This window comes from Pelodiscus sinensis, chromosome 3 (assembly GCF_052426305.1).
Source record: "Pelodiscus sinensis isolate ZL-2025 chromosome 3, ASM5242630v1, whole genome shotgun sequence".
In the NCBI taxonomy this organism is placed as follows: domain Eukaryota; kingdom Metazoa; phylum Chordata; order Testudines; family Trionychidae; genus Pelodiscus; species Pelodiscus sinensis.
Window position 1 is genome coordinate 42785178 of NC_143054.1, and position 144179 is coordinate 42929356.

The 144179-nt window shown below is 44.1% G+C and overlaps 1 long non-coding RNA gene across 1 annotated transcript; it reads right to left on the reverse strand.

The window, feature by feature from the left end:
* Positions 1-30300: 30300 nt before the first annotated feature.
* LOC102459764 (uncharacterized) lies at positions 30301-92835 on the reverse strand. Its single transcript, XR_012902263.2, has 3 exons — positions 92635-92835; positions 88185-88277; positions 30301-30948 (listed from the first exon to the last, which is right to left on the reverse strand). It is a non-coding gene; the product is annotated as an uncharacterized LOC102459764 (long non-coding RNA).
* Between the last annotated feature and the right edge of the window lie 51344 nt (positions 92836-144179).

Sequence of the window (144179 nt, forward strand, 5' to 3'; positions counted from 1 at the left end):
GCAAAATATATAGCTGGATTTAGCTTACCTTAAGCCAAAACACCATAGCTCTATACTGGAGGAGACTGAGAGAAGCACATGCTCCCACTGGCTTCCCTTATTCCTCACATAATGAGGAGTACACACACCAGTGCGGTCTGCCCTCAGCATTTGATTTAGGGGTCTACACTAGCCCTGCTAAATCAAACACTAAAAGATAGACCTCCAGAAGGTCAATCTTCTCCGTAGTACAGACAAGCCCTTATTGAGATCCTGCTGCTGATAGTGTTCACTATCTCCTGCAGTTCTTTCATTCTCTGATGGTGAGTCTGATTTTTAGCTGCCTTATAAGTGGTCTTTTATACAAGTTGTGGGAATAATAGATTTTTTAATTTGTTTGTTCGCTGGAAATTCTGAAACATTTAAAAAAGGTTTGGGGCTGAACCAAATCTGAAAATTTTCAAAATGTTCAGTGAATCAAAATGTTAAAAGAAATATCATTTGGAGCTGTACATATATCTCAAATTATAGTGTATCCCTAAGAAACATTAAGGGTACTATGAAGTACTATTCCCATGCTTTATGAAATGGGTTCATGAACACAAATATGCATACCTCAAGGATGCTTTGGACAAATTGCCTCATATGTGCTATCAATCTTAATGTCTTAATCTGCTGGATCTGTTTATCTATTTGGGTGTATGTATCATTCTTGTGTGTAAAGTTAGAGATATAGAGTATGGAATGGTTTGAGGTTTTAATGTGCAAATAAAAGCCATCAAGAGTGTTACCTTCAATGTGTAGATGGCCATCTGTAAACAATCTCCTTTGTCCTCTAGGTCTTAGCAGTGGTTGGTTTGGGGAAGTCATATGTCCACCGCAACTAGCCAGGTAATTCTCCACGCAAAAGTGGTAATCTTAAAAAAAAAAAAAAAAAAAGAGGAACCTAACAGGCAGGCTTTGTCTTTGTCTGGCTCACCCAGGGGAATGAACCAAATACCCAAGAGAAAAGGAAACTTTCCTGGTTTGGAAAGCTTAGCTGGAAAAGAAGTAGTTTTAGGGTAATGAGTTTGTACTGAGGTTTTAGTGTAGAATTAGCTAAGTATTTTCTATTATTTTGACTTTGTAATCTACTTTGCTCTGACTGTTCTCACTTATTACCACTTAAATCCTACTGCTTGTACTTAATAAAATCACTTTTATTTTCCATCAAGCCCAGTGTAAATAGTTGTTACCTGCGGGGGGCAATCAGTGTGTACATTCTCCCTTTCGTTAAAGGGAGCTTATCTAAATAATTCATTTGGGTTACGCCTACTCTATGAGTTTTCTCGGCAAAAAATATGAAAATGAGGGACTCATTTGCATGAGTCATAATCTCATTTGCATATTTTCTGCTGATCTGTTTTTTCGCTAGCTTTTGCGCAAAAGCAAGCACTGTGGATGTTTCCTTTTTGTGCAAAAACCCCTTTTCCCGTAAGATCCTTATGCCTCAAAAAAGGTTTACAGATCTTGCAGAAAAAGGGTTTTTTTCACAAAAAGGAAATATCCACTCTGCTTGGTTTTGCACAAAAACCCTAGCAAAAAAATGGATTGGCAGAAAATATTCAAATGAGATCACAACTCATGCAAATGAATCCCACATTTGCATATTTTTTGCTGAGAAGACTCATAGTATAGACATAGCCTGGGTTTTCTGATCCCATTTGGGTAGTCGTATCCCAGGAAGCTGGGCCCTAAACTGCATTTTCTCTAGACCTAAAGCGATTCAGCATCTATGCTGCTCCTTGGGGTGGGGAGAAGGAGCATTGATCTCAGCTCTGTGCCTTGGCTGGGGGAGACCAGCGAAGCTGGCCCAGCAGGACCGGGTGGTGAGAAGCCCCAGAGAGCAGGAAGGCAAGTGGCAGTGGCCTTGTCGGCACTCTGGGAAGCCAGGGGGTCTTCTGTGACCACACCCAATCACAGGAACGTTTACACAGCAGTGTTATTTTGGAATAACTTCGGTTATTCTGAAATAACATAGCGTGTGTCTATACTATAAGCCTTTATTTCAAAATAATGTTTATCTGGAGGACTTCTTCCAACTCATGGTAACCCTCATTTCATGAGGAGTAAGGGAAGTCAAAGGAAGAGTGTTCTTCCTTCAACTTTCTGCTGTATAGACAGCACCAAAAACTGAATTAAACTATTTTAACTTAAGCTATGCAATTGACATAGCTGAAGTTGCATAGCTTAATTCGACTTTAGCCCTACTGTGTAGACCTACCCCAAGGCCGTGTCCAGACTCAGGGGTTTTTTCGGGAAAAGTAGCCTTTTCCCGAAAAAACTTCCCCTGCGTCCAGACTCAAGCCGCGTTCTTTCGAAATTATTTCGAAGAACACGGCTTTTCTTTCGATGGCGGTAAACCTCAATTTACGAGGAAGAACGCCTTCTTTCGAAAGTTCCTCTTTCGAAAGAAGGCGTTCTTCAATGTAAAGATGCCATCTTCGAAAGAGAGCATCCAGACTCGCTGGGTGCTCTCTTTCGAAAAAGCGGATTTCTCTTTCGAAAGATCCGCCTGCAGTCTAGACGCGATCTTTTGAAAGAGGATCTTTCGAAAGATGCTTTCGAAAGAGCCTCTTTCGAAAGAAGCCTGCAGTCTAGACATAGCCCAAGTGTACTACACACACAATACTATTGCATGCTAAGAACAAGATTAGCTCTTACACCATGAAGGGAAAAATTGGTGTCCTTTTGCATTTCCCCAGTCTACTCCCAACCCTGTACATTGGTGTACTTGCAGAGAAGATGTCAAGATAAAGGCTTTGTGATTATTTTCTTCAATTTTGGTCTATGCATGTTCACACACCCTAGTTCTCAGCTTTAGGGCATACGATATTCGTATTAAAAGTCATTGAAAGCCAGCAATTTCACATCAGAGCCATGAACATTACACAATATCAATGAAAAGCATAAATCAGTTTTACTCAAAATATTTCTGAACCTTAGGAAATGTTGTAGACTTTCAAGTCTTATCAACACCAGTCGGAATCTCCCATCATATACAAAGTGTCTCTCTCCCTCTCGCTCACTTTTTCATTCTCTTTCTCTTTCTTTCAACAACCCAGATTCCATAGTGGCTCTAGCCCTTTGTGTTTTGTCTTCCCACATGTTTGCGCAGTGTTCAGAAAATTATTGTACTCCAGTCCTAGCTTGTGAATGCAAATATTGGTCAACATTCTGTACCAAATTACATTTTGGTTAAGCCCTCTGAATCCAAAATAACTAAAATTAATTTACACCTGTCTAATGAAAGGGATGGAGTATATTTTGTGACACATTATACTTGCTTTTCATTTTGGGGGATAATTGGGGCCAGTCCTATATTCTTCATTGTTTTTGAAGGTCATAATATTAAAATATTGTTTTTTCTATTTTTTGTTCCTTGCATACTTAAATCAATGTGAATTTTGGATTTATCAGGAATATGTCCACTTATTACTCACTAATTTACAAAAATTATTAATGGGGCTTCTAGTCCATAGTATAGATTTTGCATCACTTATTGGGACACAAGGAAATGAAATATTTCTGATTTAGTAAAATTGACAAAAGACAACACATCCAACCAAACAATGGGTACTTAAGAAAAATTTGCACCCTCTCTATCAGCTTAATGTAATATGAATGCCGTTTTTCTCCCCCTTCCCTCTCCCCCCTCCCATCCCCTATTTATTTTGGAACTGGACTTTCCAAAAGTGGGTTGAACCCACGAAAGCTCATGATGCCATCTACAATGTTTTGTCTTGAAGGTGCTGCTAGACTATTCATTGTTTTTTAAGTTTTTCCAACACATCCAATGCTACTGTTACCACCTTTTCTAAAAAGAATTATAAGTTAGTTGATCCTATTTTCTGAATCAAATGGCCTATAATGAGACTTCTTTGGATTCAGATTATATTTAATAAGTAGTATCTTTTTACTTCATAGAATCTTAAACTATTTGCAGCTTCCCATAACTATGAAATACAGAATGAAAATAAGATGTGACTAATCCTGATGAGATTACATTTAATACACTAAAATGGCTACATACAGAGAATTCTCTCCATGCCACTTTAATATTAAATAAAGTATTCTCTTTATCCCTCAGTCTTTAAAACTACTAACACTGAGTGGCATATATGACAGTTCCAATCATGTAAACTAAATATACTGATGAAACTTGACTATAAATCTTAAAACTGCAACGATGCATATACTGTGTAAAATTGACAAGAATTCAGAAGGAGTGGCCCCTATATAGATTTATTTATAAGAGGAAGAAAAGAGAAAGAAGAAAAGATATGGGTGATCTAACTGAATAAACTTTTGAGAATAATGAGTCTTGACTAAAAGCCATTGTAACAGAGCAGGGCTACACTGCATCCTACATAACAAGAAGACAGGGCTTCCATGAATAAAGCTGATAAAATGTCTTAAATTAGATGCCAAACCTACACCACCTAATGACAGATCAACTTGCATTTCCCAAACCTGAAAGAAAAGGTTTGGGGTGTTTTTTCAGCTGCTCAGAACCAACTTAGCAATAAAACATGGAATTTAGTGAGTAACTCTTCCATCAGAGTGACAAGCACATCATATTTCTGAACATGGAATTTGGATAGGAAGCGTGGCTTGTGAATGTGAATTAAAGATCACTCCAAAGGACTGGAAGGCAGGCAAAAAAGCAAAAAACAAAACACTGTATTGAGAGCACAAAAGAGTCCAAAACAGAACTGAAGGCAAAAGCCACGCGGCACGGGGTCCGAACTAGCCGGCATTTAAAAATGGCGCCGGCCGGCTTCATGCAAATGAAGCCCGGGAAATTCAAATCCCGGGCTTCATTTGCAACTGTGGATGACTACATTACCCCCGCTAGTTCGAACTTGCAGGGTAGTGTAGACATACCTTCAGTTCAAATTAGCAGGTCTCCACTAACCCTGCTAATTCAAATCCCAGCAGACTGACTGCTGCAGCTTTGATCTTCTCTGTAGTGTAGACAAGCTCTCTATGAGTACCCAATGTCAGGGGCTGGATATCATAGGGGAATGATTCAAGGGACTCAGGTGCCCCTACCAAGTCTGCTGCAGCCACGCCTCTCTCTCTCCCCTTACTCCAAGTTGTCCTTGGGAAAAGTGTCTCTGATCCAGAAGATGCTTTTGCTATATATCCCATGCAGTTTCTGGGGGACCTGAGGAAGTAAAATATCAACTACTGAGCTTCCTGGGTTCATCACCAATTTCTTTGAACTGCAAGTTTCGTTTTTTGATACTGAATTCAATGAAAAGGAATAGTGCCTCAGATTTTCACCCATCTTCCTTTTTTGTCCTTTGTACTATTCAGAACATTAGAACAAAGCCTAGACACTAGACTGAATTAATTGTAATATCCTCAATGGTAAAAAAGGAAAGGAGAGAAATGGCAAAAATAAACATTTGAAATTCTTTTCAAAAATATTTTGTGAGAATTGAAAAAAGCAACAAACAGTTCCATTTTTTACCCCATGAAGCAGAAATGTTTTTTTTAAAATTTCAAATATTATGTGAAAATGTTTTTCCATTTCTCAAACTGCTCTAGTTGAGAATCACAATGTGCTAAGATGGAGAAAATGTTTTCCGGTTTAGTTCCAGTGTGCACTCTCTTCTCCTGTCTGTGCCAGTGTCCCTAATCTAGCTATGGAATGGAGAGTGATGCTCACAGAACTCCACACGACATTGCCAAATGATTCTCTCCTTTTTCCCACCAATTTTGCATGAGGATTATGTACGGGTGTGGCAACTGTCAGCTACCATCAGACCTGAGAGCTTGAGTAGCCCAGTAAATGATCATATAGCTTCAGCTCTGATCATGTCCCCTAGGCAGAGCAAGCAGACTGTGAAAGTGGTGGGTTAAGGATCACTGCATTAGCATGGTTCTCTTCTGCCATATGGTCCTGAATTGTGTGTGTGACAGAGAAGGGGAGGTTGTGGAATATGTAATTCACCATAATGGCACATGTCTCTAGTGCCATATAAGGGAAGAAAGACTGGAGCTGTCACTTTTCTTTATAAATACAAGCACCAACAGCAATAAAATAATATTTATTACCCACAGAGAAAATGACAGCAATGCAAGTAAGTGGTATGCCCAGATTTTTAAAAGTGAGACATGTTGGCATCAGCAATTAGTATTAAATTACACCTGATGCCTTTCAGGTCAACAGAAATTTAGATGGGCTTCTGGGCATCCATCTAAAATTTAATAAACCACATCAGTAATGTAATGTCTAGACAGTGATAACGAAAGCAGACTCAGTGAGGGAAATGAGTAGTGATTTTTTTTTAATTGTAGGCTTTGTGAAAGTATCTGAGTCCCAAATGCATAGCATCCACAGGGACCTAAAGAGTTCAATGCCTGGATGTTGATTCCTTCCTCTTCAGCACCTTATGAGTGACATGTCTGCCTGCTCCGTGACTCTAAAGATAAAGCAACACTACCTCCCAAGCCATCAACAACCACTGAAGATATTCCTTAACTACAGCACGAGCATGTTAAAACGTAGTAGCCCTTTAGAGGAGATTTGCATTTTTTGATTGTTGAATAGTTATGCTCCAGGCAGCACCAGCTACTGAGGAGCTCTGTCTGGTCTGCTTGCTGTCACTTGGGTGTAGGTGCATATTTTTAATAGTTTAAAATCATGATGTACAATATACAGGCAGTCCCCGAGTTACGCGGATCCGACTTATGTCGGATCCGCAGTAACGAACGGGGATTTTCTCGCCCCGGAGGACTGGAGTGGCGGGACGCCTGGTCCCGCCATCCGCCTCCTCCGGGGCGAGAAAAGCTGCTCCCCGTCTCCCTGGTCTGCTGGGGGAGCCAGCAGACCAGGCAGACGCTGAGCCAAGCGGCGGAGGACCCGGGGCCGGACCCCCTGGCGCTTCCAGCTGATCTGGAAGCGCCGCGAGTCCGGTCCCGGGTCCTCCGCGGCTTGGCTCAGCGTCTGCCTGGTCTGCAGACCAGGGAGATGCTGAGCCAAGCGGCGGAGGACCCCAAGCGGTGGATGACCCGGGGCCGCACCCCCCGGCGCTTCCAGCTGATCTGGAAGCGCCGCGGGTCCGGTCCCGGGTCCTCCGCGGCTTGGCTCAGCGTCTCCCTGGTCTGCAGACCAGGGAGACGCTGAGCAAAGCCCCGGAGGACCCGGGCCAGACCGCGGCGCTGATCTGGAAGCGCCGCGGTCCGGCCCGGGTCCTCCGCCGCTTTGCTCTGCATCTCCCTGGTCTGCTGGGGGGGGATGCAGCTAGTGCCCCCCCCCCAGCAGACCAGGGAGACGTGGAGCAAAGCCCGGGGCCTGTGGTAGAGCAGGTGGGGCACTGCTGGTTGGTCCCGCAGCACCACTCCTTGGCGCTACTGGACCAACCTGGCAGCACCCCAGCTGCTCTGCCCCAGGAGTCCTGATTCAGCTGCTGATGATCAGTTTCAGCAGTGGCTGAATCAGGACGCCTGGGGCAGAGCAGCTGGGGTGCTGCTGGATTGGTCCAGTAGCACCGAGGAGAGGCCACGCTACTGGACCAACCCAGCAGCACCCGAACTGCTCTGCCTCAGGCGTCCCCAAGTCAGCCGCTGCTGAAACTGACCAGCGGCTGACTACAGGAAGCCAGAGGTAGAGTTGCTCTGCCAGGGGCTTCCTGGAATCAGCTGCTGATCAGTTTCAGCAGCAGCTGACTTGGGGACTCATGGGGTTCTTAAGTTGAATCTGTATGTAAGTCCGAACTGGTGTCCAGATTCAGCCGCTGTTGAAACTGATTAGTTTCAGCAGCGGCTGAATCTGGATGCCAGTTCTGACTTACATACAGATTCAACTTAAGAACAAACCTACAGTCCCTATCTTGTACGTAACCCGGGGACTGCCTGTATAGTATTCTTTAATCTCACATGACTTTTAAAACTAAAACTGCAACAATCCGTTCACCACAAATTAAAGGAAATGGGGACAGAAAGAGAGCCATGCGTCACAATAGCTTACTTTGACCATGTTCTTTCTGTGGTATTGTACCATCTTTTGGTCCTGAAAAATAAGTTAGGTTGTGATATGGATAGAAACAAATATGTGACATAGAATCATAAAAATGTAAGGCTGGAAGGAACTACAAGAGGACATCAAGTCCTGCGCCCTGCACTAAGGCAACACCAAGCCATTGGATCCATCCTGCAGACCTCCCTGTTGGGACCCTCAGGCATGCAGCAGCTGCTGTTTTAAGCACAGGGCTGCTCCTTGTCCCTCTCTGCTCTGCAGGGTGAGGGAGGCTTCGTGTGATCTCCCTGCCACCAGCCCAATCCTTAGCTCCTACTGGCCAGAAACAACCAGACAATAGGAACTGAACCCAGCCAATCTCAATTCCTATTAGCCAGAAACAATCAACCAATAGGAGCTGAGAGATTGTCCTGGAGGACAGAAGGCATCACAAACCTCTCTCCCGTCCCAGATCTGAGAGCCACATGGGGGGAGCAACCTGCATTTTCAAGTGGTCGAGGGCTGCAGCAGGCAGGGAGCCCAGCCTGCGTTTGAGGGTGCTGCATGGCTACTGGCCAGGAGATACTGAGGTAAGCACCTCACAGTGAGAGCCTGCCTCTGGCACCCTTGTCCTTCCTGCACCCTAACTCCTTTCTCCAGGTCATCATTCAAACCCTCTTCACTCCCCTGCCCCAGCTCACAACTCCATCCCAGACCCTGTACCCTCTCCTACACCTCTCCCCCAGACCAGAATCCTCTCCTGCATGTATACTCCCTCCCTGCCTCTACACCTCAATCCCTTGACCCAAGTCACAACCCCCTCCTTCACCCAAACTCCCTCTCCGACCTCATACTGTCTCCTCCACCCCAGTTCCTTACCCCATGCACCCTTCTGTACCCAACCTGCACCCCCTTTACAGAGAAGGATGGCCCTTGACCACTTTCCAAAATCTTGGAGTGGCCCCTCACCAAAAAGTATTGCCCAATCTATTCTTTAAAAACTCCAATGACAGGGATTCCACCACTTCCGATGGAATCCTGTTTCAGTACATAACTGCCCTTATAGATATTCAAACATCTAACCCTAAATCACCTTTCTGGTCTTCAGCAGAGATGGTGATCAATTGATCCTGTCACCTCCAAATATTTGAGGACTCTTATCAGGCCCCCTCCTCAATCAGGGGTAAACATGGCCAATTTTTTTAACCATTCCTCAGCCTTTCTAAAACTTCTCTTATTTATGTTGCTCTTCTCTGAACTCTCTCCATTTAGTCCACATCTCTCTTTAAGTGTGGTAACCAAAACTGGACACAATACAGGAGATCCTCGCAGTTTGCAGAATCAATACTCGCAGCTCCATGTATTCACGCGGGTCTCCTGGCCTGGCCTGAGGCGGGGGTGGGAAGCCCTTGGGAACGCATGGTGACTCATTGCCCGCACAGTGATTTCTCTGCAGCTGCACAGAGCTGCCCTGAGTTCCCCACTGCTGCCAGGAGCCACAGGGAACTCACTGCAGCTACCAGGAGCCAGTGAATTTGCCTTGGTTCCCAGCCCCTGTGGTGAGTTCCCTTCAGCTCACTGCTTCCACAGTGAGTACAGGGGCCACAGGGAGCTCACCGCAGGAGCCGGGAGCCGGACCTCCCAGTATTCACAAATTTCACCCTTTGTGGTGGTGCCAGGAAGGCATCTATCACAAATGGCAACGGTTTCCTCTACAGCAGCTGAGGCCTACCACTATCAAGTAGAGCTGGACAATTATCTCTTGCGTTTTACATATGATACCTCCAAATGATTTCCTTGGTCACAACTGCAATATATTTTTGTCTAAAATTCAATTTGTGATCCACTTTAACACTGAGATCATTTCCAACAGTACTATTGCCTGTCTCTGTAGAAGAAATTGAATCTGATCCCATCCATTAAGTTATTGATATAACAAATAGAATTTTCAAGACTACTTAAGTTAGGTTTTCCACAGAACCCACAGAGACTGTTAGGTTGCAATCAAAAAGAGGTTATTGATTTGGGGAAGAACACATTAATAACAGTATTAATACTAGCAATCTAATGCATGATAACTCGTTTTTGGGAAAGCACAGATCACCCAATATACATAGTATGCAGAAATAAAGCAGGGGAAAACTTTTAAGGCCTCTATCATTATCAAGAGATTTTATAATGTCTAGGGACTATTTTTGGAATTGAACAAAAATATAGATACCAAAAAGTTGTCCAAACAAAAATGGGTCTATTCAAGGTAACAAACACAGGTTATAAATAAGATTTGTTACTATATTATGTAAGTATGAGTTAGTAATATATAACATTTATAAAACATATATATATGTCCCAGGCATCCAGATTCAGCTGCTGTTGAAACTGACCAGCAGTGGCTGAATCGGACACGCCTGGGGCAGAGCAGCTGGAGTGCTGCTGGGTTGGTCTGGTAGCGCCGACCCTTGGTGCGGCGGGACCAACCCGGCAGCACCCCAGCTGCTCTACCCCATGCATCGGTGAGAAAAGCCTGGTCTGCTGGGCCTCCCCCCCAGCAGACCAGGGAGACGCGGAGCGGCTTTTCTCGCTGCGGAGGACACGGGCGGCGGGACCGCGGTGCGTCTCGGCGCTCCCGCCGCCCGCGTCCTCCACGGTGAGAAAAGCCGCTCCGCGTCTCCCTGGTCTGCTGCGCCATCTCCCTTCCCCTCCCCGTTTGTAACTAGAGGTCCGACTTACGTCGGATTGACGTAACCCGGGGACTTACTGTATTCAGAACTGCCATGCCTCCAAGGAATTTGGGGCATAGAAGTTGCCTGGCCCATGAAGGGATCTTGAGTAAATCAGGGGAAAACATATATTTAGTCATGATCAGGGTATTTATCTTTGTTTTGGTTGTTTGGTTAAACTGCTCTGTGCGAATTCCATGTGCCTTCCATCCCCCAATCATCATATTTAAGCTACAGCCCAAAGAGATTGTTCTTTGTGTTTTGATCAGTTCTTTTCTTAGTACCTCTGTAACACCTAGCAACCAAATATGCTTTATCAAGTATATCTTTTTTGTTTTGTTAATAACTCCTCCCTCCTTTTTAAGGTGATGATTTGTCTTGTGTCCTGGAAGGTAACAGGAGGTCTCTGTCTGTGTCTGCCTAACCTGAGAGGTCAGCTATCAAACATACAATTTGTTTTCTCTGTTTTCTTTTTATTCTTTTTTCAAGCTCTCTTGTGGCAGAAGAGTTAGGGGTAGCCCATGGGAAGGAATTCAAGTGTTCCTTCTAGATTTTTTCAGGGTTCTTTTTAAAAAAAATTACTTGTTGGTGACAGCTTATCTTCCTGAGTCAATGCATCTATGATTCTCAGATAATCATAGAACCATAGAGCTGGAAGAGACCTCAGGAGGTCATAAAGTCCAGCCCCCTGCTCTAGGCAGGATCAATCCCAACTAAATCAACCGGGCCAAAGCTTTCTCAAGCCGAGACTTAAACACCTCTAGGGATGGAGACTCCACTACTTCCCTAGGTAACCCATTTCAGTGCTTCATTACCCTCCTAGTGAAATAGCTTTTTCCTAATATCGAACCTGGACATCTCCCACCACAGCTTGACACCATTGCTCCTTCTTCTGCCATCTGTCACTACTGAGAATAGCCTTTCTCCATCCTCTTTGGAAGCTTCCTCCAGGAAGTTGAAGGCTGCTATCAAATCCCCCCTCACTTCGACAGCCCTTGGTGGGTAAAGAACAGGTTAGGAACTATTTAGAAAAGCTAAATGTGCACAAATTCATGGGTCCGGACTTAATGCATCCGAGGGTACTGAGGGAGTTGGCTAATGTCATTGAGGAGCCGTGGGCAATTATCTTTGAAAAGTCGTGGAGATCGGGAGAGATCCCAGATGATTGGAAAAAGGCAAATATAGTGGTAGCGATCCAAAGGTTTGATCAGTTTGGTAAGCCTCTCAGTCACATCCTGAATTCGAGCTCCCGGTAAGCAGCACACCTCTCGAGATTCCAGGTCTGGATGGCGTATGGATGGCTCAGTCCCTCTTAGGAGGGAGTCCTCGACCACTACCACCCGTTGTCTTCTTTTGGGGGTGGTGGTCGTGGAACCCCCATCCCTAGGACTACCCATCCCATGCTTTCCAGTAGATGGTGTTCCCTTGCAGTTTCTTCCTTGTGAGGTCCCTTCCAAAGCATTCACCACTGCAGAGCCTGTGGAGAGAGCCTGAAAGTGATTACTTACCTCTATAGCATTGGGGGATTCCCGTGCTGGCCTTTTTCCTCTTCTAGAAGTTACATGCTGCCAATTCTCTTCCTGGTCCCGTACTTCCCTCTCTGGCTCTTCCGCCTGCCGTGCTTCTAGGATTAAATGCTGCCTTGTATCAAGGAAGTCTTCATCCTCTCTGATGGAGCGTAGGCTCGACACTTGGGCCTCCAGTCCTCTAATTTTTCTTCAAAAATGGCGACCAGCTTGCACTTAGTGCAGATGAAATCCATTCTTTCTGCCGGGAGGAAGACAAACAAACACATGCTATGCAGGTAACAACAGCATACCTATCACCTTCCATCCCTTCTGTCCTGGAGAAAGGATTTAAAAAGACAGGCAAGAGAACCTCGCGCCCGTCCCTCTCCTCTTCCCAACACCCTCTCTAAACTCCCTGTTAGCACTCAGCTGTTAGCAAGCTCCTTGGTCACTTGCACACTGCTTTATAAAGCCCTGGACTGGCTGAAAGTCCCTCCCCTTACCAAGGCTCAGCCGATCAGCAGAGGCTTCTAGAATTCAAACCTTAGTTGGAAGCCAACAGTTTCCACCTGCCACTCATAGCACACACTCCATGAAGGAGAGGGGGAGGGGAAAGGGGCAGTGAAAAGAAAAAAAGCCTCACTCCCAAACACAGGGGAAAAAAACAAACAAACAAAAAACACACCAACCCTCACTCACAACACAAGCACATCATACAGCAAGAAAGCTCCAAACACAACACTCACTTCCTTCAAGAGTCCTGTATCTCCTTCTCCTCTACCTGGAGTACTCCCTCTCTAAAGCCTCACTCAGAAACACGGGAAGGAAAAAAACCCACATGCACCACACACCAACCCTCACTCACAAACATAAGCTCAGCACACAGTAAGAAAGCCCCAATAACAACACTCACTTCCCTCAAGAGTCCTGTATCTCCTTCTCCTCTACCTGGAGAACTCCGTCTCTAAAGCCTCACTCACAAACACAAATTCTGGGGAGTTTTTTTGTAAGCAGAGCCTATAGAGGAAAGGTATTTCAGGTCTTTTGCAGCCTCCATCCTTCTGCACTCCATATGTCTACACTGATGGGTTCTTGTACAAGAATGGCCATTCTTGCGCAGAGCATCCTCACTTCCCACCCGCTCTTGCACAATAAGATTTACAGTAAAACATGGTAGGAGAGGGCTTCTTGCGCCAGAGCTACGCTCTTTTCTAACAAGTATAAGCTCTCTTGTGCAAGAGCTCTTGCACAAGAGGGCAGTGTCGACCCACAGCAGCGGTTCCTTATGCAAAGAAGCCCTATGGATAAAATGGCCATCTGAGCTTTCTTGCACAAGAGAGCGTTCACACTGCCATGGATGATCTTGTGCAAAAGCACATGGCAGTGTGGACATGTTTTTGTGCAAGAGTTCTTGCACAAGAACCTTTGCGCAAGATGTTCTTGTACAAGAACCCGCCAGTGTAGACATAGCCTCAGAGTGCCAGAGTGGGGAACAGCCCTGACAGAAGCCTTTTACTCATTGGTTTTATCTGTGGTCAGTTTGCCTCATCACTCTTAGCAATGTACATACAGGCACTGTATTACATATCAGATTGTGAAATGTGCAGGTTTTTTAGATGAAAGGTTCTATATAAATAGTAATCATTATTACTGATATTTAGACTTATTCAAAAGCTGAAAGAGGAAGCCTTAACATAACTTCAGAATACAGCAAAGTCAATATCCAGGGCTAATTAAAGTCCAGGAACACAATTCAATATCACCCTTAGCAGCAAACCAAGCAACCAAAAAGCTCAAAACCCTTTTCTCCTCCCATAAATCACCACCCTTACATTTTTCCCCCAAACACCATTTTCAGATCCTGAGGGGAAATGTTATTTTTACAGCATGCCTTGAAGATGATCAGAATGGGGCTATGATGGATTGAATGTCAGAACAAATTCTAAAGCCATGGGACCTTTACAGACAACTCCTTGACAGCATCTTCTCCTCTTATATATCAGTATTCAGCTCAAGTCCTTCAGTTGCTTGTAGTTGTGGTGTTACAGTACAGGAAAAAAGATAATCTCTCATGTTGATGTTTTATTATGCTGTTCTTCTAGCATCAAGTCTGTAAGATATGAAACTGAGAATTCTGGACTAGGCCACTCATCTTTAAAAATCTTCGTTCCCTCTCATGGGTTAATATTTTCATTAGTCCGCTAGCTTCATACATAATGGTCATTTATATTAGCTAGCAGTGATAGAAGTAGGGATTAGTCTTAATCTAGTCTAATTAATATGGTGAGATTCTATAGGTCACATTTGCATGATAGAGAATCTGGAAAAAAGAGGAGGAAAGAGAGGAATGATCAGTAGAAATTAACTTGTGCTAAAAAAAACTTGTTGAAACAGACTTGTTATGGATTAATAAACGCAAAGTCCAGTGTGCCATGTTTTCTGCTATTTTTGTGATCTTCAGCCTGAAAATATAAATTGGGAATGTTCACATAGAATCATAGAATACTAGGACTGGAAGTGACCTCCAGAGGTCATCGAGTCCAGTCCCCTGCAGGACCAAATACTGTCTAGACTATCACTGATAGACATTTATCTAACCTACTCTTAAATATCTCCAGAGATGGAGATTCCACACCCTCTCTGGGCAATTTATTCCATTGTTTGACCACCCTGACAGTTAGGAACGTTTTCGTAATGTCCAACCTAAACCTCCCTTGCTGCAGTTTAAGCCCATTGCTTCTTGTTCTATCCTCAGAGATGAACAAGTTTTCTCCCTCCACCTTATGATACCCTTTTAGATACCTGAAAACTGCTATCATGTCTCCCCTCAATCTTCTCTTTTCTAAACTAAACAAACCCAATTCCTTCAGCCTTCCCTCATAGGTCATGTTCTCTAGACCTTTAATCATTCTCGTTTCTCTTCTCTGGACCCTCTCCAATTTCTCCATAGCTTTCTTGAAATGCAGTGCCCAGAACTGGACACAAAACTCCAACTGAGGCCTACCCAGCGCAGAGTAGAATGGAAGAATGACTTGTCGTGTCTTGCTCACAACACACCTGTTAATGCATCGCAGAATCATGTTTGCTTTTTTTGCAACAGCATCACACTGTTGACTCATATTCAACTTGTGGTCCACTATGACCCCTAGATCCCTTTCTGCCATCTTCCTTCCTAGACAGTCGCGTCCCATTCTGTATGTGTGAAACTGATTGTTCCTTCCCAAGTAGAGCACTTTGCATTTGTCTTTATTAAACTTCATCCTGTTTACCTCAGACCATTTCTCCAATTTGTCCAGATAATTTTGAATTATGACTCTATCCTCCAGAGCAGTCGCAACCCTCCCAGCTTGGTATCATCTGTGAACTTAATATCATCTGTGAACTTCTATGCCAATATCTAAATCATTAATGAGTATATTGGACAGAGCCGGTCCCAAAAAAGACCCCTGTGGAACCCCACTTGCTATACCTTTCCAGCAGGCTTGTGAACCATTAATCACTACTCTCTGAGCATGATTATCCTGCTAGTTATGCACTCACCTTATAGTAGCCCCATCTAAGTTGTATTTGCCTAGTTTATTGATAAGAATATCATGCGAGACCGTATCAAACGCCTTACTAAAGTCTAGGTATACCACATCCACTGCTTCTCCCTTATCCACAAGACTCATTATCCTATCAAAGAAAGCTATCATATTGGTTTGACAAGATTTGTTCTTTACAAATCCATGCTGGCTGTTCCCTATCACCTTGCCACCTTTCAAGTGTTTACAGATGATTTCCTTAATTACTTGCTCCATTATCTTCCCTGGCACAGAAATTAAACTAACTGGTCTGTAGTTTCCTGGGTTGTTCTTGTTTCCCTTTTTATAGATGGGAACTATATTTGCCCTTTTCCAGTCTTCTGGAATCTCTCCTGTCTCCCATGATTTTCCAAAGATGATAGCTAGAGGCTCAGATACCTCTTCTATCAGCTCCTTGAGTATTCTAGGATGCATTTCATCAGGCCCTGATGACTTGCAGGCATTTAACTTTTCTAGGTGATTTTTAACTTGTTCTTTTTTTATTTTATCTTCTAAACCTACCCCCTTCCTACTAGCATTCACTATGTTAGGCATTCCTTCAGACTTCTCGGTGAAGACCGGAACAAAGAAGTCATTAAGCATCTCTGCCATTTTCAAGTTAAACGCGCACACACATTCCTACCCCCTGTTCCATCTCTTCTGGTCTAGCTATTAACTGGTCAAGCTATTAACTTCAAGCAAAGACCCTAGTTCCCCAGCTTACCTCCCAGCTGATCAGCCAGTTACACTCATTGCCCATTAATACCCTTTAATTTTATATTTTTTCAGTGCATTCTGGAAGAGAAAGCTGCCCTACTCCCTTTGAGCTGGAGTGCTATAACTAACTAGTGGAGTCAAGTATCAACATAAAGTACATATGAAACACAGGTGACTGGGGCACCAAAATAAGTGATATCTCTTGAAATGGGGAACATTTGAGTGGATTGGCTAAAGAGAGTAGTCTGCTATTATTACTAATATTTGGATTACAGTAGTGCCTGAGTCCCAGCTAACATCAGGAACCTACTGGCAAGAGACTGGAGCCGGGGAAAGCAGCCGGGCCTCCGCAGGCCAGATCAATTCATTTGGCGAGCCAGATTTGGCCCACGCAAGCCCTTTTGCCCACCCCTGCTTATAGAGTAGGCTGTAGGTGCATAATGCTTAGCCTTTGTTATCATTTGAGTGTTGAATATAATGGCCCATCCAATTCATGTCTTTGTTCAGGCCATGCAAGATAGTATCAAATTTGCATATGAAGGCTCGTTCCACAGATTTTATCTCTAGTTGATTCCTGAAATGTTTTGGAATGGCATGTGTATGCTATTTAGTCTAAATAACTAAATGTGAAATAATAACTCCCAAAATAACTATTTTGAAATAAGCTTATTCCCCAAGAAAAGCAGGAGAACAGATTTTGAAATAGCCAGCTCATTATTTCAACTTAACAGTCTTGGTACTGTGGACATTCCAGTTATTATTTCAAAATAATTGGAGAGTATTTCGAAATAACTTCCTAGTGTAAGGGCTAAGAGAACAATCAAACAATTTCTCCTCCCCCTCTCCCCTCTTCTGCTTTATATTTCAAACTCTGTGTACTTTGTTCCATATTTATCATGTGAATAAGTGGGTTGTGCCCACAAAAGCTCATAATATTATTTATATATTTTTGTTAGTCTCTAAGGCTATGTCTACATAGCAGTGTTATATCAGAATAATTGACATTATTCCAAAATAACATAGTCTGCGTCTACACAGCAAAGAGTTATTTCAATATAATGTTGAAATGATGTCGAGCTGGAGGACTTCTTACTTTGACTCCTGTAACCCTCATTTTATGAAGAATAAGGGAAGTTGGAAGAAGAGTGCTCTGACTCGGAATTCCAGGTGTGTAATATATCACCAAAAGACAAAATAAGCTATTTTGACATAAGCTACACAATTGACATAGCTCAAGTTGTGTAGATTTTTTTGGCTTTAGCTCTGCTATGTAGACATGCTCTAAAGTGCCACAGGACCATTGATGTTTTTTTAATTAAAGACTCTCAGTGATTTAAGACAATGAGTGCCCCAGAAGGTCAGTAGGACTTGTGTCCTTAAGTATTTCTGAAAAATGCACCATCGGAAATAAATCATAATTGGTTAAACTTATTGCATTATTCAACATAAGTATAATGTAAAGAGATGTATTTTCATTTTTAAATCCAGGAGCCATTTCTACAATCCATGCTCACATGCATAATTTCATTTTATTTAGCAGAATTACTGTGAATGAATAAATACTGCTCATGTGAATGTGGTTGAAATTGTGTTTCAAACTTATCAGTTACTACCTGCATCAGTTAGAACATGATAGCATGTAAAATTGTAACACAAATAATGTGTTAATATATTCTATAAAATGATACACAGTATGTTCCACTCTAAACTGATAGTTATGCTGAAGAAAATTCATTCATTCAGCTACATATGCTCAAAACATTAATTGTACCTCTAATTTTTCCCATTGGAACAATGTTCCTTACATCTTTTGGCTAGTCTTGAAAGATGATAGGGTGCCTTGATTCTATTTTATGCTATTCTAGGGACTGAGTAGAGAATCTAGTCCTTGTGTCCTGGGACAGGAATCATCATTATGAAAGCCAAGTAAATGGTCTAAGGGGAGAACATAGCTGTCAGATTAGATGTAGGTCTTTAAACGACTTTTTTTTATGGATGTGGGTGAGTGAAGGGAGTGAGATTTTTCTGACTATAGCTGTCTTCCTGCCAAATTTTTCATTAATGTTTTGTTCTCCTTTTTCTCCCTCTTGTTCTTTCTGCTACCTCTGCTCTTTTTGACCTCCTTCATCTCACTCTACACCCTACACTTCCCTACGTTTTTGATTGCCACCTGCTTTGTGATCTTCTCTCTACCATCACATATCTGCCTTTCAGTTCTCACTTTTTTCTCTTTTTTTCAGGCCTCGTCTACTTCACACAATTAAATCAATGTAAGGCACCTTATGTATATCTAATTATGTTAGTGTACACACTATGGCCTTGTCCCACTAAGTGCCCTACTACACCAACATAATAACTCCACCCCCATGAGAGGCATAGGGCTTATGTCAGTGTAGTTGGGGCAGCACAGTATCTGTAGACACAGTATCTGTGTAGACACCGTATTATTTACATTGGCCATTGGCTGTCTTGTTTGATTTCAGAGCTCCATGCATGGAACTGGGTAACTGAGAAGAAATCTGGGCAGGTAGACCCTGGCTTCCCCCAACTCACTACTCCCAACTGGGCTGCTGCTTGGAGGCTCCCTGCTCAGGTGGCTGCTTGTCACTCCTGACTGAGAGCAGGTGAAAGCCCAGGAGTTCCGGCAGGGAGCTCAGAGTCCTGGCTTTCAGCCCCACACACCGTCTCTCTTCAATTGGTGGAAGTGCTCCTGGTGAGAACACACACTACTGACAGAAGGACGGTATTACTACGGTGGCAGTAAGTGCACCTAACATAGATTGACCTAGATTTGTAGTGGAGACATATCCTCAGTTTCCATCTCTTCTTCTATCTCCTTTTCCCACATGCGCTCATATTTGTTTAGCTCAATTTCAGTCTCTCATCCCTGCCCCCAAAGGCATATTTCTCTTATCACTGTCGTGCAGAAGACTGTTTATTAAGTTGCCCAAGGTAACAGAAAGTGCAACTCAGCCTGTTCCATAAAATTTATCACATAAGCTAAAGACAAATAGATTGGTTCAAACAGAATTCTTTAAATTGAAAGACCTGTGATAAGGGGTCTTCAAAATGCCTGCTAAAATTTGGAATCAATAAGACAACAAGGTGAAAGATTCTAAAAATGGAAGGAAATGTTTACAATTGAAATCACCAGAATGTGTTTTGACTGGTTAATGTTAATGGGGAAAGGCTGCCTTCCCTTCTTGGACATAGTCTGGGTATCATTGAACAGGAGCAAGATATTTTGGGACTCTTTTTGGGCCTACGTCATCCTGACCTGAAAGGCATGCTGACCAAACTAGGTCACCGAGGGTACGTCAACACAGCAGGGCTAAAGTCAGAATAAGCTACACAATTTCAGCTACATCAGTTGCATAACTGAAGTCGAAATAGCTTAATTAGGCTTTTGGCACTGACTACATAGCAGAAAGCTGAATGAAGGAAACTCTCCCTTCGTCTTTCCTTACTCTTCATAAAAGGAGGGCTACAGGAGTTGGAGTAAGAAGTCCTCTAGCTCGCCATTATTTCGAAATAATGGCTTGCTGTGTAGACGTGTTCTTTGTTATTCTAAAATAACACTGCTGTGTAGACATAGCCAAAGAGCTGATCATATCTCTATCCCTGCTTTGGCTAAAACTTCAGTAACATCTAGCAGATGAGCTTGGGTTCCTGCTATCACCCATCCCTCATGTGTCTTTTTCCATCTTCTTTCTTTCTTTCTTTCTTTCTTTCTTTCTTTCTTTCTTTCTTTCTTTCTTTCTTTCTTTCTTTCTTTCTTTCTTTCTTTCTTTCTTTCTTTCTTTCTTTCTTTCTTTTGTGAAAATAACCTGGCTTAGCTACACAAGACTACATTTTTGGCTATGTAGGATGAGCCCATGACCAGGGAGTCAGCTAAAAAGCAATGCCTTAAACAGTCCAGTGTTGGTAAAAATTGGCCAGGTCTTGGAATGGATAAGGCCATGTGCTGGATTTATGTTTCTCCAACAAAGAGATTGTAAAATAAAGTTTGTCCCAGAAAGAGAAGCTGTATTTTCCTCTCTCTGCTATTCTTTTCTCTCCCTTTTTGTGCATCTTCTTTGCTGCCCTTCTCTCTTTCTCTCTCTCTCTCAAAAAAACAAACATGCATACTTCAACAATAGCAACAACAACAACAACAGTTCATCTCAACTAACTTCTCTTTTCCTCAAAAGGAACAGTGAAAATCATTCCTCTTGATTGAAGCTGTGAGCCAATATTTGGAGCTTTCATGTTTTATTTTGTTTTTTGTTTGGGGTTTTTTTTTGTGAAGTTGGTTATACATGTCAAATATTCTATTGTGTAATCCAGTTTATTAATAAAAAAGAGTACACAAAGTCCTGTTTGGGAATGTAGTAGGAACAAAACAAGCAGTTTCTTGCTCACCGTGCCTATCCATCCAGCCTGTACTCTGCTCAAAAGAGTATCTGTCTCTTGGCTTTCACTTAAGACCACATTCACACTTCTTCTCCCAGGCAATGTCTACGCTATGGCTTTTGCAGGAAGAGGCAATGCAAATGAAGCACTGATTAGCATTTTTATCATGCTTCATTTGCATGATCTATTCCGAGCCGTTTTTGCACAAGGGGTTTTTGCACAAAACAAGCCATGTGGCCATAGCCATTTTACGCTCACACCCCTTTTTGCACAAGATCCTTATGACTCCCCGGGGGAGTGCTGGAAATGCCCCTTCTAATGCATCCTAATATGTCATTAGCTTTCTTGGCTACCAAGGCACACTGTTGACTCATATCCAGCTTTTCATCCACTGTAATCCCCAAATCCTTTTCTGCCAAACCGCTGTTTAGCTAGTCAAACTCCAGCCTGTAACAGTGTTTGGGATTTTTTCATGCCAAGTGCAGGATCCTTGTTGAACCTCCTCAGATTTCTTTTGGCTCAATCCTACACTTTCCTCCAATTTTTCTATGTCACTCTGGACCCTTTCCCTACCCTTCAATCAGGGCTGGCCCAAGCCATTCACGTGCCCCGGGCCCCGGGAGCACAGTGCCGCCCCCAGGAGTGCAATGCATACACAGCCCCACCCCCGGGCACGCGCCGCCCCTGGGCACCCAGCGCATGCGTGGCCCCACCCTCAGCGCGCGGCGTGTGCATGGCCCGCCCCAGGCGTGCAGAGCATGCACGGTGCCACCCCCTCCCGGCCCGGCAGCCCCGCACGGTGCCCCCTACAATGGGGCGCCCCAAGCGGTAGCCCGCCTCACCTGTACCTTGGACCGGCTCTGCCTTCAATGTATCTGCCTCTCTCTCTAGCTTAGTATCATGTGCAAATTTGCTGAGGGTGCAATCCATTCCCTCATTAATAAAGATGATGAATAAAACCAGCTCTAGAACTGACCCTTGGGCACTCCGCTTGATACCAGCTACCAACCAGACATCGAGCCATTGATCACTACTCAGTGATCCCGGCAATTTAGCCAGATTTCTATCCACCTTACAATCTATTTATTCAGTCCATCCTTCCTTCTTGCTGGCAAGAATACGTTGAAAGACCATATCAAAAGCTTTGCTAAAGTCAAGGTATATCACATCCTCCGGACTTCCCCATGACCACAGAGCCAATTACCTCATACTAGAAGGTAATTGGGCAATCAGGTTGGTCAGGTATGACTTGCCCTTGGTGAATCCATGTTGACTATTTCTGATCACTTTCCTGTCTTCCAAGTGCTTCAAAATGAATTACTTGCGGATCTCCTCCATGATTTTTCTGGGGACTGAGATAAGGCTGACTGGTCTGTAGTTCCCTGGATTGTCCTTCTTCCCTTTTTAAAAGATGGGCACTACATTTACTTTTTTCAAGTTGTCCGGAATCTCCATGTGTTTTCAGAGATAATGGCCAGTGGCTCTGCAATGACGTCTGTCAACTTCCTCAGCATTAAATCTGGCCATATGGATTTGTTCATGTCTAACTTTTCTAAATAGTTCTTAACCTGTTCTTTCTCCACTGAGAGCTGCCCATCTCCTTCCCATACTGGGTGGCCTAATGCAGTAGTCTGGGAGCTTACCTTGTCTGTGAAGACAGAGGCAAAAAAACACTGAATACTTCAGCTTTTCTCACATCATCTGTCACTAGGGGTATGTCTACACTACCCTGCTAGTTCGAACTAGCGGGGTAATGTAGGCATACCGCACTTGCAAATGAAGCCTGGGATTTGAATTTCCCGGGCTTCATTTTCAGAAGCCGGGAGCCGCCATTTTTAAAACCCCGCTGGTTCGAACCCCGTGCAGCGCGGCTACACGGGGCACGAACTAGGTAGTTCGAACTAGGCTTCCTAGTTCGAACTACCATTACTCCTTGTAAAATGAGGAGTAACGGTAGTTCGAACTAGGAAGCCTAGTTCGAACTACCTAGTTTGTGCCCCGTGTAGCCGCGCTGCACGGGGTTCGGACCAGCGGGGTTTTAAAAATGGTGGCTCCCCACTTATGCAAATGAAGCCCGGGAAATTCAAATCCCGGGCTTCATTTGCAAGTGCGGTATGCCTACATTACCCCGCCAGTTCGAACTAGGAGGGTAGTGTAGACATACCCTACGTGACCTCCCTCATCCAGTAAGGGTCCCATACCTTCCCTGATCACCATCTTATTGTTAACATGCCTGTAAAAACTTTTCTTGTTACCATGCACATTCCTTGCTTGCTGCAATCCCAATTGCGGTTGGCTTTCTGATTACACCCCCAAATGCTCAAGCAGTATATTTATACTCCTCCATAGTCATCTGTCCAAGTTACCACTTCTTGTAAGATTCCTTTTTGTATTTAGGCTCCCCCAGGATTTTGCTGCTAAGCCAAGCTGGTGGCCTACCATATTTGCTTTTCTTACTGCACATTGGGATGGTCTGATCCTGTGCCTTCAATACGGCTTCTTTAAAATACAACCATCTCTCCTGGATTCCTTTCCCTTTCATGATAGCATCCCAGGCGATCCTGCCCATCAGTTCCCAGAGGAAATCAAAGTCTGTTTTCTGAAGTCCAGGGTGTGTATTTTGCTTCTCTCTTTTCTTCCTTTCATCAGGATCCTGAAATCTATCCTTTCATGATCACTGCTTCCCAGATTGCCACCCACATCTACTTCCCCTATTAATTCCTCCCTGTTTGCGAGCAGCAAGTCTAGCTGCACGTGGCCCCTGGTTGGTTCCTTCAGTATTTGTACCAGGAATTTGTCTCCAGCATTCTTCACAGACTTTCTGGATTGTCTGTGTACTGCTGCATTGATTTCCCAACAGATGTCAGGGTGATTAAAGAACCCTAGGAGAAACAGGACCTGTTATCTGGAAGATTCTGTTAGTTGTTATATTTTGTTATATTGTCTCTGAACATTTTCCCAGTGCCACCTCTCAGCTTAAAGATTGACCCACAGTTTCTAGTACTAAACTTCAGACATACCCCTCTTTTTAAAAGGCTTAAACGGCTTTTTTCTCCTTTTTGTTGCCTCTTTCTCCTGCCCTTATGACTCATGGTAATTACTGAAGGAAATTTCCTCCTCTCTTAATTTTCCAAGACTTGGGGTCCTTTTCAGTGTCAATACTTTTTCATTAACTTTAATGTTCCACCATTGTTTCTTCCTCTCTGGATACCTGGAAGCTAGTTGGCTACATCTACACTGGCAGCTTCTTGCGCAAGAACTCTTTTGAGGAAGAGTTCTTTTGCAAAAACTCTTCCAGAAGAGCGCATCTACATTGGCATGTGCTTTTGCTCAAGAGATGTGCTTTTGCGCAAGAGCTTCCATGCCAGTGTAGACGCTCTCATGCGCAAGAACGCTCTGATGGCCATTTTAACCATAGGGCTTTCTTGCATAAGAAATTCATGTTGACTTTCTACACTGGCCTCTTGCGCAAGAACAGTTGCACAAAAGGGCTTATTCCTGAGCGGGAGTGTGATGGGGCGCCGAGCTCCAGCCGCGTGGAGACTACGGCTCCCCACATTTCCCGGCTGCCAGTAGATGAGCTAGGCGGAGAATGGGCCACCGGGAGCCTGCCAGAGAAGGCAGGAGGTGCGGGGAATGCTATGTCCCCGGGCGCCGGCATGCCCCCCTGGCACGCCTGTCCAGCCTGCTTGGTGGTAACCCGGGGCCGAATGGAGGATGAGAGGGGAAGAGACGTCTGCTGCTGTCATCGGCCCATGCCCGGAGGAACGAAGCAGGGCCACAGTTGGCAGGGAGTTTAAATGGCACCTGGCCCCAGGGGAGGAGGAAGGAAGCAGGGACAAACTCCGGGACGTGGAGGTAGAGCTCGGAGAGCGAGCGGTTGCCAAGCCAATGCTCAGAGTATTCTGGCAAGTCGGGGCTGACTAGACGCCAAGCCGGCGGATGCGAGCAGGAGAAAGCGGCCCAGGACAGGGACCAGAGGCGGAGTCGCTCCCACACCCAAGGGTTGGTGAGTTACGGAGAATCCCCACCAACCATGCAGCACAATCACTCTGCTGCCTTTAGGGTCCTAGGTCGGGACCCGGAGAGGAGGCAGGCCTGAATCCCCCTCCTGCCTTGCAGCCAGTTGGGCCCTATTGGCCCCATCCTGCTGGAGCTGGGCTTCTCAGGGCCTGGGAACTGCAAGACTGTTGAGCTGGGACCAGAGAGAACACAGGTGTTGGGGATGAGCCAGGGTGAGCAACCCCAATGATGACAGGGCTGTAAGCCTGAGGGGGAGCGAGCCCCGTGACAGGGAGCATCTTAGTTCTTACACAAGAAGCCCTGATTTTATACAATAGAACATCAGTTTACTTGTGCAAAAACACACGGCCGGTGTAGACAGGCAGCAAGTTTTTGCGCAAGAGCAGCCGCTTTGGTGCAAGATCGCGCCAGTGTAGACACAGCCGTTTTGTGTAAACTGGCACAGGAGGTGCTTCTCCCAGTCTAATTGCTCACTGACCTGTTGTGAGGTGCAGCTAAATTTGTATCGCAGGTTCCTAGCACAGTTTTTACATACTTAAATACTTAGATTTATCACCATTGTTTGCATACATTCCTATTAATGATGGCCAAGTTTCAGAACATTATACACTTTCATAAAATACCTTACTTGATACTGTTTTATAATACAGTAAAATTGCTGATTCAACCCCTTTTTCACTATCTGAAGTGTCTGATTGTCACAAAAGCATGTCATGATTTGTTTCAATACATTCATTTGCCACTTCTAGAATTTGTAAAAAAACCTTTTACATGTTTTCGCTACAAACTGGTATACACTAAAGAGATGTGTACAAAGATGTTCTAGCACAACAGGGTCCCAATCTCAGTTGGGGTGTGTAGAAGCAAGCAACTGCAATATAGATATGTTAATTACAGGGTGCAAAGATTGGTAGGGAATTTCAGAGTGCAGTCACACAAACTCTTAAGCTACATCTACATAGCAGGCAAAAGTCAAATTAAGATATGCAACTTCAGCTACGTCAATTCCGTAGCTAAAGTCAAAATAGCTTAGTTTGACTTTTGGCACTGTCTACATAGCAGGAAGACGAAGGAAGAATACTCTTTCTTTGACTTCCCTTACTTCTCATGAAATGAGGGTTACAGGAGCTGAAGTAAGAAGTCCTCTATCTCAACATTATTTCAAAATAATAACTTGCTGTGTAGGCATCAGTTATTCCAAATTAATGCCTCTGTGTAGATGTACCCCTATTATACATAGCCCTTGAAAGGATCCCCCAGAGTGTGAAACCTCAGTAACTCAAATAAGTTTTTTGTGAGACAACCCCCTAAAATGTTTCTGTAACATCGTGATGTCATAATTATTTTATTATTTCTCCACACATTTGTGGCAGCATCTGACATCAAAATTAATACTGTCAGGAAGGGGAGGGAATCAATAGAGGAAAAGGACACTCAGGGATCATCTAGACTATGCAAAAGTGTAGAAAGAGGAACTTGCAAAAGTGAAAATAGTTTAGACGTGGCTTTTTCAGCAAATCCCCCCTTTGTCGAAAAGCCACGTAAACCTCATTTTTTGCAGAAGAGTGGCTTTTCGACAAAGGGGGGGGGGTCACCAAAAAAGCTGCATCTAAACTACTTTCACTTTCAAAAGTTCTGCTTTCAACAGTGAGATCAGAAGAAGATATGCAAATTCCCGCATAATTTGCATATCCTTTTTCGACACTCTAGCGTCATCTAGATGAGTCCTCAGGGTATGTCTAGACTACATGCCTCTGCAGACAGAGGCATGTAAATTAGACTACCCTACATAGTCAATTAAGTGGGAATTTAAATATCCCCCACTTCATTAAAATAAAAATGGCCGCTGCGCTGTGCCGGCCCAGCTGATCATTGGCACAGCGTGGCAGTCAAGACATGGATCGGTCAACAGGGAACATCTTTGTCAACTTCTCCTGTAAACCTCGTTTCTTTAATAGGGCTACCAGATGGGTTTCAAAAAAATACTGACCACATGTGATCTCAGAAAGGGGGCGGGTACCAGACAGGAGGGGAGCAGGGATGGCCGGAAGGGATTCGGGGGGAGCAGGGCTGACCAGGGGAGATCGGGGGGAGGGGGAGACCGGTCTGCAGGAATCAGGGCTGGCCGAGAGGGGGTTGGGGAGAGCAGAGTGGATGGGGGGGAAGCAGGGCTGGCTAGGAGGGGGTTGGGGAGAGCGGGGCTGGCCAGGGAGATCGGGGTGGACGGGAACCAGCTGGTAGGAAGCAGGGCTGGCTGGGAGGGGGTTAGGGTAAACGGAGCTGGCCGGAGGCTATTGGGGGGGGAGGGGAGGGGAAGACCAGCTGGCGAGATGCAGGACTAGCCAGGAGAGGGTGGAGGGGAGTGAGGTTGGCTGGGGGGAAACTGGTCGGAGGGAGCGGAGTAGACCTGGGTGCATGCAGGTCCTGGGCTGCTGCCCATCTTGCACAAGGTCCCAGCGGGTTGCACGGGCGAGTCCGGCCCCATGGATTCCATCCTGCCCCAGCCCTGGCCCCGCCACCCCTCACTCTCCCCCTCCTCTCTACTGTGTAGTTGCGTACTGCCTGGCTGGCAGCGTGAGCATGTCTACCAGCCAGGCAGTATGCAACTATGTACTGATACTCCTGATATTAATAAAACTTACTTAATTAGAAAATACCGGACATTTATATGTCCGGTATTTTCTCCATTTGTTTCCCTGACAGAAAGCTAAAATACTGGAGTGAACAGTTCAAAACCAGACACCTGGCAACCTTAGTCTTTAAAGTGCCACCAGACTCTTTGTTGTTCATAAGATGAGAACATATAAGGCACAAAATAAGGATGGGATAAGGTTGGTAGAGTTCACATCAGACAAATATGTGAACTCCTTTATGAAGCAGTAGAGAAACAGATTTCCTGCAGAAACCTATCAAACAACAATAGTAATCAAGCTTTTAAGGACACAGAGAAAAAGAACTAAGGTGAAGTTCAGTGCACGTTAAATATTGAGAACTCAATTAATAGTACTGTGGCTCCTTAGAGACTAAGAAAAATATATAATACCATGAGCTCTTGTGGGTAAGACTCACTTCATGAGATGAATTGGAGTGGAAGTAAGAAAAAACAAGATGTATATAATGATGAACCAGAGGTTCGAGGATTGTCTAGGGGTGGTTTTTTGTGGCTAGGGACTAGGGCTGCGAAGGAAGAAGGCCCGACACTTAAATGCACTAAACCAATTACAAACTTTATTAACTACAATTTGATTATATTAAATCACTGTCTCTGATTCGTCTTAGACAGCGCAGCATGCAAAAAAAGAATATAACAAATAAAACCAATACAGCAATAATAAAAACTCCTCCTGTAGCCAATCCTTCTATGGTTATCTTTGAACAGCTGGTGGAGTTAGTCATTAATCTACATATACTTAACAACCTCTAAATATGAAATGGTTAATACAATATAGTAAGCAATACTAACACACCCAGACATGATTACGATGCACAGACACAAAATAACGCGTAGCATACTCCAGATTCATACACCCTTTTGTGATTTCGTGGGTGGGAGGCAGCCTTGGGTGATCAACCCCTCAGCCAGGGTGGACGATACGTGCCATCTATTTTTTTTTTTGTACGGAACCTCCCCGAGCTTAGGGTGCTTTATACTATAATTTTGACATCTGGTACCATATTAGGGTTATTTGATATCCGGTACCATATTAGGGTTCCTTCCTTGTGACATGACATCTGCCTCAAGGCATTGTGGTCAGTGCCTGATGAAGACATGACTGGCACACGTGAAAGCTGGCTATGTTTTTGCTTCCCTGCTCCAGGTGCTTGTTAACAGATGTATATGACAGCTCATTTCTCTTATTTCTATCTTGTCCTGTTTTTTAGTGCTCGTTAACTCAGTGTATGGGAGAGCTTGTGTCCCTGCTCTTATCTTTTTGGCCCAGGTGCTTGCCAAGTTAAGTTCCGTTTCCTGAGAACAGTGCTGAGCACCCGAGGGACTTCAAGTTCTGTCTCTGGATCTACCTCAGCAGCCTGTGTTTTTCTTGTGAGGGGCTTTAGTGTGGCAGTATGGGCAATACGCGCGAGGCTGTGGTCAAAAGGACCCGCTACATGACATATAACAGCAAAAAAAGTACATGTCAGTTGTAAGACCTGTGTAAATTAAGCTAATTAATAGGACTGGATGTGTCCCATTCTTAGCTTTTCATCTGGAAATGTGGATTTCAAAGGCAAGGAAAAATGGTTTTGTAGTGTGTTAACCAGTTAACGTCTTTATTCGAGCTGTGATGGGGTGTCTGCCCTGTACTGTCTCTTTAAGGGATTAAAACCCAGCCCTCACGAGGGCTGGAGGACTGGAGCCATGGGGCAAGCAGCTGCAGCAGATAGCAGCCAATTAGGGCCCAGCTTTGGGCTGTATAAATAAGGGCTCCAGGAGGAAGAGAGGGAGAGAAACACTCTTGATCTGGCTAGGGAGCAGGAGGGCCCTAGATGGTAGGGAAACTAGAGGCTTCCTGATTTAGATCAGAGCAGGGGAAAATCAGGCAGAACTGGGGAAGCTCTAGCCAGGCAAGCTCTCAGGTAAGCTAGACTGGCAGTGGGTCATTGTGGAAAGGTGGGCATAAGGCGATTGAGGATTCCAGAGTGTGGGTCATTGAGGTAGGGCAGTACCCAGGTAGGAGGGCATCACAATCTGGGAGACACATGGGCCCTGACCTAGAGGGGTGGAGAATAACAAGTAACAGCAGGTGAGACACCAGCCAGATGTGGGTGCTAATTCCCTGAGGGTATGTCTATACTACAGTGCTAATTCAAACTAACTTAATTCAAATTAGTTAATTTGAAATAAGCTAATTCGAATTAGTGCTTCAGGACCTAATAACTAATTCTAATTAGCATGTTGCTAATTTGAAATAGCACGTCCACATTGAGTGGACCCTGAATCGAAGGTAAGGCTGGCCGGAACCAGTGCCAAAAGGGCATCAGGGTCGGACTTAGTGTGTGGGGCTGCTGCCTCAGACTAGCTGAGGTCTGTGCTTAAAGGAACCTGACCCCTCCATCCCAGACAGACAGTTCTCAGGTTTCTCTGCTTGCTGGTCTACCTCGCTGAGGGACAGCAAAGCATTTGTGTCTCAGAGTGCTCTGCTTGCCCTCACTCGGGGCACCACGGCACTCTGCAACATGGAACCAGACCTGCCCCCAGGGACTCTGCTGCGTCTCGTGGACACATTGCCAGCAGCCTGGCTGCACTGTCTGCAGGCTGCCATCCGGGAGGACCATCGAGGGGATGTCAGGATCCAGGGGGCCCTGTGGGAGAGCTTCTACTCTGAGGAGCCCCCAGAGCCTCCCCGGTCCTCCCCACCAGGGGCTTGTGCCCCATTCCTCCCTCTCATCCTTCCGTTGACCCTTCTCTAGGCCCCCCTTCCTGATGTCAAATAAAAGACATGTATTTTCAAAAGAACAACTCTCTTTATTTAACACAACTGGGGAGGGGGAATGATACTCTGGGGAGATAGGGGAAAGGAGGCAGGAGAGGGCAGGAGAGAGGGTGGGAGAGGGGAGGGCGAAACCTGGGAGGAGTGAGCTGGAAGGGGGAGGAAGGGAAGGGAAAGCTCAGGATTTGGGGTCCTGCTGGCTCTCCCATCTCACAGCACTGTGGGTGCGGGGGTATCGGGGGAGAGTGGGTATGGAGGGTGGGGCAGGAGGGACAGGGGGTGTGGAGGAAGTGGGAGGGGGAGCAGGGATGGGAGGAGGAGCGAGAACTGTGGCGGCCGCAGGGGCTGGAGCAGGAGGAGGCAGGAACCTGTCCACTAGGGTCTGGAGGTGACCTCTGAGGGCACGGCCCTGCTCCTCCAGTGCCTGCAAGCTGCACTGCCGCAGCTGCAGGTCCTTGCAGACCCAGTGCTCCTGGGTGCAGAGCTGCTGTCCCAGTAGCTGCAGGTGCCACCGCTGGTAGTCCTCCTGGTTCCTGGTGCACCTGCTGGACCATGTGCGGGTGGCTGTTGCAGGTGGGGTGGTGCGCTCTGCAGTCCCAGGCACTGCAGCTGGGTGAAACAAGAGCAGTGGTCAGTTCTCCCTGGGGACACAGTGGGTGAAACCCAGCACTCCTCTGCAAGGCAAGGTCGGCATGTGGGGAATGGGCCAGGGCCCCTGCATGACACCCAGTTGCTGTTCCATGGTGGGAAAGGCCCAGGCGCATGGTCCCTGGGCTCCCTCTCCACCCCCCCCATACACATAAGGGGAGCATGATGGCACTCACATGTGGAGCCCTCCCCAGCCTCAGATGACACATCTGATGGGCTCTCTTACTTACTTATTCCTTACTTCAAAGTAGCAATAAGAGATCCTCCGGAAAAGGGCTTTTTTCCAGAGGATCGGGGACAGTATAGACGCTCTTTTCCGGCTTTTCTAAAAGCCAGAAAAAAGTGGCGGACATTTTTATTTAAATGCCGCGGGGGATATTTAAATCCCCCGCGGATTTCCCTATTACGATCTGAAAAATTAGCATGCCCCTTCCGGAAAAGGGGCCAATGTAGACGAGCCCTGTGTGACTAGCAGGAGATGCTCTTGGTGGTAAGCCACTGTGTTACACAAGCCTAGCATAATTGTCAAATTTGTAGATGAATTCCAGTTCTGCAGTTTCTCTGTAATTGGGTGGTGAAATTTGTTTGTAGAAGGATAGCTATTTTTAAATCTGTGATTGAGTGATCAGGTAGGTTAAAATGTTCCATTACAGGTTTCTGCGTGCTACCATTTCTGATGTATGATTTGTGTTCATTTATCCTTTGTCCCAGAGACTGCCCGATTTGGCCAATACATGACAGAGGGGCACTGAGAACTCAGAAAGCCATAACTTTTAAAATGCCTGGAACAATTTGTGTACTTCACTAGCACCCCTACATATATTTCACAATTATTTTACAAATGAGCATGAAGCTCTGATGTGCAGAGAATGAATGAATAACATTATCAACCATGGAATAGTGGGGATCGATGTGTTTTAGCATAGATTTTATTTAATTTCTAGCAAGCATCCCTAGTCTCATTGCTGACAGAATCATTTACACTGGCCATGATTGTGAGCAAAAAGCACCTGAAATTGCCATAACTCTGCACTGTTTGTTTCTAACAAAATGAACTTCAGACAGACGTTGTAGTTTAAAGTTTTAAAACTCAGGTTCAACTTGAAAGAGAAACATTTTGTATTGAAGAAATAAACTGTTACCCCCTTCTACTCATCTCCCCATCCAATCCCTTCTGCTCCAGTCACTATTTCAGTTTAATATGCTCTACAGACAGCCACTGCAATTTCAAACTCCCTTCTCTCACAGTCAGAAACAGTGGAAACGGAATTGTTAGTAATGAAAATGGGGGTGCCTGCTATGCATTAAAGTATATGCTAAAATGGATTGAGCCCTACTATTTAGCAGCATATAATGCTATATAAAGTCTCACTCTATGTACAGATGTAGAGTTCCTGGAGTTAAACTGTTGGTAGCATTTAAAATGCTTTTTATATGTAAATAGTAACAAAAGTCCCATTTCAATTTTTTAATAATTTCCTCTAATATTGACCTCTCAATATAGTGCAGAACGGTATGTCTATCAGGTCTTGCCCAAACTGAATTCTCCTGATACATTTTATTTTATATACAACCCACATAGGGGCTTGGATTCTTGTCATCTAGCCAAGTTTCCCTTAGCAACAAGTTCACTAAAATCTATTGAATGTATTTTAGCTAATCAGAACTTAGTTTTATGAGGGGAGAGGGAGATATCAGGTTTCCTTGCTCACCAGGAAGTTCGAGAGGTTCTGAAGTCGAGCATTTTCAGTGTCAGACTGTGGCCTGAGCTGTGGTCAGAGTAGAAAAGTGGGGAAAAGAATCTGACTCAAAGCATATTAAAGGCAATTTTTTCATTGACTTCAATGAACTTTGTCTTAGGCCTGAATAATCTAACTTCTTACACCCCAACGTGGGTCTATGTACATTGCAAAGACAATGTAAGGAGAACATTCACAACAGAGCTACCTCCCCCAAAGCGGGTGATCAAAAAGAAGAGCTATTCCTGAATCGTGGCTATAAAATTGTTCTTCGATTTTCTTGCATCTTTAGGATGAAAGAAACACTCCGCTGTTTCTGTGCCTAAGCTGTAGCCATAAGAATATCCTTATTGGTGAACATACATAAAGAAAGGTGATAAACTGAATTGTGACTATTTTGTTATAAAATATTCATTAATTAGGTGTGGTAGATCCTAAAGGCGTCCATTTTCTAGGCTCTGTTGTTCTAGCTGCCGGGCAAAAACAAAGGTAGACGTAGTCCATTCCCTGAATGACTCATAATCCTGCAACTGCCTCCATGCAGTGTGGAGCTCCACTATGGAGCACATGACTTATGAGGAGAGGCTGAGGGATTTGGGCTATTTAATCTACAGAAGAAAAGAGTGAAGGAGGATTTGATACCAGGCTTCAGCTACCTGAATGGGTTTTCAGAATGTTCTCAGTGGTGACAAATGAAAGAGGGTATGTCTACACTACACCGCTAGTTCGAACTAGCGGGGTAATGTAGGCATACCGCACTTGCAAATGAAGCCCGGGATTTGAATTTCCCGGGCTTCATTTGCATAAGCGGGGAGCCGCCATTTTTAAAACCCCGCTGGTTCGAACCCCGTGCAGCACGGCTACATGGGGCACGAACTAGGTAGTTCGAACTAGGCTTCCTAGTTCGAACTACCATTACTCCTTGTGAAATGAGGAATAACGGTAGTTCGAACTAGGAAGCCTAGTTCGAACTACCTAGTTCGTGCCCTGTGTAGCCGCGCTGCACGGGGTTCGAACCAGCGGGGTTTTAAAAATGGCGGCTCCCCGCTTATGCAAATGAAGCCCGGGAAATTCAAATCCCGGGCTTCATTTGCAAGTGCGGTATGCCTACATTACCCTCCTAGTTCGAACTAGGAGGGTAGTGTAGACATACCCAGAATGAGGAGCAATGGTCTCATGTTGCATTGGGGAGGTCTAGGTTTTATATAAGGACCTCCATATCCCTTCCATCTAAGCTTCCACCCCTTTTGAAACCTCTCCCCAGAGGTGCAGAGCACTTCCATTGAGTCCACTGGCCCTCACCCCCAGCTAGGACCCCCAGTCCCAAAGCTCCAGAAGGATGAAGCTGACTGAGTGCACTCATTTAGTGTTCAGCTCCTCTCAGGACTGAGCTTGAAAACTATGTTTCATCAAGTTGTGTTTGCACCATGGGTATATATATATAAGACTCCTGACACAGCCAGTCTCAGCCATGGAGAGACAAAAAGTCTGTCAAGTTACCCTTAAATAAGCAAGAAGCAAAATAAAGTTTCTCACCCAGCTGTTTTAGAGAGATAGAGCTCATGTTATTTTTATAATCTTGCTTACTTTATTCTGCTCATTGTGAATTCATAGATTAACTTTGATCCGTCAGAAGCTAAGACAGGCTAATCATGTCAATGTCACATTTTAGGATTCTTTTTGCCCACTGGAATGCCTAGATTTACTTTATCTTCCCTGGTTTGGTACTTCCCTGGTTTGGAGACACTTTGTACTGGATTTTATTCCACTAAGGGCATGTCTACACGAGGAAATTATTTCAAAATAATTAAATTCAACTTAATAGTTCCTGATTTTACAAAATCAAAATAACGTTTCCCTACTACAGGGAAGCCTTGAAATTAATCTGAGGCAGGCTCCATTAATGTGGACACGCTACCTCAATTTATAGTTCCAGGAAGCGCTGGGGAGTAATTAGTTCAAATTACTCCAGGGAGTAATTATTTTGAAATAGCAGCACCAGAGTGTGCACATTGATGCTATTTTGAAATAACTATTTCAAAATTAGCGTTATTCCCTGAGAAAAGCAGTACAGATTTTGAAATAAGCAGCTCCTTATTTCGAAATAATGAGCTTGGTAGTGTGGATGCTTCACTTATAAATTCAACCTAAGCGGGTTTTTTTCAAAATAACGCTCTGGTGTAGACCAGGGCTTAGTTAGCTAATTTTATCTGATGTGTCTCAATAGTTGTATCATTTTGGAATATGGTGTATTTTAAACAGAATATGTCTATATTTCAAAGATGTATACTTTTATATAAATTGCTTACATTATGGAACCATAGAAATGCAGGCTGGAAGGTATCGCAGGAGATCATCTTGTCCAGTCCTCTGCATTGAGAGAGAACCAAGTTTGCTTAGAGCATACTACTCCACTCCTTATTTATTCTGATAGGGTATGTCTACACTACAAAGTTAATTCAAAATAACAGCAGTTATTTCGAATTAACTTTAATAGCGTCTACATAGGCAAACCGCTATTTCGAAATAAATTCGAAATAGTGGAGCCTTTATTTCGAATTTGGTAAACCTCATTCTATGAGGAGTAACACCAAATTCGAAATAGCTACAGTGAGCCCTCGCTACTTCGCGGTTCGACCATCGCGGATTCACGACTTCGCGGACTTTTTTCATTACGTATGTATATATTATAAAAGAATTATATTGCGGATTTTTTTAATATTTGTGCATGTTAAATAAATACGTAAATATGGTGTCCCTACTTCGCGGATTTTCAGCTATCGCGGTCGGGTTTGGAACCTATCTACCGCGATAAACGAGGGTTCACTGTATTTCAAATTAAGTCCTATGTAGACACTTAATTCAAAAAAGGGGGCCTCCAGCCCTTCCTAGTGAGCCCTGGTGGCCACTCTGGGCACAACCAGGAAAACTTACTCTCCTCTCCCCCAGCCCCAGAGACATTAAAGGGGTAGACCCTGGCCACAGTGCCTGTGCCAGCTCCAAGCCTGCCAGCTCCCAGGAGCCTGACAGGGGCTGGAGAAGGTGGGTGCCTTCCTGGTCTAGAGTGGAGATCATGGACCTTATTCAGGTTTGAGGGGGATGCCCCCAACATCCATGATCTCCGCACTAGATGAAGGAACGCGGCCGTCTATGGCAGGATAGCTGCCAGCCTGGCCACCAAAGGCCACATGCGAACCCAGGAGCAGGTTAGCATAAAAGTCAGGTTGGTCCAGTGAGACCCCTGAGCTCTGAGCTTCCCCTCCCACTTCTTCCCCTTGCTTCCCCCTTCGAGCTCCCTCCTCCCAGGTTTCCCCCTTCCCTCTCCCACCCTCTCTCTTCCCCTCTCCCACTTCCTTTTCCCAGTCTCCCCAGAGGCTCATCCTCCCACCCCAGTTTTGTTCAATACATCCAGTTTCTATTTTTGAACATATGTGTCTTTTCTTTGACATCAGGAAGGGGGCTAGGGAGGGGTAAGTGAGGGAGGAAAGGGGCATGAGACCCCCGGTGGGGAGGACCAGGGAGGCTCTGAGGGCTCCTTGGGGTGGACACTCTCCCTCAGTTCCTCCTGGATCCTGAAAGCCCCCCGATGAACCCCGCAGATGGCAGCCTGCAGCAAGTGCAGCCAGGCTGATATCAATGACCCCACGAGATGCACCAGCATGCCCAGGGGCAGCTCTGGCTCCATGTGACCAAGTGCTGTGGTGTCCTGAGTTTGGGCACTCAGGGCACTCCAAAACAGGACTGCTTTGCTGTCCCTCATCGAGGTAGACAAGCAAGCGGGGAACCCTGAGAACTGTCTGTTTGGGGTGGGGGGTAGGGTCCCTTTAAGCACAGAGTTCAGTTAGCCTCAGGCAGCAGCCTCACGCACTCAAGTCCTAACCTGATGCCCTGCCAGCACTGGTTCCGGCCAGTCTTAACTTCAGTTCAGGGTCGACACAGTGTGGATGCGCTATTTCAAAATAGTTTTTGTGTATAGATGCGTTATTTTGAATTAGATTAATTCGAATTAACTATTTCAAATTAAGTTAATTCGAAATAGTGCTGTAGTGTAGACATACCCATAGTTAGATTTTCTCCCTAATTTCTAATCCATAAATTCTTTGCTGCAGATAAAGCTCCTTACTTCTTTTCCTCTCTTTTGATGACTCACTTGTAGATTTCACTCTGCTGTTGGTTGGATTATCTCAACTCCCATCAACCATGAGCTGAGAGACAAAGGATGCATTTTCCAAGATTTTACAGCTCTATTAACTTGTATCATTTCCCTTAAAGTGTAGCAATCCCCAAAATCAGTGCAGTGCTTGTCATAGTAGCCTGCAATAGCAGCCAGATATGTTAAAGCAGCAGAGAGCTGAATGCGATAAAGAATTATTTACTGACAATTTCTTCTGTCTATAATCTTGTACTTCCCTGTTCCAAGGCGAATACAGAAGAGGTACATCTACATTTCAATTAACAATTCGCAGATGGCCTGTTCCAGCTGATTCAGGCTCATATGGCTCAATCTAATGGGCTGTAGTGTAGGTGTAAGACCTTAGGAAGTAGCCCACGTTCTAGGATCCTGTTGTTATGGGTCAGGATGTAATTAGTCTGGCCTGGTAGTCAGAGCTGGATTCAAGTTTACTGGGCAGAGCAGACATTCAGGTGAGGGAACAAAGCCAAGGGTCAGCATCAGAGGTAACTGCATGTTACCAGAGTCAGAGGTCAAGCCACAGTCAGAACCAGGACTGATGCTGAGCATCAATGCTGAAATCCAATGCCAGAACCAAAAGGTCAAGATGGAACCAGGATCAGAAGTCACAGGCCGGGGTCGCAGCCAGGACTGGTCCCTGGGAGTATGGAGAAAAGAATTGAGGAGGAGAGGCAAAGATAAAGCATGAACAGGAGCACAGTGAGAACAGGAGCAAATGCAGGAGCCAGGAGCAGAGTTGGAATAACGTTAGGTGCAGAAGGCAGACACATGTAGAATCCAAGGCAGCCACTATAGCAAACCACCTTATTGCTCAGACAAGCTTCCTGTTCTTCCTCCTGGTTTAAATAGCATAGCTAGACAAATCACTTGAGCTAGGCAGTCCTCCTGTCAGAGCTCTCCTGGATGGTGCCTTGGCTGGAGCACTAGTTCTAGTAGCTTCTTGGTACACTTGGTTTCAGTAGCCATTGAGAGGAGGCCAGGAGTGGCAGTTGTCTGGATACTCCAAGGCTGCTTTCAAGGCATAGGACATTTCATCTCTGGGGTAGGAAGGTCTCAGACATCAGGGTTGACAGCCACCACAGACCCTGGGACAAGGTGTAGGGGGGAGATTCCTTGTCCCTGAAGGAATGGGACTTTGGGCAGAAGGAGTGGAGCCAAGGTCAGTCAGCCCTAAGCACCTCCCAAATCGCAGTGCAGCCCCTCCCCCAGCTGTCAGTGCCACAGGAAGGGTCTGGAGGTCTGACAATGGCTGACTCTTGGTCCCTTTGAATTTCTGGGTCCTGGGACAATTGTCCAAAGTATTCTCTTTATCAGTCCCCACCCCAGTACATGTAGTACATTTCCCATATGCTCTCTCAAATTCCAATAAGACGGCTTCTATGAATGACTCTGCTTCACCATATCAGTATTGTTTTCTCCTCAAAGGAGAAATTTTGTACAGATGGGATCATTACAGAATGTAGTGGGAGATCTAGGCAAAGTCTCATGAATGTATCAAGGTTTGCATTTCATCCACAAAAGAAGGTCACCTTTTCCTAAACTCATTCAGGGAATTTGAATCTAACCCCATTATCATTCTTAACTGATTGAAAAAATTAAATCACATATTTGTAATCAGATCTTGCCTTTCTCTGGACATGGCCCTGGCTGAGAAGCAGATGGCCTAGAGTCACTTTCATGGGCTCACAACATCTGGAGTTAATTCAGAGTGTTAAATCTACTGATTGTAGAGTCCCCTCCCCCCACATTGATAGGCCGAGAACAGTTTTCAAACAAATGTTATTTACAGAAAACAGAAAACTACATTAAATATGTACTTTTACTGTGTTGCCTGATCTAAGATTGCTTATAAATTTTCAGTTACCACCTTTAGGGTTGACAGGTTCTTTGTCCCTGAATCAGGCCCAGTGTTCAATTATTCAATGGTTGGGAACTCTGATGTGCACAGATGCAACACTCACACTATAAGAACTCATGCTATTTGCAAATATAGTTTATTAATTAATTAATTTAGCACAGTCATAAACATCCCATTTTCATAAGATAAATAGGGAATGTACATTTATATTTCCATCCCATATACTCACAACATTCCTTCTAGAACAACCCGAGGTGTTCGCCTTCATCTTCCTCATCACCTGCACCTTCCCCATCATTACCAGCGGCCATCATTCTGGCACCTCCCAAGGACTGCATCTCCTTCTCCAACAATTCCTAGGCTGGAATACCACTTTTATCATATGTTACACTGATATTGTTATGTTTGATACATATTCAGTAGGGGATGTTTCCTTTTCTCCTTATTTGTATTTACTCACCTTACTAATGGTGAAATGTCTTTGTCCAGTAGGTCAATGTATCACTGATCTCAACTTATTACCATATGGGTCAGTTTGTTACCATGGGCCTTTTGTGGTTTTCTATCACATTTATTATTTCCGTCCTACCCATTCAACCAGTTATTTCAGGGTTTTTAAAGTAATGATGTACCTGCTAAGTTTGAGGGTATTCTTGGAAGCACCTATACCATGAAAAGTCCTTCAATCTTACAACCATTTATCTAGACGAAAGGTCCAAAACATACGTGAGCTAACTGTGCTATCTGAGTGAAAGGTCCCAGACAAAAATACTAACTTTGCTTTAGCTCAACATACAGGACATGGCCTGTAAGTCTTTGGTGTTACAGCCAAGCTGCCAATGTAAACCTGCTATAACTTATTATAATAAACATATAATCAAAACTATAAGGAAAGAATATCTTAAAAAAGAAAGAAAGAGAAGGTTAGCCCTGTGGGCTACAACCATTACATATTGTAAGGCTGTATGGCTACGTCTACACTGGCCCCTTTTCCGGAAGGGGCATGTAAATTTCAGCAGTCGTCGTAGGGAAATCCGCGGGGGATTTAAATATCCCCCGCGGCATTTAAATAAAAATGTCCGCCGCTTTTTTCCGGCTTTTAAAAAAGCCGGAAAAGAGCGTCTAGACTGGCCCCGATCCTCCGGAAAAAGTGCCCTTTTCCGGAGGCTCTTATTCTTACTTTGAAGTAAGAATAAGACCCTCCGGAAAAGGGCACTTTTTCCGGAGGATCGGGGCCAGTCTAGACGCTCTTTTCCGGCTTTTTTAAAAGCCGGAAAAAAGCGGCGGACATTTTTATTTAAATGCCGCGGGGGATATTTAAATCCCCCGCGGATTTCCCTACGACGACTGCTGAAATTTACATGCCCCTTCCGGAAAAGGGGCCAGTGTAGACGTAGCCTATGTGTGCAGCATTGACACTCCACAATTAAAAGTGTAATTTTACTTTCAGGTAGTAGTACATTTGTTCGTGATGTATTGCATAGGTCTCCTAGACTTTACACACAAATCTGTCAAGAGACAATGGCCCAATGTGTTGGTCTGTGACAAGGTTTTAGCAAGAATAAATAATCAACAGGGAGATACCTACCAAGTGAGACTATTGCAAGGTAGCAGCATGTTACAGAAAATGTAACACTATTTTTTACCCAAGTGACAAAAATCATGAATGCTACAAGGTGTGTATTAAGACTGTCATCAAAACAAGAACTGATAAATCACACTGAAAAAATATTAAATTGCTTTTCTGCAGGCTTAAAGAGCCCAATCTGCTTGTACAACCAAAAAGTCCCATTTTAGTCAGTAGGAGTGACACAAAGAATGCAATATTAGGTACATGCAGCAGATCCCTTTCTCATCTGGGATGGATTGTTCACTTAAGGAAAAAATGCACCCATCACCCAGTTTACATGGCTAGCTATGTGAGGCTGCATGGACCACCAGCCTCACTCAACTCAGGCTGTTCTGACACCACTGTGGCCTCTGGAGGATGAGAAGTGGGACTGCAGCACATTTTGTGCTGAAAAAATATTCTGCTTCCCTTGGTCAAGAATTCTGTGCATGCTGAAAATGTCTTCTAAGGTGAGAGGGCACGACAGGAGACAAGCAGCATGTGCGGGACTCAGAAAGGGGTGGGGCAGATCAGGAGGGTCAATCTCCTCAGGAATTCCCAAGCAACATGGGCAATGGCAGCCAAACAGTCCAAAATACTGCATCCACTAAAAAAACCTAGCAACTGACAGTAAAAGTAACCGAACTAGACTAGAAAACTGCATACTTGGCTTCAAAAGAATTTATAGTCCCTGTTAACATAAATTAATGTTATATATATATATTGGGAGAGACTTGACAGGGAATTTACTTTGTTAAGTGGTTAACTTTCACAGTTTGAAGAGAAGTGTAAACTAATGGCACATGCAGATTAGCTTTGATATGCAGACTACTCTTTTTTTCTGTCTAGGGAGGATAATGAAATAATGTGTGTCTTCATCTGAATCTTTATATCTGCTGGCTAGTAAGTCTTGCAGCCCAGTCCAGGAAACACGTATGCACATAATTCACATTAAGCACCTGGATAATGCATTTACTTCACTAGGACTCCTGACAATCATCAGTTAAACTAAGCATGTGCGTGTTTTCAGGCTTGAGATCTAAACACAGAATTGAAATTTTTAATATGAGATTTACCCATTCAACTGCATTTGTGCACAAAAAATAAAAGATAAGGGTCTATAAAATATACTATGTTTATTCTTACATTATCTACATCATGTTAGGTTTGTGGTAAGTGTTTAATAACTTTTTAATATCAAGAATAGTGATAGAAATGTAGCCGTGTTAGTCTGGTGTAGCTGAAACAAAATACAGGACTATGTAGCACTTTAAAGACTAACAAGATGGTTTATTAGATGATGAGCTTTTGTGGGCCAGACCCACTTCCTCAGATCAAATAGTGGAAGAAAATAGTCACAACCATATATACCAAAGGATACAATTTAAAAAATGAACACATATGAAAAGGATAATTCAAATTTCAGAACAGAAGGAGGATGCGGGGGGGGGGGGGGGAAGGTAAATGTCTGTGAGCTAATGGTATTAGAGGTGATAATTGGGGAGGCTATCTTTGTAATGGGTAAGATAGCCAGAGTCTTTGTTGAGCCCCCCGCGTAGAGTGTCAAATTTTAGCAAGAATGACAGTTCAGAGGATTCCCTTTCAAGTGCTGATTTAAAAGGCTTCAGAAGCAGGATGCAGGTAATTAAGTCATTGAGACAGTGTCTTTTCTGGTTGAAATGGTCTGCTTTGTACATTGGACAAATGTCTCAGACACTTCGCCAAAGGATCAATGCCCACAAAACAGATATTAGACAGGATCACAAAGAAAAAACAGTTTCTTGCCATTTCAACCAGAAAGGACACTGTCTCAACGACTTAATTACCTGCATCCTGCTTCTGAAGCCTTTTAAATCTGCACTTGAAAGGGAATCCTCTGAACTGTCATTCATGCTAAAATTCGACACTCTACGTGGGGGGCTCAAGAAAGACTCTGGCTATCTTACCCATTACAAAGATAGCCTCCCCAATTATCACCTCTAATACCATTAGCTCACAGACATTTACCTTCCCTCTCCCCCCCCCGCACCCCCCTTCTGTTCTGAAATTTGATTTGTCCTTTTCATATGTGTTCATTTTTTTACATTGTATCCTTTGGTATATATGGTTGTGACTATTTTCTTCCACTATTTGATCTGAGGAAGTGGGTCTGGCCCACGAAAGCTCATCATCTAATAAACCATCTTGTTAGTATTTAAAGTGCTACATAGTCCTGTATTTTGTTTTTAATATCAAGAAGACAAAACAGAACCTGTGACTTCATAAAAGCATATATATACAAGCAGATTTCAAAATAGAAAACTACAGGTACTTTAAAAAAAGCTAGAGAAGCTTTCTCTACTCTGAATAGAAACTTTGTTAATAAAAAAAACAATTTTTAACATTTCAGAATAGTGAACTCCAAAAGAAGAAACATCTAATAGGACCAGGTTGATCCTAGAATTATTGAGCCTTTTTCAATGCTCTTAGCCAGGGGCTACTGGATCATGGTGATATTGGCTCTTCTGCAATTGTGCATTCAAGCTTGACAATCCTCAGCCTCCCACTTTGAGAGCAATTTCTTGATAAGCAATATACAGAGGAACCAAATACAGGTCTGAATTTTCTTACTCCTGTGCTTGGACAACAGCTCATACCACATCCATTATTTTGCAAACAGGTAGTCATATTCATTTTCTGTATTTCTTCAGTTAGAATATTCTTGTAAGAAAGGTTTTTTCTGGATCAGACCCTAAATGTGTAGCTATCAATAGATTCTGGTAAATGATATAGTGTTGCTACTGACTGTTTATTCTAAGTATAAAGAAATTTATAACATGGACATTCCCAATTCACTCCATCTCCAATGATGCACAGGATGGTTTTATATTGAATGTGAAAGTCATAAAGTCATAAAAATCTCCAAAATGTAATACCCCTGCATTGTTATATTGATAGTCTCTTGGTACTTTGCATCTGCAGTTTCCTACAATGATTACAATAACTTTGCTGAGATTGTAAAATGAACTTTTCATTCTTAGTGTAATAGAAGATATAACTGTGTGCATTGGACATTATTTGCACACAATCACTGAAGTGGCTCCATAGGCCTCCTTGTAATTTATCTACTAATCTTTTCCTAAAATGCAACATAACATCCTTCAATCAGAATACTTCATAAGTGTAATCCATAAGTAAACACACAATAGAGTCCACATCCTTTTGGGGGGCGGGGGAAGAACTGGACACAATATTTTAGATGTGGCCTCACCAGAGCCAAATAAAGGGGAATAATCACTTCTCTGGATCTGCTGGCAATGCTCCTCCTAATACACCCTAATATGCCATTAGCCTTCTTGGCTACAAGGGCACACTGTGCATTTTATCCAGCGTCTCATCCACTGTAACCCCCAGGTCCTTTTCTGCTGAACTGCTACTTAGCTATTCAGTCCCCAGTCTGTAACCAAGCTTGGGATTCTTCCGTCCCAAGTGCAGGACTCTACACTTGTCCTTGTTAAACTTCATCAGATTTCTTTTGGCCCAATCTAATATGTCCAGGTCACTCTGGACCCTATCCCTGCCCTCCAGTGTATCTACCTCTCCCATCTGCAAGCTTGCTTAGTGTGCAATCCATCCCCTCATCCTGGTCATTAATAAAGATATTGAACAAAACCAGTCCAAGAACCGATCCTTGGGGCACTCTAGAAACTGACCGCCAACCTGACTTCAAGCCATTGATCACTACCTTTTGGGCCCGAAAGTCTAGCCAGCTTTCTATCCATCTTACAGTCCATTTAACCAATCCATACTCCCTTATCTTGGTGGCAAGAATATTGTGGGAGACCGTATCAAAAGCCTTGCTAAAGCCAAGGTATATCATATTCACTGACTTTCCCATATCCACAAAGCCGGTTACCTCATCATAGAAGCTAATCAGATTGGCCAGGCATGACTTGCCCTTCATGAATCCATGTTGACTATTCCTGATCACTTTCCCCTCTTCCAAGTGCTTTAAAATGGATTCTTTGAGTATCCCCTCCACAATTTTTCCAGGGGCTGAGGTAAGGCTGACTGGTCTGTAGTTCCCTGGATTGTCTTTCTTCCCTTTTTTTAAAGATGGGCACTACATTTGCCTTTTTCCAATAATCCGGTCTCTCTCCTGTCATGATCATGGGGTTAGCCAGCAGCCTGGGAACCAAGGGGTTAACCTTACCTAAGTCAGGTAGATTCAGCCAATAGGAATGTAGATAGGAATTTCAAACTAGGACAAAGGAATGTTTGGTTTCTCCCTCCTTGTCCTGGGCAGTTTCTCTCCAGCTATTGAGGGAGTCAGACAGAATGTCTCCCTCCAAGAATAGACTCATCACTCTTCTGTAAATAGGGTAAAGTTTAGATAAATCCATTTTTTATGATTTGGGAAATGAGATCTGATGTCTGTGCACTTTTTAAAAATGTTTTTGCTTTCCTTTGTAACTAAGTTCTAGGCCCATGGTGGAGTTTCCCCATGAGTGTTACCGGTGACTTTTCCATCTAGTCATTATGTTTGCAACAGGAATATTGTGGTGATAATATAAGTTCTTTCTCTTTTCTTTTTATTAACCTGGTACTGGTTAATTTTTGTGTCCTGGTTTGTACTCTAGGGGTGAGATTTCCCAACTAGTTTCTCCCTGGTTTCTTTATTGTTACTTGGGTGGTGGCAGTGGAGTTTTATCCCCAAAATCTAAGTTGTTAAAATTTTGGGGGGAGTTTTTTTTATCAAAGCCTGGAAAGATAAGGTTTTGGGGTACTTTTGTGGGCCCCCTCTTCTGCATTTATCATGCCAGAGTGGGGAAGGAGCCTTAACATCTCCCGATCTCCACAACTTTTCAAAGATAATGGCCAAAGGTTCTGTAAGGACATTTGCCAACTCCCTCAGGGTATGTCTACACTACCCTTCTAATTCGAACTAGGAGGGTAATGTAGGCATACCGCACTTGCAAATGAAGCCCGGGATTTGAATTTCCCGGGCTTCATTTGCATGAAGCCGGCCGGCGCCATTTTTAAATGCCGGCAGTTCGAACCCCGTGCCGCGCGGCTACACGCGGCACAGAGTAGCTAGTTCGGATTAGGCTTCCTAATCCGAACTAGCTGTACTCCTCATTCCACGAGGAGTACAGCTAGTTCGGATTAGAAGTCTAATCCGAACTAGCTACTCCGTGCCGCATGTAGCCGCGCGGCACGGGGTTCGAACTGCCGGCATTTAAAAATGGCGCCGGCCGGCTTCATGCAAATGAAGCCCGGGAAATTCAAATCCCGGGCTTCATTTGCAAGTGCGGTATGTCTACATTACCCTCCTAGTTCGAATTAGGAGGGTAGTGTAGACATACCCTCAGTACCCTCAGAGGCATTAATTTAGGGCCCATGCATTTGTGTATGTTTAGCTTTTCTAAATAGTTCCTAACTTGATCTTTCCCCACCAAGGGCTGTCCACTTCCTTCCCATACTGCATTGCCTAGTGCATTTGTCTGGGAGCTGACTTTGTTCATGAAGACAGAGGCAAAGAAAGCATTGAGTACTTCAGCTTTTCCCACATCATCTGTCACTAGGTTACCTCCCTCATCCCGTAAGGGTCCCACACCCTCTCTGATCACCCTCTTATTGCTAAAATGCATGTAGAAACCTTTCTTTTTATCCTTCACATATCTTGCCAGTTGCAATTCCAATTGCACTTTTGCTTTTTCCCCCCCCCTGCATTCTTGAGAAATATATTTATACTCCTCCCTAGTCATCTGTCCAAGTTTCCACTTCTTATAAGTTTCCTTTTTGTGTTTAAGCTCACCATGGATGTCCCCGGTAAGCCAAAATGGTTGCCTACCATATTTGCTTTTCTTGCTGTGCATTGGGATGGTTTCTTCCTGTGCCTTTAATAAGGCTTCTTTAAAATACTGCCAGCTCTCCTGGACTCCTTTCCCCTTCAAGTAAGCATCCCAGGGAGTCCTGCCCATCAGTTCTCTGAGGAAGTCAAAGTCTGCTCTTCTAGGGTGTGTCTAGACTACAGGGTTTTGTCAACAAAAGTGAACTATTGTCGACAAAACTAAACCTGCCTCCACACTGCCATTGTGTAATGTCGACATAACGTCGACATAACTCAGGAGTTTTGTTGACAGCTGTAAACCTTATTCCATGAGGAATAACTCCTTCGTTGATGTAGTTATGTCGACAAAAGGGAAGTGTGGATGCAGGGAAAAGTTATGTCGACAGAAAAAGCCTCCAGGAAAGACCCCTGGTGGACAATCTTGCCATAGCTTGCAACTCTATTGTTCCTGCCTGCAGCCATCTTTAAAAGGCACAGGCACCAGAATCAGCAGTCTGGCTGCAAGACAGTTCCAGCCAGGGTCCTGACTACGCAGCTCTTCCCAGTAGGGGCAGTCAGGAGACATGTCACAGGGACAAGCCCCCCAGGAACCCTCTGGCCCTTCCAGGGAAACATCCACCCAGGAACCCCGGGGCACTAAACGGCGGGCTGGCCCCAAGATTAAAGCCCTTTTGGAGCTGTGGGCTGAGGAGGAGGCACTTCAGTTCCCACAGGCCAGGCACAGGAATGTGGACATTTATGCCAGAATGGCAGATGGCCTGGCCAGGAAAGGCTACCACCTCTGCATGGCACCGCAAGTCAGAGCCAAGGTGAAGGAGCTGAGGCAGGGGTACATCAGGGCCCGTTAGTGCAGCTCCCGCTTCGGAGAAAGGCCACAGTCCTGCGCCTACTACGAGGACCTGGACAGAATCCTGGGGGCAGAGGAACCCTTGCCTCCTGAGAGGCTTGTGGAGTCTGCCATGGAGACCCCTATGCAGCAGCGCTGCAACTCCTGCCAGACGACCCAGAGCTCCAAGAAGAGAAGGAGGAGGAGAAGGAGGAGGAGGAGGAGGACAGCCTCCGGAGCACCCAGGAGCCAGATGCCCAGACGCAGGAGGCCTCCAAGGAAACTTCGGGCACTGGGGAGGGAACAGCAAGTGAGTGCTGTGAGGGTCCAACACACACAGGGCAGGGCAGGTGGGAGCAAAGTGCATGGTACAGTACTGTGACATGTCATGCTGATCACAGCCCGGGGGCAAAGGGGACACACTGATGGCCGCCCTCAGGGAGGGCCATCATGCCCCTGCACTCTCATGACTGCTAGGTACCTGCTCCTGCAGGCACTGATGCCAGGGGCAGGCATGGGTTGGGGATGCCATGATTGCCTCACAGCTGCAGGCCTCTCAGCAACCTGCAACTGTGGCCTGACACTGTCATCCCATCCCCAATTCCCTGTGCTGGTCCTGACTGCCCCCCTGGAGTGTCCCCTGAGAGTGACTTACCTCCATCAAGATGGCTCCGACGGTAGACTTCCCCATGCCAAACTGATGCCCCATGGAGCAGTAGCTGTCGGGGGTGGCCAGCTTTCACAGAGCAATAGCGATGCGATTCTCCAGGGGGATGGCAGGCCGCAAGCGGGTGTCCTGGTGTTGCAGGGCAGGGGCGAGCCAGACAGAGCTCCTGGAAGGTGGCCTTACACATCTGGAAGTTCCAGAGCCACTGGTCGTCGTCCCACTGTGCAGCACTAGCCGGTCCCACCAGTCGGAACTGGTGTCCAGCCTCCAAACTCGCCTCTCCAGGAATAAGTTGGGGGGCAAGGGCAGCAGGGCTGCAGCCTGAGCGAGGGGCTCAAAGCTGGGCTCAGAATCCAGGTCTGCTGCCTAGGTGGTCATACTCTCCTGAGCGTGCAGCAGAGCTTCCAGCAGCATGGTGTGGGACCATCGCCTCCCCTGTGGCAGCTCAGGCTCCATGGCTAAAAAAGTCAAATTAACACACAAACAAAAGAACAAAAGAAACAAACAAACGGACAAAAATACAAACAAAGAAACCAAAAACCAAAAAAGCCAAAACCCAGATAAACAAGCAAACAAACACAGACGCAAACACACAAACAAACAGACAAAGGGACAAACCAGAAAATAAGCAGCTGTGGTGTCCGACAAAGCAGGGCAACCAGAGGCTTTGCTTTACCTGTATGAGGTAGGCAAGCCAGAAGCAGGAGCAGAGCTATGGCTGTTCAGGAGTATCCCTTTAAGTACGTGTCTCTACAGAGAGCATGCAGCAGTGCCTGGGCTTTATGGCTGTCCCTGTGACCTTCCAGAAACACTTTCAGGTGCCTTCTTCTGTCGATAAAGCATCCTGCAGTCTGGACGCTCTTTGTCAACAAAACTCATCACTTCGTCAACAAAGCGATGTAGTCTGGATGCTCTATGTCACCATAAGTTTTGTCGACAGAATTTGTCGTACCCCTAAAGTCCAGAGTGTGTATTTTGCTACTCTCCTTTCTTCCTTTGGTCAGGATCCTGAAATCTACCATCTCATGATCATTGGTGCCCAGGTTGTCACCCACCTCTATTTCCCCTACTAGTTCCTCCCTGTTTGTGAACAGCAGGTCAAGCTGCGCATGGTCCTTGAGTGAGGGGGGATTTGATAGCAGCCTTCAGCTTTCTGAAGGGAAGTTCAAAAGAGGATGGAGAAAGGCTGTTCCCAGTAGTAACGGATGGCAGAACAAGGAGCAATGGTCTCAAGTTACAGTGGGGGAGTTCTAGGTTGGATATTAGGAAAAACTATTTCACTAAGAAGGTGATGAAGCACTGCAATGGGTTACCTAGGCAGGTGCTGGAATCTCCATACCCTGAGAGATATTTAAGTCTTGGCTTGACAAAGCCCTGGCTGGGTTGATTTAGTTGGGATTGGTCCTGCCTTGGGCAGGGGGCTGGACTTGATGACCTCCTGAGGTCTCTTCCAGCTCTATGATTCTATGTTTTAAATCTTTGCTCTAGAGTGGGGCTAGAGATGGGAAAATCAGTATGCAATCCAATCCAGTTCAACTGTTATCGGTACTGTCATGGAATAATAAGGTGACCGGATGTCCTCATATCAGAGGCTTTGTCTTGAGTACACAACCATACTCCCACCAAGAAAAATGTGTCTGAATTTTTCATGCTTGCTATCTGGCCACCTATGGAATAAGAAAAGGAAGCTGAGATTCTGTGAAACAAATGAAACTTGAAAAAATACTTCACAACAGTGTGGTGAGGATAAATACATTAAGTACTGAGAAAAGCAATCATAATACTCACATGCACACATACAGGGATTGTCAGGGCTGTTTCCCAATCTGGCACTCTGAGTGCAGAAGGTGGGGGCCCACAAAGACTTGAAATATATCTTCCCACTACAGGCACTGGTTACATAAACTTCCCCCAGAATCACAAATGCACAGATTTGCGGGGGGGAAAGTCGCTGCCACCATCACCTGATTTTTATCCCTAAAATCAGGGCAAACACTTGAATTCATCCCCAGAGGTACCCCATGCTATTCTGACACAAGAGAGCGTGAAAAAAGAAAAAGAAAAACATACTGCAGTCTCTGATACCTGACCTCTCAGTCTGAGGCATGCAGGTACAGACAGACAGACAGACAGTCCTCCTGTGCTTCCGAGGGGACAAGAATCAAATCATCTTAAAAAAGTGAATTTTATTACAAAACAAAAGACATGCTTGATAAAGTATACTTGGTTGCTAGATGGAAAACAAATTAAAACACAGAAAAAATCTCTGGAAACAATGCTTAGATGGTAAATGGGGAGTGGAGGCACAGGTTCACACTGAGCAGTTCAAACCAAACCACAAAATAAAGAAAATACCCTGATCACGACTAGGATATTTCCCTTTACTTACTTCCAATCTTTTCTTGGTTCAGTCCCCTTCTAAATTCCAAATTCCTTGGAGGCATGGTAGTCCTGCCTGGGTTTCAATCATTCTGTATCTCTCAACTTCTGGTTTAACTGTCCCACACAAAGAAAGTGGGCAAGGCATGTATTTCCAATTAAAATGTCAACCCTCTATCTTGATTTCTTTTCCTGGCCCCAAGCCAACACCTTAGCTACCTGAGTTTAACGCCTTAGTCCCTGGGTGCTGGTCAGCAGTCCTCCTATCCATTACAGGGACTATATCAGGATTTTAGATACAGTCTGTAGCACCCACTTGTATGGCCGATTTTTGAATCCATTCATAACTTTTTTTTTCCCCCTTCCCCTTTTTACATAGAAAGTGTTGAGTAGTGAAATTTCACTATATTGTAATTGTACATGTACTAAGAACATCTTACACTTTCTTTTAAAAATGAAAACTCTGTTTTGCCATTCTAAAACTAGTGAATGAAATTTGATGGAAGTATCTAAATGAACTCAGCTGTATGCTGAAACCACAAGTGGAAAATATGAGTCAGAATGGTAGTCTTGTTTTAAAAAAATATGAGCATCTAAATACAGTGTTTTAATTAAAAGAACCCAGATAACCTTAAGTATGCCATCTGCTGCCAAGTTAACACTACAGTACTATTGTTAACACTGCTCTTTTTGTAGAAACAGAGTATGAAGCACTTCACAGTTCTTCTCTTTATCTTTATGCAAATCACCCACTTGGCATTTGTCAGCATTTTAGCATATCTTTAAAAGCACAGTAGCATTTATCAGCCTCTGTAAACCTTCTTAACAGGAACATTTGTCTGCATTAATAACTTCTTTTATACGTCCTTCTGTTCAGACTGCAGTATCTGTACGTTATCTGCAAGAGGTTTTACTTACACATGGATTAATTTATATTAATCTTTACAGATAAAAGAATGCTTGGACAAATATATGTCAGGAGTTTGATCTGCTGAAGTGCTCAGTGGCTTTAAAAGAAATGCTCACCAAGGTTAGATTTTGTGATGTGCTGAGTATTTTCTGTAAGGTACTAATGTTTATCATCTCTCCTTATTAAGTCAATGAGAAATGAGGAAGAGCCTCAATGAAACATGCAACCGGGCTTCAAACTCACAGAATTAGGCTCTCAGTTATGGGGTGGGGGGAAGAGAAACACAAGAACATTATGTCCTCTTCTTCAGACTTGGACTATCTCTATCAGTCCCTTGTCATTAGACAAGTTATTTTTTTCCTATGACTTTTCTTAGGGACTCAATTAATAAAGAATTAAAGGAGAGTAATGTAATTAATCCCAATCAGCATCAGTTTATGGAACATGAATCCTGTCAAACTAATTGATATATTTTTTTCTGATGACATTACAAATTTGGTTGATAAAGGTAATCGTATTTTGACCTCTGTAAAGCACTTGACTTGGTACTACACAACAGTAGTGATGAAATCTGGAGTTGAACTGAGTTATTTTGGATCCTAGGGAATAGTATGAAGTGTTCTTCCAGAATTGGACTGGGTGTTGTGGATAAGACAAATGGAAAAGATCTTGGATCGAATCCCATTAGTTATACCATGACTCAGATCTGGATCCATTCATCTGGAGAAAGTAACTTATATTTTATTATACATTTAGCTTTTCTATCTAGGATCTCAGCCTAGCAGCTTAGCAATAGTATTAGAAAAGTTTAAACCTAAGGAGGTTTCTAGGGCATGAAGGAGTGGATTAGATCTGAAGGAGATCCTTATGTCTCCAGAGAAAATGATAGGAGCAGACTGGAACTGGGTAGGAAAAGAACTCCAGCAAAAAGTATAGGTTGGACCTCCCTGGTCCAGCATTGTAGGGGCTTTACCAGTCCTGAATGAGAGAATTTGCTGAACCATGGGAAGTATCCTGCCACCAGCCCATAAGCTCATCACCTGCTGCTGGCAGGCTGCTCCAGCAGGCACCCAGTACCATGTTCCTGGGGGCTGCCACAGTACTCCAGCCTTGGTCTGTCCCAGGCGGCCAGGGACTCAAGCTCACTGCCGATCCTGTTGCCCCACTCCAGCTGGCCCTCCTGCTCTTAGGCTCCAGTCTCTATGGTTCAGGAGCATCCATGCTCCTGCCAGACCACAGATGTCACTGGACCAGGAAGTGCCAGGTGTTTGGAGGAACAACCTGTATTAGACAAGAAATGCAAGAAACAGGATGCAAAGTTGTTATAGTGCCAAAGCCTCTCCTAAAGTGAAATGCAGTAATATAAGGGGACTGGAGGGAGGCACTATGGATACCTATTCAAAAGAATGTGTGGCAAAGCAAAACCAAGGTGTGTTGAAAGCCATTGAAACTTTAAAGAATAAGATCCATGTGTGACTAGGAGAGAACAATAATTGTAGCTAAAGAATGAGTGCAAAAAAAGCCCAAAGATAAGCTCAGAGCCTGCAGGGAGAATTTTGCAGAGAAATGTATCACTTTGGGAGTTAACAAATAGATTTAAGCAAAGACAGTGAGGGGTTAAAGGGAGTGTTTTTGCAGATGTTCAAAAGGATTAAGCAAGCTGATGTAGTTAAGATATTAGATGTAACATTAAGTAAGAAAAGAAAAACAAGATGCTTGGTTTGACAATAAAACCTTGATATAGTGGTACAAGTTGCTGCAGTAGGACACTGGTAGTCAAACAAATTATGCAAGTGGCAGTCAGGTAGTGACAAATATCACCACTGTGCTTTTTGTCCTCAGGAGTCTTTACCACCACTCTGAAGGAAAATGGCTCCTCTTCCCAAATGAATGGTTCGTAAATCAACTGTAACTGACTGCTCTAGGCAGGGAGACTTGATCTTATGTGAATCATTCAACTAGGAACAGTTTAGTCAAAATCCCCAAAACCAAATGAGGTGTTTTCATTTGAACTTGGATGCCTCAAAGCACCTGTGGGGAATGTGCCCTGGGTACAGCTGTGTAACAAGTAATTAGAGCAACACGAGGGATGTTGGGCAAAATATTGAAAAGAAATGTAAATACATAATGTGTATTTATGCAAGGTTTATAGGAACTAAATATTCCAGGCTACTGTATGTTTAAAATTATTTGGATGTTTAAAAGATTCTCTCAAGGGTGGGGACTATAATAGGCCAGGGGCTGCTGAGAATCCCCAAATCGAGTCTATGTCCCTACTCGTGCTTCTCCATGAGGCTCTGCCTCTCCCCCAAAGCTGGCAGGTGCTCAAGATGACCCAGAGCAGTAGAGACCAGCCAGAGGCCCGGAGCAGCTGTGGCAGGTGTGCCAGTGCCCAGGGCTCTGATGGGTGAGGATGGGACAGAAGGGCTGGAGTATGGGAATGACCTTGGGTGAAAGTGGCAGGCCCAGGAGCCAGCATCTCTGAAGGGGGGTTTCATTTGTTGCCTATGGCTTATTAATGTGCCAAGAGTTACTGAATTTCACCAATCTGATTTCACGACAATTTGGTCAAAAATTGTTAAAAAGTATGGAATGTTATAGCCAAAAAAAGTAAATGTTTTTAAAACATATAAGCCTGTGAAAATGGAGCAGCAGCAACAAAACTATAGGGAGTTTGACATGGAAGCTGACCTATTTGGGATTGGTGCGTTTTTCTGAAACCAAGAGACGTTGCAGAAACATGACCAGGCATTTCAACACAAGCTAGCAGCCAAGGTACTGCATCTATTATATGAGCAAGTGTTTCAGCAAGAATTAGCATATGACAATCAACAAATGAAAAAATGTGACTGTAAAGAGCATGTAACTATTTTATATGAACAATGCTGTACATTTTTAATGCACAAGACAAAGTTAATTTCCTATCATGAAAGTTAAAAGGCAAAAACAATATTGTGCATAATATGGGAAATATATTCTTTATAAAGTCAGAGAGCCCTTAAAGGACATATACCAAAGAAGGCTGCCCTCTTATCAGCACAGAAAAGTTAAAATTTGGTATAAGAGAGGTAATACTAATTGAGACAGGAAAAGAAAATTAACAAGGGTCCAATACCATAAAGTTAAATGTGGAAAGCATTACAATTCATATTTGGAAGAACAAGGAGTAGTCCTGTGGTACCTTGGAGATTAACAAATATATATATAGTATCATCAATTTTCATAGTTTGTTTTTCCCTCCTCAAATACTGTTGAAATACAGTGCAAAGTCTAGAAAGCCTGAGACTTGTATCACTGTCTGCACCTGAGGGACACTTACATGTACAGGTGTAATGTCTTACAAACAAAACTGCTGGCACATGATTTTACCTGGGGAAACAGTCTCCAAACTGCACAGTACAGTTTTGATACTGGAATATTGGTAAAGCAAAAAAAAACCCTGCCTGTCCTAATGACAAGTATTGTGTGGTAGCTGAAGAGAATTGTTTCTGGGATGAAGCCAGGTTGTGTTATATTAGTTGGCCTGTGTACTGTTTCATGTCTTTAATTTCCTATGGTGATAAATGGAAAGATTTTTCTATTTTTTACTAGTTTTTCATATTGTAATTAAAGTAAAAACAAAGATGATTGTACAGAAGGCTACTTTAAAGGCAAAGCAAGTTTATAATGTGGGATTATACCCTAGTGAACTGTGCCAAGGGAAATGAGCTTGCACACCCTGTTTCATTGTTTACTCTTAATATTAATCATAGTTTGAATAATTACAGCTGCTTTGGTCCTAGGCATGTGTTGGTGGGTAATGTGTTTAGGGAAAAAATAGCACAGAAAGATAGGAATATCATGCAGATAAATACTGATAAACAACAGAAAGATAGAAGCGAGTGAATCTAGCTGAGGCCTGGCCTGACATGAGTGATTAACACTTGGAGGGAGGCCTCTTTCCTGGAGGATAGAGGTATAGAGGTAAACAGATCATTAGCTTGAAAAAAGAATGTTTGTGCTCAATAAGATAAGAATATAGGTCAGTAGGCTATGAAGGCAAATGTCTGAGACAGCTAGATAAGAGCAAGAACACCCAGGGGGTCATTTACTATTAACAAGATAAGGATGGACATGATAAGTTGTAATGTACAAAGGATGTAGAGTAGGTTGAAAGTGGACAATGTATGACATGGCTACTCACCATGTGGCCTGTGGGCTGTATGCGGCCAGCTGTCCCTTTGCATGTGGCCCATGGCACTTTGAGCTGCTTCCTGGGCTCATTGCTAGGGCTCCAGCAGCAATGCCGAGCTGCACGGCTTAGAGCCAGGCCACGTGCTCAGGAGCTGCCAGTCGGTGGGATGGGGGAGCAGCAAGAGGCTCAGCAGAGCACGCTGCCGCATCTGCCACAGTGGCAGTGCCTCCCCACGAGCCGAGTGCTCATGCGCGTGTGTGGGAGCTGCCAGCCAGCCAGGGGGATAGGGAGTGCCAAAAGTCAGTGGCAAAGCACTCCTACCGCATCTTCCACAGTGTCAGCGCCTCCCCGACCCAGGCTACATTGGCGCGTGTGCAGGGGCTGTTGGGGGCAGCAAGAGGCATGTGGCCAGGCAGTGGCAAAGCTGGGCAGTGAGACAGCAAGGCAGCGGCGGAGCCAGGCAGCGAGGCCAGGGTGAGAAAGTTCTGTGCTGGGACTTGTACTAATCAATATAATGGTCTTCTGTTGATATCTGTTTTAGTAGTTAAGTTGCTGAACTGTCAGTGCTCATTAAGAGTGCTATCATATGGGTGGAACTGGGGTAACTATTGCATTTTATTAATATCAGCGGAACTGACTTAAATGGGGCCTGCGTGTTGTGTAGTCTTGCCTTAATCTTTGTATTCATGCCCGTCAGTGTGAAAGAATCTCTTTGCATATATTTGCAGCCACACTGAAGTTATGGCCCTCGGCATGTGCTGTGGGTATCATTGTGGCCCCCGGGGCTTCCAAAGTTGAGAAGACCTGATGTATGGTCTGAACAGGACTTGTTCCTGAGAAGTAAACAGGCCCATCAAAAACATTTGAAGCAATTGTAATATGTAAGTGAAACTGGATGTGTGGTACACCCTATCAACACCACGTATGCTTAACTCTGATCAACTAAGTGTAGCTTTTCTGTAGGCCAAATAAAGGAATGGGAGTGATGAAATCTGGAGTTGAACTCAGTTTCTTGGATCCCAGAAAACTCAATGAAGTATTGTCCCAAAACTGCACAAGGTGTTGTGAATAAGCCAAGTGGAAAAAATCTCAGAGGGATTTCCAGTGACTGGCTAACTGATATGTCTCAAAATGTAACTTTAAATGGGCTAACAGGTACAAATGTAGTGGGATTCTGTGGGAACTGGTTATTGACCATATGCTAGTTAACATTTGTGTCAATAACCCAGAAGAAAAAAATATAAAATGAAAACCAATAAAATTTGCAGAATGAAAAAAACCAAAAACCTTGGGGACATGGTAAATAATGAAGAGGACTAATCACTGATACTGAGTAATCTGGGCATAAGAATGTTTTTTAATACAGCCAAATGTATACATCTAGGGGAAAAAATTAGGAATGTGTCATGTGGAGGCTCTTAGGGCAGGCAAAAAATAGACCAGGTCAGTATCTCTGGCAGGGCTTACATAGACTACCTTTTGCTCTGATTACTTCTGGGAGAATTCTGCATTCAAAAGCAATGTCCACTTCAGATTTCTTTGCTTCCCCAGCTGCTGGAGAGGATGGGACTTCCTTTTCCCCTGCATGGCATCTGGAGCTGGATCAGACCCATTGCACTAAAAACTGGCACATTTTCACTCAAAATATCTTAAAACTGTTCAGGGGACAGCTCCTTCATTCCAGAAAAGAACTGGGTCTTAGACTAATACCCATGTGTGTTCTCTGTGGGCAACATAACAATAAATCTCATGGGTGAGGCTCCTATTTCAATCTGAGGCTCCATCTCTAATTGCTAAGAGACAGATAGTTGGATGGGGATATAGTTTACGTTTCAATCCCATCCTGAAAGCAGAACACAGCTCATTCTCAAGGAATGAATTCAATGCTGCCACTTTGATCTCATCTAATCTAATCTAATCTATCCCTGTGGATTCTAGAGGGAATGAATTCCCTGAGGGATCCCAGCAGCATTGTACATGTACATCTAATCAGGACAGGAGCCTTTCTGATGCTTTCTGTGCAAGCAGACATCCTTCTGCTGCCACACAGAGCAAATACTTATAAATATGGAAGATGCATACTTGGCAACTCTGCAGAAGCTGCAGGTTTCACAGACTCTAAATCACTGATGACTTGATATTCTTTGAAACTGAAGTCTTCTTTATACATACAGCACAAGTTCACCTTTGGCCACAACAATGATCTTTCTCAAGATTGTCAATTAGTAGTGCAACCCTGAACTAGATTTAAACCAATGATCTAGAGGTGAAAACTCTTTTATCTACTCCTAATTTCCTGAAATCTTCTGTTGCCAGAAGAAATTGTACTACATTTACTATTCCTAACAGTAAATTACTGCATATGTAACATTTTTTGTGTATGTTCATTTTTGTCAGCTGTTGAGCTTTACATTAATGATTTTTTTTTAAATAAAGATTACCTATCTCCTAGAACTGGAAGGGATCTTGAAAGGTTATCAAGTCCAGTCCCCTGCTTTCACAGCAGGATGAAGTACTATCCCTGATGAATTTTTGCCCCAAATTCCTAAATGGCCTCCACAAGGATTGACCTTACAACCCTGGGTTTAAGCAGGCCAATGCTCAAACCACTAAGCTATCCTTCCCCCTATATAGGTCTCTATAAGCTGTATGTGTTTAAAAAAAAAACCTAATAAAAACCAGTAACAGAAATAATCTAAGAGACATATTAACATTCTAAGACACTACAATGAATAGAGTGCCTTCATAAAAACAGTGTCATTGTCCTCTGACACTCATGCTGCAACACTTTCCTTCATGTTGCAATGATGGAATGAGAGCAGTATTTGCTCCCTCCCCCCCCCCCCAATTCAAAACTGAACATATCCATGTGGAAACAATTTCAAAGAGATTTCCTGTTGTCCAAAAAAAAAAAAACCAGACACACATATACAGTATTAACCCAAGGAGTCCTTGAAATGGCACTTCTTGTAATGGTCCCATTCTCATTTGCAGAATGGAAGATAGATATTTTATTTCTACCCTGGGAAGCATTCTGCTGCTCATTTTTACACTGTAGAAATAGATATGAAAAACTGGGTTCAAATGCAAAAAAATTGAGTACAGTAAAACAGTACAGCTCAAAAAGTAAAATGCAGATCAGCTCAAAAAGTAAAATGTACTGCAATTCAATTTTTTTTCTGATTCCCTCTCCCCCCCCCCCCCCCATACACTACAAGGCAAGATCTTTTAAATTAAATAAACATGCACAATTTCAAAATGCTTACCTCATTGCCTACCTCACTGATCAAAAAGTTACCACTATAAGGGTCTTGGAGGATTTTTCGCTATAAGGGCTCTATATATTAGTTATATGCCCTTATATATTACCCTTATCTTATAAAAAGGGTGCATCACTTTCTTAAGTTTTTTCACTATAAGGGTTGTTCAAATTATCAAACCTCACAAAGAAAATAAATGAAATACCAATTAAAAGTAAGGCTTAGCTAGTATTAATTGTAGTTACAAAAAGGAAGAAAAAACTTAGTGAAATATGTATATATATACATTTACCACAGAGTACATTATCATTTGATCAAACAAGTTATTTGCAATAAATGGTATTGCTAAGTGCTATATTTTGTAGCAGAAAGATTTTTTTCCTTAAAATTATATTACTCATTTATCACATCTTGAAACTCACAGTTATTTAGATTGGAAAGTAACTTAACAGGCAATCACTTGGCAGGCCAATTCAGATAATACTTAATAGCAAACAAAAAGGGCGTCTGTCTACCATCCTTCAATATCATTTTCACTGTAGAGTAGCAATTTGCCAGTAATTCAATCAGGTATTTATACAGAAAATTATCTTCTTTTAACAGGCTACTGAAACTAACACTGCAGTCTGATTTTGCTGCTTTATTACTCTGAGTGCAATCATGGACTCTGTAGTATCATGGTTTAAAAGTTTCTCTAAAATATTTCAGCAATAACAATTTTATAGCAAGTTCAAGCTAATTTTCAGAGATGGGGATTGGGTTTTCTAGGTGTTACTGCAATACCAAATTATTATTCATTATTATTAGTTATTTATTATTAATTATTGTTATTATTATTTATTCCCTTCCAAAAGATCTTCACTTAAAATTATCCCTCAAAATTATTGAAGGCGCTGTGATGTATTATGAGACCTGGACAAAATCTGATTCCTCCCCTCTACCTTAAGCATGTGTCTGACCATCTTCTCACTTACTCAGTATAATCCCACTAGTTATAGTGGTATTATAGCTGAATTACTCCAGTGTAAATGAGAGTGAATTCAGACCTCTGTGTCTTTTCTCTGTAATTTATTAAACTTCATATACATTTATGGCACTGTATAACAGGTACATTAATAATAATCTTCCTGTCCCTTCTCAATCCTCACTAATCTTTATGCTATGGAAACTATTGCTTTGTTCAGTTTCTAAGCCCTGGTCTACACTATGGCTTTAATTTGAAATAACCCTCCTTAGGTCGAGTTTTTAAGCAGAACATCTACATTACCAAGCCCATATTTTGAAATAAGGGGCTGCTTATTTCAAAATCTGTACTCCTGCTTTTCTCGGGGAATAATGCTATTTATTTCAAAATAAATTCTCTCCAGAGTAATTCAAACTAATTTCTCCCCAGTACTTTCTGGGGCTCTAAGTTGAGGTAGAACATCCACATTAACAGAGCCTGCCTCAGATTAATTTCAAGGCTTCCCCACAGTGGGGACACTCTATTTCGATTGTGTAAAATTGGGAGTTATTAAATCGAATGTAGACTTTTCAAGATAGTTTCCTAGGCTATGTCTAGACTGAAAGCCTCTTTCAAAAGAGGCTCTTTCGAAAGATACTTTCAAAAGAGCCTCTTTCAAAAGAGAGCGTCTAGACTGCACGCGGAACTTTCGAAAAAGCAAGCCGCTTTTTCGAAAGAAAGCACCCAGTGAGTCTGGATGCTCTCTTTCGAAGAAGCCCTATTTACATTCAAGAACGCCTTCTTTCGAAAGAGCACTTTCGAAAGAAGGCGTTCTTCCTCGTGAAATGAGGTTTACCACCGTCGAAAGAAAAGCCGCGTTGTTTCGATTTAATTTCGAAAGAACGCGGCTGCAGTCTAGACGCAGGTGAAGTTTTTTCAGAAAAAGGCTACTTTTTCCGAAAAAACCCCTGAGTCTGGACACAGCCCTAGTGTAGACATGACCTAATAGTGGAAATTAAGAATAAGGCTGTTCCTGGTAGTGATCATTAAATGGAGACTTCCTGAAAAGGAAATTCTCAACAGAAATCCCAAGAAAAACTTCACCTTGGGTCTTTGCAATATGAATTTACTTTATGCAGTGGCATTGCCTTCACATGGTAGTAACTGTTTCTCACAGTGCAAGAACTCCTTGTAATAAAGATGTGCTACACAGAAGTGCTGATCTGTATTTCTAGCACCTGACTATTTCCTGACCTGATATTGGTCACAGAATATCCCTGTCACATGATAGCTATATAATAGTTGCCAAATATGGATTCCATAACCTTTTGCAACTGAAATCTTTACACCATTGGCATAAAACAATAGGTCAGAGATCTTAAATGCTCATAGACATAAACAGGGATGTGCAAGTTCAGCTCAGAGTGCTGATCTGTTGTAGAGGAGCCTAGACGGCCCTGCCTTGACAAAAATAATAATGTCTGCCTTGACCACAGTGTGGATCTCTAACAAAGCAAAACCCAGACCTGTCTCAAGTCTAGTGCACGTAAGCATGCAGGCAAGGCTGAGGAGAAAGGGGGTAATTTGAGAGGCAGGAATGTTTTTTTACACAATCATGTGAATACAGCATGGTACAGTTAAATGACGCCAAGGACATTGGGAGGAACCTTGTACTGGTACATTCTATTTCTGATAAGCAAAAATTCAAGAGACAGCCATAAAACTATTAACCAAGCTGTGATGGAGCAGCCTCTCCCTGCCCCCTCACAGAGGGAGACGCTGCACCCAGGGAGGGAGGGAGCGGCGTGGCACTCCCAGATGCTGCTGCATATGCTCGGGCAGCCGCGCAGGCAGCTTAAAGGCTGTGCCGGCACACTCAGGGGCAGTGACACAGGAGGCGTGGCCGACGCCAGCCCAGAAGTGGCGGATGGCTGGCGGAGGAGGGAGGAGTGGAGAACACTGTGGGAGGAGGACCCCCACGGAGCCAGCGGGGGGACCAAGAGTGGCCGGGAGAGGCAGGGCAACAGGGTAAGCAACTGCCTGGAGAAAGAGCGGGGGGGAGAACTGGTGAGGGATCCGGAGCTGGGACCTGGACTGCCACAGAGACTGACAGGTGCGGCATAGACGAGGTTGACGAGCGAGGTGCCTGAGTGGAACTCAGAGGGTGGCCCGGACAACCCCGAAGGGGCATACAGCCTGGGAGCCCCTACGTCAGCTGGCACAGGGCCCCTCAACGAAGGGAATCACCAGGTGCCGGTAAGACCCAAGGGTGGCGCCGCGGCACAGAAGAGGAGGCATACCCTCTAACAGGCTAGGAAGTGACCCAGGGCAGGGGACTGAGACATTTCAGAGATGGTCAGCAGAATACAGGGCCCTCCCACTGCCAAACCGATTAGGCCGCCAGCCTCTGTCCTAAGGGCCCTGGGTCGGGACCCGGTAGAGGGGGTGGGAACCGGGTCCCCCACCCCACCGTCACCAATCAAGAACTCACCAGAGTCAAAGAAGAACACTTAGGAAGGAACAATCAGTTTCACACATACAGAATGGGAAGCGACTGTCTAGGAAGGAGTACGGCAGAAAGGGATCTAGGGGTTATAGTGGACCACAAGCTGACTATGAGTCAGCAGTGTGATGCTGTGGCAAAGAAAGCAAACATGATTCTGGGATGCATTAACAGGTGTGTTGTGAGCAAGACCCGAGAAGTCTGCACTAGTTAGGCCTCAGTTGGAGTACTGTGTCCAGTTCTGGTCACCACATTTCAAGAAGGTTGGACATTAGGAAAAAGTTCCTAACTGTCAGGGTAGTCAAACACTGGAATAAATTGCCCAGGGAAGTTGTAGAATCCTCATCTCTGGGGATATTTAAGAGTAGGTTAGATAAATGTCTATCAGGGATGGTCTAGACAGTATTTGGTCCTGCCATGAGGGCAGGGGACTGGACTCGATGACCTCTTGAGGTCCCTTCCAGTCCTAGTATTCTATGATTCTATAAGAGCGAAGGGGACAGGAGATTGCAGACAGGAGAGTTGAAGAGGGAGAGCAAAGCGACCCCACCACCGAAGAGGCTACCCGGTGAGAGTACAAGCTGTGGTGTGAGTGTGTGTGTGTGCCTGACTGTTTGAATTTTACAGTTTGAAGTGTGAATTGAGAGTCTGATTCCAGGTGAGTGCTAGCAGTTTCAGTTTCAGCTTCTGTGGCAGTTGGGATTGAGAGCCTGCCATTGTTCCCTTGATTGCTTCTGATTAGCCTCAGGCTCAGCCTTCCCCTGTGTGACTCAGAAGGGGGCAGGCCTGACCTAGGCAAGCAGGCTTTAAAAAGCCAGAGCAGTGCGACCAGGGGAGCGAAGCGGAAAGGGGACTGCAGACAGGGGAGTTGAAGAGGGAGTTGAGCAGAGGGAGTGACTGATGGTGATGAAGACCCGAAGCGCTTGTACCAATACTTCTCCTGTCTCCTCCACCTGTACCTGTATCCAGACAGAGAACCTGAGCATCAATGATGTAGATATTGGGATAGAGAGTATGCTTATTAAGTTTGCAGATGATACCAAACAGTGTGGGGTTGCAACTTCTTTGGAGGATAGGGACATAATTCAAAATGACCGTAGCAAGTTAGAGAAATGGTCAGAGGTAAACAGGATGAAGTTTAATAAAGAGAAATGCAAAGTGCTCCACTTAGGAAGGAACAATCAGTTCCATACATACAAGATGGGAAGCGACTGTCTAGGAAGGAGCATGGCGGAAAGGGATCTAGGGGTCATAGTGGACCACAAGTTGAATATGAGTCAACAGTGTGATGTTGTTGCAAAAAAAGCAAATATGATTCTAGGTTGTATCAACAGGTGTGTTGTAAGCAAAACTCGTGAAGTCATTCTGCCGCTCTACTCTGCACTAGTTAGGCCTCAGCTAGAGTACTGTGTCCAGTTCTGGGCGCCACATTTCAAGAAAGATGTGGAGAAATTGGAAAGGGTACAGAGAAGAGCGACAAGAATGATTAAAGGTCTACAGAACATGACCTATGAAGCCAGGCTTCATGAACTGGGCTTGTTTAGTTTGGAAAAAAGAAGATTAAGGGGGGACATGATAGCGGTTTTCAAATATCTAGGAGGAAAGGAGGAAGGAGAAAATTTGTTTCTCTTGGTTTCTGAGGACAGGACAAGGAGTAATGGGCTTAAAGTGCAGCAGGGGAGGTTTAAATTGGACATTAGGAAAAAATTCCTAACTGTCAGGGTGGTCAAATATTGGAATAAATTGCCAAGGGAGGTGGTGGAATCTCCCTCTCTGGAGATATTTAAGAACAGGTTAGATAGACATCTGTCAGGGATGGTGTAGACGGAGCTTGGTCCTGCCTTGAGGGCGGGGGGCTGGACTCAACATCTCGAGGTCCCTTCCAGTCCTATTATTCTATGATTCTATGAAGAAGATGAAGGGACTAAAACCTACGTGGGCTCGCTTGGGTAAGTAAGACTGATAGCAAAGGACCCATTACCCTAAGACTTGAGGGTCGGGTGTCTCAGAGGGTGACATTGGTGGAAGGATGTGCAAGGGGCCCCCGGGTGAGCCACCTGGCTGGATGCCAGCTATAGGCCCCATCGTCCAGGCCTGGCCGCCACCACTAAAGCGGGGCTAGAATAACCCTGGGTGAGGTGCTCCCTGCTTCCTTGAGGAGGGTTCACCTCCCCACACATGTTCCGAGGCCAGTAGGACCATTGATACAAGCACATACGTTTTCCAACATCCTGAGTAGCAGGATGTGCCCCAAATAAGGGCATTGGGCATTTTAGATATCTTACACAATACATAATCAATTGGTAGATATTAGGAGAATGACCAAGTCTTGCTTTGCTATAAAATGGGATTAGTAAGAGGAATCGATGCGAGGTAGTGAGCAGGATTGACCCACAGGTTGTAACTAGAAGTAAAAGACTCTTCACACCGGCTGTGGCAGTGCATGGCATCCCAAAGCATGGGAGTCAAAGGGACCACGAACCTCCTGCCTGGTATTGTAGGTGGCATATGGGTGAAGTGTAAGTGAACGAGGCTTAATTATTGTAATATAATATCTTCTACTAATATATAATGTAATATCTTCTAATAATTGCTTTTGTACTGTTTTGTGCTATATTAATTGTTTTCAGAATTTATAGTATTGAAGGTTTAAATTGTGTAGTAATTTTTTTTTAGGGCTCGTAAAACTTAAACAACTATATTAACTACTTAAAGCTTGTAATAAATAAAAAAGTAGTTAAGTTCCAATGGACTGTCCTGGTTTTCCTTGCATCTAAAATCAAACCACGTGACATCTGTCTAGTCGAACATGCTTCCTCCAGCATTTATACATGGGATAGGAATTCTCTCATGATCTGTGTAAGCAACCTATGCCATGAAAAATAAAATGTTAGCCTCTCTTGTGTCATTGATTTAACCTGCCTAAGCCCAACTAATGCTCAGAAAGGGCAAGAGTCTTACACTGAGTAGTATCACATTCTTTAGATAGCCCCACTGGTGAGTAAGAGTAGCAGCACTTGGCTCAAATTTATCCAGTATTTTTTAAAATTATTTGACATGAGGAGCCTTGTGTTTGTAATAGTCCAATAAAATTTCACCATTGAGATATATTTTGGCAAATGCAATCACCCATAGTTTAAAAAGATTCTCCTCACTGTCTAATTCCATTCTCTACAATACTCATTACATATTTTCTGAAGGGAATTCTCCCACTGAAAATCTTCAACTGAGAAAGAACTTTTAGATATCATGGGATAATAAAACAAGACTTTTTCTGGTAAGATAATTTAAAAACTGGAAGATGGCTGTAAAAGCATAGCTAAAAAAATTGTAATCGTTTTTCTGAAAACAAACCCCTACCAAGACACCTTGAGCCTGTTCCATGCTGAAGTCACAGGCCTCCAGAGTGTAACACTGATATCTCACCTGTGGTTCCATAAATGCAAGAAGAGATTTCAATTCAAACCTCGGTAGGGGCAGAGGAAACCTTTTTTTTTAAGTTACTTTCTTCATGGTCCATACATAAAAGGTTGCCCCTTAAAAGAGGTTAGAATGTGATTGCTCATTGCAGGAGTATCTTTAGACAATTTTACATTACAGAATGAAAGGCATACACAGGCTAACCTCTACAAACAAAAAATAAAGGTTTTCATTTTCAGAAAGTATGCTCCTCTTACAATTTATACTTCCATATTTTCTTCTGTTGTGGCTGCTATTGCTGGCACTTTACTCTTGCAGCAGGCACTCTGTCTTCTTTACATTTATGACATAGTTTCTTGGATAGAAGGTGTGTTTTTTTTAATACCCATAGGGTGCTGGGGAGATGGGCATGATAAGTATGTAAAAGTAATAAGCATAATGTGACATTCTGGGGCGCAATGCATTGCTACAATAGGTGCCACCTGGGCCACTCACAAACAGCCTTTCAGCATACAAGCCACACCCTGAGTATCTGTGTGTAACTGCAGCCTGCCAGCCACTCTTGAGTTAAACTCCAGTTTTATCTACTTTTACTTCTTCTACAGGGAAGATGCTCCCACTCCCCGTTTTCCACTAAAAATATACATTCTGTACTGTTCAGCCTCATCAAATACAGTCTAGAAAAATTGGATGCATTGTCCCTTTAAGAGACTACACAACTTACTTTAGAGGGGGTTACGTAGACGATGTAATTCTTACACTTTCTTATTACATGGGGGTAAGCTTTTAAAGACTTAACTTTGTGAAGGAAGCCTTGCAGCAAAGAAATTAAAAAAAAATCCAAACTGCTCTATGCATACAGACATCTGCTTTTGATTAAATGAAAAGTCAACAATAGACTAAGGAAGTACATGTACTAAGGGACACCTACACATTTCTGGAACTACCAAAACAAAAATCTGCCTTTGTGTTTGCACAGTGTTGTTTTTCAAGTGCAGGTGCAGTGGCAATTGCATTGTCAGGTGTTTGAGCCTGTGAAGTTCTGGGTACCTCCAGGGAAGTTTCTATAAGATGTTGACTACAGATGGTTGAAATCTGAAAACCTAATTTTGCAAAACCATGTCAAAGCTGTTTTCATTGTAAAGTTTGAAATGGACCCATTTCTTGATTTTTTTCAAAGTTTTATCAAACCTATTATTAATCTGCTATCAAAGTAGCTAATAAAAATATCAGTTTACAGAAAACCCAAAATGTTTGACAAATTATAATTAAAAATGTGATCAAATAATGAAAATTTTTCCTTTGAGTGAATACTGACAATTTTTTAAAAAATCTTAAGAAGGGTAATTTTTCAACGAAAAATAACCATATGTTTACACTGTGTAAAAAAATGTGTTTTTATTTTTATTTGGGTTTTTGCATGACTGAGAATACTCTCCAGGGAGCAGCTGTGTGGCTAAGAAATTATCCAGTCAAAGAGAGTCTCTAACAAAGTGAACTTTCATTGAGGTAGCATCCTGACCAATTTAAAACAATATTTCTTCCAAGAGGTTAGTGTCTATACATACAGTTAAACAAAATTTGTATGACTATCTATAACTATGCAATTTGATGATTCCCAGTAAATATTACAATACTGAGTTCTCAGAAAAATATTGAACTTGGTATGAATTGAGGTCACACAGCATCTCAGGGAAGAGCTCAGAACTCAGTTGGGCTCCAGATGACTAGACAGAGGATGGAATACTGATTCCACTGATGTCAACAGAAAAACTCCCATTATTTCAGGCTACGTCTACACTACATGCATCTTGCGCAAGAAGCCTTCTTGAGCAAGAGCACATTCACACCTCAAAGAACAATGCAAAAGCGATGTGCTTTTGCACAAGAGAGTGTCCACACTGCATGGATGCTCTTGTGCAAGAAAGTTCTGATGGCCATTCATAGATGGCCATCAGAGCACCTGTGCTTTTTCCCATAGGGGTTTCTTGTGCAACTCTCTGGAGTGCAGCACAAGGCCGAAGGTCAAGTGGGTTCAATTGCTTGACAAATGCAATTAGCCCATCTACATTGCCTGTTGTGGCAAAGAAGGAAAGAAATTGCCATGATAGGGACGGACACCAGGAACAAGGCTAGCTTGGAAAGGGCGTCCACACATGCCCTTTTGTGCAATAGATGTGGAGAATTCTTTTTAACCTTGCGTATTACTCTTTGATAATTAGGTAACATCAGTTAGGTTCCTGAGAGAGACCAGTATCCTTTATAAATATAAAGGTTTTTAGATTTCATAAGATTTGTATTAAGATGGTTTTCACTCTTTTCCAGCAATAGCAGTGAATTAAAAAAATGCCAAACAACACAATAAGCATTGGAACAGTTGGTGAGTCACTGTAACCAGCGGTCTATAAATAAAGCGTATAGTTTGGTGTTTATACTATACTATACTACAGAGTCTATCCAGAGCAATAATTACTCAATGAGTGAATTGCTGTTTCAATTTCTTACTATCCACCAAAGGGTACTTTTGAGAGTATTCACTGACAATACATGGCCAAAAGCACTATTTGGCTGAAGTAACAAAGAGACTTGTGTTTCTGAAAAAAAGAAATAAAATGCAGTAACTCTGAGGGAATTTATTATACTATCTTAGTGGATTTTTCATTGCAGGCAGATTTCCACTGGATACTACTACTAATTGTTATCTATAACATAGTATGTATGGCTGTTGAATAATGTCATAGACATTGTTTACCACATCAAAGGAGCTTCATCTAGTAATAGTGTATTTTAATAATGTGCTACAGATGTGTGATCATTTTAATGTTACAAAAATCACTCATATCACTGTATCCTTATAACACAAATTATCCTGTAAAGGTACATCTACATTGCACACTTCTTTTGGCAGTTTGCACAGTGCATGCACATGTAGTCCCAGTACCATTGCTATATTCAGCAGTGTAGATATAGTGGAGGTGAATCCATTAAAGGCATTCCTGAATCATTCCTACATGGCTCTATTTGCCTAAAATGTGCCTCCTTATCTATATTGCTATGTTTAACAGTGTAGTGTCTTAATGCTGGAGCCTTTCCATGCCTCAAGAAAAGACACTGGCATGCATTTGCACAGCATTAACTTTATTAGGAACTGGAAGTGCTCTGCAGACTTTGATTAACTGAGCCTTGCACTTAGCTGTATTTTCAAACTTAGGCACCCAAGCTGGAAACATAAACTATATTACAATTCCTAAATCAGTGGCCTGACTCTCGAAAAGGCTTTGCACCTTTGGCTCTCGCTGACTTTAATTAAAAACCAGAGTATTTAATTATGTGCCTAATTTAGGATACCAAATTTTAAAAATCTTGGCTGAATTAACTTGAGACCCAAAGAACAAATTGCTGTTAGAGCCAGGAATATCCTTTTACTTTGTGACTCCCATGAGTGTGCTCCAAGTACTTGCAAAACTTCTTCCTTCCTGCACCTCAAAATAAAATGAACAAAATTAAAAGTAATATAATCCCTTCCCCAAATTTTCCACTCCCTTAAGACAATATTAAAATTAAACTGTTCATTGAATAAATCGTCAATTGAGCCCCTTTCTCTAGCTAGACATATTTAATTCCACATTTTTACAAGTCAACTTATATTTATGAGGTGTTGATGATAATATTGCATGTTTTTTGTACTTCCCTCCAGGCTGGATCACATAAAGAGGGTTATTATGAGTCTGCTATGGCCTTCAAGCTAACTGATCTGGTCCTTTAACACAAGCAACAGACGTTTAATACTTTTAGAACCACAGATCTTGGTTCTAATTCATCAGAGCTGAACCCTTATTACACACACACACACACACACACACACACACAATGATGTCCATAGCAAGGATGCTACATTGTACAATAATATTGCTTTCCCAGATCTTTGGTCTTGCAGTTTTACCTGCTTTATTATTTTTCTTGTGAGGGATCAGGTTTTATGTTTTCCACACAGAGGAACACTGGGGATGAAGTAAAATTTCATGACTACAGAGAGGCAAAACACCATACTTGGTTCTCCATTACACAAGGGAGTGCATATCTATTTGGTCCATCCTACTCCGCTCGGAGCAGCCAGATGGATCTGAAAGCTGCGGCGAAGGTGAATTGCTGTGGGATACTGTATATCCCTGGAGCACTAAAAGGAGACAACTGCTCATGCCTGACCTTTATTATGGAGACAAGGAGAGAAGGCTATTTGCATCCACCCACACTCCTGTATAAAGACCAGACACAATTTGATGGTTAAGCGGTTCTCCCTCCTATTACAGAATTATAGAACTATAGGCCTGGAAGGGCTTCAAGAAGTCATCTAATCCACTTCCCTGGACCCATGGCAGGACTAAAGTATTATCTATACCATCCCAACAGGTGTTTGTCTAACCTGCTCTTTAAAATCACCACAACTGGCCTAGTAATTTAGAGTATGTCTACACTACCCCGCTAGTTCGAACTAGCAGGGGTAATGTAGTCATCCGCAGTTGCAAATGAAGCCCGGGATTTGAATTTCCCGGGCTTCATTTGCATGAAGCTGGCCGGCGCCATTTTTAAATGCCGGCTAGTTCGGACCCCGTGCCGCGTGGCTACACACGGCACGGACTAGCTAGTTCGGATTAGCTGTTCCACTAGCTAATCAGTTCAAAAGCTTTTCCTAATGTCTAGCCTAAACCTTCTTTTCTACAATTTAAGCCTATTGCTTCTTGTTTTATCCTCAGAGATTAATGAGATTTTGGGTACATGCTGTGTACATAACATGACTGCATCAGTGCCATATCAGGATATCATAAATTTTGCCTTCTATTGGAAACAAGATCATGAATGTTGACTAGTCACTCGGGTGAAAAAGGGTGACAACAAGCAGCAACAGGATGTGTTATTGGTACGCACCTCAAGCAGCACTGTAAGGCATACTAAAACACACTCTGGGATGACTTTCTGCTGTTGAAGCAGATATGCTTAATGTGACATTTCTTTTTCTTTTTCTTTTTTTAACTGGTTTACCCAAAGTATCCAAATCCTTCAGATCTAGATCTCATGGTCTGTCAGACTCAATTATGTGACAAACTGCAATCTGGTCATGAGAAAAATGTAAAGGCCATATGTCACCCATAGCCCTGGTACAGCTCTCCCTGGGTGGAACACATGCTGCTGTGCTTGTGTCCCACTGCCCAGGGACTGTGTGCTCTTACGTATCCCTTGGTTTAAGTAGGCTGCAGCTCTGTACTTTTGCTTCGTCTTTCAGGTATATGACTTGAGCATGGATGGTTTGTTACCTCTTCTGGGAAATGGGACCATATGGCTCAGCTGCCCTAGGCACCAGGACCAGTGATGATCCCTCAGACTCGTACATCTCCCCCAGAACTCAAGCCCAGAGGGAGCCCTGGGTTACAGTTCACCTCATGACAGTGAGAAGCAAATGAACAGAATCTGAAAAGGGTTCCAAACCCAGTTACTCTTTGCTTAGATAGCAAGAACCCTACATGGATACAAAAATGTGGATCCATATCCAACCCACATCTACCAGGTTCAATGTGTCATCTGATCTGCAATCTGCTAGCCAGATTTTACCTTCATCCGCATTTACGCAGCAAGCCATCTGGAGGGCTGGGGAGATGGAGTACGGATGAACAAGGAGGTAAGGTATTGCAGAGAAGAGGCAGGCAGCACATAAGCAAGGACTGGGGGTAAGAAGTAGCCCAAGGACAGGATGAGGATCTCAAGAGTGGTTGGGAGGAAGGGAATAGATTTGATTCATGTGCTGATGCTGCTTGGGAGCTCGTGATGGCACCTGGCAGCAGCAGCCTCTGTCATATCACAGCGGAGCAAAAAGGTACAGTGTCAGGGCCCTGCCTGCTCCAATCCCCATAGCAGGGAGTGGGCTCCAGGGCGCTGCCCCCATTTCCACTGCAGCTCCAGCTCCAACCCCACAGAGCCTGGCCTTCCCCACTCGGAGCAGGGTAGCTCGCTGCTTTCCTGGATTCCTTCTCTTCTCCTGGAAATCAGCTGCCTCCCCCATGCATGCTCCCTACTGCACTAGCTGGCAGCATAGTACAGAGGTGTGGAGTTAGTTTGTGTCCCCAAGCCAGAGCTGGCCCTGGAGCTCCCTCAGGTCAGTGCTCACTTGTTCCAACTATTAGTATACTAGCCAATAACCCGTCAGGCAATGGGATTTTTCAGGACTCTCCTCCATGTCCATCTCTCTCCTCCTCTTCCTCCCCTCCCCCTCTCAGCTCTCCTCCACCTCCTGCCTCTCTCTCCGTCTCTGTTTCTCTTCCCCCCCCCTTCTGCTTCTCACTCTCCCTTTCTCTTCTCCTCTCCCTTCTGCTTCTCATTCGGGGGGGGGGGCACAGATCCCAAACAGCTGTTTGGGCTCTACGCTCTCCGTGCGGGGGAGCAAGAAGTGCAAGCGGCTGTTTGGGCTCCATGCTCCTCATGCAGCACGGTGAGCGTGAAACCTAAATGGCCACTTGCGCCTCTTGCTTCCCCGCAGTGGCCCGGCAGAATGGTGCAGAACTCAGCCGAGCACCACGGCGGAAGGCGAAGGGGGGGGCAGGGCGGTGATGAATACAGCTAGGGGTTCGGGCCGTGTACGTCACCACCCCGCCTCCCTTCCCTTCCTGCTGTGGCACTCGGCTGAGTGCTGCTCCGCTCAGCTGGGCCACAGAGGGGGAACAAGCAGCAGCAAGCGGCTGTTTGGGGTCTGCGCTCCCCATGCAGCGGGAGGCAAGAGGCGAGTCTGTAACGTTACAGAGTTACAGACTCATAGACATTGGGCTACTATATATTTTAGTAAGTATAGTCCATTATCCAAACCTCTGCCTCCATAGAGAAATTAAAGATATTAATTCTAGCTTTGGTCAACCCATCCCTGTGTTTCAACTCTGTCCTGCTGGGCCAGATCAGCTGATCTCCCTTAGTCATGGCACAGAGCTGAAATCACCGCACTTCTCCCCCTGAGGAGCAGTATAGACACTGAAACTCTTTAGGTCCAAGAAAATACAGTGTTGGGGCCAGCTTCCCACGATACCACTCCCTAAATGGGATCAGAACCCCAAATTAATTATTTAGGTAAGCCCCTTTAACAATGAAAGGAGGATGTACACACTGATTGCTCCCCCAAGTAACAATTATTTACACTGGGCTTCATATTAAATGAAAGTGACTTTATTAAGCACAGGCAGTAGGTTTTAAGTGGTTATAAGTGAGTACAGGCAGAGCAAAGTAGGTTACAAATTTCATCATCGTCCTTCAAGCCCACTGGCGTATAGGGCAGCAACAAAGGTCCTCTACTTCGGTCTGTCTCTGGCCAGCCTCTCAATAGTGCCCCAAGTGTAATTCATGCTCTTCATTTCTACTTCAATAGTCTGTCACCATGTTGGCTTGGGTTGTCCTTGTTTCTGCTTCCCTTCAGGGGTCCAGTGCACAGTAGTCTCTGTGATGGAGCTTCCATCTTTCCTGAGCATATGCCTAATCCACCTCCAGCATCTTTTCATAATGATGGCAGCCATGTCATCTTGTTTACACCGCACAAGCAGGTCCTGATTTGAAATTATTCTTGGCCAAAAAATATGGAGGATCCTCCGAAGACTTCTGGTATGAAAAGTCAACAATTTATTGAGGTCATACTCTGTCATCTGCCAGCATTCTGATCCATATAATAGTCTTGATAAAACACAGCTCTGATAAAACTTCAGTTTGGTTTGGATGCTGTACTGTGATAACTGTCATACAGCATTCAGACTTATGAAGGCATTTCTGGATTTACTGAGTCTGCTCTGGATATCACTTCTGACGCCTCCATCTTGCCTGATAATACTACTCAAGTGTGTAAAGCTCTCTGTTAGGTAGGTCATGGCCATCGATCTTAACTGATGCTGGTGCCTCAATATTTAGGGTCATGACTTCTGTCATCTTCAGATTACAAATTTAACATAACCAAAATGCTTAGCTAATTCTAAAACTAAAACCTCAATACAAATTTACCCTAAAACTGCTCTTCTTCCAGCCAAGCCTCCAAACCATGGAAGACTCCTCTTCCCTAGGGTCTTTAGTTATCCTCTTGGGCATTTCATGCCATCCAAAGACAAAGAAACTGCTAGCTTCCCATTGTTTTATAAATTCCACTTAGGGTAGAAATTCTGTTTCTACATTCCACTTTTACATGGAAAAATCACAAAATGTCAGACCCTACTAGTTGGGGGAGGGGGGCAATCAATTGACTTTCTAGGACCAACCACTGCTAAGACTTAAAAGACAAAGAAGGCTGTTTACAGGTTTTCTAGACATGGAGGCTAACTCACGTGATGACTTTCATTTCCACATCTAAAACCATAATCCATTCCATATTCCATATATTTATGCACAAGAATGATACATACACCAAAATAAGATATACAGATCCAGCTTCATCCAGATCCATTAAGACTGATAGGTTACATGAGATATTTTGTCCAAAGCATCTTCGAGTTATGCATATTTGTGTCCATAAGTTTGTTTCATAATTATGGGGGAGGTCCACTACACCAGTCTATTCAGTCCAATGATGTGTTTCTGTTATTAATAAACTTTCCACTGTAAAACAGCAGAAGGATTACCTTTAGGTGAAGAACATGTCAGTAGGAAATTTTTCAGTTTAAATCATACAGTGTCAGTGGCATCTGTCATATTTGTCTGATGCTTGAATTTTGCTGGACAGATACTGAAATATTGTCAGAAAGTTATTTTCGGTGAGCATTAAAAGGATTGCAGTAGACACTATGCTCCAAAAGGAGCCTAGAAAAATAAATGCCAAACCCAGAAGCGCCATTTTGGGGGATCTTTGCTGCATGGTCTCTGCACAATATTTCTCTGAGACTGCTACATAAAAAATGACATTGTTAAAATACCATACAGAAGAGCCTCTTCAGCATTATCACAACAAAACTTTTTCAGTGTTCCCTATAATGAACATTACTTTCCATCACTTTACCTCCATTTCAAACTAAGAGAGCTGCCATGTAAATTAGTGGCAGATTTCCTGGCCAGAAACAAGGATAGAGAACGTACCTTTTGAATATTTTGCAGGAACTAGTGTTTAATTGTTTAATCATGTTGTATTACCAGGGAGGGCACCTACATGACAAAACAGTGACTTGTTAAGACATACGTTAAATCACGTAACCCATTTTTCACTGTAAGCACAGTCATACTTGCAGTCATACTTGCAATGTGTGTCCACTGAATTTTACAGGGAGATGAGCTAATGTCTAAGCTTCAGGCAAGCTACCTGATTTGTTTGCCCAGCCAAATAAATCCCCAAAGGATTGCAAAAAATAATACATATTTCTTGGACTCACAGCTCTTGTACTCCATGGAACTGAAAGTATTTTTGTATCACAAAAAGTTGCAAGAAGCATGCTAAAAAATTGATTTTATGCTGGATTGAAGAGCAGCAGAGAGTTACTGCACAGTGGAATTATTCTAATACCTGAGAGCCTTACATTTATGTATATGCATTTATGTAAGTGAGGTATGAATGAGCTGTCCCCTGGCATCTTGTGATGATCTGGGGAATTGGCCATCAGGAGTTGATCTTATTTGCATTGGCACACCCATCCTGCTGAACGGACATCTGTGTTGAGTGTAGGACCTTAAGACCTTTCAGATGAGCAGCTGGTCAGGGGAAGATTACACTGGAACTAGGGTTGGGAGTGAGCTCATGCAAATGCACCCTTGAACTCTTGGTCTTCCCTGAACTCTGGACCTCCACTGACAAGAACTGTGAGTGGTGTGCAGTGGGGGAGTGTGAGAGAAAGGAGGGATGCCATAAAAGAACTTTGGGGTTTTGGACTTAATACCTGAGGCATAAGACACTACCCAAAGTATTCTGGGGTATGGGTTTTGCTCATGGTTTATTGCTTATGAACCTTGTTTGTTATATTTTCCAAAAATAGTGCTGGGTTACTTCTTTCTTTTTTATTAAATGTTTCCTTTTTACACTCAGGCTCTGTCCTTGCAAGAGGGGAGACATTGCCTCTTAGATCCACCTTGTGGGTGGTGTGCAATTATCTCACGTGAGGGCTCAAGCCAGTTCTGCACTTTACTGTTGAAAAGGAACCCTAGATATTGAACCTGACTCATTTCATTGCCAACTTCAGCTGCCAGAAAGGTTACATTTTGAGTTTTCAGGATTTATAATTTCGTGAAATAGAAAACATTATGATCCCAGCATATGTACAATGCTGTACTTGATGCAGCTAAGGACAGAGTATCTATTGATAGCTCTAAATTAGTTTAGGCAGCAGCCTCCTCAAAATAGACATTTTAGCAAGCAGGGATCAGTTGAATGCTATGACAACCTTTTCTCCACTGTTATGGATCTTATGACCAGATATCCATGTCATAAGATCCATAACAGTGATCCTATGCAACCATGGAAACCTATGCCAGGATAAACTTTGCCACTGTCCAGATCAGTTAGCTATATGGTCACTATTTTGAAATAGTGCATCCACACCACACATATCGGAGCCTGCTTCAGACTTAGAGCCCTGGAAGCAGCCTTCCTATGGCTGTCTGATCGAAAGCTACAATGTGGGCTTTCAGGAGCTCCTCTTTACGGCTGCATCTCACACACCATTGCCTCCCCTCTTGCAGGACACAAAACAGACATGGTGTGCTCTGGTCCCCCTTGTTTACACCACAGCACTCACAACATGGAATCAGAGCTGCTGCAAAGAAGTGCCAAGCTCACAACGCTCATGCTGCACCTCATGGTGCAGTTAGTCCAGACTACCCACATGCTGCTCCAGCAGAAAGATGACCGGTTCGGACCGGAGACCCTCATCACCCAGGTTGTGGCGCTCCTGCCACTGCAAATGACCCTCAAACTTCTGGACACTGTAGAATGCTGCTTTTGGCAGTGGGAAATCAGTTCAGATTGGTAGAACTGCATCGTCCTGCAGCAGTGGGATGACCAGCAGTGGCTCCCGAATTTCCATATGTGGAAGGCCACCTTCCTGGAGCTCTGTGAGTGGCTCGCCCCTGCCCTCACGTGACAGGACACCCACATGCAACCTTTACCCCCCTCCAAAAGCAGATTGCCATTGCCCTGTGGACGCTCACCATGCTGGACAGCTACTGCTCAGTTGGGAACCATTTTGGTGTGGGGAAATCCACAGTCGGGGCCATGCTCCTGTAAGTAGCCAAGGCCATCAACCACATGCTTGTATAGAAGGTTGTCAGTCTGGGGAATGTGAACAGCATCATTGATGGCTTTGTCACCATGGACTTTTCCAACTGCTGAGGGGCCATAGATGGCACACACATCCCCATCCTGGCTCCTGACCACTGTGCCTCTGACTACATCAACAGGAAGGGGTATTTCTCCATGGTGCTACAGGCCCCTGTGGATCACAAGGAATGCTTCACCAACATCAATGCTGGGTGGTCAGGGAAGGCACATGGTGCCCATATCTTCCACAACTCATGACTGTTCTGAAAGATGCAGCCAGCACTTCTTTCCCTGACTGCACCATCTAAGTCAGGGACGTGGACATGCTCCATCTGTATTCTGGGTGACACAGCCTACCCCCTGCTTCCCTGGCTCATGAAGCCCTACACAGGCAGCCTGGGCCCCACCAAGGAGCACTTCAACACCAGACCGAGCAGCAGCCGCATGGTATTGGACTATGCCTTTGCCCACTTAAAGGGGGGGTTCAAGAGTTTCCTCATCCATCTGGACCTCAGCGAGTGCAATGTCCCTTTCATGATGGTGGCCTCACTTGCTATGTGCTCTACAACCTGTGTGAGACTTTACTGCCAGTATAGTGGGCAGAAGCTGAACAGCCAGCCAGGGCCTATGAGCAGCTGGACACTAGTGCCATTCAGTGAGCACATCAAGGGGATGTGCTCATCAGGGAGGCCTTGAGGGAGGGTTTCAGCCAAGGCCAACTGTGAGACTCCCCCATGCCTCTCCAGAAGGGGACCCTGCATTCCTTGTCTGTGCCTTTCCTCCCCCACTCCTCTCTTCCCCTGCCCTTTCTTCCCACCTTCCCCCTCCCCTGAAGAGCAAATAAAAATCCTCTTTCTGTGAAAAAACAAAACTGTTTATTTGGGTGGATATACAACAGAGGAAGGACTGGGAAAAGAACCTGGAATAGGTGAAGGAAGTGGTGGGGGAAAGGGAACTCAGGGATGGGGCTGGGACTGGCGCCTGCCTCAAGTAGCTCAGGGGGCTTTGGTTTCCCAAGAGTCCCACTGCCCCATGTTCTAAGGCCGCCATGGCCCCGGGGGGAGGGAGGAGGGAAGAGAGAGAGAGGGCTAGGAAGTGAAGCCACAGGGGGGGAGGGGCAGGAAAGTGGCTGGTGGCCTGTTTCATGCACAAAGCTGTGCGCTCCATCACTGAGGTGAGGGAGGAGCACATGGCTTCATGCTGGCATGCCACCTGGTCCCAGGTGACTTTCTGCTGCTCCCTGTCAGTGGCCCACTCCCAGTGCTCATCAAGCCCCCAGATCAGGAACTGTAGGCAGGCCATCTGCTCCCTGATTATGTCTTCCCAGGTATGTTTCCTCCTGCATATCCCGTGAAGTAGGGAAGATGGCAAGGGAGAAGGTGGGTGCACCATACTCACAGCTAACCCAGCTATGAAGAAAAGTTACACAGGCAGTCCTCCCAGAAGACACTGTGCATGAAGCATAGCCCTAGTCTCTGAGCCAACGCTGAAGGTCTCGGTTCAGACTATGACGATGTGCTTCAAGCAAGGCCATCTGTTGCCTAGACAGCAGGCACTTTCCTGCAGGGGCATGGACAGCCCAGGAAGCATTGCTACACCCATGGCCCAGGGACAAGCAGGCATGGGAAGGTCAAGCCAAAGGCTTGCAGGCAGTAGGGGGAGACAGGGCAGCTCAGCTTCCTTCCATGTCCTGCACAGACTGGGTCCATCACTGGCAGCATCCCACAGAGAGAGAACTTCCATCCCTGCCCGCTGGAGAAGGTGGGTGTCGGGGGAGGTGTGTGTGAGCAGCAAAGGCCACTTGCTGGAGAGAGTGCAAGAGATCAGTTTCCTCTTCATTGCCTCACTTGACCAGGAGCAGATGCTAAGTGTGGGCATGATCTTGTAAGGTGTGCTAAACTGCTGTGTGTTTTCATAACCGCAGACTCCTTAGTGGCAGTTTGTTGTTGGAAAGTGTCAACTTCTGCTGAGGTTGTATGGCATGGAGTTCGCAAATCTCTCCATGTGCCACAAGCCCTTTTCCTGAAGCCTGCTGCTTTAAGCTTCACAGGAGAAGGGAAGCAGTGGAGCTGGCAGGCTACTCTGGATGTAAGAGGTATTTATAGACAGTGGCCAAGTTATTTTGTATCCTCCTCTTTAGATAACCTCAACAGACTGAACTCCTTTAATCTCTCACTATAATTTACTTTTCCCCCTAACCTTATAGCTATTTTCCAAACCATTTTAATTTGTCAACATTTATGTAAAGTGTTCATGTCAAAACTGGACAAAATATTTTTGAAATGTTCTCACTAATGCCCTACACAGTAAAAATACCAGTTTCTAACATCTACTTAATACTCAGCAACTCCAGCTACCGCTTAAATTAAACAATTTAAAATGTCAAGAAGTATATTCCTTTTTTTCCTGCTTTCTCTCACATCATGGGCATCATTGCCTGATCTAAATTCCATGCCCCAGTTATCCAGATGTTTAAACTCACGTATCTCCCTTTGCTATGACTCATCTTTAATACGTATTTAAAAAGTCCAATGGTGGACACAAGCTATAGCTCAGCATGACATCAAAGTGCATTTTAATCACTTTCCCATTTCCGTTCATTCACCAAAAATTAAGGAGGGCTTTCTATATTATTTTAAAATTGACATTTTACTCAGGATTTTCTCAGGCAAAATGCCAACCTGACTCCAATAAATTTTTGCCAGATATGAAGAACTGACTATGATGATATGCACTCTAGAAAAAATGAGAATAGATTCCAGTTGATTGACATCCTTCAAGTCTGGATGTTTAGGTTTTTTTGTTCCAGCGAGGCCCTCATATTATCTATAGGATACATTTTTTCCTCAGATCAGTCTGATCATAGAACACTGTGGGTTATTAAGGAACAATACAATTTACTATAGTATCTTTCTCCTCATTGGCTATGTCTAAACTACAGGCTTCTTTTGGAAGAAGCTTTTTTCGGAAGAGAACGCCTGGAAAAACTTCCTAAAGAGAGCGTCCACAGTGCAAAAGTGCATAAAAAAAGCAATCTGCTTTTTAGAAAGAGAGCATCCAGACTGAATGGACACTCTCTCTCATGTAAGCTGTGATTACTATGAACAAAATGGCCCCTGTGCTTTTTCCTCTTCTTCTGACAGAACTCTTTTGCAAAAAGGCTTCTGCCTCATAGAATGAGGATGACCCAATGCCGGAAAAGCCCCTCTGTTCTTTTGATTTTCTTGCGGAAGAACACAAATGCAGTGTGGACGTTCCTCAAGTTTTGTTGGAAAAATGGCCATTTTTCTGACAAAACTCTATAGTGTAGACATACTTTTTGAAGTTCAGTGAGTATGTTAGGAAGAATGTGAGTCTATGAACTCTAATATACAGCCTAAGAAGCCGAGTCACCAAAAGGAAATTGCATATAATTCTTTATTGTGTCGTCCGAAGTCAGGTCATATGACTTCACTGCACTCTTTATGAAGTATCTAGGTACACATTCTTCTCTTGATTCTCTGTTTTAATGGAAACTGAGGTACTAATTAACAGAAACAGGGATGTTTGCCACTTTCAGAATAGCATTTTTATTAACAGAATTATCTCCATTGATCCCCTCTAAAATCTAATCAGAATCAGACAATGAAAAACATCAGATTTTACAGTGAAACAAGAGCACTGTAAATATGGTAAACTATGAGGGGGTCAGACTTTATACCTCATCAAGCTGTCTAATGAGCTAGTATTTTATAAAGTGCTTTTAACAAGCTGGCACTCGGTATCTATTTTCTATCCTTTGAAGGGCACAAACTACTATAAAATTGGGTTGTTAAGAGAATATTTTAGCTAATCCAGCTTCAGGAATGATGTTATATGCAGTTTTTAAAAGTAATCAGTAGCAAATGCGTAGTTAAATGTACAAGATATACTCCACTGTAAAACCTCATTTTCACTGGGTTTTTTTTTCTCCAAATAAATCATTTAAAAACTTAGAAATCTTGTTGGATTTAAATGTCAGTTTTAGTCTTAGCTCCAAGGTGATTTATTTAAAAAAATTGGACTAAATCCCCAAAATCACCTTTTATTCATTTTCAAAGTTATGGTAAAAACAGACACCAGGAGCTGTGTTGCAATGTCACTTCAAGTATTTCAGTGAACTTTTACAGGGCTAGACTCAAAGCTAAATTATTTTGTCGAATTAAAAGAAAAGTTAATCCTTTGATGCCCATAATCAACATTCCACAGCCCTTCATCTCATTGCCTACAACAGGCTGTGCCAAAAATGCTAGAAGAGGGGCTGATTTTTGTGGTTAAATCACTGGACTACTACTCAAGAGGTCTAGGTTCATTTTCTGGCCCTACTGTGCACCATGTAACCTTGATCTTTCTGTGCCTTACAGAATCATCTGTAAAGTAGGGGTAATCCCTTTGTATATGAGAGGTGTGTGTATACAGTCATTATTATTTGTGAGATATCCAGATTCCATAAGGAATGAGACCCAGTAAGTATCTACACAAATTGAAATCTCAATCAGGAGCCAAAAACTATATTTAGCAATTATTCAGAAAAATACCCAGGTCCTAGGCTAGTGCCCTATTGGGTAATGCTAAAAGAGCTTCAGACTCCCAGGACTCCTGGCAAAATGGCTCTAGCAGACTGACTAAAGATACAAGTATTTTGGATATGACTCTTCTTCTTTACTCCTAGTGGCTTAATCTTCCTGCCAAGAAGATTTCCCTGTCTACAGTTTCAGGGACTTGATTCAAATCAGTGTCCTCCTTCTCTCTCTCTCTCTCTCTCTCTCTTTAGGCAGGATTCCTTCCAACATACTAAGTGGGCAGCGAGCTGATAATGTGATTGGAGCCCATTGCCCCAGGAGGAATTTACATTGCTATATGCATACATTGGCACTGTAGTTCTTCAGCTCTTAAGGAAATGCTTTATGCTGGCTATCTATCCCTTGCCTTGCCAGCTCCAAATGCCAGTGCAGATTTGGAAGAGAAGAGACTAAGCACTACAGAAAGCAGAGAGCACTCTCCCAAATAGGTTTCTAATTTTACTTTGCATAAATAATTAAACAATTTTTGGAGCAGGAACTGGAACCCGGATGAGTGCCCTAATTACTAGGCTAGAAAGTCATACTGAACAAAATGAGAGAGATTTAATAGGACACATTAATAAAATAAAGCCTCAGCAGTGTACCCCATAACCCAGTGGTGAGCACACTGGCCTGGGAGTGAAGATGACCTGACTTCAAGTCTGTACTCCAGGCCAGGTATTTGAATCTGTGTCTTGCACATCCCAGGTGAATACCTTAATGACTGGCATCAAGGCCATAAGGAAGCCACCACTACCATTAACTTCCTTTTGTGAATGGTGCCTATAACCCTTTTGAATCTAGTTTGAAAAATTAATTGTTTGATTATTTGTTTGGGGCATTTCTCCTCCCCTCCAAAAATCTATTTTGTCTCAGTCCAACAATTTATTAAAATTAACATGAGTTCATTATATGTTTTGGTCAAACTGCATCTGCCTTTTTTGGCAAAAGAAATTCTGCCAACCTCTCATCATAATTACAGAGATCTACTAAACAAACTTCTGAAAAAATCATGGAAATGCACAAAGACATATTCTGATAAACAATAGTGCTTCTATATTACAGGAGACCAAGAGACAGGCAAAGTCAGCTGCTAAAAACAATACAAAAAATGATTTACTACAATAACTTTCACCCAGTGTTTCCTATAAGCTGTGTACTTCTGGAGCTTCTCAGGAGAGATTAAAATGCTGCCCAGCTGATTAGCAGAGTGCCCACAGCTAATTATTTGTTTCTAATAGTGGTACACATTCACACATGCCTTGGTTCACATAAAAAAATTATTCCACACATGGGTAGAAAAAATTCACATGTAGATGGAAAAGGTTAGAGGGAACACTATCCCAGACTACTCTTTTATCCATATCTGATTAATGAAAAGCATTACTACTTGTAGTAGTAGTGGTCATCACCAAACTACAGGCAGTCCCCGGGTTACGTTCAAGATAGGGACCGTAGGTTTGTTCTTAAGTTGAATTTGTATGTAAGTCGGAACTGGCGTCCAGATTCAGCCGCTGTTGAAACTGACCAGCAGCGGCTGAATCGGACACACCTGGGGCAGAGCAGCTGGAGTGCTGCTGGGTTGGTCTGGTAGCGCTGACCCTTGGCGCGGCGGGACCAACCCGGCAGCACCCCAGCTGCTCTGCCCCAGGTGTTCCCAAGTCAGCCGCTGCTGAAACTGACCAGTGGCTGACTACAGGAAGCCCAAGGCAGAGCTGCTCTGCCCCGGGCTTCCTGTAGTCAGCCGCTGGTCAGTTTCAGCAGCGGCTGACTTGGGGACGCCTGGGGCAGAGCAGCTGGGGTCCTGCTGGGTTGGTCCAGTAGCGCCGCACCTCGGTGCTGTGGGACCAACCCGGCAGCCTCCCAGCTGCTCTACCCCAGGCATCGGCGAGAAAAGCCTGGTCTGCTGGGGGGGGGGGGCTCATTAGCTGCGCCCCCCCCCCCAGCAGACCATGGAGACGCAGAGCGGCTTTTCTCGCCGCGGAGAATGTGGGCGGCGGGACCGCCGAGACGCGCCACGGTCCCGCCGCTCTGCGTCTCCCTGGTCTGCTGGGGGGAAGCACCCCCCGCGCCGCCAGAGGCGGTGACAGTGGGGGAGGCACCCTGCACTAGCTGCCCCCCCCATTAGTAACTAGGGGTCTGACTTAAGTCGGACTGACGTAACCCGGGTACTGCCTGTATAGGGTAAATGTATAGCTGTTCCACTTATTAAAATTGTGACATGCAACAGAAGTGGAAAGTACACCCAAAAGAGGAACTAATGGTGTATTAATGTAGGTAGTACCATACCAAAATAAATCAAATGATTGCTTCATTCCAGTACCCTTACTCCCAGCAGTGGTGTCTAATGCCTGTTCTTCACTAGAAAAAAAGTTGTGCTTACCATGTGTTAACTAATATGTGGTAAGTAACGTGTTGTTAAATCCTAGAGTGGACAAGTCAGTTGTGCCTTTACCTTGACCCACTAATACATTGAAAAACTACAAACTATCTTGTAATCACTAGGGGCAGGTCTAGAATACATCCCTCTTTCGAAAGAGGGATGCACATTAGACAGATCAAAATTGCAAATGAAGCTGGAATTTGAATTTCTGGTGCTTCATTTGCATAATGGCAGCCGCGCGTTCTTTTGAAAACGAGTATTTTGAAAGTGAAACCGTGTTTAGATGCAGTTCTTTCAGAAAAAAAAACCTTTCAAAAGCTCCTGTTAACCTCATTTTTTGAGGAGTGCAGGATCTTTCGAAAAAGGGTTTGTTTGTTTTTTTCAGGAAGAATGGCTCTTCTGCAAAAGGGGGTTTTTGTGCAAAAAGGCGCTGTCTATGCAGCTCTTTTTTGCACAAAAACCTCTTGTGCAAAAGAGATCCAAATATGAGCATGACATATGCAAATGAACACTCCATTTGCATTTCCTCTTGCAGAAAAGCCTTGTAGTATAGACATAGACTAGATAGGAACGACCCTTTTTCCCTAGTGAAGGTGAATTCTAAAGGTATGTCTACACAAGAATTTTTACCTTGTGTTATTTATTTGTCAATTAATTTGAAGTAAAAAGAAAATAGTAGTGAAGAAAAGCTCTTGTACAGCAGTCACCAACCAGTAGATCAGGATCTACTGATAGATCTTGGAACCTTTGACAGGTGATCTTGACAGGTTTGGCCAGGAGGCTGTCAAGTGTTTGCATTTCATCTGCCCCTCTCAGCACCAGTCTAGACGCTTTTTTTCCGGCTTTTCCCCAAGCTGGAAAAAAAGCGGCGGACATGTTTATTTAAATCCGCGGGGGATATTTAAATCCCCTGCAGATTTCCCTATCCTGACTTACCTGATTTGCATCCCTTTTCCGGAAATTGTGGCCAGTGTAGACGTAGCCAAAAAGTTTGGAGGATTTGGTTAGCGGGGTCAGCAGCAGGCGAGAGGCATGAGGGAGAGAGCAGGGGTAGGGGGAGTTTGGCTGCTGGTGGGTGCTTTGCAGCCACTAATTTTTCCCCAGAGCACCCATGGAGTTGGCACCCATGTCAGCAGAAATCCAGAATCTTTCTGGATCTTGTCATCCCTGGCTTCTGCGATCTGAGCGAGGTTCCAGCTGCTCCCAGAATATAGCCTGTGAGATGCATCCTGCCTTTCCAGCAATCAGTCTAGAATGAGCTGCACTGTGCCCTTTTATACTGCAGCAACTGTTGGAGCATACCCAGCATAGGTGAGGGGGCATTGCTTCCTCTGCCCAGAAAGTGGATTGACCTCTTGTTGTCCAGTGTGGGGACGTATAACAAATCGTATGTGTTTCTTAACTATGAACACTAAAACATAAGAACTGATATTGTAATAATCAGTGTCAGCTAGTGTAAAGGCAGATGATAATCTTAGTCATACTAATGTCCAATCCTTTTTAAAGCTTCCTCCTGTATTTGCTGCAATAATATTGTAACAAAAGCTATACATGATTTTTTTGTGCTATGTTCAAGAGTAAGAAGAATTGCACAGAAAAGGCCCTGCAGGTTGCCCCAAATACACACTGAGCTGAATATCGAGCAGTTGTATGGTAACAAAGTGCCATCATATTTGATCAACTGTTAACAGCTGATCCTTAAGCCTTTGGGCCAAATTTATCCATGGGGAAACTGACCAGCATAGCAATAGTGGTACGTATACTGCTAGGCTGTGTCTACACTGCACTCCTTTTCCGGAAAAGGGATGCAGATGAGACAAGTCGGAATTGCAAATGAAGCAGGGGATTTAAATATCCCCCCGCTTCATTTGTATAAACATGGCTGCCGCTTTTTTCAAAAAAAAAAAAAAAAAAGCAAAAACTTGACAGCTGTCTACACTGGCCGCTTGAATTTCCGCAAGAACACTGACTTCCTATTTTCTGAAATCAGTGCTTCTTGCGGAAATGCTATGCTGCTCCCGTTCGGGCAAAAGCCCTCTTGTGCAAATACTTTTGCGCAAGAGGGCCAGTGTAGACAACTCGGTATTATTTTGCGTAAAAAAGCCCCAATCGTGAAAATGGCGATCGGGGCTTTCTTGTGCAAAACCACATTTAGATTGGCATGGACATTTTTCCGCAAAAAGTGCTTTTGTGGAAAAGCATCAGTGCCAATCTAGACGCTCTTTTCCGCAAATGCTTTTAACGGAAAACTTTTCCGTTAAAAGCATTTGCGGAAAATCATGCCAGTCTAGACGTAGCCAATGTGTATACATGGTAAGCCGATATTTAGAAATAATGTCGAGATGGAGGACTTATTCCATTTCCTGTAGCCCTCATTTCATGGGAAGTAAGGGAAGTCAAAGTAAGAGTGTTCTTCCTTCGATGTCCTGCTGTGTAGATAGCGCCAAAAGCTGAAATAAGCTATTTGGACTTACGCTATGCAATTGACATAGCTGAAGTTGCATATCTTAATCTGACTTTTGCCCTCCAGTATAGATGTGCCTCTGTCAATGTCCCCTTATAGACAAGCCCAAAACAAGATCAATATGCAGAACAAGAGAGGACCAAGTGATGTTGAAGACCCATCTTACATTTGGAAACCTTTGGTAATTAACAGTAGTATTTTTTTAATAAAGAAATAGGAAGAATAAGTGGGTTTGATCTTTGGTTCTGGTGGAGGGCTTGAAGTGTACAATACCCATAACATGAATCCACAGGGGCAGCCAAAGATCTATGAACCTGTTATGTCTTTGTTGTAAATTAGAGTGACTTTAAGACTTCTCTTACGTAAATCTGCTACAATAGCCTCCTTATAGTTGTTGGAGTAATAGCAATTCTGGCCATAACCACGCCTGTCCTTAGCATGCTACCTAAACAGGGGGGATTCCAGGAGTGAGGGCACAAAGGAGAGAGAGCAGATACTGAGGGAACTGGCCTGCTTTATGTAGCTGGAAACATCTTGGAATCCTGCAAGCAAGATATAAACTGCACTTGGCTTTTTGCCATCTAGGATCTCTGTTGAAGAATTAGCCATTCTGTAAGTACATTAGACTAAAATATAATATCCTGGGTCCAAATCTATTAATTTTTCCTCCCAAAGCCCACTGCTAAAATCCTGAAACTTCCTGACAACTCAGAAGTCACCATAATTTCTTGCTATGTCAGTAAATTTCATTATTTATTTATAATGTAAAAAAAGTATTTCTTCCTTTCATATCTCTTTTAATTGAATATCCTTTTAATTTCATCAAGAGTCTTCTTGTTCTTGTGTTATGATAAAGGATAATCAAGAGTGCTGAAATGTCCTGCTTTATACCATGAACTATTATTCGCACTAACTGTACTATCTTCTCTCGCGCTTATCCTTTCCATATTCATTACTCTTCCTCTCTTTAATCTCTCCTCATATGCAAACTCCCTTCAAAGGCTTCCACAGAGAAGTGGATTGGATGTAATGAAGGAAAACCTATTAAAACTAATCTATAATCTCTTTGAGAATAATAGAACCAAACATATCAAGATAAAGAGGGACAACATAAAAAAAAGAAAAGGAAGGTTTATTTCCTTTGCAGAGTGGAAATACCTCAGGCTAAGAGCTTATTGAATAGGCCACATATATTATTATCTTCTCAAGGGACTTGACACCACAGGCTTTTTGTCCTCAGTATTAGTTATGTTGGCAGGTGTTCTGCAAAGCTCAGAACTTGGCCGTTTGGAAATCATGATTTAAGTTATTTCTTTCTGAGTCACTGTCTCCTAACAGTCCTCAATTTAACATCATTCTGTGCCACACTAAAATATATTTCTTAAATATGACACACTCCACCACCACTTTTCTTGGTATAGAATGAAACTTTTACTGAACCCTACCATTCAATCTCTGCACTTCCCGTGTACCTCAGCTTTCTGATTGCTGCTAATGTTCATTTTGTTCCTGTGAATTTACTACTGTCATATGTCTCTGAATAGTTTAAGTACCCTCATAATTACATAATATGTTTTAATTTTAGCAGCAGATTGATCACCATCAAATTCACAAAGTTCTGGAGTCTCAGTAGTTGAATGAAGATAAAATATTACCCATATGTAAGTACATCATGTTTCAGACATCAGTTTAACTTGATTTATGGTAAGTTTACCTAAATTTTGCATTCCTTTATACATTTTGAAGCACAATTTCAAATGGCAAATTACCTGGGATTAAAAGCCATTTCAGGTCTGGTGAACAAAGTCACCAGCTTCATGGAATATGTAGAAGTCTGAAATGTATTTAGCCAACTTCTGGGCACAGATACCCATGTTCAGCTTTCAAAATAGCACATGTGTGTCTGTGTGTGCACAGAGCACGCATGTATATATATGTAGTTGAAGACCAAATTTGGTCCTCAAGCTTTTTTTGCCTTGGGCATTCAAAGGGTCTTGTTTAAAGACAGGCATTCTTAAAAGGAGTGAACCTCCATAATATTTTATAAAAGTTAATGTTTGCATTACTTTCTGGTGGGTATATGTCATATTTTGAAGGCAGAAATTTTCTAAAAGTAAGTTCACTGAACCATAGAAAGTCAATAACATTGGCATATAGAATTTGCCATATTAGTTATAGCATTGATCCATCTGCAAGTGACACTTACCTCAAGCAGTATCAAGTATAGGACATGTCACAGGAAGGAATCTCCACTTTCCACTCTCTTCAGACATATAATGCTTCTTGACAGTTATGTAACCTTGTGGAAGTAAAAATTATATTCCTTACCAACTCTCACCAATGATTAGTTTGTGGCTCAAAGACAAGATTGGATATGTCTCACTTTCACTGGAAAGAACAGATTTTCTGGTGACTTAACTGAAAATAATCAAAAATGGATCATGAAAAGAAAGCAAATATATAGCTTCACATTAGCAAAAACTGGGAGGGAAAGCTATGTGATCTACACATTGGGAGCTGGACTGTGCCCTGTGCTTACTCAGGCAAGTACCCTTTGTGGCTACATACAACCTACCCAGATCTTGGATTCAAGCTCAAGGTGGAGACCGGGATGCCTGATATTTCATCACTTGAGCAAGTGAGCACAGGACAATATAGATTATGTATTATATCCCAAACCATATACCCAGATCAGGTATATCACTGGTCAACACTTATGACTCCATATTCGGAATTCAAACTAAAGATAAATTAAGGAATCCAAAAACAGTTTGTACTTGTTACTCAAAAAATTCCCACTGGAGACCACCCAGGGTTACACTAGGATGGGTTAATTGTTTGAGGAATTAACACTCCACTATATGCACTATTTGGTTAAACTAAAGAGGAACCAGCTATCTCTCTCACACACAAACACATACACACACCTTCATTCATTCACATACATTTTCCTGCCCTCAGGCACTCACACATTTACATAGACATATGCAGAGCAGCACTGTCCTTAAATTGGTTGGATGACTCATCACCTGGCTCCACTTGTTCAGCCTTGCAGTTTCTAATCCTAAACACACAATAGTCTCCATTCTCACACAAACATTCATATCTCAGGGGAGAAAGCAGTTTAGAGCAAGTTACAAGCAAAGTGGTTGAGAGTTACAAAGATTACAAGTTGCAAGTCTCAACAATCACCAAGCTCACAGTAATTTTCTAAATTTATAAAGCCAAGTTGCTGAGAGTTACAAAGTTGGAAGGTTTAACAAAGATTACAACCAGTTGCAGAGTTTAAAAGGCAATGCAGTTGAAACAATTACAAAGCTTCAGAGAGTAATTTACAAATCATCAGTAATGAAGAGACTTAAAAGACAACTGCCTCCTCTCCCCCCAGCAATGCAGTCAGCAGGGTTTTTTGTCACTCTCTAGCTACGTCTACACTGGCCCCTTTTCCGGAAGGGGCATGTAAATTTCACTAGTCGTCGTAGGGAAATCCGCGGGGGATTTAAATATCCCCCGCGGCATTTAAATAAAAATGTCCGCCGCTTTTTTCCGGCTTTTAAAAAAGCCGGAAAAGAGCGTCTAGACTGGCCCCGATCCTCCGGAAAAAGTGCCCTTTTCCGGAGGGTCTTATTCCTACTTTATACTTAAATCATAAACCTCTTTGGTACAGGGAGGTTTTCATTATGGCTGTGTCTACATTGGCATCCCTTTCCAGAAAAGAGATACTAATGAGACACTTCGGAATTGCAAATCTGCGGGGGATTTAAATATCCCCCGCGGCATTTGCATTTACATGGCTGCTGCTTTTTTCCGGCTCGGGGTTTTTGCCAGAGAAAAGCACCAGTGTAGACTTTCAAGTAGGAATAAGGGATCCTCCAGAAAAGGGCTTATTTTCCGGAGAATCACATCTACACTGGCGCTTTTCTCCGGCAAAAACCCCGAGCCGGAAAAAAGCAGCAGCCATGTAAATGCAAATGCCGCAGGGGATAATTAAATCCCCCGTGGATTTGCAATTCTGAAGTGTCTCATTAGCATCCTTTTTCCGGAAAGGGATGCCAATGTAGACACAGCCAAGGTGTGTGTAAAGTACTTAGCAAAATAGAGCCCCAGTTCTTGGTTTGGTACTACGGACTACTGCAATACAGATGAGGAACTGCAGGTAGGCCATCTGCTCATGCATCAGGTCTTCCCAGTGCATTTCCTCCAGCAAATCCTCCAGACTCCACAGTGGTGGCTTGTGGTGGAAAGGTGTCCACCATAGAGGCCAGAGTAAGTCAGGCCTCTCCAGGAACCTTGAGAGAAGGAGCAAGGGGTTCCTGTGTGAGTGTGTCATGGAGCTGAATGCTCCAGACTAGCACTGCATGTGCACTTACATGTGTAGGCTGTTATGCAGTCCCACCCCTCCCCCCCCCAGGCCAAGTAGGCCAAGCGACAAGTGCATAGTCACTCACAGCCCATCACCTGCCCCTGCGTGCATATAGGGAAAGTTGTAGAACTCACTTGAAGTGCCTTCCCCAGGTTTGTCCAATGTCTAGGAGACATCCTGGGAGGAGGGACTGGCTCCAGGGTGAGGAGCAGGTCCTGGCTTGTAGGCAAGGTCACCTGGCTGGCCTCCTCCTCCTCATCCTCCACAACCCTGCCTTCATGGAGGCTGATGCCAGGCATGTCCTGGCCAGACTCAACTATGACCAGGGTAGGGAGGGTGACTGGCCCCTCCCAGGATGGCATCGAGCTGCTCATAGTAGTGGCACATGTGAGGCACCACCCCACAGCATCCACTCTGCTCCTAGCCTTATTTTAGGCCTTCCAGTCCTCCTTGATTTTTATCCAGACCTGGTCAAGGGTCCGGGTATGGCCTTTGTCAGCCAGGCCGGTGGACATCTGGCCATAAATGTTGGAGTTGCACTTCCTGGTGCAGAGATCCTCGAGGTTGGTCTCCTCATCCCAGACCTCAGTGAGGTCCAGGATCTCTGCACAAGTCTAGAACAGTGCTCTTCTGCCTACCTGCCAGTAGCAGCCCAGGGTGGTGTGGGAGTGCTGGGAGCCATGGGGGGCTCAGGGGGAGTTCTAGGGTCTTCCATGGCTCCATCTGCTGAGGATTTATGATATAGGCTGTCAAAGCTTTCCACATGCCACAAACCCTTTGCCTGCAACCTGCTGCTTTAAGCTCCGCAGGAGGATGGGGAGCAGTGGAATTGGCAGGTGTGGCCAGACTGACCACAAGTGCAGCTGTGAGATGCCTCTGGAGGCCAATTACTTTGAATTAAAAGCACCAGATCACTGACGCTAATACTATTTTTAAATATCAATTTTGAAATAAGCATTATTCCCTGAGGACAGCAGTACAGATTTTGAAATAACCCATCCATTATTAAGAAATAGCGGGCTTGGTAGTGTGTACACTTCACTTGTTATTTAAAAATAAGGGGAGTTATTTTGAAATTACTTCCTAGTGTAGACCAGGGCTCATAGGATTGGCTTTATACTTATGAATGGCCACACATGAATTTGTCACAGTCTGGTCCTAAATTGTCATAGCTTTGTATATTTTTAAGGGAAGAAAGGAATATTTTTATTAGTTATTATAACCTTCTGTATAACACAGGCCATTGAATTTCACCCACCAATTTGTGCATGAGCAAGAGGCCATTAACTTCTGGTTGAGATGGAGCATATATTTTTGAAAGATATCCATCTCAATTTAATGATGTCATTTAAGACAGAACTATTTTAAGTAGTTCATATGTGTGGAAGAAAAAATATATATATTTTAAGCAATCCATATGTGCGGATACCTCACCGCAACTAGACCCAGGTGTCTTGTTTTGATATATTTTCTTCCATGCATATGGGCTGCTTAATATATATATTTTAAGCAGTCCATATGTGTGGAAGAAAATATATTAAAGCAAGACATCTGTGTCTAGTTATGGTGAGGTACCCTGAGTGACTACAAAGATGCTGAACAAAGGTATGGAATTATCCTTCTTCCACTCAAGAAAGAGTAGAAGCCCCAGAACAAATTAACACATGGCTTCAGGGTTTGTAGACTTGCAAATAAGGTTTCAGCCTACAAAACTAGCATCACATCTTGTCCTTCCTACTTCTGACTCATAAGAGCCAGCACTCTACCACGTAGCAAAGATTTAACCTTAATACGGTACAATTTACCTTGCATTCATAACACAGGATCTTAAAAAAATCATTAATATCAGAGTTTTAGATATCTGCAACACCCAAAAATATCTGTTAAAAGAATCTTTCTTATCTTAAGCCATTAACACCAATGTAAACTTTGTTTGAAATGTAATCATGCAAATGTCCTCCTGGCACACAAACCACCCATGCAGCCTACTTCCCTCTCCCTCCAACCCAACCAGACAGAGTACTGCAGCAAGTGAGTCAGGAAACCCCAAACAGACTGCCTTCTGCCTCCACTTCACTGGACAGATGCCAGCACCCACCCACCCCCTCTTTCCCTGACCTACCCCATGCAGTCAGCCCCTTAACTCCCCCTTCCCATCCCAGGAGGGTTAAAGAGACTGCTGGGTTTTTGCCTCTCTAGCTCTCTCTCCTCAGGCAGACTGGACTCTCCAAACTCTCCTCCCCTCCCCTCCCCTCCCCTCTGATTCCCGTGCCCAAGCCAATTAATTACTTACTCGCTCCTCCAGCCTCTTATTCCCTGCTTAGATTTTGATCTGAGGAAGTGGGTCTGGCCCACGAAAGCTCATCATCTAATAAACCATCTTGTTAGTCTTTAAAGTGCTACATTGTCCTGCATTTTCCTGCTTATATTGTCTGCTTATCTGCTCTGAGAGCTCTTCAGTTCAGCTGTTTGGCTGCTGCTGCTTACAGATACCTCGCCCTCCTGCCAGTCAACTGAGCTCCCCGTCTGCATGGGAGTTTTGACCCTCTGAGCAAGCCTTGGAAAACAGCCACGTGGTCACGCAGATATGCAGCTTAGAAGGAACTTAGCTGGTGAGACCTCATCTGAAATACTTTCTGCATTTCTGGAACCCCATGTTTCAGAAAGATGCATTCAACAGGTGCAGGAAAGGGCTATTAAGATGATCCAAGAAATGGAAAATCTACCTCATTAAAAGAGAGTCAAAGATCTTTGCTTGGTTAGCACAACTAACAGAAGGCTGAGGGGAATATGATTGCTTTCTATAAATACATCAGAGGGATAAATACCAGGGAGGGTAAGGAGATATTTAAGTTAAACTCCAGTATATACCCCCCCCCCAAAAATGACTATAAATTGGACAGCAACTAATTTAGTCTCAAAATTTCTAATCATCAGAGGAGTGAAGTTCTGGAACAGCCTTCCAAAAGAGCAGTGTGTGTTTGGAACCCCCCCCCCCCCACCACCACCACCACACACACACACAAACAGATTGAAGACTAAGCTTGTTATGTTTATGGAGAGGATGTTACAATAGGATTGTCTATGATGGCAACGGTGCCATTTAGAGAAGGGGGCACCTACCCCCCTCGAATTTTGTACCAGAGATCAGCTCACACTCCTGCCTTAGATGGAACTTTGACTTGCAACACAGTGTATGGAACATAAATTCTGTGCTGTTCTCAACTTCCGCCCTTGGGGCAGTGAGTTTCTTTATAAACAGAGGCAGAATGATTAAGATAGCAAAATGCTTGTCATTAAATTAAATTAAGGATTGTTAGAGGATCCTAAAAGCATTGCCAGTCACTCCAGTTAAAAGAAGATACGAATAGGAAACGAAGATAGGAATAGATAATCAGTTTTCAGAATGGAGAGGAGAAATTGTGGCATCCCCCAGCAGTCTGTACTGAAACCAGTGTGGTTTAATATGCTCAAAATGATCTAGAAAAAGAGGTAAAGAGCGAGGTGGCAAAATTTGTAGATTATACAAAATTATGATAATTCAGTCAGAAACAAAGGAGCAATGGAGGATGGATCATTTGACAATTACCTGTTCTGTTCATTAGATCTGAAGCACCGGACATTGGTCATTGTTGGAAGACAGGCTACAACGATGATGGATCGCTGCTTTTATTCAATATGGCATTTCTTATGTTTTTATATACAACCCGGACATATCTGTCCTTGCTGTAAACTTAGACACCACTCCACTCCCAGAGCTTAGATAGAAACCAGGAGTCCTGACGGGGGTCTTCCTTACCACAGGATTATTAACAAGGTACGACTATACATTCAACCTAACCAGTGTTCCTTTAGTGACTTTCCAGAAGATTTCAGAATATGTTAGGGTATGTCTACACTAGAAAGTTAATTCGAACTAACAGCCGTTAGTTCGAATTAACTTTAATAGGGGCTACACATGCAAACCGCTAGTTCGAATTTAATTCGAACTAGTGGAGCGCTTAATTCAAACTAGGTAAACCTCATTCTACGAGGACTAATGCCTAGTTCGAATTAAGTAGTTCGAATTAAGGGCTGTGTAGCCACTTAATTCGAACTAGTTGGAGGCTAGCCCTTCCCAGGTTACCCTGGTGGCCACTCTGGGCCAAACCAGGGAAACTCTTCTGCCCCCCTCCCGGCCCTGGAGCCCTTAAAGAGGCACGATCTGGCTACAGTGCTTGTGCCAGTTGCAAGCCTGCCAACACCCAGCCAGCAGACCCTGCACCTGGCACGGCATGAGCCAGCCACCCGCTGCCACCCAGCCCTCTGCCTCTTCCCAGGACCAGGCTGGCAGCTCCCAGGAGCCTGCCCGGGGCTGCAAGAGGCAGGCGCCCGCCTGGTCTAGTGTGGAGATCGTGGACCTTATCGAGGTTTGGGGGGAGGCCTCCAACGTCCACGACCTCCACATTAGGCACAGGAATGCGGTCGTCTAGGGTAAGATAGCTGCCAGCCTAGCCACCGAAGGCCGCATGCGAACCCAGGAGCAGGTTTGCATGAAAATCAAGTTGGTCCAGTGAGACCCCCAACCCTGAGCCCTGAGCTTAGAACATAAGAAATAAGAACGGCCATACTGGGTCACACCAAAGATCCATCTAGCCCAGTAGCCTGTCTGCTGACATTGGCCAGCACCAGGTACCCTGGAGGGGATGGACCGAAGACAATGACCAAGTGATTTGTCTCATGCCATCCATCTCCAGCCTTCCACAAACAGAGGCCAGGGACACCATTCCTACCCCCTGGCTAATAGCACTCCATGGACCCAACCTCCATGACTTTATCTAACTTCTCTTTAAACTCTGTTATAGTTCTAGCCTTCACAGCCTCCTGTGGCAAGGAGTTCCACAGGTTGACTATGTGCTGTGTGAAGAAGAACTTTTGCTTATTAGTTTTAAACCTGTAGTCTGTTCATTTCATTTGGTGTCCTCTAGTCCTTCTATTATGGGAACTAATGAAGAACTTTTCTTTATGCACCCTCTCCACACCACTCATGCTTTTAGAGACCTCTATCATATCCCCCCTCAGTCTCCTCTTTTCTAAACTGAAAAGTCCCAGTCACTTTAACCTCTCTTTATATGGGACCTGTTCCAAACCCCTAATCATTTTAGTTGCCCTTTTCTGAACACTTTCCAAGGCCAAAATATCTTTTTTGAGGTGAGGAGACCGCATCTGTACACATAGTTTTATACTTCCCCTCCTCCTTCTTCCCCTGGCTTCCCCCTTCCAGCTCCCTCTTCCCAGCTTTCCACCTCCCTTCTCCCACCCTCTCTCTTCCCCTCTCCCACCTCCTTTTCCCAGTCTCCCCAGAGGTTAATCCTCTTCCCCCCCCCCCCCCCAGTTTTGTTAAATAAAGAGAGTTTCTGTTTTTGACCACACGTGTCCTTTATTTTTTACATCAGGAATGGGGGCTAGGGAGGGGTAAGTGGAAGGATGTGAGGGAGGAATGGGGCATGTGCCCCCGAAGGGGAGGACTTGGGTGGCTCTGTGGGCAACTTGGGGTGGAAACTCTCCTGCAGGGCCTCCTGGATCCTGACAGCCCCCCGATTGACCTCCCCGGATGGCAGCCTGCGGCAAGTGCAGCCAGGCTGATGGCCGAGTGCTATGATGTGCCGAGTGAGGGCACTCAGGGCACTCCAAGACAGGACTGCTTTGCTGTCCTTCATTGAGGTAGACAAGCAAGTGGGGAACCCTGAGAACTATCTGTCCGGGGTAGAGGTTGGGTCTCTTTAAGCACAGCCCTCGGCTAGCCTGAGGCAGCAGCTCCTCACTCTAAGTCCTAACCTGATGCCCTGCCGTCACTGCTTCCGGCCAGCCTTAACTTCGGTTTTGGGTCCACTAAATGTGGACATGCTATTTCAAATTAGCAAAACGCTAATTCGAATTAGTTTTTAGGTCTAGATGCAGTAATTCGAATTAGCTTAGTTTGAATTAACTAATTCGAATTAAGTTAGTTCGAATTAGTGCTGTAGTGTAGACATACCCCTCAGTTATTAGAGCTGAAGTGGGCCTGGTATTTATTGAATTTTATTTCTTTTATATAGGAATTAGATACAATGATAAAGGCTGCGTCTAGACTGACAAGTTTTTCCGCGAAAGCGGTCGCTTTTGCGGAAAAACTTGCCAGCTGTCTACAATGGCCGCTTTGAATTTGCGCAAGAACACTGACTATCTAATGTAAGATTGTCAGTGTTCTTCTGCAAATACAATGATTTCCTTCTCTTGATGTCTTCAGATCAAGATGTGAGGTCTTTCTGGGGTTGAGGTTTATTTCAATCAAAAGAGCTTTTGGTTAAATTTTAGCTAAATTTAGACAAAAAAGAGTAAAAGCAAAAAGGTCAACATCTAGACAAAATATTATGAGATTATCAAAGTTTCCTTTTTTTTTTCCAGTTTGTGAGGTGATGAAAATGTGTGATATTTTTACTTTTCATCCTGAATTTTTAATGAGAATTATTTTCAAAATCTAAACTTTGCCATTTTACCTTGCATTTAGAAAGCATTTCTTATCCTCCAGAAGTACTATGCAAACATTTGCTATAATCCTACTGCAATTGAAATCAGTGGCAAAAACATCATTTTCCCCAAAGCAGCAGGACTGGGATTTTCATAGATATCACTTTATCCACCAATGAAATGCATCCATCAATGGCTATTAGCCAGGCTGGGTAGGAATGGTGTCCCTAGCCTCTGTTTGTCTGGAAATGGGTGATAGGAGAGGGATCACATGAGGATTACCTGTTGTGTTCCTTCCCTGGGGCATCTGGTACTGGCCACTGTTGGCAGACAGGATACTGGGCTAGATGAACCTTTGGTCTGACGCAGTATGGGTGTTCTTATGTACACGTCTGACCCAGAATATATATATTGTTCAACAGTATAAAAGAACATTTGGGTACAATTGACAGGAATAGTTGAAAAAAGAATGTAATGTGCAATTGAAACTACAGGTTGGACGTCCCTGGACCAGAACCATTGGAACCTCACCGGTCCCAAACAAGATTATTTGCTGGACCAGGGGAAGTCTCCTGCCACTAGCCCCAGCAGGCACTCCCCCCAGACTGACTGGACTGCTTGTTTGCTGGCCCCTTGCTCCCAGGGGCTGCTGCAGCGCTCCACTCCCAGCCCCTGCTCCAGGAGGCTGCTGTGGGGGGCTATGGCCCTGTGCTTCTGGGGGCTGCTGTGGGGCTTCTGCCCCGTGCTGACAAGGGCTGCTGTGGGAGTCTGGCCCTGGCCCTCTGCTACTGTGGGTTGCCATGGGGATCCTGACTGGCCCCATCTTCACGGGGCTGCTATGGGGCTCTGGTCCCAGCTCTGTGCTCCAGGGCTCTGGTTCTGTGCTCCTGGTGATTGCCAGGAGAATCTGGCCCTGCACTGCCATGGGACTCTGGTCTCAGCCCTGCATTCCCAGGAGCTGCCATGGGGTTCCGGAACAAGCTGCTGGGGAATCCAGCCTGGCCCCATGCTGTTGTGGGCTGCAGGGGCCGCAGTTCTGTACTGCCTCCGGCTGAGCTGGCAATCCTGTTTTCCCCAGACCCAGCTGTCCCTTCTGCCCTTAAGATTCCTGGTCCAGGAGTATCTGCGGTCCTGCCAGCCCACGGATGTTGCTGTCCCAGACAATGCCTGTTTTCAGAGGTACAACCTGTACAAGAGGAATTTTGCCAGGCAGAATAGAATTATTCCAAATGGATTTTATTCAGGCCACAGATGCTAAAGACCTTATTCTTTATAAAGTACCATGGGATTTTATAATGACTACAAGTGGTGAGGACTTTCATTTTCTGTGTTATTCAAAAGTTATTCTATAAAGCAAAGTGAAATACCATGGGTAAAGTGTCACAAAAAAAAAATGTTGCACTGCGTTATTCTCAAATGGGCTTCATTGCAGTCATGCTGAGCTCCCACAGCACCCATAATCCCACTGTGCAACTTAAGTAGCCACATCAGTAATGACTTCTCATGCCTGTGACAGCTTTTGCACACTGAATGCTATTCCCAATGGAATATTGCATCTCATTCTATATGAGCCCCATGTCATCACATGCTCTTGGGGTGTGAAAAAAAATGGCAGTAGCTGTTCATACCTGTCATTTGCTGGAACAAAGACTAAGCTGACAACTGATATAATGGCTCATATTTAATTTGACAATCGGCACTTGAGGCAGGAGAGGCGCATTTATCTGTTATCTAAGCCAAATGCCTGTCAAACAGATGAACAGACAGGGCATGCATTGTTTTTGTGTCACTTCATCCCCAAAATGTTCTAGGTACCAAGGACAAAAGAGCAGGAACTATTTTGTATCCACCCTCTGCCTCAAGCTACATTCTGAGCGTGGATCTAATTGCCTGGGAAACTAGCATAACATGTGTGATGACGTCCGGAAAGTTCTGAAAAATCTTCACATCCATTCAAAGGGTACATCTACATTGCACTGGGGAGCATGCTTCTGAACATGGAGAGACAGACATGCTAGTGCTGCTCCCGATATCACTGAAAATAGCAGTATAGCTAAAGATAGATCAGGCAACATTTCAGGAGAGCCATCAGCATCCATTCCCAGGGAGTCCAAGTGGACCCGTGTTTTGGCTGCTAGCTTGAGCTGCCACCCAAGCAACCCCTGGTTACACTGCTATATTTAGGATGCTATAGCTCTGCTCAATCAAACACGTCTGTCTCCTACACTGGAAAGCTGCTCCCAGCTGCAGTCTAAATATACTTTACATGAATGCTGCTATATAATTAGAGTACAGTACATAGGTAAGAGGCTATGCAGCAAAGAGATCCACAGACAGAATATAGAAGTCATTGAGCAGAGAATAGAAACTTTAGAGAGAGACCCCCCCTTAAAAAAGCATAAGACCCCCTTTAAAAAAGACCTACATATACATTTTAAAAATAGAAGCTATAGCTACAGTGCTTGGCTACTGGTTCCATCAGAAAGAGCAAATAAAAAGGCAGCTACAATGTTGTATGCTTTTGAAAAGAGACAGAAATTCCAGTATAAAGTTCTGAGATCAGATGGAAAAAATCTCTTCCTCTCCTAAAAAAACATAAGAAGGAAATCACCAGGGGACATGGTTGGTGATGAAAAGCTGTAGAGCAGGTGTAAATGCTTACATGGCATACATAGAGCTGCCCCTCAAAGATATGAAATGTTAATGCTTCTGCAACCTTAGCTGCAGAATGAGGTATTACTATCCCCAAGTGTTCAAAAGCATGAGCGAGGTCTTAAAAATCATAAGATTTTTTAAAAAATAATAGTTTTTGAGTCTTATCAGTCTCTTTCTGGTTTTTGAGCCATTAGCTTTTTTTCAGTTTTTAGTATTTTCAGTGTTTTCTCTGCACTTTGAATCCTAGAAAAAAACAAAAGCTGACATTTCCAGGTAATGAAAATTTCTGAAAATTCCAGAAACTGGTCTTTAAAAAGAAAACCCAAACATTGTAAGACACACACAAAAATTAGTGTTGCCAAGAGAAAGTAAGTAAAAAATAGTCTTTGGGGTGTGGTCTTGTATATTGGAGAGACAGTTTGTGTGGTCTGCATCGGCAGTTTAACATTTACTGACACTTCTGAGATAATACCCTTCAGATTTTTTTAAGTCATGGGGTTTGTGCAAAGGTTATCTCAGTGCAGCATCCTTGACTTTGGAATTCACTTCAGGCTTGAAGTCAAAGTTCAAACAGCATGACAGAAGACTACTGTGCATCAGAGTTACCTGAGATTCACTGGAAAGGCTATATGTTTTGGTAATGGAGAAAATCATAGTCCTTGATCTGTGCATCTTCCCTGCTTTCTCCTCCACTCCATCTTCCTTCTGTCTTTTGCTAAACATTCTTACACCTTCCGTTAGTTTAACTCCTTTTTGTTTGTTTGTTTCTTTGCCAGAAACGGGCTTCTCTGATCACAACCAAACCCCTACTCTTTGGAATCCCTCCCCTCTGAATTTGATCCAGAAGCAAGCAGACTGCTCTTTCAGGAGTAGAGCACTGGGGTAAAGACATAGTGTTTGTCTCATAAACAACCTCCTTCATGGAAGAAGAATTCTACTCTCCTCTGTTTTCATGCTGGAGAAGGCTTCCTCTGCCTAAGTGTACACACAGAAATGAGATTGGCAGTATAGAGGGGACCTACTGAGTCCCTAAAACAAGGTATATAATCTGATTTGGGTCTTTTGTTTGTTTGTTTGTTTTGGTTTTGGTTTCAGTTTACCTTATCAACATCACAGCATATGAAGTGTGTAATCATTTCATATTGTAATGCTAACATCTGTGGTGCTGAAGTGGCTGTGTGGAATACTTAGCTATTTAAACTATGATTTCTCTGGGCTTATTTTTCTTCTCCTTTTGGACGGTTTCTTCAGCTGCTACATGATTTATCAAGGATTTGAATTTATGTAACAGATCATTGGACAATTCCGCTCAGAGACAAGAGACCATTGACTAAGTGGACAGTTTTGGAAAACTGGGAAAGTATTGTAAGATAAGTTCAGTAAATATATTTCATTACTTCTCCCATGGGGGTACATCTACACTTGCTCTCTAGTTCGAACTAGGGATGCAAATGTAGGTGACGGAAATTGCTAATGAAGAGCGGATGTAAATATCCCACGCTTCATTACCATGATCTCTTAAAAAAATGAGGAGTAATGTTAATTTGAACCAAGGAGTTTGGTTTGAATTAACGCGTCCCGGCGCACACTTTCACTTTCGAAACAGCTGTTGAGCGGAGTAACATGCCGGCGAGATCATGCTAATGAAGCGCGGGATATTTATATCCACTCTTCATTAGCAATTTCGGTTGCCTACATTTGCATCCCTAGTTCAAACTAGGGAGCAAGTGTAGACGTACCCCCAGAGCTCAGAAGGGAACCCAAGCCTGAATAATTACACCATTCTAATTCTAGTGTAGATATACCCATAACATAGTAAAAGACTGTTTGTAGCTGAGGCCTTGCCTGACATGCGTAATTAACTGAAGGAAGACACATTTCTCTAGGATAGAATTAGGAAGATAAAGAGAACATTAGGTTGAAAAAGATGCTGTCTTTTAGAGACAGAACAGCCAGGACCATTTCCTAAGATTGTAGCCAGGAGGTAAGGAATAGATTTAGCAAGGACAAAGCATGTTGTACACAGATTGGTTCCTGCAAAGTGACCAGCCAATCCCCAAATGTGTAATGTAATGCAATAAAAGATGTAAATGTATATGAAGGCAGACAGTGTCTGTGTAACTTTGGATGTGTGATATCCCCTATATGCACCCCCTACTGTTACATCTAATCAACTCATAATAGCTTTGCCCTATGTCAAATAAAGGGATTTAACTGGTGAAAATGAACTGAGTTGTTTGGCTCTCAGAGGACTGACTGGATGTCATGTTCCAGAACTGGACAAGGTGTTCTGGATAAGCCCAGCGGAAAAAATCTTGGAGACAATCCCAGCCCTGTTATCAGGCCCCATCACTTTCATGGCTCTTCTCTGGATTCTCTTCAGTTTGGAAGTTAAAATAAGTTAATTGAGATGATTTAGTAGACAGATAAAAGGTAAAATGATCCAAGGTGAATGATAAATCAAGGCATCAGATGAATGTGACCTATACCTGCATGGCAATAAAACTTCTAAATACAAATAGGTTTAAGATCTAAGTAACATCCATTCAGAAGTAAGAATATCAATTTAAAGGGACACTGACAACTTCAACACTAGTCATTGTGAAATAGCAAGTTAAAAGTAGTTTGTAGTTTTACTATCACCTTCTCCTATTTAAAAAAAATGTATCTTTCTTCTCTATTGAGGGAGATTGTTGGTCCGTCTACGCAGCACTCTAAACTTGAAATAAGATACATAATTTATGCTACACAAATTGCGTATCCTATTTCAATTGAATTTCAAAATAAGCTATTTTGAAATTTGGTGCATCTACAAAGTGCCAAATTTTGAGATAATGAGCTATTTCGCGACATCCCTTAACCCTTGTGGAACAAAAATTACCGGGATGCTGAAATAGCGCACCTGTTATTTCAAAAAATATTTCAAAATAATAGGCAGTTTGTAAAGATGTAGGGTAGCTATTTCGAGATACTTCCAGTATCCCAAAATAGCTGTGCAGTGTAGATATACCCTTAGTGGATGCTGGTGACTACACAGGAAAAGAAGTAAAACTATACGAAGAGTGCTGTTAAATACACAAAGGATTCAAACTGCAAAAACTTAATAACTGACTTTCTTTTATCTCAGAGTTGCCTGTATCCACATTTTCATATAAAATATATTCAGACTGAAACTTGATTTTTTAAAGAGGAATCTCTTTAGGACTCTAGTGTTCATATATTTGAATATTTTCTTGTTTGGCCTTTTAAATGTCTAAAACAACAAACTACACACAAGCAATTTCAAATACAATAATTTTATCTTTATTTTGATATTGGTGGGAATGTATTTGACAAAAGTATCTCTTTGTTTTCCCAAGATTTCCATATTATGCATTCTTGTTAGGATTACCCTTCCATCTTTACTATTTTTAATTAACTAATATCTTGGAAAAGATAGAAATTGTGTTATTTAGAGCAACAATTATATAATATACCTATTACAAATTAATTCATTCTACTACTTTTCTTCTAATTAAAAAGAATGCTTGAACCAACACAAAAAAATGTGGATCAATTAATAGTTATATTTTCTTTCCAGTCTGAAACTTTTCAGTAAAACAATATGTCTTAGCCATAAAGAATAAAGATAAGAACACATATGTGGTCCACTTCTCAACTACTGTAAATTATAATAGCTACACTGAAGTCAAGGGAGATATATTGATTTATTATAGCAGAGAAATTAGTCCATATTGTTTGTATTGAAAATAGTTGACTGGTATTATAGCTTCTGGACTTCTTTCTGTTGCCACCCAACCAAAAAACCCTGCTTTACATACTCCCATTCTCTCACCCACTTGTATTTAAAGCAACTAGCTTTTTCCCTATATATCCATCAACTCTTTCCCTTGCTCTTTGGTAAAATATTCACACGCACAGATCAGCATTCTCATGGCTGGATTCGACTCACACTTAACGTGACATAAATCAGGAGTAACTTCACTGATGTCAAGGACAGCTGGCTGGAAACTAATTCCATTTCAAGAAAAATGTTGAGATTTCAAAGTAAAGGGATTTTTTGTTCTGAAACAAAATTGAGACCTTTTGAAATGTGATTTTATGAAACATAAGACAAAAAGGTAGACCGGCAATGACAATACTTTATAAATACCCCTGCTCGCTACGCTCACCAACCCCCTTTGGGGGTAAGCAAGCCAGGCTCTCCTCTTAGCAGCCGGGGGCCAACCCCCCCCCAGCAGACCAGGGAGACGCGGAGCGGCTTTTCTCAGCAGACACCTCAGCTTCAGAATAAAGGACTGAGGGAAGAGAGGTGTGGGAGAATAAAACTGAGCTCTGGAGAAATGTTTGGCTAGAGTTTCCCCTACAATATGTACCAGTTCCAACTTACATACAAATTCAACTTAAGAACAAACCTACAGTCCCTATCTTGTACGTAACCCGGGGACTACCTGTATTAGTAATAGGGGATTCAATCATTAGAAACATAGCTAGCTGGGTTTGTGATGACCAGGAGAACCGTATGGGGACTTGCCTCACCTGTGCAAAGGTTGCAGATCTCTTGAGACAACTCGATAGACTTAAGTGTAGTGCTGGGGAGGAGCCGGTGGTTGTGGTACTTGTGAATACCAAAGACATAGGGAAGCATAGGAAAGAGTTTCTGGAGGCCAAATTAAGGCTGCAAAGAAAGGGTAAATCTACACTACAGCGATATTTCAAATTAACTTATTTTGAATTAGTTAATTCAAAATAAGATAAATCAAAATAATGCATCTAGACACAAAACCTAATTCGAAATAGCATTTTCCTAATTTGAAATAGCACGTCCACATTCAGTGAACCCTGAATTGAAGGTAAGGCTGGACGGAACCAGTGCCAAAAGGGCATCAGGGTCAGACTTAGTGTGTGGGGCTGCTGCCTCAGGCTATCCGAAGTCTGTGTTTAAAGGACCACTACCTCCAATCCCGGACAGACAGTTCTCAGGTTTCTCTGCTTGCTGGTCTACCTTGCTGAGGGACAGCAAAGCATTTGTGTCTTGGAGTGCTCTGCTTGCCCTCACTCGGGACACCACGGCACTCTGAAACATGGAACCGGACCTACCTCCAGGGACTCTGCTGCATCTTGTGGACACGTTGCCAGCAGCCTGGCTGCACTGTCTGCAGGCTGCCATCCAAGAGCACTATCGAGGGGCTGTCAGAATCCAGGGGGCCCTGTAGGAGAGCTTCCACCCTGAGGAGCGCTAACAGTCTTCCCGGTATGCCCCACTTGGGGCTAGTGCCCCATTCCTCCCTCACGTCCTTCCACTTACCCTTCCCTAGCCCCCACCCTTTCCTGATGTCAAATAAAATACACATATTTTCAAAAATATAAACTGTCTTTATTTAACAAAACTGGGGAGGGAGAATGAAACTCTGGGGAGACGGGGGAAAGGAGGCGGGAGAGGGCAGGAGAGAGGGTGGGAGAGGGGAGGGGGAAAACTGGGAGGAGGGAGCTGGAAGGGGGAAGCAAGGGGAAGAAGGGAGAGGGGAAGCTCAGCACTCAGGGCTGGGGGTCTTGCTTGGCCAACTGCCTCCCAGCATGGCGGGGGAGGAGGCCTCGGCGTCCCCGGTGGAATGTGGAGGAGGGTGCGGAGGTTGAGGTGAGGGGTGTGGAGGTTGAGCAGGAGGGTGTGGAGGTTGAGGAAGAAGAGGTGGGAGGGAGGCAGGAGTGGGAGGAGGAACAGTAGTTGTGGAGGCAGCAGGCGCAGGACCGGCACAGAGCAGCATGCTCTGCATCAGGGCCTGCAGGTTAGAGTTCATGGCTCGGTCCTAAGCAAGCTGCTCCCAGTGGAGCTGCAGGTCCTCTTGCATCCAGGCCTGGATGGTGCAGTTCAGGGCTCACAGGGCCTGCAGGTGCTGCTCTTGGTACCCCTGCCACGTGGTGGTGGTCCTGTGGAGACCGCGGGTGCGGGAGCATGTCCCAGGCGGGGTGGTGCGCCTTGCACAAGCAGCTGGTGCAGCTGTAGGGAAAGAAGAGAAGTGGTCAATTCTCCCTGGTGATGCAGTGGGTGATGCCCAACCCCCCCCCCACCCTGCAATGTGAGGGCAACCGTGCCCTGCATCGTCAGAGCTGATGTGCTTGCACAGAGGCCATGGTCAGGATGTCTGGCTCTCCCCGGAACTGGGAGCTGCCCCAAGACCGCACCCATGTCCCTGTGCTGTGTATAGTGTGGCAGGAGCAGGGGCGAGATGTCCCCTGCCTCTGTGTAGAGGGGGCGTGTGAAGGGAGAGCATCCTGCTGGGTCCCGCCCTGGGGTCAGGAGCGTGTCAGGTCTCTTCACACACGCATGTGCCTATTGGGCCACGGCCCCTGGGTGTTACACAGCTGGAGCCACCTGCCCAAGGGTGGCAAGACACATGCTTGCACGTGCACAGGTGGCTGCATGATCCGTGGGAGGCATGGCCTATGCATGTGGTCCCTGGTCTCCCTCCAGCCCCCAGGTAGGGGACAGTGCTGGAACTTACCTGGTATGGCCTCCCTGGATGACCCTGCTGACTCCAGTGCCAGGACAGCTGGTGGTGTCCTCTCTGGTGTATCCAGGTCAGGGCCCTCTGGTCCCGGCTCGTTACCTCCCAGGCTGGCATGGACTGCTCCACCCCCCAGGAGTCGGTCGAGGGCGGGAAAGTAGGGGCAGGTGTCAGCCCCTGCTGCGGCGCCACCCCTGCTGGCCCTGGCGTACACCTGCCACAGCTCCTTCACCTTCAGGTTCACCTACTCTGGGGTGTGCCTGTGGCCTTTCCTGGCCATGGTGGCCGCTATGCAGCCATAGACGACCACGTTCCTGCACCTAGAGCAGAGATCATGGACGTTGGGGGCCTCCCCCCAATGAGGTCCATGATCTCCGCACTAGTCCATGGGGGCGCGCACCATCTACGGTTCCTGGCTGGCCCCTGGGTGCTGTAGGACTGGGCAGGGGACAGCTGGCTGGCACTGGCTGTCATCGTGTGGCCACTGGCTGAGGGTCTGCGGCTGCTGGCAGGCCTGGCTCTTGCATGTGCCCAGTGGCCAGAGTCTGCCCCTTTAAGGGCTCCCGTGCTGGGGGGAGCAGATGAGTTTTCCTGGTTGTGCCCAGAGTGGCCACCAGGGGGAACTGGGAAGGGCTGGAGGCCTCCTAATTCGAAATAAGTGTCTACACAGCACTTATTTCGAATTAGCTATTTTGAATTTGGTGTTATTCCTCATAGAATGAGGTTTACCAAATTCGAAATAAGGGCTCCACTATTTCGAATTTATTTTGAAATAGTAGTTTATATGTGTAGATGCTATTAAAGTTAATTCGAAATAACGGCTGTTATTTTGAATTAACTTTGTAGTGTAGACATACCCAAAGAGATTGAAATCCAGTACCTCTATAGTAGCGTTCTCTGAAATGCTTCCAGTTCCACGTACAGGGCCAGGTAGGCAGGCGGAGCTTCAGAGTCTCAATGAGTTGATGAGATGATGAAGTAGAGAGGAGGGATTTTGATTTATTAGGAACTGGGGAAACTTTTGGGATAGGAGAAGACTGTACAGAAAAGATGGACTGCACCTAAACTAAAATGGAACAAGACTGTTGGCACTTAATATTAAAAAGGTTATAGAGCAGTTTTTAAAATGAAGGCTGCGGGAAAGCTGACGGGTATGGAGGAGCACATGGATTGGGCAGAGATATCTCTTACGGGTCTATTAATAGAGATTCTCTCTGTTCTAGTCAGGAGGAGAGGATGGGAGTAATGGTCAAATCAGATGAGACACAATCAAATGAAAAAGAGTCTAACACAACAGGAAATGGTGACACATTTTTAAAGTACATATACACAAATGCTAGAAGTCTAAATAATAAAATGGGTGAACTAGAGTGCCTCATTTTAAAAGAACATATTGATATAATAGGCATCATGGAAACTTGGTGGAATGAAGACAATCAATGGGACACAGTCAGACCAGGATAAAAAATATATCAGAAGGACAGAACAGGTCTTGTTGGTGGGACAATGGCACTATATGTGCAAGAAAATGTTGAATCAAAGAAGTAAAAATCTTAAATGAACCAAAATGTTCCATAGAATCTCTATGGATAGTAATTCAATGTTTTAATAAGAAGAATACAGGCAGTCCCCGACTTACGTGGATCCGACTTATGTCGGATCCGCACTTACGAACGGGGCTTTCTCGCCCCGGAGGTAGAGGTAGCAGATTGCTACCTGCGAGCTCCGGGGCGAGAAAGCCCCGTTCGTAAGCTGCTCTGGTGCCCCTGGTCTGCTGGAGACCGTTTCCAGCAGACCAGGGGCACAGGACGGGTTCCCGCGCTTCTGAGGCTTTGCCAGAGCAAAGCCTCAGAAGCGCGGGAACCCGCCGCTGCTGCCGCTTCAGTCGCGGTGCCTGTGGTCTGCTGGGGACCGTCCCCAGCAGACCACAGGCACCGTGACTGAAGCCGCAGCCGCGGGGGGGTCCTGCGCCTCTGAGACTTTGCCAGAGCAAAGCCTCAGAGACGCGGCACCCCGCTGCCGCTGCGGCTCTACTCCCCGTGTCCCTGGTCTGCTGCGGGGGGGGGAGGGGCGCGGCTAGTGTGCCCCCCCCCCCCCAGCAGACCAGGCTTTTGTTTTGGACCCTGGAGCAGAGCAGCTGGGGCGCTGCCGATTGGTCCTGCAGCGCTGCTCTGGCACTACTGGACCAACGCGGCAGCACCCCAGCTGCTCTGCCCCAGGTCCTGATTCAGCTGCTGCTGGTCAGTTTTAGCAGTGGCTGAATCAGGACCCCTGGTGCAGAGCAGCTGGGGTGCTATTGGGTTGGTCCAGTAGCGCCGAGGAGCGGTGCTACTGGAGCAACCCAGCAGCACCCCAGCTGCTCTGCCCCAGGCGTCCCCAAGTCAGCCGCTGCTGAAACTGACCAGCGCTGACTACAGGAAGCCCGAGGCAGAGTTGCTCTGCCCCAGGCTTCCTGGAATCAGCCACTGATCAGTTTCAGCAGCAGCTGACTTGGGGAAGCTTGGGGTTCTTAAGTTGAATCTGTATGTAAGTCAGAACTGGCGGTCAGTTTCAGCAGCGGCTGAATCTGGACGCCAGTTCCGACTTACATACAGATTCAACTTAAGAACAAACCTACAGTCCCTATCTTGTACGTAACCCGGGGACTGCCTGTATAGCAATAAGGCTATGTTATCAACTATCTGATCAGGACAGTAATCGTGACTATGAAATACTAAGGGAGATTAGAGAGGCAATCAAAATAAAAAACTCAATAATAGTGGGGGATTTCAACTATCCCCATATTGACTTGGTACACGGCACCTCAGGACAGGATGCAGAAATAAAATTTCTTGATACCTTAAATGACTGCTTCTTGGAGCAGCTGGTTTTGGAACCGACAAGGTTAGAGTCTATTCTTGATAAAGTGGATCCTAAGTGGAGCACGGGATCTGGATCAAGTTGTAAATCTAACTGGACCACTTAGAAATAGTGACCATAATATAATAAAATATAACATCCCTGAGGTGGAAAAAACACCTCAGCAGCCCAACACTGTGGTATTTCATTTCAGAAAGGGGAACTAAAAAAAATGAGGAAGTTAGTTAAACAGAAATTAAAAGGTACAGTGAAAAAAGTAAAGTCTCTGCAAGATGCATGGAAACTTTTCAAAGACACTATAATAGAGACCCAACTTAAATGTATACCCCCAAATTAAAAAACACATAATCAAAAAAGTGCCACCATGGCTTAACAACCAAGTAAAAGAAGCAGGGAGAGATAAAAAGGCACTGTTTAAAAAGTGGAAATCAAATCCTAGTTAGGAAAATAGAAAGGACCATAAACTTTGTCAAATTATGTGTAAAAACATAATAAGAAAAGTAAAAAAGGATATTGAAGAAAAGCTAGCCAAAAACTCAAAAAATAATAGAAAAATGTTTTTAAGTACAACAGAAGCAGGAAGCCAGTTAAACAACTAGTGGGGACCTTGGACAATCAGGATGCTAAAGGAGCACTCAAATATGATAGGCATTGCAGAGAAGCTAAATGAATTATTTGCTTCACTCTTCATGGCTAAGGATATTGGAGAGATTCTCAAACCTTAGCCATTCTTTTAAGGTAACAAATCTGAGGAATTGTCCCAGACGGAGGTCTCATTAGAGGAGGTTTTGGAACAAATTGATAAACTTAACAGTAACAAGTCACTGGGACCAGATGGCTTTAACCCAAGAGTTCTGAAAGAACTCAAATGGGAAATTGAAACTATAGTAAAGAATAACATTGTCAGTCACTTAAATGAACATAATTTGTTGTGGGAAAGTCAATATGACTTGTGTAAAGGGAAATCATGCTTTACTAATCTGCTAGAGTTCTTTGAGAGGGTCAACAAACATGTGGACAAGGGGGATTCAGGTGATTCTTATATTTCCAGAAAGCCTTTGACAAGGTCCCTCACCAAAGTCTCTTAAGTAAAATAAGTTGTCATGGGATAAGATACAAGGTCCTTTCATGGATTGATAACTGGTTAAAAGACAGGAAAGAAAGGGTAGGAATAGATGGTAAGTTTTCAGAGTGGAGAGAGGTAACTAGTGGTGTCCCCCAAGGGTCTGTCCTGGGACCCATCCTATTAAACTTATTTATAAATGATCTAGAGAAAGGGATAAACAATGAGGTGGCAAAATTTGCAGATAATACCAAACTGCTCAAGATAGTTAAGACCAAAGCAGACTGTGAAGAGTTTTAAAAAGATATCAGCAAACTAAGTGATTGTGCAACAAAATGGCAAATGAATTTCATGTTGATAAATGTAAAGTAATGCACATTGGAAAACATAATCCCAACTAAATATACAATATTATGAGGACTAATTTGGCTATAACTACTTGAGAGAGATCTTGGAGTCATTGTGGATAGTTCTCTGAAAACATCCACTCAGTGTGCAGCGGCAGTGAAAAAAGGAAATAGACTGTTAGGAGTCATTAAAAAAGGGATACAGAAGAAGACAGAGAATATCTTATTGCCTCTATATAAAACGATTATATGCCCACATCATGAATACTGTGTACAGATGTGGTTGCCTCATCTCAAAAAAAGATATATTGGCATTGGAAAAAGTTCAGAAAAGGGCAACAAAAATGATTAGGGGTTTGGGACAGGTCCGATATGAAGAGAGATTAAAAAGACTTGGACTTTTCAGCTTAGAAAAGAGGAGACAAAGGGGGGTTATGATAGAGGTCTATAAAATCATGACTGGTATGGAAAAAGTGAATAAGGAAAAGTTATTTACTTATTCCCACAATATAAGAACTAGGGGTCACCAAATGAAATTAGCAGTTTTAAGACAAACAAAAGGAAGTTTTTCTTCACTCAGTGCACAGTCAGCCTCTGGAACTTCTTGCCAAAGGATGTGGTGAAGGATAAAAAGAGCTATATATAGTCATGGAGGTTAGGTCCATCAATCACTATTAGCTAGGATGGGTAGGAATAGTTCCCTAGTATCTGTTTGTCTGCAACTGAGTGACAGGAGAGGGATCAAGTGAGGATTACCTGTTGTGTTCCCTCACTGTGGGGAATCTGGCATTGGCCACTGTCAGCATACAGGATACTTGGCTAGATGGACTGTTTGTCTGACCCAGAATGGCCGTTCTTATGTTCTTATGTTCCTGAGGGACAGAAAAGCCTTTTCTCTGAGTGCTCTGGTTGCCCTTGTGAACACCACAGCACTCCAGTCATGGAGCCAGACCTGCCAGTTGACAACTCTTGCCTCTCATACTGCACCTCCTGGTGCAGTTTCTGCAGACTGCTCTCATGGCTCACTGCAGGGCTCCTCTTTTCCTCTCTCCAGGCAGCTTGACCCCCACCTGCCCTCCCCTGCACAGAGCACCGCCACTTCTAGCGACTGGACACCAGTTAAGAACATAAGAACATAAGAATGGCCATACTGGGTCAGACCAAAGGTCCATCTAGCCCAGTATGGTCTGCCAACAGTGGCCAGTGACAGGAGCCCCAGAGGGGGTGGACATAAGACAATGATCAAGCGATTTGTCTCCTGCCATCCATCACCAGCCTTCGATAAACAGAGGCCAAGGACACCATTTCTATCCCCTGGCTAATAGCCTTTTATGGACCTAACCTCCATGAATTTACCTAGGTCTTTTTTAAACTCTGTTATAGTTCCGACTGGTGGGACCAGATTGTCATGGAGCATTGGGACAATCAGCAGTGGCTCAGAACTTCCACATGTAGAAGGACATCTTCATGGAGATGTGTGAGTGGCTCGCCCCAGCCCTTACGTGACGGGACACCCATATGTGACCACCATCCACTTCCAAAAGCGGGTCACCATCACTATTTGGAAGCTCGCCACACCAGACAGCTATTGGCAGGGGCGGATATAGGGCAGGGCGAGCAGGGCAGCCGCCCCAGCCCCCACGCTTCAAGAAGCCCAGCGCATGCGCTGTGTCAAAGGGGAAGCCCTGCGAAATTGTGCTGCCCTGGGCCCCACAAAATCATCATCTGCCCCTGGCTATTGGTCTCTGAGGGACCAGTTTAGCATGGGGAGCTCAACCGTCAGGGCCGAGCTCATGCAGGTATGGCTCTCTCATGCATCATCCTGGGTGAGTCATGACCTGCTGAAATGGGGTACCCTAGGGAAGAGGGGTTGGGGAAGCCCCTTCCCTGGAAGATTTTTCAGTCTTTCCCCTCACAAAGACCTGCTAGGGGATTGGGGCAAATTGGGACGGGGAGGAAACTGGGCTCAGGGACCTCCTGAGGGCTCTGGCAACCCTGAGATTCTGTCTTCTTGTACATGTGGTGAGGGTCGTCAACACTGTCCTGCTGCACAAGGTCATCAACCTGTGCAACAGGGACCCCTGTTGACAGCACCCACATCCCCATCCTGACTCCTGACCACTGGACATCCAAATACATCAATCATATGGGGTACTTTTCGATGGTCCTGCAAGCCCTCATGGACCACTACGGCCAGTTCACGGACATCAATGTTGGATGGTCAGGGAAGGCTCATGGCGTCCCATCTTCTGCAACTCCAGCTTGTTCCAGAAGCTACATGCCAGCACATTTTCCCCAACTCCACCATCAGGACTGGGGATGTGGACATGCCCATGTGCATTGTGGGGAATGCAACCTACCCTCTGCTTCCCCTGGTTAATGAACCCCTACACTGGACACAATGACCAAAGCAAGGAATGCTTCAATTGAAAGCTTAGCAGGGCCTTTGGTCATCTGAAAGGGAGGTTCCATTGCCTCCTCAACTGGCTGGACCTCAGCGACTGGATTGTCCCCCAAGTGGTAGCTGTGTCCTCCACACCCTTTGTGAACATAAGTAGGAAGTATTCCTGCCAGAGTAGGGGGCAGAGGCCGAGAGGCTTTCTAGGGCCTTTGAGCACCCATGCATTGCTGCCATCTGACAGGCCCATCGGGGGGCCTTGCAGATCCAGGAGGCCCTGAGGAAGAGATTCAGCCAGGTCCTGCTGTGAGAGTCTCCCTTGGGCCTCTCTCACCCCTCCCTTCCCCTGCTCTTCCTTCCTCCTTTCTCTCCCCCCTGCCTCTCCCCGGTAGACACAATAAACCACACTTTTCATTTTGAAAGAATAAACTGGTTTTGTTTAATTAGGGTAAACGTAACTGGTGGAGATGGGGCAAGAACTTGGGAAGTGGGAGGGAGGTGGAAGGGGGAGTAGGAAAGGGAAATAGAGGGTCAGGGATGGGGCTAGGATTGGTGCCTGCCTTGGTTGCTCCCACTGCCTATTGTGTGAGGCTCTTGGTGGCCACAGGAGGAGATAAGGGGAAAAGGCAGGAAAGCAGAAGCAGGAGTGGCCACCAGGTGATTGAGGGCGACAGTGAAAGCTGTGCACATGGTCTGGCCCTGCTGCAGCAACTCCTGCCAAGTGTTTTGGTGCAGCTCCAGCTCTGCCTCCAGTCTGTGGTCCTGCCAGTCCAGGGAGCACTGCAGGGCATGCAGACAGGTGATGTGCTCCTGCTGCAGGTCTTCATGGGCTCACCTTTGCCTACGGGTTATGTGGGGTCAGGAGAATAGAGCAGGAGATGTGGTTCACATCCCACTTGCAGCTGATTCAGCTGTGGAGAACAAAGAAGGGCCGTCATCCCAGGAGACATTGTGCATGAAGCCTAGCCCTCATCTCTGAGCCAACACCAAAAGTTCTTGGGTCAGACAAAGGCAATGTGCCACCTGAGACCTAGATAGTGGGCCCTTTCCTGCAGGGACACAGATGTCTTGGGTTGACCCTCACTACCCCCATGCCCTGGAGACAAGCAGGCATGGGAAGGTGCAGGCCAGGCCAGGATCCTGCAGGTGGGAGGGGGAGCTCAGCCTCCCTCTGTGCTGTGCACACACCAGGTCCAACAGTGAAGGCATCCCACACAGAGAGAGGACTTCTATCCCTGCCTGCAGGAGGAAAGGGGCTCTTGGGGTCCACTTCCTTTCTCTCCCAGAAGGCTCCCCTGGCAGGAATTCGGTGTCCTCTGCCTCGCTGTGCTGTCCCCAAGAGTGGATGATGCCATGAGAGAGTGGGCATGCTCATGTGCCATGTGTGACACTCCTCTGTGTGTCTGTGTCTCCATGTCTCCAGCGTTCTTCTAGTGGTGGCTTGTGGTAGGAGAGTGTCCTGGGAGTGTGTCCCACCTTGGTGCCAGGAGAAAGCACAAGGGTTCTCTATTGCAGCTTCCTTGGGATTTGTGCCCCAGACTGGTGCCCCTCGCTACCTGCCACCTCCACTTGTGTGTGTCTAGGAAAAGTAACAGCACTCACCTGATGGGCCTTCTCTGGCTTAAGATGAAGTCTGGGAGACATCCTGGGAGGGGTTACTGGCTCCAGGGTGAGCATGACCTCCTTGCTGGCAGGCATTGAGTCTGCCTCTTCTTTCTCTTCTCCTCCTCCACACCGGCTCTAACCCCCAGGAGGGTGATGATGGGCATTTCCAGCCCAGAGTGCACAAGGAGGGAGAGGAGGAATTGCCCCCTCCCCCTCCAACATGTGATGGAGCTGGTCATAATAAGGGCAGGTATGTGGTGCTGCCATGGAGTGGGAGCTGTGTTCCCTGGTTTTGGCAAAGGCCTACCTGAACCCCATTAATCTTCCTGTGCACCTCCTCCTGGGTGCGCATATGGCCTTTGTGGCCCAGGCTGTCAGCCATCTAGCCATAGACATCAGCATTCCTGCACCTGGTGTGAAGATCCTGGAGATTTGCCTCCTCTCCCCAGACCTCAGTGAGGTCCAATCTCTGCACCAGACCAGGAAGGCGTATGCATCTTTAATCCCTGGGCAGGGTCCTGGGAGTTGGCTGTCTGTTTGGCTGCAATTGTGGAGAGCTCAGACAGAGCACAGTGGTCACTCATAACAGCAAGGATGGCTGTGATGGCTGCTGCAATGTGGCACAGGGCTGTCAGGGCCACAAGCCCTTTCTACTGTGGCTTTAAAGGCTGTAGGGGAAGGGGAACTATAGAGTTCTGATGAGTATGGACAGAGTGGCTAGCGGAGCACCTGTGAGAAGCCCTGGAGGACACTTATTTTTGAATAATTCCCACTGCTCTGTCTACACATGCCCTATTTTGAAATAGCTATTTCAAAATATTCATTATTCCTCATAAAATGAGGGTTACAGAATTTGAAATAAGCCCATTATTGCAAAATTATTTCAAAATTACAGGCTTGTGGTGTAGGCACTCACATAGTTATTGCAAAATAAAGCTAATTATTTCAAAATAACTCTGCTCTGTAGACATGCCCCTAGAGATCTAGCTAAAGGACTTGTTCACAATTGTCATTTTAAAGTAGGCATGACCTTAAATGTGTAACATGCTGCAAGAAAGCTGACAGAATTACTAAAATATTGTTTTAAGAAACAAATGTGTTGAATTAAATTTTAAAATTATTCTCTGCAAACTACACAATGAAGCAGCAATCCAGCACAGAATGATTAGATAAGGGCCTTGGGAGCTAATCAAGGCTACTTATTAAAGAAAGCAGTAGAGTTAATTAAAAGTAATTTCACCAACTTTGAAAAGGGTACTGAACAAAACAAGAAGACTCAAGTGCAGTTGCAAATGCCAATTCAGCTAAAAACAGAACAATAACTAGAGGAAGGGTTGTGCCACTGATTTTAAAGACCAGCATGACAGCAAAGCAGTGGATGAAATCTGTAGACAGTATGGGTATGTTTACACTTGCAGCCTATTTTGCAATAGGGCTGCAAATGTAGGCATTCGGAATTGCAAATCAAGCCTCGGATTTAAATATCCCACGCTTGATTTGCATCTTCCCGGCCGGGCCACATTTTTGAAATTTACAAGGCCGGAATAACTGCCTGCGTTTACTCGCGGCAGTGAAATGGGCGTTCGAAATAAAGCCCTATTTTGAACTACCTGTTATTCCTCCTGCAATGAGGTTTAACAGGTAGTTCAAAATAGGGCTTTATTTTGAACGCCTGTTTCACTGCCGTGTGTAGACGCGGGCAATTATTCTGGGCTTGTAAATTTCAAAAAATGGCACCCGGACGGGAAGATGCAAACAGGGGTGGATATAGGGCAGGGCGAGTGGGGCGGCCGCCCTGGGCCCTGTGCTTCAAAAAGCCCCGCACATGCGCCGTGGCGCCACTGCGCATGCGCATGGCGTCACTGCGCATACGCCGTGGCAAAGGGGGGGCGGAATTATGCTGCCCGGGGCCCCGCAAAACGGTCATCTGCCCCTGGATGCAAATCAAGCTCTGGATATTTAAATCCCGGGCTTGATTTGCAATTCCAAATGCCTACATTTGCAGCCCTATTCCAAAATAGGCTACAGGTGTAGACATACCCTGTGTGTTGCTATTGTGGTTTCAAATGGTATAATTCAGCCATAGCACTGAAAGAAGAGACAGAACCAGTGCATTTTGAAAAGCCTGTGTATTTGCTAAAATGAAAAAGAGTAGGAGAAGAAAAAGAATGGAAGAGAATGTAAAAGGGAAACATTTTGACAAAAAGTGTAGAAAACGTAATTTCTGTTAACTTTTTTCAGGAAAGTAGGGGGAAAATATTGTCATTTGAAACAAGAGGCCCTGATTCTCTTTCTACTTATACCATGGTAAATCAGGAATAGCTCCACAGATGATACAGATGACACACCAAAAACCCAGTGATGATAAAGCAGAGTTGTCATTATTCACAAGAAACAGCTGTCAACTTCATTTACTTTCTATCAAGTTTTATTTGAATGTCTGAAGGTGCCACAAATTGGACTGGGTAAAATTAAGTGCACATGGATCTCCATTCACAGCAGCACACATCTGTATGATTTGTGATGTACAATTTTTTTATTTGTTTGTTTCATTAACACAGGAAAAATGTTCTTAAAACTGGCAGGAGTCAGAAAAATAAGCAAAAGAAAAAAAAACCCTAAACATGAAACACGGTGCCTTTTCTTTGCTGGTGCTTATTTCTCTATAGCCTTTTACTGTAAGCTTGGTATTGGATTCTGCTTACTCTTTGTTCCATTCATTGTCTGAAGTTGCTTGTATGCCACAGATGTATTGATATCTTTATTTACTTACTCACCATATTTCCTCCAGCTTTGTTTTTCTCCCTTTTATTAGCATCTTTGTGCAAACGTCTCATTTTTTATATGCAGTGTTGGTGTAGCTATGTTCATCCAGAGATATTAGAGACAAAGGTGGGTGAGGTAATATCTTTTATTGCACCAACTTCTGTTAAACAAAGAGACAACTTATGAGCTTTCACTTTTGTATTTGTCATGAAGTCCTCACTATTCAGTACAGTTTTTATCTAGTTATATGCATTGTTCCTTTCTTTAATTATCTTGTTACATACCTTGTTCCAATATAGTACACTTTTTCTATCTTTATTTAGGTTTGGTATCCTAGGAGTAGCTAGAAGGCTGTCTTTCCAATTTCCTTAGTAATATTATCACAGAATTCCTCAATATCCTTGTTCCCTGGTCATTCACATTGTGGCAGAGTCCCCACTCAGGCCCCTTGGTCCAGGACACCTTCTGGTCCACACATCAGCCAGAGAGCCTTCTGGTGCAGTCACCCATGTCTTTATTGTCAGTTCCCACCACCCTCTATTTACAAAGTTTAGTCAAGTCAGCCAGCTCCTCCATCTACCTGGGAGCACACTCAGCCACACCCTGGCTTCTTGATCTTCTTTGCCCCTTCCTAGTTTCCTTCCTCTGCCTTATATAGCCCTCGCCCAGTGAGACCCACAGCTGTTTCTAATAGCCCTTCAGGGCTGGGCTTACACAATTGTGGCCATCAGCCTCTTCAGCCAGGCTACAGTGGCTGAGCTCTGGCTTAGCCAGCAGTCTGTCACACTCCTCCCCCTTTATGAAGTGTCCAGTTTCGGCCTGCCACTCTAACGCTCTCTGCCCCTGGGGGTGACTTTTCCCTTTTTTTTTCTTGGGGTCCTCTTTGGGAAGCTGTCCCTTGCTCTTGGGTTCCACCCACCCTGGGCCACTCAGGTCTTTACCAAGGGGGTCCCTTCTGGACAAATTCCTGCCTGTGACCAAATCCTCCCTCAGGGCTTTTCCAGGAAGCTCTTTTGTTCCTTCCTCACAATATTCACAGGGGAAAGGGCCTGGCTCATATACTTCAGGTATTGCCCACAGGTGCTTACACCCCCCTCATCCTCATTGGGGCCCTTCCTCTGATACCACTCCAACCTGGATTGTGGGATCAAGGTCTGGCCCCACTTTGTATGGAACTATCTGTGCCTCAGTTTCCCTCACCTCCCCAACCAGAGTTGATGTCTCTACTTCTGGGAGCTGCTCTGGGGAGCGATCCACTTGTGCCTCTTCTCCCTGGGAGGGAGAAGGGCTACCCATTACCACCAGATTCACTTCACACCTTTCTGTCCCCACTGGGTTGGAACACCGCCCAACTATGTGTCCTAGTTCCCCACACCCGTAGCACCAATGGCTACGCTTCTGTCTCCCTTGGGGGTATCTCTTGATTTTCTTTGAGGCTCTCTTCTTGCTCTCTGTGGTAGATTGGTCCCAGTCCCGACCTACCACCACAGGGTATGATATCTGGTCCATTACCCCCACCCACTTCCACCGGAACCGGCCTCTCACTTCCAGAGGCACCTGGGCTACCAGGTAGGACCTCTTGTCCCCATGGACACATCCTAGTGCCACCTTTACTCCAGGGAGCCTCAACAGCTCCTTCTGCATGAGCGAGTGGGCCGATGCAGAGTCCATTAGCCCTCGCTGGGCCTTTCTCTCCACCCGTATCTGGACAGTGGGCAGACTCTGCCTCCTGTCAAGCTGTCCCACCTGAGTCAATCCAGAGAACCCCACATGTCCACAATCCATATTGTTTGGGCAGTCTCGCTTTCTATACCCTGGCCTCCCACATTGCCTGAAAGTCATTGTACCAGCCCCCACAGGTGATCCTCGAGGTGACTCCTTCCTCTCCGGGCCTTTCCCAAAAAGGGGCTCCTCCGGCTTCCTCACTGGTTCCTTGTCCCTGTAAGGTCAGTCTTCTCTCTAGGGAACCCCTGCCTCGACATACTCCTCCATCAACCTGACTGCTGCATCCAGTGTGTCAGGCTGGTGGTGCCTGACCCACACATGGATACTCTGGAAGGGCTTGAAACAACTGCTCAAGAATGAGCAAATCCAGTATTTTTTGCACTTTCGATGCCTCTGGCCTCAGCCAACAGGTTATCCAGTCTAGCAACTTACGGGCAAATGCCTGGGGTCTTACTGCTGCTGTCCACTAAACTGACTGAAACTTCTGCCTAGGGCCGGCTCACAACATTTTGGCACGTGAGGTGGGGAGCTCAAATGATGCCCCCATGGCTCTTCACTTGGGCCAAAACTTTGAAAGGTCTCAATTCTGCCTTCTTCCTGTTCTACTCCTTTCATGTACTCCACCATCTCTGTGCATCTAGAGCAAAGAGAATACATATGCACCAGATGCAGACACAATTTTCTACACTCTGGGTCCTAGTGGTGCCCGCCCTCTCCCCTCCACAGTCTGGCACCTGAGGCAGCCACCTCAGTTCGCCTCATGGTAAGGCCAGCCCTGCTTCTGCTGGTACTTCTCTGTGGACAGACCCATCTGGTCCAAAATGTCTGCTCTTACTGCCTCATAGGTACAGGCTTGGTATCCCTCAATGCCATGTAGGCCACTTGAGGTTCTCCTGCCAGGCAGGGAGCCAGATGCAGGGCCCCGGTAGCCCTGTCCCATCCAGCACCCATGGCTACCCACTCAAATGTCCTCAAAAATGCATCTGGGTCATCTGCTGGCCCCATTTTATAGAGTCCCAGGCCTGGCTGTCGGGTACCATCCCCTTCCCCAGGATGCACCAAGTTTTCAGGAGCTGCTGCTGCACCTTGCACTGCTCTTTTATAAATTTCTACAGACTTTGCTGCTGCTCTGCCTATCAGGTTAGCAAAGCCTGCCTCTCGTGTGGTGGGACTGCTGGAAGCTTTTCAGGGCCTGCTGCACTTGCTTGACCAGCCACTGCAGGGTGTCCTCCATTTTTGGGCAACCAATCACGTTCATTGGCGCTGCACCCCACTCCTGGTACCACATGTGGCAGAGTCCCCGCTCAGGTCCCTTGGGCTGGGGCACCTTTTGGTCTGGGACACCTTCTGGTCCACAAATCAGCCAGAGACCATTCTGGTGCAGTCACCTGTGCTTTTATTGTCAGTGCCCACCAGTTTCTATTTACAAAGTTTACGGTCAAGTCAGCCAACTCCTCCATCTACCTGGGAGCACACTCATTTACACTCTAGCTCCTTGCCCTCTCCGGGCTTCCTTCCTCTGCCTTATATAGCCCTCACCCAGTGAGGCCCACAGCTGTTTCTAATAGCCCTTCAGGCCTGGGCTTGCTCAGCTGTGGCCATCAGCCTCTTCAGCCAGGCAGAATTCTGGCTTAGCCAGCAATCTGTCATACATATTCTTCACTTTTGTGCTTAAAGGTTCTGATTTGCTGTTTTTTAGCATTCAAGTAGGGTTATTATTGTCTTAAATATTTTCTTTTCCCTTGCTACATAATTAATGTTGGGAAGTGGTCACTGCCCATTCCCTCTTCTCTGTAAATTCTCCTTTGTTCTAAGAGTGAAGGCAGTCTCTTTACTGCCCTCTTCTAGGATACGTCTACACTGCAACACTGTTTCGAAATAACTAGTGATATTCCGAAATAACTTAGTCTACGTCTACACAGCAGCCAGTTATTTCAAAAGAGTGTCAAAATACTGTCAAGCTGGAGGACTCCTTACTCAAACTCCTGTAACTCTCATAGTTCCAGAAGTAGGGGAAGTCGGAGGAAGAGTGATTTATTTTGAAATAAGTGATGTGTAGATGCTCCCTATTTCAAAATAATGTATTTTGAAATAAGATACGCAATTTGCATAGCTTATTTCGAGTTAAGCCATGCAGTGTAGCTGCACTACTAGATTCCTCTTCTTAATTGGAGGGAAAATATGGTAGCCTAATCTAATCTACCAGGGCCCTGATTCTGGATTTTGGGATTTTTCCCCTCATTCATTTCTACTACCAGGCCACTTTCTGGCCCTTTGCTCAGTTGAACTCCCTGGAATGGATTCTTCTTGCTCCCTCTACACTTTAGGGAGGCAGTATATCCCATTACGGTTACTAATTTTTTCAAAAGCACTAAGCAGCCTAGCTCCTCTTGGAAGTGTTATTGAAAGTCAGTGTGCATGTTCAAGATTCAGATTTCATTAACTATTCACCATATGTGCTCCCTTACTTCATATGGCCCAGATTATCCTCCTGAATTACCATACATGTGATCTATTGTTTAGAGCTTGGCTTCTGAAAGCTATGAAAATGGGCATCGATGCAAGGATCAAGCAGAAAAAGAAGGAGAAAAAAATCTCTGCCAATAAATAAGTCACCTCTTCTGTCACTCTTTGTAGGTCTGCCATCAAGAGAAGGCAAAAAAGTCATTTTCCTGAGTTAAGAAGCAGCTTGGAAAGTGATATAGGCATGAGTGAACTTAGTCAGGAGAGCTGGTTGAATACTTTCTAATGAACTAGTTTTCTATGACAAAATATTGTTTCATAAAAATCAAAATGTTTTGCAAGAATACCATTCCATACCCCTAATCATTTTTATTGCCCTTTTCCATATCTTTTCCAAATCCAATGTATGTTTTTTGAGATAGGACCACCACATCTGCACACAGAATTTAGGATGTGAGCATATCATGGATTTACTGTATATAGCTGCAGTATATTATTTTCTGTGTTATTATCTATCTCTTTCTTAATGATTTCCACCACTCTGTTCACTTTTTTCACTGTTACTGCACATTGAATGGATATTTTCAGAGAACTGTACACAATGACTCCAAAATCTCTTTCTTGAGTGGCAACAGCTAATTTAGATAGCATTATTTTATATGCATAATTGGGATTATGTTTGCCAATGTGCCTTACTTTGAATTTATCAACATTAAATTTTATCTGACATTTTGCTGCCCAGACTCCCAGTTGTAAGAAATTCTTTTGTAACTAACTCTTCACAGTCTGCCTGGGACTTAACTCTTGCATCATCTGCAAATTTTGCCATCTCAGTGTTTACCTCTTTTCCCAAATCATTTATGAATATGTTGATTAGGATTAGTCCCAGAACAGACCTCAGGGGACACTACTATTTACCGCTTTCCATTCTGAAAACTGGCCATTATACCTATCCTTTGTTGCCTAGCTTTTAACCAGTTTCCAGTCCCTGAGAGTACCTTCCTGCTTATCCCATGACTGCTTAACTTTGCTTATGAGACTTTAATGAGGGACGTTGTCAAAGGCTTTCAGAAAATCTCAGTGCACTGTTTCCAATGGATCCTCCTTGTCCTCATCCTTGTTGACCCCCTCAAAGAATTCTAGTAGATTGGTGAAACATGATTTCCCTTTACAGAAACCATGTTGACTCTTCCCCTGCAAATTATGTTCATCTATGTGTCTGACAATATTGTTCTTTAGTATAGTTTCAATCAATTTGCCTGAGACTGAAGTCAGGTTTATTGGCCTGTAATTGCTGGGATTACTGAAGCCCTTTTTTAAAACTGGTGTCACTTTAGCTATAGAATTGGCGTCACATTGGTATAAGAGTTGATTTAAATGATAGTTTACTGACCGCAGTCAGTAGTTCTATAATTTCACATTTCAGTTCCTTCAGAACTCTTGGGTGAATACCATCTGGTCCTGGTAACTAATTACTATTTAATTTCTCAGTTTGTTCCAAAATATCCTCTAATGACACCTCATACTAACTATGACCATGGACTATCATCGCAGATGGGAACTATAGTACGGGAGAATGCCTAACACCACCTAAATGTGGCTGCAAAGTTGTATTGTTTTATTTTTTAGTTTAATTACTCAGCTTATCAGATGCCTGTGACATAGTGTAAGTTTTCACAATAAATAATGACTCCCATGTCACACACTTTGAGTCAAAATCTGAATTCAAGGAAGACACATGCTTTCCCAATATATTGCACTAGGAAAAAGTTACAGAGTTAATAGGTATCTGAATGGCATCTAATATTTGTATTTACATATTTCACTAACTTTTAAAAAAAATGTTCCCTAGGGCCATTAAAGGGGCTATAATAGCAAACAAAGAGACAAAAAAAAAAAATTGGTCTTGCATGGCATTTTTACCATCCAAAAACTGAAATACAGGCAGTCCCTGGGTTACGTACAAGATAGGGACTGTAGGTTTGTTCTTAAGTTGAATCTGTTGGGGCAAAGCCGCGGAGGGGCTCGGGCAGCGGGGCAGCCCTGCTGCCCGAGCCCTCCCCCCCCGCCCGCGCGGCTTTGCAAAGCGCGGGGAAGCCGGCAGCGGGGCAGTCCAGGCGCACCTGGGGTGCCTCGCTGCCCGAGCCCCCCCCCCCCCCGCGGCTTTGCAAAGCCGCGGGGGGGGGGCTCGGGCAGCGAGGCACCCCAGGCGCGCCTGGACTGCCCCGCCGCCGGCTTCCCCGCGCTTTGCAAAGCCGCGCGGGTGGGAGGGGGGCTCGGGCAGCGGGGCACCCCAGGCGCGCCTGGACTGCCCCACCACCGGCTTCCCCGCGCTTTGCAAAGCCGCGCGGGTGGGAGGGGGGCTCGGGCAGCGGGGCTGCCCCGCTGCCCGAGCCCCTCCGCGGCTTTGCTCTGCGTCTTCCTGGTCTGCAGACCAGGGAGACGCAGAGCAAAGCCCCAGAGTACACGGGTGGCAGGACCGCGAGGTCCCGCAGTCCGTGTACTCTGGGGCAGCCCCGTTCGTAACTGCGGATCCGACATAAGTCGGATCCGCGTAAGTCGGGGACTGCCTGTACTGCAAGAACATCAAATCAATCAAATATAATCTATGTAAGATATCACAGCTATCATAACACTGACATGCCACCTAGCTTAGTTTCACAGATCTATAGATCAACACACTTTTCCCAACAGTATTTCAGCCCTTATTTTCCATTCTGCCAAAATCCTTGGAGGGAAGAGAGGAGGTTTTGCTTTCATATTGTTTTCCCTCTCCCTTCTATGCTCCCAGATTAGAGAGGGGACAGACTGGCAGCTACCTGGAGTCTGATCATTTTCTGAATACTGCAAAACTATGACTGTCACCCCCCTTCATCCCTACACTGTGTAAGGGGGGAGCCATGATCCACTAGCTGCTTGGATCAAGACTGCAAACCACTGGACCAGCCATCCCCCTCCCACCCACCAGTCAGGGAACAGAAGCAGCCAGGGCTTGGAGTCTGAGGCACTCTAGCTATGTGGCTGCAGCTTAGCTAGTCTCTAGAGAATATGTGCCCCACTCCCTTCTGCTCCCTGTACCAGTAGCAGCAGGGGTCAGAAATGCTGCGAGCTACACTGGCCCTGTTTAATGCTCTTCAAAGCATAGTTTGACATCACAAAAACAATTGTGACAGTTGACGCAAATTGAAAACCTGTTAGCAGCCTCAGTAGAGAGACCAAGGCCAAATACACCAGAGGTTGAATTCCCTTTTCATTCATTGAATTGGGCTCCTGATCAGTTAAAGTACAGCGGCAGAATAGACAGAGTTTGCACAGGTGTACCTGCACCTGCCCTGATATAAATCTGTGTTCTGTCCTGTTTGAAAAGGAGTAAAGTAGTTTTCACAAGCACTGAATTCACTTTAAAGTATCATATTGAGAGTTTCATTCCTAATGGGAATTTGTGCTCCAACAATCGGGGTATGTCTACACTACAATGTTAGTTCGAACTAACTTAGTTCGAATTAGTTAATTCGAACTAAGCTAATTCGAACTAACGTGTCTAGAACTAAAAACTAGTTCGAATTAGCGTTTTGCTAATTCGAACTAGCATGTCCACATTGAGTGGACCCTGAACAGGGCTTAAGGATGGCCGGAAGCAGTGCCGGCAGGGCATCAGAGGAGGACTTAGAGCATGGAGATGCTGTCTCAGGCTAGCCGAGGGCTGCGCTTAAAGGGTCCTGACCCCCACCCCGGACAGACAGTTCTAAGGGGTGCCCCGCTTGCAAAGCAGTCCTGGCTTGGATTGCCCGGAGTACCCACACTGGGCACATCACACCACTCGGCCATCAGCCTGGCTGCACTTGCCGCAGGCTGCCATCTGGAGAGAGGGGGCAATTGGGGGGCTGCAGGAGAGCTTCCACCCCCAGAAGCCCGCAGAGCCAGCCCAGTCCTCCCCATCGGGGGCTCGTACCCCATTCCTCCCTCACCTCCTTCCACTTACCCTTCCCTAGCCCCCCTTCTTATTGATGTACAAAATAAAGATAACGTTTCTTCCAACATTGACTCTGTCTTTATTGAACAAAACTGGGGGAGACTGGGAAAAGGAGGTGGGAGAGGGGAAGAGAAAGGCTGGGAGAGGGCAGGGCAACTAACATGATCAGGGGTTGGGAACAGGTCCCAGATGAAGAGAGGCTACAGAGACTGGGACTGTTCAGCTTAGAAAAGAGGAGACGGAGGGGGGACAGGCTAGAGGTCTCTAAAAGCAGGGGTTGGGTGGAGAGGGTGCATTCAGAAAAGTTCTTCATCAGTTCCCATAAAGAAGGACTAGAGGACACCAAAGGAAAGGAATGGGTAGCAGGCTTCAAACTAGTGACAGAAAGTTGTTCTTCACAAAGCAAATAATTAACTGTGGAACTCCTTGCTGCAGGAGGCTGTGAAGGCTACAACTAGAACAGAGTTTAAAGGGAAGTGAGATCAAGTCATGGAGGTTGGGTCCATGGAGTGCTATTAGCCAGGGGGTAGGAGTGGTGTCCCTGCCAAAAGTTTGTGGAAGGCTGGAGAGGGATGGCATGAGACAAATGGCTTGGTCACTGTCTTCGGTCCATCCCCTCCAGGGTCCCTAGGGTTGACTGCTGTTGGCAGACAGGCTACTGGGCTAGATGGACCTTTGGTCTGACCCAGGACGGCCATTGTAAGCTCAGGGCTCAGGGTCGGGGGTCTCAGTGGACCCCCTTGATTTTCATGCACACCTGCTCCTGGGTGGCCAGGCTGGCAGCTCTCCTGCCCTAGACGGCCACTTTCCTGTGCCTAGTGCGGAGATCGTGGACGAGGTCCACGATGTCCGCACTAGCCCAGGAAGGTGCCCGCCTCTTGCGGTCCAGGGCAAGCTCCTGGGAGCCGCCAGCCTGGTCCCGGGAAGAGGGGGTGGGCTGGGGGACATCGGGTGGGTGGCTCTGTGCCGTGCCAGGTGCAGGGTCTGCTGGCTGGGTGCTGGCAGGCTTGCACCTGGCACGGGCACTGTAGCCAGCCCGTGCCCCTTTAAGGGGTCCGGGGCCGGGAGGGGGGCATAGAGTTTCCCTGGTGTTGGCCGGAGTGGCCACCAGGGAAACCTGGGGAGGGCTAGCCTCCCACTAGTTCGAATTAAGGGGCTACACACCCCTTAATTCGAACTAGTAAGTTCGAACTAGGCTTAAGCCTCGTAAAATGAGGTTTTCCTAGATCGAACTAAGCGCTCCGCTAGTTCGATTCAAATTCGAACTAGCGGAGCGCTAGTGTAGCGGCTATGAATGTTAGTTCGAACTAACGTCCGTTAGTTCGAACTAACATTGTAGTGTAGACATACCCTCAGTTTCTTTCATTATTCACCATAATTTAATTTCTTCTGCTTGTGAGGAATCAAGATTGTGACAGATGATTTGAGCCAACACTGGTGCACTGGTGGCAGTAACTCAAGGAAAAGAAAACAAGACAAAATACTTTTTCCATGAAATCTTTTTCATGATTTTTGATTGTTGCAGATTTGCTACATGGTAAGAGTAAAGATGAATACATTCAATAATTATGTGTGAATACTGTTTAAAATCACTAGAAAACACTTTTTCTGAGCAACAACAACATGAGTTAGTTATAATCCTACCTACCTAATGATCTACACTGGAGTGAATTACAGACAATCCAGTCTCCTCCTAAACTATACCCCAAGGCAGATTATTGTTTCAGGAGAATTACTGTTTTATTTTATATAGTAATTACACATCTCATCTGCTTTATTATACTGTCTATATAATTCTGCAGACAGAATTTCAGTCAGTGTAGCCACAAAATGCAAGGAAGTTAGCCTAAACCAATTTATAAAATGTACCAAATGTTTATATGTGCAAAAATGGGTTCAGATTGCCATTGGCCCTTGTGCAGGTGCAAAAGGGAAAAAACAAGGAGACTTCCCTACTTCCAAGCCAGGTCATCCCAGAGGAGAGAAGCCAGAGGAATGGGAGTATTGAAGTGGAGACGTACATAAACACAGAAGCCAAAGGAAGAACTGGCTAGCCAAAGAGAATGAAGTAATGAAGCAGCATCATGAGGGATAAGTACTCTAAACGTGCCTCCTGCAGCTGACAAATTCTGCCCTTGTATATAACGACAGTGACTTCAGTAGAGTGGCATTGGGACAGAATCAGACCTTATTTGTGAAAAAAACACATAGTTTTACTGCAATATACTTAATGTTACATCTAATTTGCTGTTCTAAAAATCTCTCTCCTCAGTATCTAAAATTGCTTAATGTAGTCATTCAGTCATTCTAATATACCGAGTAGAATCAAACATTGTGAGACTACCAGAACCTTTTCTGCTTTACTTTGAAAAAAAGAGGAATAAAAAGTAAAATGAATCCTTAAAGCATGACGGGGAGTATCTTTATCTTCACCAATGGGGAAACTTATCAACCGTAGGAAGGGTAAAATTAGATTTTTCTGTACAGAGAGCAAAATTAATTCGTTACATTGCAATTCTCTGTGCTAAAACCCTAGCTTTCATCTGTAGCAGATTTAAGATTTTTGCCCCACTGTGGAATTCAATTGGATTCAGAAACAAATGTTTATAGTAGAAGCCATCATTTGTAACGGTATCTGGGAATATTCATTTCAGTCATGCTTAGCTCTGTGGAAGAAACAGCTGATGATGAAATAGGGAGCCCAAGGGCTAATGAAACATCCCTTACCCTCTGTATATGCGTAACCCTATCTTCTCTTCAGATCCCATTAAAGACCAGATAGCTAAAAGAATTAGGCACTGTTTTGCATAAGGAAATATTTTGCATAATGCCACTATGAAATGTGATTATAATGCAGCACCACACAATCTGTTGGGACAAGGAGTGGGGGAGATCTTATGAAATGAAATGAAACAGGGAAATGAATCTCCTCAAAATCTAATTATACTAGCTCTAATGAGAAAACATACTCTACCATAACAATACACACATAAGATGAGATTAAATCACACAACCTGCTAATTATGAGTACTGAGCCTTCTACATATATATGTCAGGGCTGTTCCCCACTCTGGCACTCTGAGTGCAGAAGATGGGGGTCCACTAGAGACATTAAATACATTGCCTGGATAGGCTCTGCTTACAAAATCTCCCCAGAGTCACAGATTCACTAACTTTTTTTTTTTTTTTTTTTTTTTTTTTTGAGGAGGGAAGCTGCCACCACCAAGTGAAACAAAAGAAAACCCCTTTCTGCTGGAATCAAGGAAGGAAGCACTTGGACTTCCAGTGTGGTTCTTCCAAGCCTTACCAAAGGAGAGCTAAAAAAACAAAGAGAAAACAAACTGCAGTCTCTGGTAGCTGACTATTCAGTCTTAGGCAGGCAAGCAGGCACGCACGCGCACATGCACACACACACACACACACCTCCTATTTCTTTCCAGAACACAAGAATCAAATCATAGCCTTAAAAATGCGATTTTTTAAACAAAACAAAAAGATATACTTGATAAAGGATACTTGGTTGCTAGGTGCTACAGAGCAACTAAGTAATACAAATTAAAACACAGAGAACATCTCTGGGTACGCTCGTAGATAGTGAATGGGGGAGGGAGGGCATAGATTCACAAAGAGAAGTTTAACCAAATAACCAAGGCAAAAGGAAAATACCCTGATTGCAACTAAATATACCTTTCACTCTACTCATGATCCATGCTGATCCATACTTCAAGACCCACATCAGTCCCATGTCCAATATTTGTTATAGGCATGGTAAGTCTGAGTACTGCATCTGCTCCCTCTAGCCCTTAACTTAGAACTCACACAAAGGAAGAGCAGACCAGGTTATCTATATCCAATTCATGTTTCAGTACCGTATTCCATTGGTTCTTCTGGCCCCCTGCCAACACCCTTGCTAGCTATCTGAGTTTAACCCTTTAGTCACCAAATACTGGCCAGCACTCCTCCTATCCATCACAATACTGTATATATGTAAGTTATTAAGATATTAACTAATGATGTAATACAAGTAGGCCTGTAAGGTAGTTTGCTTACCAGTGCTAATTAAGGCCTAGATGTAGCCTGACCTGATGAACTGACAGGCAGGTAGCAGAAAGTCACAGGATTAATATAGCTATCTCTCTATATATATGAAAAAGCTTTTCCTGCCAGGCGACAGAATGACATTACACTCTTACACTCTCTGGCCACAAAAGCCATCAAAGAAAGGGGGATTGGTGAGCATAGTGATCAGGAATCACAGCCCCCTCGTTCAGCCGTGGCCAACCCGAGACTCTTGAGCCACATGCGGCTCATCTCCCCGGTGCAGCTCGCAAAGCCCCCGCCCCCATGGCTTGAAAGCTGCCCCTACATCCCCAAAAACAGCCCTCTCCTTCTGGCTCCCTGTGCTGACTTGGGCAGGGGAGCCATCCAGAATGGCCATGAAAGCTGCAGAAATAAAGATGGTGGCAGGTGGTGGGAGCCTGCTGTGGCCAAAAAGCCTCAAGTGGACTTTTGTCGACAAAACTATACCTGCGTCTACACTGCCACTGAGTTTTGGTGACATAACATTGACAGAACTCAGCAGTTTTGTCGACGGCTGTAAACCTCATTCTATGAGGAATAACGCCTTTTGTCAACAGAGTTCTGTCGACAGAAGGCGTTATTGCATCTACACTGTCCTTTGCGTCTACACTGTCATGTCGACAAAGCGGCTTGCTTTGTTGACAGAACTGGATGTAGTCTAGATGCTCTTTGTCGACAGAAGCTTTGTCGACAGTATCTGTCGACAAAACTTCTGTTGACAAAAGCCTGTAGTCTAGACGTACCCTACCTGGCCAGGGCAGACAACAATTAACAGTGTATAATTAGCAGGCTGTCAGGAACCTGTGGCTCTCTTGGTGGCACAGAGCCACAAAGAACTCGCAGTCACTTGTTTAAGGCAGACAGCTACAAATAATCGGTAGCCGGGCTCTGACTCCATTTGGGTAGGGCAAAGCCACAAACAGTTAGAATCTGGCCTATGTTTAAGGCAGTGCCAAAACACTCCAGGGGCTCAGGCAAGGGGTGAGCACTAAATCACTCTTGGGATACACGCAAGGGGTGAGAACCAATGCAGTCTAGGGGCACAAGCAAGAAGTGAGCACAAACTCAGCCTAAGGTGGGGGTGGGCAAGACAGCCTCCATATGCCAGATTGGGCTGATCTGGCCTGCAGCCACCCTGCCGCTCCCCCGCCCTCAGGCCTATTGAGACCTGAAGATGGGGGAGCATACAAAGTCTCCTCTCCCCTTCCTCCCCCCCGTTGCCAGGGGCATGCAGTACCAGAGGGAATTGCCCGGTCTTTAAAACCTTGCAGGGTGGGTGCGGGTAGCAAAGATTTCACACGCTTCCCTGCCCCGAGGCCCTGGTTGGCCTGGGAATGGGAGAAACATACAAAGTCTCCTCCCACTGCCAGGAGTGCATGGCACCTAGAGTGAACTGCCAGCTGTTCAAACCAGATGGTGGTTCTCTCTAGGCACTGAGGGTTAGGGGACAAAAACTTTACACACTTCCCAACACACAACCCAATCAGGGTCTGTAGGCGGGAGAACATGGCACATCTCTTGGCCCCACCCCTTCTGGGGCAGCCCAGGACCCTTCAGAAATTTGTGAAGTGACTCCCCCCCCCCCTTCAAAAATTATTGCCCACTCCGGTCTAGGGACTATTATGAGGAGGCTGCCATCCCAGGTGTCCATTTGGTGACAGGAGGGTTGGGGGAGACAGGCTCATTGTATTCCACTGCGACCCAACCCAGGGCCCTAACAGTGCTAGGGTGATGTGCCATTGGGTCATTGGGAACACCGGATACTACACTCTGACTCACACTCCAGTAGCAGTACCAGACTAGAGTCTGTTCCCCCTGGATTACTTCCTACCACAGTCTGGGGTAGTCAGTCACAGATAGCTCTGGCAGGTCCTCAGGTCCTCATATGCTTCTCCTGAAAGCAAGGCATTGGTCCACTCAGGTGCTGGACTGGGGTAGGGTTCTCCTTTCTACTTCCTTTCCTGTCCTAGTATTTGTGGTGAAGGAGATGGGGCAGGTTTGTCTCTGCCCACCTAAGAGAGTGTAGTAGTACCTCACAATTCAGAGAGAGGGCAATAAGGTCTCTCCCCAATATGAAATCAGAAAATAAAGGTTATTTGTATGATTGGGTAAATTTAAGGAATAATTATAACCAAAGCTGGAATGCATTATCTGCAGAAATTCCACAAAAATACCATGGTAACTAATTAATATAAATACGGTCACTAAGTAAATAACCAAATAAAAGTGTCAGCCCCAAAGTTATAACAGGTAGAAGCTTAGATAAGGAAAAATAGGCGAAGACATATGTGAATATCAATGAAATAGAGATGGCATCAATGTTGTAAAGGATAACTCCTAGCAGAGAAAGATGTGATTGACATGCTAACAACCCCCTGATTGTCTGGTATCTTTGCAAGGGAGGAGAGGAATAATGCAAGCAGTGGATATTCTGTATTAGCTCTGCCTCCTTCATTACATTGTAGAATGTGTAGCCCTGTTTTGGTTGTTAATAACATTGCAAATAAACATTGAATTATTCCTTGTGTGTTTCTTGGGGTCCTCATTCAAATGGCAACCTCACTCCTGTGGCTGATCTGGGGGCTGAATCCTCTCAGACTACTGTATGCTAAATAAAGGTTAATTTTAAAACTGCAGATTAGACAGCAATTATTTACACAGAGAGTCACCAGTGTACATGGGTCTTTCACCTAATCACAGATTCCTGTCTAAGGAATCAATGTGATTTAACATAGAATGGCAATAAACAAGGGACTGACTTCTATAGGCAAGGGATTTTGGCAGAGAGGGAAAGGGGTAGGAAAGCATGAGGATTACAACAGTAAGGACACATCTACACAGCAGGGCTAAAGCCTAAATAAGCCTAAATAAGCAACTTCAGCTATGTCAATTGCGTGGCTTAAGTCGAAATAGCTTATTTTGGCTCTTGGCACTGTCTACACAGCAGGAAATCCGAGAAAGCGCACTCTTCGGATTAAAGATCCTAATTCGAACTACCTACTCCGTGCCGCGTGTAGCCGCGGGCATGGAGTTCGGACTAAGGGGGATTTAAAAATGGCGGTGCCCGGGAACATGCAAATGAAGCCCGGGATATTTAAATCCTGGGCTTTATTTGCAACTCCGCCTGCCCTAATTACCCTACCTAGCTCGAACTAACGAGCTAGAGTAGACGTACCCTATGATAGGGATAATCTCCAGAATTGCTTTCACAAAATCTGCTCAGAGAGAAGGGGAATATTCTTCTATACAAGAATTGGGTGGCTGCTTCTAGACTACATGTCCTTTCTAAATTCAGTCTTGGAAGTGTTGGCTTCCTGCCATACTTATACCAGGAGAAACAGTGGTGAACACTTTAAAGGGGAATGTGATTACCTGACTTATTACACAGAAGCAGGGAACATGGGGGTGGATATGTGCAGGAACTAGCCTCTGGGAAGCTAGAAGCCAGCCTAATGAGGACTCAGAAGGTTTAGATACAGAGGGCTCAGGAACTTGAGGAAAATACAGGTTGAAACTCTTTAGTCTGGAACTCTCGGGTCCAGCAACATCCATGTTCTAGCATGATTTTAGTTAGTTGGATGTCCACTTATCATGGGTATGACCAAGTTTCCCACACTTCCACAATCTTTGTTTACAGCCACCAGTCCTGACTCTCAGTGTTCTATGCTGTTATTTAGCCCTAATTAACCACTAAATGTCTTCTAAGTGCCCAGTAAGCAGTGGAAGTGTTTGCAATTCTGCTAGGCAATATTGACCTCTGGTGGTTTGGAAAATTCTCCGATTCAGCACCAGGCACCAAAGGTGAAATTCAACCTGTACATCAAAAGGCTTCATAGTGGTAGCCTTTGTTAGTCTTCTTCGGCAAAAACAACAAGGAGTCCTAGAAGTGAGCTGCAGACCATGAAAGCTTATGCCCTAGTAAGTTTGTCAATCTTTAATGCCATAGGACTCTACATCAAAATGTACAGCTATTACAGTATTATGTGCCATTTTACCAATCAGGATTCTATTGAAATACCTTATTTCTGTCTACAGGTGGTATTTAATCTGACTAATAACTATCCATACAGAGTTAACAATTGTTATTATCCAAAGCACACCTTTAAAACATTCTTTCTCCGTTCAGTGCTCTCTTCAACTTCTGCTTCTAAATATGAATCTTAACTATTGGTCATTATTGAATTTGTCTGAGTTAGACTGACAGTGCTTCAGGACTTGCCTCTTATCACCATATGTGCTGTGTAAAGCACTTTCTACATTTATGGCACTCGGCAGGTGCCAATAAAAATAATTGAAATATTAGTACAAGACAGTTCATTGAAGGATCCTTCATAAACTCATTGATATAAAATCTATTTGAGGTAATAGCATTTGTTGTTTAAATATTCTTGTCGCTGTACCTATTCCTTCTGGGGCCCCTGTATTTTATGACTGCCTAGAACTGGTAAATAATGTGTAATGAAAGGCTTACACTCACTCTTACGTTTACTGACAGTAAAACAGAGGCATTACTTAGTAGATCTTCTGTGCAAACATAAGCATTTGTCATACTTCTTGTTTATTACTGAAGTGCCACCATCAAGCAAGGAGCCTAAGATATTTTTAAGCTGGCAATGTGAACCAACCAGAATACCTCTGGGCTGTCTGCACTAATATTTCAAAAGTTCCAGCAAATGATCAAAGAGACAGTCTGTTGGCTGAGAGTGAGAACTGTAACTGATAAGCCTAAAACTGTGGTCTCTGCCAGCCCGACAAATCAGAAAATGACTGTTTCATAACAGAAATAAGCAAAATGTTCCTTTCTAAGGGTATGTATACACAACAGCATTATTCTGGAATAACTGACATCATTTCAAAACATCATAGTGTGCATCCACACAGCAAGCCATTATTTCAAATTAATTTAGAGCTGGAGGACTTCTTACTTTAACTCCTGTAACCCTCATTTCATGAAGAGTAAGGAAAGTTGAAGGAAGAGTGTTCTTCCTTCAACTTCCTGCTATGTAGACAGTGCCAAAAGCTGAATTTTGACCTCAGATATACAATAGACATAACTGAAGTTATGTATCTTAATTCGACTTTTGCCCTGAAGTGTAAACGTGCCCTCAATGTGCTTAAAGTGTATAATGATCCCACTGTTTGTTTTCTCTTAGCTCTATTACATTCATTGGACACATTTAGCTTGTTATTATTTTGATGAATGCCACTTTATAAATAAAATTGGTTTGGACAACAAAAAACAATCACATGAAAAAGAAATGAAAATAAAAATTTGATATTAAAAAATGAACATGGAGAGAAAATAGCGTTGTGATCCAGCCAAAAAGGAAAATGAGAAACATTCACATCCAAATCCAATAATGTTCTTAGAATGATTATTATGTTTTACTTTCCATATAGACTAATATCGTAAATAAAACCGTGAATGAAAAAAAGTGACTGAGGCAATGAGAGCGGTCTGTGACAAACCCTACTCTTGGTCATGGGAAGATATCCCCCAGCCTGCTAATATATTTGATAACTCCTCCTTATATGATGACACTTTGCCCTCCAATACAGTACTTTTGTAATGTGAATACTAGCATTGAAAGAGACACATTTTTGAGCCAAAGATGGCTATGCTACCATCCGCTAAGACAACTCTATTGTCTATTCCTCAGTTTCTCCAACTTATGTCTCAGCCTCTTCTTTCAGATAGGCCTTTACACCCTCCCTGAAATCATTTCAAGGCTATTTCCTCTTTCAAATCCCTTCTCTCAAGATCCACTTCTGCTGTGTCACCTTTAAAGGACTCTGACAGTGGTGGGTAGAAAGAGGAGCAGATATGATATTTGATACTTTATTTTATCATTTAAAAACTTATGTACGTATGTATATTTCTGTTTGTATAAAATTGTATACATTTGATTGACTCCTCCTTTCTCATCCTTTATATGTCTCTTACATACTTAGACTCCAATCCTGCAAAATCTTATACACATGAGTTAGCGGGGAAATGGTCCCGCTATTGTGGGGAACTTTTCTGGCTTCTATACTACCCCGATGAAAAGGACCAGTGAAAGGATCTGAGTCCCTGCTCCCACTTCTTTTACCCAAAGGCCTCCCTGATCCTGAGGGCTCCCCTTCCACTCTCCTGAGTAGCAGAGTCCTTGAAATCCCAACAAGGCTGGGCCCAGGTTTTCTGGGGCTTAATCCCCGACCTTGTAGTCACTTGGGGCAGGGGCTAGGGTGTCCCCACTCTGGGGTGCTCTCTTCACATTGGATGTTTTCTTGACCCAGTGATCATTACATACAGTTCAAAGCAAATACAGTTTATTAAACAGCAACTGATTAAAAAGAAAAGATTAAGGAAAAAATGAGTAAGGTTAAATGAGAACACATAGTCCTGCTCTGAAGCACAGGGACATCACAAACAGCAGTGTGCAGAGTGTAAGGACAGTTCACAGTCTATTCCTTATAGGTCCCAAGGCTCTTTCTCAGGCTCTGGCTGTGCTGCAGGGGGGCTGCAGGTTGGACACACTTGCTCTGGCAGTGACCACACGACTTCAGGCTTTAGGTGGCAGGACCCCTCTCTCAGTTGGAGTTACAATCCTTCTCCAACTATGGCCTGTGGGACCTCTTGGCTGGTGGTGTCTCCCTGCCCAGAGACTCTCCTCACACTTTGCTGGTCCCAGCTGCTCACCACACCCAGCTGCAGACTATGCTGCTTTGCCAGCCTCCAGCTACTTGTGTTGCTTCTCTGACACCTTTGGCTCTCAGGTCACTGTAGGTCTGCGGCTCACCACAGGGTCTGCGCTCCTTGGGCTGTGTGTGTCTGGTTCAGACACTGCAGGACTGCCCCTCAGCACAGTTTGCACTCCTTGGGCTGCATGTGTCTGGCTCTGACACTGCAGGTCTACTTCTTAACTCTCTCTCCTTTTCTCAGAGAGACCCAGAAAATCCCAGCTCACATGGAGGATGGACCTGGCCTCCTAATTTCCTCATTGGACCATCCAACCTGTCAGTCAGGCTGAGCTGGAGTGTTTGCCTCTTTCCATTGTCCCTGGGGTCTGTCAGTCTCAGGGCCCTGATTTCTCATGGACCCTTCCCATTTTGGTATTGGGAGCTGGCCAATCAAAACTCCCACTGAGTTTTAGTAAGGAACTAACAGTCCCCTTACACATGCCTAACTTTCCATTGTGTGAACAGTTCATTAACTTCAGGGGGACTGCTCATAGTGTGTAAAGTTAAATATCAGTGGAAGTTTGCAGGGCCTTAGATTATCAATTATTTGAGATGGTAAATATGTCTGCATGTGTATTTGTATATCACTTATCACAGTGTGATCCCTGTGAGCATCTGGGCACTACCTCAATTTATAAATATTGAACAATAATAGTATGCTTAGAACAAGTCATGATAATCCTACGGGTGACTGTAAGGAAAATAATCATATAAATACAAAACAAACTTTCTGACTCTATCCTAAAGAGTCTATTTTATCAAGAATACAATTGAACACTTATACATTCACTTTCCTTAGAGTTAATAAGAAATGTGCGTGAGAGGATGAAAATTCCAAGATGATAGACTATGTTATGACTTTTAGTCCTAGTGTTCAAAAGTAAATGATGTGGCAGCACACTGAATCAGCAAGTGCCCCTAGATATATTGTGTGTCTTGCAGTTCAAGGTCTGCAAGGTGCCTTTTGAAACAACTTTTGAAAGTGTATAGCTGGTCATCTATTTGGTATGGAGCCACCTCTTAACTCCTTCCAAGTAGAACCACATACATATTTATATATCCATTTATCCAAAGTCTCTGAATCTAAAGACACACAACCTCCTGTAGAGTAGAGAAAGAGCTACATTTAGGAACCAATTCTAAAGCCAATAGTAAAGCTCCCATTGATTTCACTGGGACCAAGATTTTACCCTAATATGCTGCACTGAAAACTGAAACCTTTCTGATTTCTGCTCAGGGGAATTATCTAATTAATATGAATACAGAACTTTGTAACTATGAAGACATGGTAAGTATGATTAAAAAGCCAAGAAGGGTAATATCATCTATATTAAATACATTTCAATTGGATTAGTTGAAAATATGAAATTATGGTCTGGCTTTGTTTGTACAAAATTCAAAGTAAGTTACTTGAAAAGTAAATTAAAAAGTAAATTGGTATTAATAGCTCATAAAAATAACTCCTAACAAAAAGACAGGTCACATGAAATACCAAATCAAGCACAAAGGACTTAAGGGCAAGGATTAAGGGGATTCACAACTATAAAGACAAATGAGACTTTGCCAGTAACCAGTCTAATCCCTCTAGCAGAGGCATTATTCCTGTAAATAACAAAAATGAACCCAACCTGCGTCACATTCAGTTACTTGGTATCATCTTATATGCTGCCAGGTTAGTCATTTAATGTCAATTTCAGATCATACTGTAAACTATCAAATCAATCACAACAGGACAATATTTGTTCTTCTAGTATATATGTGTGTGTGTGTGTGTGTTTTGTAAATAGACTATCTATATTAACTTATTTTAGTCATATAACTAGAGGGACAGGGATGATTTTAAAACTGCAGTTGAATGGAAGGAAAGAAAGAAAGAAAGAAAGAAAGAAAGAAAGAAAGAAAGAAAGAAAGAAAGAAAGAAAGAAAGAAAGAAAGAAAGAAAGAAAGAAAGAAAGAAAGAAAGAAAGAAAGAAAGAAAGAAAGAAAATATTTGCAAAGGTATATATGCTTTGATTCTATTCTATATAAAAGGAAACCAGTTGGCAGAGGTTTGTGGGTAGAAAGTATTTTAGAATCCTGTGGACAATATTGACCTAGTGTAGGGAGCCTGTAATGATTTTCAATATTTCAAGACAACATCGGGGAATGTCAGTTTTCAAACTCTGCAGGATGACTTTTGAAGATGATCTTTTTCTTTTGGAATCATACAAAAAGACAGGAAAAAAATCTATTTCCTTCATATTTAAGATGCACTGAACAACAAGGTTTAGAAGGGTTTTTTTTCTTTTTGAATAGGAATTAGCACAAATTGTATGGATTGTTAAAGAACAAGAAATGAACAGAATTAATTAAAATTTGATGTAATACATATTTTTACATTGACAATCTTATGCCTCATCTGAGAGAACTTCAAAAAAATGGTCTGGTAGCACTTTATAGAGTAAGTTTTTACTTGAAATTAAATAATAATTTCCTGAACTCCATAACTCTAGCACAAACATGGCCTGTTCCAATAATCCTACTTCCATCTATAGTAATTCTGTAAAAGGACTGAACAAAAGTAAAGGCTACTTCCTAGAGTGAAGGGTGGGAATTTGCTGTTTTATTTACTGAATCACTAAAGAGTGGGGCCGGGGAATTCCCACTAACAGAAAAAGCCAGAAAGCAGTGAAGTAGGGCTTCATCTCATAATACTATGGGTAACCCCAGTTAACTCTATCATGACCATTTTATTACAAGTACTTATTTCTATTCATGGTCCCTATGGCTACATCTACACTGCAACATTATTTTGGGATACCAGAGTATCCCAAAATAGCTATCCCACGTCTTCACAGCAATCCCATTATTTCGGGCTCGCTATTACAATGTCCCTGTAAACCTCTTTCTATGAGAAGTAAGGGACATTTTGGAATAGTGCTTTATTTCAAAATCTGGCTCTGTGTAGCCAAATGACTAAATAAGCTATTTCAAAATAGCACTGAAATAAGATACACAATTTGCTTAGCTCAAATTGCGTATTTTATTTCGAGTTATGGTGCTGTGTAAACGCAACCTATGAGATCAGTTGTGAGCACACTCAGGAGTTACAGTGTGTAGGACTAGGAACTCTAAAATGCAATGGATCCTTGTGTGCAGCTATTTATTAAAAGTCTACAAGCAATAATCAGATTGTTTTCTGAGAACATAGTGATAAAACAATGCAAGCCAGAGGTAATTATCATATCAAGTGAGTGAAAAGTTTGCACTGAGTGTGAACCAGTTACAGACTTATGTTCATTTAAAGATCGGGTAATACAAGGCTGTTAGTGTTTTGTTTCAAATGGACTTTGATGCATTTGCAAATCTTCTGGGCTCATGTTCTACTGCAACTAAAAGCACATGCAATACACACAGCTGGGCAGTACTGTAGGTGCTCTTTGATGGAGGCAGTTCTCTTTCAGGGCAGGAATCTGGCAATGGACTCACCTGCACAGTAATGGGTTTCTGACAATAGTTGTCAGCAGTGTGTCTGTTATATCAGTACTGAAAATAATTACCCAATAGCATTGCATGATAAAAACATTTCTGCACTACTGCAAAAATCATTGCTTAGATTTTTTTTTCCAGCATTGGTAGAGTAAGACCCATTGCTGCCCAGCCTGTAAGACCATGAAACCCAATAAGGAAGCATAAGACCTTCCCTTACTCAGACTGAAGACAACAGCATGGAGAGGACAGCTGCTGTGGGGGCTGCAACATCCCTTCCTATACCTATGTGTAGAGTGAGCAGGGAATGAGATATGGCTTGCAGCTATTCCCCACAACACTCATAGATTCATAGACTTTAAGGTCAGAAGGGATCATTGTGATCTAGTCATGTAGCTCTCAACCTATTTACCATTGTGGGTCTTGTATGCAGGTCCCTTTGGTTATGTGACCCACACGCACACAATCAATATACTACCTATATGGTCCTGAGCTTATTCCATGTGCCAAGTATGATTTCTGATGCTAGTCTGATCTCCTGTACATTGCAGGCCAAGAACCTCACTCACGCCCTCCTGTAATGGACCCTAACCCTGAGGTGACTCGTAACTGTTAATAGCAGAGGGAAACATAATTGTAAGTTTGGGGAAGTCATATGATTGCCTCATATGTTGCTTCTGCTGCCCATCCATTGGCCCTTTACATACTCCCCGCCTCACTATCCTCTTCAGGCTTTGCACCTTCACTCTCTCCTCCTCTTCTTCCCCTCCCCCCCATCAGTCCCACTGCTCCTCCATAAATTCCCAGTGGGGCTTGGAGCAGCCACACCCCTATTCTCACGTAAACTCTGGAGTAGGGAGGGCAAGTAATTTCTAGTCCCACATACCCCCTCAACACACACACACACATTCTCTTTGCCCTAACCTCTGGCTGAGTTACTGACATGATAGTAAAACTTCACATTATAGCATATGCACCATTTACACTAGTTTAAACCTGCAAGTGATCCCATGCCACATGCTGCAGAGGAAAGTGATAAACTTCTACCATTCTAAGTCCAGGGGAAAATTCCTTCGCAACCCCAGTTAGACCCTGAGCATGTGGGCAAGACCAGCCAGACTCCAAGCACCACACTTGTATTAAATGCCAGGGTATGTGCACCTCAGCAGGAAGTACAAGATACATCGCAACCAGAGCCAGCATAAACCCTGAGATAGGTAGATATTATCTGTCATAATCTGCTTCAGGGGTAGCATAGCTGTTCACTATCTCTGGCATGAGGCCTATGGAAAACCCCATGACAGACTCTGACATGACATTTATAGTGTTGTTAACAAATAACAGAAGTATGTATTAGCAAAATTAGAAAGTAAAAAGCACAAAAGGAGCTCAATCTAACTAATACATAAAAAGTAACAAGAAAACATTCCATAGATATATTAGTAGCAAAAGGAAGACCAATGACAGGGTAGGCCCATTGCTCAATGAGGAGAGAGAAACAATAACAGAAAACATGGAAATGGAAGAGGTGCTAAATGCCATGATACCATTTACATGTTTTGTTAGTCTTTAAAGTGCTACCAGACCATTTGTTGTTTTTTAAGTTTATCCTGTACAGACTAACTCAGCTACCCCCTGAAGCTTTCTTTGTTTTAGTCTTCAACAAGAAAGTTGATGGCGATTGGATACCTATAATAGTGAATGCTGGAGAAAAGGAGGTCAGATCAGAAGTTAAAATAGGAAAAAGAACAAGTTAAATGTAATGATAAAGTTAAAAATTACTTTAAAAGTTAGATGTCTTTAAGTCACCAGGGCCTGATGAAATGCATCCTAGAATGCTCGAGGAGCTGACAGAGGAGACCCTGAACCATTAGCCATCATTTCTGAAAAGTCGTGGAAGACAGGAGAGAGTCCAGAAAACTAGAAAAGGGCAAATATAGTGCCCATCTTTAGAAAGGAAAATAAGGACAACCCAGAAAACTACAGACCAGTCAGATTAACTTCTGTGCCAGGAAAGATAAAGGAGCAAATAATTAAGGGATCCATCTGCAAACATTTGGAAGATAAGAAGTTGATAGATAACAGCCAGCATGGATTTGTAAAGAACAAATAATGCCCAACCAACCTGATAGCTTTCCTTGATAGGCTCGCACACCTTGTGAATAAGGAGGAAGTGTAGTCATGGTATACCTAGCCTTTAGTAAAGCACCTGATACTTTCTCCCATGGTCTTCTTATAGATAAACTAGGGAAACTAGATGGGACTACTATAAGGGGAGTACATAACTGGTTGAATAACAATTGGGGTTCCATGGGGATCAATTCTGAGACCAATTCTGTTCAATATCTTCATCAATAATTTAGATATTGGCATAGAGTGTACGCTTATTAAATTTGCAGATGATACCACGCTGGCAGGTGTTGCAAGTGCTTTGGAGGATAAGGTTATAATTTAAAAAGATTGGACAAACTGGAGAAATGGTCTGAGGCAATAGGATGAAGTTTAATAAGGACAAATGCAAAGTACTCCACTGAGGGAGGAACAACCAGTTTTACACATACAAAAAGAGAAGTGACTGTCTAGGAAGGTAATAGAGAAGTAGCCGTGTTAGTCCGATCTTGCTAAAACAAAAGGAAAAACTATGTAGCACTTTAAAGACTAACAAGATGGTTTAATAGGTGATGAGCTTTCATGGGCCAGACCAGTGGGTACTGCAGGAAGGGATCTAGGGGTCTGATGATAGGAAAAGAAACAATGGGCTTAAATTGCAGCAAAAAAGGTTTAGGTTGAACATTAGGAAACATTTTCCAACTGTTAGGGTGGTTAAACACTGGAATAGAAAGGTTGTAGAAAGGTTGTAGAATCTCCATCGCTGGAGGTATTTAAAAGCAGGTTAGATAAAACATCTGTCAGGGATGATTTAGATGAGGGGCAGGCAAGATACAGCCAACAGTATCTGGCCAAGAGGATCTTATAGATTTTGCTGGGTGAGGTAGGGGCAGTACGCAAAACTTCTCCCTCTCTACCCTGTCCTGCCTCATAGAGAGCCATGTGCCCAGCCAGCAATCAGTCTAGGGCTGCTAGTAGGGAAGCCTGCCTGAGAGTGCTGCTGGCCAGGAGCTGCTCCCAGCCAGAGTCTTCCTCTGACACCCCAACCCCTCTCATTCCCCAACTTCTTCCCAGAATTCTCTCTGCACCCTCCTCATGTCCAAGTCACAACTCTTCCTCTCCCCTGACCCTCCATCCCCTGCTACATCACTCTGCCAGTCCAGAGTCATCTCCCACACCCATACCCCCATCAGACTCTGCACCCCAATCCTCTACCCTAGGTCATAACCTCCTCCTTCACCCAAACTCCCTCTCAGATCTCACAATCCCTCCTGAATCCCAATCCCCTACCCCAAACTCCCTTCTGCACCTAACCTCCATCCCAGACCCCAGAGCCCCTCCACAGAAAAGTGTGGCCCTTGATCACTTACCAAAATCTTGGAGTGGCCACCCATCAAAAATTGTTGCCCACCTCTGATGTAGATGATACTTAGTCCTGATTTGAGTGTAGGGGACTGGACTTCATGACCTCTTGAGGTCCTTTCCATTTTGAGTATTCTATGATTCCATGAATCTATGATTTACCTTAATGTTAGTGACCATATTTAAAGTATTCAATTATATTCATCACTTAATCTCAATTAAATGTATGCACAACCCATTTTTAAATGGTTGAGAATAGATGCAAACACACTAACACAGATCATATTTAGAAAGGTTTTTAAGTAATCTTCATTGGGATAAGCAGCACTAAACCATTTTAGGAGTGTTTTCTAACAGATATGGACTTTAAAAAAAGATTTAAAGTTAAAATTCTAACCTTGGTTATCTAGCCAATGTTAGTCTCCTAAATCGATATGTAGGCTTATAAATGTATGTTGCCTAAAGTTCAAAGTGTTTTTCAGCAGCTTTAATTCATATCAGTGGGATCCAGAGTCTGCATGAGGCACTAGTCATGCTGTCATGGTTGCAGGGCTAGCTGCCCCTCATGGATAGGATGAAAGGCTTTTACCTGCCCTGGGGTAGAATCAGACAATTCTCCTACTCTTAGCTCAAGCCCTGAATTGTTGAATCCTGCATAATCATTCATTTCTTCTTTCACCTAAGTATTCATTCACTTCTTCCAAGACAACTAATAAATATATTTCCTAGAAAGAAACACAGCATATATGTGAAAGCATTATTCTATAAGCATTTGTAAGAACATTACACATTTCCCAAGGTGGGAATATACACAAGTTCACAAACAGGGTGATGTAAGTTCTTAACAGCTCCAGTACTTGTTCACAGTGGAAAAATATATAAAGTCTCAGGGGGGTAGCCATGCTAATCTGCAACTTTAAAAATGAGTAGTCCTGTCGCATCTTAGAGACTAACAAAAATATATAGTATATATAGTATACCTGTATGAAATTAATTGTCACTTTCAGAAGTAATACCTTCTCATACTGAACATTTTGCTATCAAAACCACTGACATGCTGATGCCAAAATATGTTTTCCTCTCCATGTTGATGCTTCAGAAGGGTCCATTTGAGTCTAAAGGACCATACTTTTACTTTCTATATAAAGACAAATCATTGTGTTTCCTGCTGATTACCAGACTGCAGATTTGGATTAATTTGTCCCTTTCAGACCACTGATCATTCTATTATTGGTCTCATTAGAGTA